The sequence below is a fragment of the Epinephelus moara genome, chromosome 14 (assembly GCF_006386435.1).
Source record: "Epinephelus moara isolate mb chromosome 14, YSFRI_EMoa_1.0, whole genome shotgun sequence".
Lineage (NCBI taxonomy): Eukaryota > Metazoa > Chordata > Actinopteri > Perciformes > Serranidae > Epinephelus > Epinephelus moara.
Genome location: NC_065519.1, coordinates 15832399 through 15951606, shown reverse-complemented (window position 1 = coordinate 15951606; position 119208 = coordinate 15832399). Strand labels below are relative to the sequence as shown.

At 41.5% G+C, this 119208-nt stretch overlaps 6 protein-coding genes across 9 annotated transcripts in view; 3 read left to right on the top strand and 3 right to left on the bottom strand.

The window, feature by feature from the left end:
* The first annotated feature begins 3200 nt into the window (after window positions 1–3200).
* LOC126401170 (B2 bradykinin receptor-like) lies at window positions 3201–7463 on the top strand. Its single transcript, XM_050062285.1, has 2 exons — window positions 3201–3284; window positions 6467–7463. The coding sequence occupies exons 1-2, from the start codon at window positions 3265–3267 to the stop codon at window positions 7461–7463; spliced, it is 1017 nt and encodes a 338-aa protein (XP_049918242.1). The 5' UTR covers window positions 3201–3264.
* A 22094-nt stretch (window positions 7464–29557) lies between these two features.
* kcnk10b (potassium channel, subfamily K, member 10b) lies at window positions 29558–59463 on the bottom strand. 2 transcript variants are annotated; one of them, XM_050061777.1, is made up of 7 exons: window positions 59342–59463; window positions 51532–51947; window positions 37949–38066; window positions 34346–34506; window positions 33983–34175; window positions 33740–33882; window positions 29558–31709 (listed from the first exon to the last, which is right to left on the bottom strand). In XM_050061777.1, coding segments are annotated over exons 1-7 (1680 nt in total). In that variant the 5' UTR covers window positions 59343–59463; the 3' UTR covers window positions 29558–31061. The 2 variants fall into 2 exon arrangements, with proteins under 2 accessions (XP_049917734.1, XP_049917733.1); XM_050061776.1 differs by lacking the exon at window positions 59342–59463 and adding an exon at window positions 58737–59335.
* Window positions 59464–63440: 3977 nt separating this feature from the next.
* spata7 (spermatogenesis associated 7) lies at window positions 63441–70488 on the top strand. Of its 2 annotated transcripts, XM_050062681.1 has the most exons (12): window positions 63441–63670; window positions 65989–66051; window positions 66151–66240; window positions 66393–66440; window positions 67327–67430; window positions 67571–68040; window positions 68172–68217; window positions 68442–68563; window positions 68661–68711; window positions 68872–68949; window positions 69105–69162; window positions 69283–70488. In XM_050062681.1, exons 1-12 carry the CDS (start codon window positions 63628–63630, stop codon window positions 69877–69879), a joined length of 1770 nt encoding a protein of 589 aa, XP_049918638.1. In that variant the 5' UTR covers window positions 63441–63627; the 3' UTR covers window positions 69880–70488. The 2 variants fall into 2 exon arrangements, with proteins under 2 accessions (XP_049918638.1, XP_049918639.1); XM_050062682.1 differs by lacking the exon at window positions 65989–66051.
* A 574-nt stretch (window positions 70489–71062) lies between these two features.
* ptpn21 (protein tyrosine phosphatase non-receptor type 21) lies at window positions 71063–89929 on the top strand. 2 transcript variants are annotated; one of them, XM_050062679.1, is made up of 20 exons: window positions 71063–71226; window positions 72012–72307; window positions 73721–73890; window positions 74344–74441; window positions 76250–76317; window positions 76416–76486; window positions 76982–77069; window positions 77222–77310; window positions 79362–79449; window positions 79801–79880; window positions 80008–80115; window positions 82131–82191; window positions 82706–82787; window positions 82900–84428; window positions 85009–85149; window positions 86144–86362; window positions 86841–86969; window positions 87061–87295; window positions 89080–89240; window positions 89392–89929. In XM_050062679.1, the coding sequence occupies exons 2-20, from the start codon at window positions 72128–72130 to the stop codon at window positions 89518–89520; spliced, it is 3726 nt and encodes a 1241-aa protein (XP_049918636.1). In that variant the 5' UTR covers window positions 71063–71226; window positions 72012–72127; the 3' UTR covers window positions 89521–89929. The 2 variants fall into 2 exon arrangements, with proteins under 2 accessions (XP_049918636.1, XP_049918637.1); XM_050062680.1 differs by lacking the exon at window positions 80008–80115 and having other exon boundaries at window positions 71065–71226.
* A 1505-nt stretch (window positions 89930–91434) lies between these two features.
* On the bottom strand, window positions 91435–98511 carry fam98b (family with sequence similarity 98 member B). The gene is made up of 8 exons (XM_050062685.1): window positions 98303–98511; window positions 97566–97714; window positions 97346–97474; window positions 97070–97245; window positions 96872–96952; window positions 96671–96787; window positions 96411–96578; window positions 91435–96329 (listed from the first exon to the last, which is right to left on the bottom strand). The coding sequence occupies exons 1-8, from the start codon at window positions 98338–98340 to the stop codon at window positions 96012–96014; spliced, it is 1176 nt and encodes a 391-aa protein (XP_049918642.1). The 5' UTR covers window positions 98341–98511; the 3' UTR covers window positions 91435–96011.
* A 3388-nt stretch (window positions 98512–101899) lies between these two features.
* The window catches only part of spred1 (sprouty related EVH1 domain containing 1), a 40202-nt gene continuing 22893 nt past the window's right edge, over window positions 101900–119208 (bottom strand). The window contains exons 4-6 of the mRNA XM_050062683.1: window positions 114945–114991; window positions 107676–107831; window positions 101900–107212 (exon numbers count right to left, since the gene is read on the bottom strand). Coding sequence (XP_049918640.1) covers window positions 106514–107212; window positions 107676–107831; window positions 114945–114991 — 902 coding nt within the window. The 3' untranslated portion in view covers window positions 101900–106513. The remainder of the gene's footprint in view (window positions 107213–107675; window positions 107832–114944; window positions 114992–119208) is intronic.

Sequence of the window (119208 nt, the reverse complement as noted above, 5' to 3'; positions counted from 1 at the left end):
TTCTAGCTCCCACTTTGCGGCATGTTGTGGGCTTGAAGATCTGTTGTACGACACCGGCGCGCAACCAATGACATCACGTAGCCTACACACAGCCAGGGGCGGGAGAAACAACAATAACAGTAGTTTGGCCCTATTTTTTTCACTTGCCAGAGTGGCTGGTTAGGTGACTTCATTTACTGGCCAAAGGGTTAAAATTAGTGCCTCTGGCGACTGGCGACTGCTAATTTTGATCCCTGGGTGTACCCTTCCTGCTCTCACCCAGTGTCAGCTGGGATAGGTTCCAGCCCCCTGCAGCCATAAACAGGATAAGTGGTTACAGAAAATGAGTGAATGAATGAATAACAGGTTACTTACAAAAGTAATAAACCAATTTTTGTAAGCTTTAGCTATACTTTGAGAAATTAGCATGCTAGCTTTAGTATGCTAACGTATGCTGCCATTCCAACTGTATCATTAAAATGTCTTACTGACAAAGTTTCTCACTAACATCCACTAAAAAAGACTGAGGTTCAACTTTAAGCAGTAGTAAAAAAAAAAAAAAATCATATGGTATTCATTTTGATTCTTCAGCCACTTGATCTGTTGTTGCACATGTTTCAACTTAACCTCCATCTACCAAAGGCCTATTTATCCCAATATAATAGCAATCACAGCTAATTACTGTGCAGCTTTGTTCATGCCTGGTTAATCTAGTTTTTGAACATCCCATTTCCCTCGCTTGCTACGCCTCTCATTCCAGAGTCTTAGAGAGGAGTCAAGTGTATTTTGCAGAGGGAGGGTCCTTGTTTTGTGCTGCATGTGTTCTGTTCAGGCAAAAAATAATAATAACCCTCTGTCTTTTCCTCCGCTCAGGATAATGCAATGAGATTTCCATGAATGATGACAGTTATCTCATTTGTGTGAATGTGTGCATTTGTTTTTTAAGTTTAAGTTTAAGTTTAAGTTTTTTGCCAGCGCGAGTAATTGCAGCTGGATTTTGCGAAATGCCACACCTCACCACTCCTGTTTGGTACGTCATTTACGAGAAGGAAGAGGCAGACGGGGAAATGGGTGTGTAAAACTCATGTTAAATCTGACACAAACACTCAGGCTTGTTTGGGTGCCAGTATGACAAAAGAAAAAGGTAAAACTTTAAAGAAGAAGACCAGAAGAAGAACCAGTTTTTAAGCCTTTATTTGTTTACAGTATGGAAATTTGTACCTGCAAAAATGCCCTTATTCCATTAGCACATGCTGTCAGCAATATATGTACAGACAACTATGACTATTAGTGGGGCGGCATAGCTAAACGTTCATTTTGTGATGAAAGCACCAAATTTGGTACACTCAATGCTGAATATATGTTGCCTAAGAGCTGCCTCTGCCTCCTGAACTGCCGCTCTTGGGTTCCACTTCCTCCCCTTGGTTGGATTTGGAACCACACTCCTAACTACCACATCTTTACTCCCAGATAACAAGATCTCTGTCCTGACCTTGGTACATTTAAATTCCTCTGTTAAACTAGATACTGGCAGCTGAAGTATCCTTTTTCCATACAATGCAACACTTCTTAGGCACCTAGGAGCGCCCAACTACTTCCTAATATAGGAGCTAACCGACCTTTCAATTCTCTCCACAACGGATATTGGAATTTCGTAAATTGACAATGGCCACATTAACCTAGGATATAGCCCAAATTGCAAACACCACAACTTCAACTTTCCTGGAAGTTCTGATTTATCTATTCTATCCAATCTTTCAGCCACATCTTTTCTAAATTTCACCACCTGTTCCTCATCATTCAACTCCACATTGTACCACCTACCTAAGCTCTTTACTGACTTTTCCCTAATTGTTGGGATTTCCTCATCATCTATGACAAACTTCCTATCACTTAACTTCCCTCTATATCCCTCTATACCAGATGGTGTGCTTTCATCACAAAATGAACGATTGTTGTGATATATTGAGCTAAGCCGCCCCACTATATACAACTCTGATACTGAAGAAAGCTTGAAACATGATACCAGTAATAATACGTTCTGCATGTAATGGGTGGGACTTAAGACCCAGGAGATCTAGTGGATTATGGAATGATAAATAAGAAAGTGTTGTATCAGTGGGAGGTTCCAAGGTGAAATAAGGGTATGAGAGGCGTCTGTACCTTCACCTCTTGTTGAGACACACTGAGATCCCAGGTAAGAGACGCTGCGTCTTTTAAATATAATATGTGAAGACAGATAAGAAATTTATAGGAAAGCTGTTTTAATGCTGCCCTCTTCACTTGCATTTAACAGCTGTGGTAGTTCAAGTAGCTTAGGTATGTCATGGTTTAATGTCTGTGTGCCAGTTGTCATTATATTTACTGTGACTAACAGGAGTTAAGACTTCCCTGATTAAATAAGATTGCACAACTCAACACAACAGCTGAGAATCAGGGGTTGCAAATGTATTTTCTGCAGATGTGCTCCATGAAATGTTAGACTGTCATAAACTGCACACTGGCAGTTTGTACAGTGACCGGATAGCCATAGGGTGGTGTTAGCACAGTGTATGTGGAGCATTATGGTGTGTTCACACTATGAACACACAGCAGTCGTTCTCAGTAGAAGCAGGTGACATGAAGCTTCAAACTGATGCCCAGAACTTGTGACACGCTACAATCAAAAGCTGAGCCACCCTCAACTTTTTTCAGCACTCCAGGGACACGCTGAAGCATGAAACATTCACATGTTTTTGATTTTAGGTGTGGTGCTGTGTTATTTTGTTTAGTTGCCAACTGTGTATTGCAGTGCATGCACAATGGGGTGATGAAATGTGATGTTAAACTTTGGCTCACACGTTAAAGAACACTGTAGGGTTGTTTTTGCTGTGTTTGCTTTTTTGTTTGTTTTTTAGATGACATTCTGTCGAGATGCTTTATTGGCAAGACACATGCAAGCTTGTGAAGATGTAGCTACATTAACAAGCTGCTGGGCAACACTTCAACAGCTGTGATAATGTAGCTGGTCACGCTGGTTTGTTGGCGCACTGTTGGCGCACTTAAACGGCTCCCAATTCCATCGGTTTCCTGTTACAGATGTAACCCGTAGAGGACTTCAATCGTCAATCCATGTGAAATTTGGCACAGTGGTAGAGGGTCATGGGAGGATGCAAATGAAGCAATATTAAATCAATTGGCCAATTTCCTCTCTCCTTTAAGGGAGTGAGGCACAGAGCACAGACGAGGAAAGTACTGGAGCAGTGTATTGTGTCTGCATTTCACATCTGGACTTCTTCAGGAAGAATGGCTCTTCTGCCTACAAGGTATGCATGCATATGTTTTACTAATCATTCATTGTAGTCAGGATATTAACTGTCAACAGCTGAACAATGTTCAATGTCAATTTGTGCTTAATAACAGTGTCTGTGAATGGCAGTTTACAGACACTTAAAAATGTACTTACCTTTACAAAGAAATCTGGGCCCGTATTCACAAAGAATCCTAAGACTAAAAGTAGCTCTTAGTGACGTCATTCTAAGAAAAATCTTAGAATTCCTCGAATTCTAAGATTTTTCTCTTGGTAAGATAAAAGTTATTCACAAAGCATCTTAGGCCTTAAGAGAGCTCCTAAGGTGAAAAACTGTTAAGAGGAGGGAGGAGGACTTTTAAGAAGCCTAAGAGTGTCTTAAACAGAGAAGATGGCGGAAAGACAGAGAGGAAGGAGAGATATTCTCCGTATATTGAACGACAGTGATTTAATAAGACGCTACCGGCTTGATCGTGCAGGGATAATGTTTGTGGTTGACCTCATCAGGGATGAGCTTACTTTTCCCACCCAGCGTAGTAACGCAATAACACTCGCTTTGGATTGCAGCACGTACCAGCGCTTCTCACACTCATCGCTTGTGCGTAAAAAGGAGAGGGAACGATGCATTGATTTGTTGGGCAATGCACTCCCAAGTCTACCTCTTCCCTTGTGCCGTGATCCCGGGACCGAATTTCCCTCTTAAAACTCATTTGTTCTCCTCCACGAGCTGTGCCAACAGCAGGCACTGCTCTTCTGTCCAGTTCGGCTTTCTCGTTCTTTTTTTCTCCATTTCGTTCGTTGTTTTGGTCATTCTGCCAAATCAAACCGCTTTTTACAAGGAGGCCAGCAGTCACAGTGATCGCTGACAGCTGAGTCTGCGTCCGCCATTAATATCAAATAGATTAAGTAGTAAAATTACCAGCATGGCGAGTGAACATAACAATAAGAAAATCAATATAATAATCAGCATGTGAATGAGGAACGTTCAAACATTTTGAAGCTGTGTAACAATTAATTTAATTTTGCTGAGTTTCATCATCATGACATAAAATTATTTTCACGATTACACATTTCTTAATACAGTCTAAGTTCTATGATCGGTTGATTTCACTGTCCATTCATTACTAGGAGCGCATTTGTTTTTCTTTTTTTTTTTTTTTTTTTCCTTTTTGTAACAACCAATCACAGCTTTTAGAAGACTGCGTCATACCTAGCAACGGGGTCAACCACACCTCCTCACTAAGATAAAAGTTTCTGTCCCCTCCTTGCTCAGAGTTGCTCTCAGAAACTTCCTGAATCACTCTTAAGCTAAGATTCCTTGCTAGGAATTTTTAGGCTAAGTTAGGAGCTTTTTAGGCTAAGTTAGGAGCTCTCTGAGAGGACTCTGAGAATCTTTGTGAATACGGGCCCTGATCTCAAAGTAAAATAGGGTTAAATGTAACATGACACAGACACAGGATGTTTATATGAAGTGCTTTTGTTGTTCTGACATGTCTTGTCTCAACACGTCAAGTGTTGCATTTTGGTAATTTTCAGCCCCAGTATGATGTGAGTCAGTGAGATCGGAATTACCAGTATACAAAACTGTTTGTACTGTGCTGATACAGCAACACATAAAGGGTTAAAGTCAGGAAAAGTCATTCTTGATGCATTTAAATTGAAAGCATTTATGCCAAAAAAATAATCAGTGATGGAGAGCAACTCATTTACTCAAGTACTGTACTTAGGTTCAGATTTGAGGTACTTATACTTTACTTGACTACTTGTTAACTTTAGTTACTTAGCAAATACATAAGTGCCTTATGACATTACACATGTCATAAGGCACTTAAAACAGAATAATTTATTATTCGATGATCCTCTTGCTTGGGCTTACACAAATATGAAATTGTATTCTGCAAACACAGGATTACTTTGATTACAAAATATAGGTAACATAACCTTAAGCTTTATTTTAAAAGTTAGCTCTATTGGTCTTTATTATTTAAAAGAAAAACATAAAACTGAAGACAATCGTCTATAAAACACCACGCTAATGTCTCAGCTATACTTTGTTTTATAGTAACTCATCAAATCTGACTGTAGCTGTCTTATTTGAGGAGTTATCACAGCAGTGTGCCAGAAAGATTACTGTAAATCTGCCTCATATTGGGTCTAAATGCTCCCACCCTTTTTTTATGCACAATCAATTTCTCTGGGAACTGTTTTAAACTGTGAAAACAGCTTTTTTACAGCATCCAATGTCACTCAGTATTCAATATATAAAGCTGTAGCTGATAACAAAATAAACTTTATATATCCTGAAACTGTTCGTATACACAGCACTAAATGAGGCAGATAATCATATTCCTCTGCCAACTCTATTGACATGCAGAACTTCTAATGGCCTTACCGCACCTTACCAAAACAACAACCAATCAGAGCCGAGGCATCTCTAACGAAGCTGTCAATCATGTCAGGCAGCGCTGATCAAATATGAATCAAGATTCTGTTGCTGCATTGCCTATTTCTATCCTCAAATGATTTCAGAAACAAATTTCAGCGTCCTTTTTAGCTGTAAAATGAGAATGTTTGTGACCGATGTCCGATACAATTAAACAAAATCCCAAGCACTGCCCACTAGCTGGACCAGCTTTCTCATTTCACAGCTAAACAGTGCACTAAAATATGTTTCTGAAAACACGTGAGTTGAGATTTAAGCAAAGCAGTAACAGAATATTCATTCATATTTAATCAGCTCTGCGTAGTTTGACACCGCATTGACAGCTGTGTTAAGGTGCGGACACACCAAACCGACATCAAAGAACTAGCAGCGACGAAAGCCAACTTTTGCATTGTCTACATCACCTCACGTCGCCCTGTGTCAGCTGCATTTGAGCACACTACATGGACTACATCCGATGGCCAAGTAGCACGTACGTTCTGCGCCTGTGTGAGAGAGAGCGGAGTGAGAGAGTGGTACATCCTGTCAGCCGAGGGGTTTCCTATCTGTGCAGCCGAGCACCGCAGCACCTCCACGGACTATTACATCNCACTCGCTACAGGGGCAAGGAAATAAAACCTGAACAGCCAATCAGAGTGATCTCTCTCACCGACAAGCTCCACCGCCGATTCAACATGCTCAATCGGCCGAAAAGCCGCCGACCCCAAAGTGTCTTTGTTTTAATCTGCTGTCTTGTTTGCCTTCCTCCTCCACAGCATCCCTGCTAACTTCACCACTGTGGCTTTATCTGGAGATCTAAACAGCACGCATGGCCCTGATTGTCCTGACGCAGAATCCGCGGAATGGCACTACACTGTGCTGCCAGTGTACATCCTGCTCGTCAGTGTGCTGGGAATGGTGTTTAATGCGTTTGTCCTGATGGTTTTCTGCTTCCACAAGAAGGCCTGCACCGTGGCTGAGATCTACTTGAGCAACATGGCCATTGCTGACCTTGTCCTGATGACTTGTTTGCCCTTCTGGGTTGTGTACACAGCCAAAAAATTCAACTGGCCATTTCCTACTCCCCTGTGTACACTGGTCACCTTTTCCATCAAAGTGAACGCTTACTGCAGCATCTACTTCCTTGTTCTGATTAGCATAGATCGTTTTTTAGCACTGGTGCACCCGCTGTCCCATGGACGAATGCGTAGGCCAAAATGTGCCAAACTGGCCTGTGTGCTGGTGTGGGGTTTTGGCCTGCTCCTGGGTGTCCCCACACTTGTCTACAGGGACGTAAAATATTTCCCTCACATAAATTCTAGTTTATGCTATCTTAATTACCCAAATACCCATGTACAGCTTGCGTTTCATGTGATGCAGATAATATTTGGCTTCATCATCCCTGTTTCAATTATTTCGTACTGCACTTTCAAGATTATTAAAGCCCTGCAGAACTGGTCAATTGATGCGTTAAACACCAGGCAGACAGAACAGAAGGCCACTACTCTGGTGCTGGCAGTCCTCCTGGCGTTTATGATCTGCTGGGTGCCATTCCACCTGATGAAGATATCAAGCACACTTTTGCAAGCTAAGCTGCTGGAAGGGTGTGACGTCCGCGCCATCGTAAACACCTGCACCCATGTCTTCATTTACTTTGCCTTCTTCAACAGTGTTCTCAACCCCATACTCTACGTCTTTGTAGGAAAAAACTTCCAGAAAAAAGTTAGGGAACTCTTCAAGAGATGGAGCTGTGGTGGCAAAACAGTTATTTAATAAACAGTTTAACCCTATGGGCCCTAGGCCGGGAACTGCCCATTGGTTCGACATCCCATTGTTCCGAAGTCCGTTCCGAAATCATCATGATGCCCTGTGGTTAAGGTCTGGTTAGGCTTAGGCACAAAAACCACTCGGTTAGGGTCAGGAAAAGATCATGGTGTGGGTTAAAATGAAAAAGAAAGTGACAAACACATAAACCGTGAGCCTGCTCCGCCTCAAGCCTTTCCCAGCTGACCCAGAGCCGGTCGCGGCGCACCATCAAGGTAGAAATACGCCCGCCGGGAGCCATTCAGCACTGCAGACAGTCGGACTAATGGGATGTCGAACCAATGGGCTGTCGGACCAATGACATGGACCCCCTAGGCCAAAGGTGAAGTGCGCTGGACTTGTCATACAAAGTCTGATTTTGTAGACATTTGATCTGTATTTATGGGGTGATGGGATGACAGCACAATGATGTGTGTGGTATCACTGGAAGCTCTGGTCCTGCGCTTTCATGTGATATGCGTGGCATTTCTGTGCAAGTAATCCATCCAAGAGTAATGTGTGTTCAAAGCTGTATGAAAGCTCTGTTATACATCATTTTAGTGTAACTTTATCTTTTTTTTTCGCTGTGAAATTATTGGACTACCGACAAGCGCTTGGCCTTGTCGGAAAGCTGCGGTTCCACTGTTTCACGTGATATGCGTGGCGGACATCCCTAAGACACAACATCTCTTGAGGCTAGCAAGGACACTTGGTGTGGGAGCCTCCCTGGCTCGTAACCTTTAACCTATTCCCATTAGGCCTCTGCTGTATTTCTCACTGCTGTCACAGTAGGGGTTAAACTGAGCAATATACATCATACATCATAGCAAGTACCCTTATATAAAACATGCAGTACACGCTATAGGTGAAAAAAGTAGTTTAGCATTCTCATGCTAAACCTTGAGCATGGAAAATTCCCCATTATCTAATGACCTTATGACCTATGAGCACCGCCCGTACCAGCCAAACACCAGCCTCCAACACAGGAGATGAAAGCCCAGGCAGAAGTCACAGGCAAGCCAAACATCCCCCTCCCTATGTGGCGAAGGAGAGGGTAAAAGACTTGTCTGTCTGACTACACTACCTAATAAGGGAAAAAACCTCTATATGATGAGGACAAAAAATCCCTTATACTAAACTCTAAACTAAAGCAAGATAAGGATAAATGAAAAAATGTCATCTTTAATGAGATTACCCAATAGTAAAAATCAATAAAGGGAACACTGACTGTCAAACAAGTAATAAAAATGGAAAATGAAAAAATAAAAAATGAAAAATTGAGTAAATATGGTGTTTACTACTCTAATGTTAAGTGTAATCAATGTGAAATAAGATAAAATATGATTAAAAAGTAAAAATGTGATTAAAATGTGAATAAATGATGAATGTGATTTGCTAAACAAACTACTAATGAAATCAACTTTAATGATCAAAACATTTCTAAGCTAAAACAAATAAATGTGAATCAACTTTGATGAGTAAAACATTGTCAGCGAGACAAATGAATGTGAATCAGAAGAAAAAACTTAAATGAGTGACTCCTGTGAATTGTAAGGAGGAGTCCACAGATCCATCTGCACGTAGCGCCCTACAGCAGATGATACCATTGATGTAGTCATGGATCTCACACAGGGAATGATACAACACATAACAATTTTTACATGGTAAGAATTACCATTTACCGTGATAATTTGGTCACTATAATCGAGATATCAAATTTTCCATATCGTTACATCCCTACATGTTATCAGTGATGTCAGGTATGTATGTACAGCAATCAGTACCCACAATGTGACAAACCCCCCCCCCCCCCCCCCCCACATTTCTGAGGCCCTGTACTGCTGGTGTGAGTGAGCTAAAACCTGTAGCCACGTTGTCTGTGAGATTTTCACAGACAGACAGAAGTCCACAGCTACAGCATCAATCTTGTGTGCATTGTTTACTGTTCCCCACCATGGCAGGAAACCCCCAAAACCCTTCTCCACAGGGGGCACCCTTACCACAGCTCGTCTTGCTTTGTGCGGTGGGTAGTAGTGATCATAGTCTGTGTGAAAATGAGTCGAATCAGGAACAATAGTCACAGCAGGCAGTAACTTAGCCAAGTAGCACCAGCCACACCATCCAGGCTGAAGTGCCTGGTAAACATGTCTGCCACACACCCAGACGTGTTGTCTAAGTGATCCATACCCATCACTGGATGGCATACAGACAGCAGGGTTGGGATTCCTGGTCAGTTAAGACTAACAGTGTTTGTGAGATTTAAAGTTGCAACGTGTGGTGTCGCACCTTTGCAGTTGTCCATGTTGCGATCCCACATCACCCCACACACAACTGTCTGTGCACAGGCAGATGTGCCCAGAAAGTGATCCGCCGCCGCTGCACAGTTTCTAGAGAAGCAAACAACTCCTCTCTGGCTCTTGGGGTTAGTGCTCATGACAGGTTGGTATATCTCTTGCTGTGACACCTTTGTCACATTTCAGAACCTCACGGTTGTTCCCTCATAGTTTACCGCACTGACATTAAGCTTCAGCAATGCATTACCCAGAGAGATGGGGTCAGTGCTGTTAGTGTGAGCTTCACATTTACACACAGCAATTTGTTTAGGCAACAACACAGTATCCAAAAGAGCAGACACCAACACATGATGAGCAATAGATTTCCCCGTTGAAGTTAAGAAATCCCTGTTTTTCCAAATTTGTCCAAAATCATGAACCACCCCCCAAGGCCTGGGAGAGCAAGCAGAAGTTATCACAGCCACACAGTCATGCGGTTCTCCATCAACAGCTGTTGGGAGAAGAGTAGCAGGATTAATAACAGTACATCTCTTTACCTTAACGTTAGGCAATTCCAACAGAACAGCATTGTAATGCAACCACCTTGCAGCAGAAAGACCTTGACTTTATCAAACCCAGAGTGTCCCCCTCAATACTACAAGGTTTTCATCATTGTACCTAGATGGATTTATTGTATAATTAACTTTTACATGAGTGACCCGTTTGGTTTTTGTTTTCTTCTTTTGTTTGTATTTTTTGTTTTGTTTGTTTGTTGTTGATGATGTCTGTTTGGTTGTTTCATTGTCCTGCTTGTGTTTTTATTTGAAAATAAATTTTTTAAAAAACTGCTTCACTTCTGAGAGGATATTGATTACGACAGGGTCTGTAGTCTGATTTAGGTGTTATTATCACAGGCTCACAGTTTTTGATCAGACCAACATCATGTTTACTTTTAGCCCAGAGATAAGCGGGAACCTGCTGTAGCTCGGAGTATCGGAGTGTTGGACGGCTGAGTATCGCGAGACGCTGTGTGAGGAGGTGAGATTCATGATGGCGGCGCCCTGCGAGTGATCAACAAACACTCTGCGACTTTTTCTTTTGGACTTTATTTCTTCACCAAACAACACAAAAATCCATATCCGAGGCCGTAATTAACAACCGGAACATACCGTGTTCATACTGGCTGATCTGGAAGCGTTTATTGACCACCACTATGACAACTGCCAGATGGATAACGTTAACGCTCCGGAAGATCCAACTAATCCAAACAAACGGAAAAATACTTAATCCACAGACACCAGCGATCTTGAGACTACAGACGTTGAGGTCATTGTATTGCAATCCATTAACAAAAAACTCGACCTACTGGTAACACTCCATAACGAAATAAAAGATCTTCGCTCGAGCCTTGAATTTGCCCACAGCCACATCACAAAGCTAGAGCAGTCAAACAACTCCCTTCAAACCACCGTCAAATCGCTCCCCGTTAACATGGACTCGGTCATGAAGGAAAACAAAAAAATGAAAGAAACCATATTGGACATACAAACCAGAAGCACGCGTGATAACCTAATTTTCTCCGGCATACCCGAACATCCATCTGACAAACCAGAAACGCTGATAAAGGACTTCATGAAAACCAGACTCAAAATCCCCCCGGATACTGTAAATCAGATCACCTTCCACCGCGTTCACCGTCTAGGCTCACACACACAAACAAATCTCCCTGACCCATCATCGCCAAACTGGAACATTACAAACACAAGGAACTGATTAAAAGCAAAGGAGAGGAACTCAGAGGCACGCTTTACGGACTCAACGACCAATTCCCACGCGAATTAAATGAACGACGCAAAGTACAGCTGAGAGGCTGTTAAATATTTTTCTCTATTAAAACATTTTTTGATTAATGCAGTTTTAATATGCTATGGATTTAATTAAAAGGTGTGTTGTTCCATTTTCTAAGACAGCAGGGCCTTCACAACTGTGCATACAGAAAGCCTGAGGCAGTTTTAAATTTGTTTGCAATGTATGAACAAATTCAGGTACACACCTATGGGCAAATTAGAGTCACCAATTAACCTGACTTGCATGTCTTTGAACTGCGGGAGGAAGCCGGAGTACCCAGAAGGGACCCACACTGACATGGAGAGAACATGCAAGGTCAGAACAGCTTGGGTTTGAACCAGGAATCTTCTTGCTGCACCACTGTGCCGCCCCCATGGTCACTGTTCAATGTTTCACTATTATAAAGGATGTTTTTGGGTTGAATTAACTACTTAAAATACTATAGGGTAGTTCAATCTACAGCAATGCATCATATTCTACAGTATAAATCACCATATGTTTGTAGTGTGGCTGTCGTGTGAGATCCACATATGTCCTACAGTCAACTTTTCATGAGCTCAGAAAAAGCAGCCCTGTTTCAGCTTTGTGAGGACGCATTTTCCAGCTGATCCAAGAGGGTTTTTAAAGAGTTCATTTATGTTAGAAAGTAGAAGAATTTCCTTAACAGCCCACAAAGGAATACTTCCAACCAAATTTAGAGACACATGGTTTTTACTGCACATGAAGGCTGTGAAACACCAAAACCTCAAAGGAGACCAGCTGCCACACAAAAATGAGTGGAGTAAATAGCCAGGGCAAAGCCAGATCTTGTAAACAGTCGGGGCTTAGCCCAAACCTAAGGGGGGTCAAAGGCATGCGATTTCCTTTTATGGCAGGTACATGCACTTTGAGATGATAGAATGTCTAAAAATCTGTACATTCTTTAGGAAAAACATGATAGCTGCTGAAGAAGAAAAGTCATCCTGTTGATCCTGCATGGTATTTTGAATGTAATTGTTCCCCAACTGTCTTCATCATTCTGAAACCATAACACGGCAAATATTGAGGATGACTAATTTTCACTGTTGTCACAGAAAAAGAGGCAAAAATTGTCTGATGTTACCATTTTTAAGTTACATAACAATTGTTGCATCAATTACTGTTGCTTTGTCAGTTCTTTCGGTGTCATACACCTAAAGCCACCTTTCACAGCCACCAGTTGGGCAGACAGCACCTGTCACGGCAGTACAATACATGGACAGGAAGCATCAGGTGGGAGGGACGGTTGATGGGTCAAACAAGCCCCTGACTTTCATCTGGGAGGCTGGTGTTCACTTCCTGTATGAATATACAGCCAAACCATGATGTTTTTATCTAAACCTAAGCACATGCCTTAACTTCACCATGTGCTTTTGTTGACGCCCTGACACTGGTTACAGTGCTCGTAACATGACACAAGAGGAGAAAGTTGGGATATGTGATGACTTGGGATGAGAACGTGCTGAAACAACATTACTAACAGAGAAGCAGTTGAATTGAGTTGAATCGCCCCTGAGATGTAGAGCAGATGTATAATGTTGCATAAAATGGAAATACTCACATAAAGTACAATTATGTTGAATTTGTACTTAAGTACAGTACTAGATTAAATATACTACTTTCTACCAGTGAACCTTAAACATTACCCATGAAAACATCTTTAAAGACATGCAAATATTTTTCAGTTTAATGTATAAATACTGGACACAACATCTCTCCTAGTTTTAAAGTGGTTGAAAGTCCATTCTCAGTACAGTACGTCTGCCATGTCACACTTGTGCAAGTTTCTATCGGAGCCTTATTGACTGCCAAAATAATTGTGAGGCCACAAAATCATGGTTGCACACTAACATCTTAAACTTTAGTTCACTAGCAAGGACCACGCCAACAATATGTCGTTTGAATGTTTAATTGTAACTCAGGAGGTGTTAGTTGTTGAGGACTCTGCACATCATTTCTTTTTTCAAGATTATTTGAAAAAAGGTACTCAACAAATAAATTGTATTTCTGTGTGTTAAGGCCAGGGAGAAAAATATCACAATAATCCTTCAGTAATGATGTATATCATAATATGGTGTAATTTCCATCCTTCCTTAAAATCAGCTGTCATTCTGAAGTAGTTTGATGAAATTTTATTAGCAATATTTTGATTTGTTGACCTTTAACAGAACAAAAGGAAACAAGATTTTCTCTTTTCCATAAGTGCCATCATCCCATTACTTATAACAAATTATGACTCAAAAATGCTGTGAATTCACAAATAAAGGGCTCAAGAAGCTTTTCAGTAATAAACAATGTCCAATCTGTGAATGTCTTAACTTAAAATGAAAGTTCAATGTTTTTTTGTGAGGAAAATGTTATTTTAAATTCTTGACATGGTTGCAAACTGCTCATGCAATCAACATTTGGCATTTTGTGCATTCCTCAGAAGAAATAAGTCATAAGAAGAGAGTGTGCTTTGATTCTGATTCTGATAATCATTCCACAATACTGACATTTTAAAATGAGTAGAGTAAAATATGAAAATATTTTATACAATTCTTCTACTTTATCTGTAGGTCTGTGTGTCTTATCATGTCTTCACATACTGTAAGTGCTTTTGAATTCTGGTCTAAGGTGTGGCAGACTGAACGTGGGTGACTGAAGCCCTCTAGTGGACAAATATGGAAGTGCAACAAATTGTGAATACTGTCAACACTTGGAATAGTTGATCATTTCAGATCTGAATCTCTTCTCTGTTGCCTTTGCACAAATTGTTATATTACATAAATTGTGGTGTGTTATTAGAGAAATCAAACCTAGCACAGAATACATACATGCTATAAACACTGTCCTCTGATATCTTAGCTTTAAGAATGTGATACATTAACCAAGATCTAAGACAGTGGTTCCCAACCTTTTTCCGTAAGGGACCACTTTTCTACCATTGATTAAACTGACAACCCCTGACAACAATAACAGTATAAAACAGCTGGTATAATGTACAGTTAACTCAATAATGAACACAATAACTTGAGGAAGTTTGTGTAAAACAAGCAAATTGGATGAATTTTGAGCAGATTATTTACATCAGATTAGTACTTTGGTCCATTCCACTCTTAAGACCCAGGGAAAACTGATGATGTTGGCATGGCTATGCATCAGTGTGGGCTTAAAATGTTTTACTGTCCTGTATATGAAGACATAAGGAATGTACTCTTTTAGTAAAATGACCTCTATGTTGATTTCTTTTGGCTGGATGATCATGAAAAATTTGACTTTTGTTTCAGACAGGGGACGTTTCTTTGCCAGGCCTGAGTTAGAAGGCAGAGTATTCTGTGTCTCGACTGAGTAGTTCAATAACATGTAAACAGACCTCCTGTTTATTTTTATAAGCTGAAACCATTACCCTCAGTGGAAACGAAACTTTTATTTACTTTAATTTCACAGAGAAGAGACAATCAATTGTGTAGATAATAAAGCCTCCACAAAAATAGTATTTTTAAGTCCTGTGTGTGATTTATCCTTCAGGGTTTATACTTCATGATTTATCCTGGCTTCATATGAGCAGAGGAAATCTCTGCTAGTCACTAGGCTAATTTATACAATGTAAAATGCCACAGGCTTGTGCTAATAATGTTAGCATGTTATTTGTTTGGAAAACATGTTTAGTATAAGACAGTTGTTTTGTCAGTGAACCTTGTGAGTTGTTATGGAGCCGAAATGTTGCTGCTGCCCCTGGCTTCATATGAGAAGAGGAAATGTTCGCTAGCTGCTAGGCTCATTTATACAATGTAAAATGCCATAGGCTTGTGCTGAAAATATTAGCATGTTGTATTTGTGGGGAAAATGTGTCCAGATAAAGACAAGTGTTTGTCTGTGAATGCTGTGAGTTATAATGAAGCTGATTTGTGTGCTTGTGTTTGAAATCGTCTCTATTAAGCCATGTTTAATGTGTGTTTAAAGTGTGTTTTGAATCAACTAAACTTTTCAGCACTTCAGAAACCTCCGCCACCAACTAGTGTTTTGGAGGTGTAACTGCAGAGTGGCACAGACACACCACTGCACAAGTATAAATTATCATAAGGGCGTAGGTGACGTGTGTAGGCTACGGCGTGGGGTCTGCCGTACAAGTTAAATTCTGCTTAAGTGTGTATGACACAAATAAAAGTTTTGTTACACCCCTTAAAATCATGGAGGCCTTGTAAGCCCACATGAAGCTTTGGCGACCCCTAGTGGGGTTGGGACCTCCAGGTTGGGAACGAGTGATGTTAGAAGTGGTCTCTTTTGGTGTTCAAACAAACAACACACACTTGCACACAGACTTTGACCATGGGTCTTAAAAAAAATAGGGACCAGCTTTGTCCCCATGTGGGAGGTGGGTCCCCACAATGTGCTGTAAACATGCACTTTATATTTCTTTATTTCAGTATATGACAACCTTGGAGGTGGGCAAACGTGCAAGAGTTTGCCTCTTACGTTTTTTTTCCTCAGGTGTTTAAAAGAATGTGTGACATTTCCCTGTCCTCCTTCGTAGCAACAACGGCTGGCGAGCTCATGTGCTCTACCATGTGAGACCTTGTCCTGCCTTTTTCCTTTCTTTTCTCCATCCATTCATCCATGTCTGATAATATGCTTCACCTAACTCTGAATACCCTGCATCAGCAGGAAGCCGGAGACTATAAAACCCATCTGAGCACTCATCTTCTCACCCCTCACCTTCCTCTGTCCTTCACTCTGCAACAGACAGCAGCCGTCTTTAAATGTAAAGTACAGGTGTATGTAGAGATGGAGATAACTGAGGATCAATGGGTTCGTCAGCTTCACCTGGGTGTTGGCAGAGTTTCAGCAGCGGCACGTATGTGAGAGTCTGCTCCCTCTCAGGCATGATAAATGAATCCACACTGCTGATCTGATTGCACGCATGTAATAAAAACATGGAATGAAAAGGTAGAGAGCAAAGTGAGCTGCGGTGCTGTGGTGGATTCTGTAGTCAAAGTCAAGGTGTCAGTAGACGACTGAGCGTCGATGGTGAATCTGTATGTATTGACCACATTGTCCCTGGTATCTTGTCACTGGAAAGGTCGACCTCATGCAACAAGGAAATTTAGTTGAAAGAAGAAAAAAAAACAGATCTCGAATCAGGATGCACAGCCACATTTTGGCCAATCCCAGCCCTCACAGCTGTGACCGGTGCTGGGTGTTGGCAGGCAGGCTGTGGGAACAGTCAGGGTAATGTACACATGCACGTGTCGCAGAGCAAAACTTGAACTGGAGACACACATGTGCTAAAGAAGGAAACAGATGGACAAATATAGCAGTGTGTGCTCACAATATTACATAAGCCATTTGTCGTGCAAACTAAGAATAGAGTCAGTGTAGTTTTACTGTTGTTTATACGACTACAAATTAGATTTACTGCTGTAAAAATATCTCAACCGCAATATTCCCTCCCTCATTGACTCATTAGCCTGAAATCTTCCTTTCCTTAATGCCGCCACTCTCTTTGACATCCATTTAAATGATTCATTGCTCTAATCTAAAACCACTGTTAAATATGCTTTTCTCAGACGCATCTCTCCCCGGCTATCTCCCAATCTATAATCCAAACTTTCTCACTGTCCCTCACTTGTTTCTTTCCCCATTTGCCAGACGTGTGCAGTCTGACTCAGCCATAATAACGGTTATCTTTAGTCACTGGGAATCAGAGGAGTGGAGAGCTCTTTGTCTTCGTCTAAATTTATAATGGATTATTATAGTTACGTGTGACATAATGCTGGAAATGTGAGCATTTTGTTTTTGTACAAGGCCATCAATTCAGATTCAAGTTGAACCAGCTTTTTAATAAAATGATAAATTATTCCTCTTCACTGCAAACTGGATTACTTAATGATAACACTATTTTTCTATTCTCAAGGCCACAAAGCTCGACTATGTTGGATGTACTTATATTAAATACACATAAAATTAACCATGTAGGGACCAGCTGTATGTCCCTAAATGAGAGGCGAGTCCCCATTATATTACTGAGAGAACAGATTGGGCTTTAAAAGTAGACTTCTACCTTTATTTATTTATGACAAAAGAACAATATGACAAGCTCAGAGAAGGGCAAACCTCTAAGAGTTTGCATCCATCTTTTTTTCCATTTTAAAACATGTGACACTTTTCATTTTATCATCATGCTTTCATAACAGCAAAGGCTGGTAAGGATGCGTGCACATTCATCTGGATCTTTGTCCTGCCTCATCATCAATATGATTCATCTTCATCAATTAAAAATGAATTGCTGACCCCTGGTTTAGACCATGACTCACTGTGTGATGCTCATCTAATACGTGGGTGGTCTGAGGTGGAAGAGCCTTCTGCCCTTCTTCATCCAGTCCCTGTTGAAAGACACTGGACTTAAATTTTGGTTGGAATGAAAATCGGGTTGACCATATTTTCAATGTCTAACGATCTTTTGTGTGAACATTGTGATATTTTGCAGACATTGGGTTTCTTCTCCATAGCTCACAGCTAAAGCAGTATTTATGGTTGTGCACAGGCCCTACGCATGTTACCTACGCCTTTGTGAGCATTTATACTTGTGCGGTGGTGTGTCTGTGTCACTCTGCAGTTACACCTCCAAAACACTAGTCGACGGCGAAGGTTTCTGTGAAGTACTGTGAAATTAAGTTGATTGAAAACACACATTAAACACACATTAAACATAGCTTAATAGAGACAATTTGAAAAACAAGTACACAAATTGGCTTCACTATAACTACCAGCATTCACAGACAAACACTTGTGTTAATACGGACACATTTTCCCCACCAATACAACATGCTAACGTTATTAGCACAAGCCTATGGCATTTTACATGGTATAAATTAGCCTAGCAACTAGCGATCTTTTCCTCTTCTCATGTAAAACCAGGGACAACAGCAACATTCAACAAAGGTAACGGCACACAATTTGGCTCCATAACAACTCACAAGGTTCACTGACAAAACAACTGTCCTGTACTAAACACGTTTTTTAAACAAATATAACATGCTAACATTATTAGCACAAGCCTATGGCATTTTACATTGTATAAATTAGCCTAGCGATGAGCTGAGATTCTCATATGAAACCTGGATAAATCCTAAAGTATAAATCCCTGAAAGATAAATCACACACAAGAGTTAAAATGCTATTTTATTGGATATTTATTATTAGGCTGACCAAACGTCTTCTTTTGCCCGGACATGTCCACTTTTCACGTCCCGTCCGGGGCGTCCGGGGGGTTTTTATAAACTGATGATAATGTCCGGTTTTCCGTGTGTTTGTGAGTGTGTGTCAGAGTGCGGCACGGGCCGCATATTTCTGTCCGAACCCGAACCGAGCCCGACATTATTTAATGACCAAAGCACTGAGTTTGTGTCACACAGTTGTTACGGTTACAGGCTATTTAACAGGCCGGGCGTGCTCTGCGGAGAGGGAGACCTCCGTGTTTGAGACGGGAGCGGGAGGCAGGAGGTCCGACGCTTCCAGTGAGAGGAGAGGGAGAAATTAAACAAAATAAGATAAAATAGGAAAAACGTGTCTCCCTCTTTTATTTTATTTTCAGCGTTTAATCAAGGCGGAGGCGGGCGGCTGGAGGTCCAAGACTTCCAGCGAGGGGAGAGGTAGAAACAAACAGCCAATGTGTGTCTGTGTGTGTTATGTTCAGGTGTTGTCACGTAAATAACAGTGCCCAAGCAATAAACAGGACAGACAATAGGATTTTATTTATTTTTACACTACATTTTCACTGAAAGCTGACCGAATCCGACCCGAGCCCGAATACAATTTATAGCTACATTTTTGACCAAACCCGGCCCGACCCGTCGGGTACCGTCGGGCTCGGATCGCCACACTCTAGTGTGTGTATGTGTCCCCTATTGGGGCCTATCTGAATTTCTGTCTTTGAGAGATATTATTTTGTAATATAACTGAATTTTCTATCCATACATATAAATTTTAAATATATTAAAATGATAAGGCATCTTTGAGTAAACTGCGAGTATCATTTAAGTAGGCTATGTCGTGGCCGGCCGAGTGTCCTCTTTTTTGGAAATCAAAATATGGTCACCCTATTTATTATTTACTGTCTTCACAATTTATTGTTTCTTATCTGTTAAAGTAAACAAAAGCTTCATTTCCGCTGAGGGAAATGGTTTCAGCTTACAGAAACAGACAGGAGGTCTGCGTCACTGCGACGTGTAGTTACATTTCTGGGGAGGTGCACGTCAGGCTACGCCATAGGTTACGGCGTTGGCTCTACGCCAACATGGAGCCTACGCCGTAGCTCCATGTCATTATTTTTGATGATGTAGGCATGTGATGTTTGAAGATGGTTACTTAACAATATAATGTAAAACCAATACAGTATCATTGTCATCTGTCGTCAGTATTTTATGTCAAATTGCTGTTGGCATTAAATGATGTTGTAATTTACCTGACATTAAATGTTGATCCCTAGATGTTACAACTTTAATGGCACTGATGGCCAGCTGGACTGAGGCACCAGCACACAACAATCCATATCTTTAACCAAACCATTTTGCTTTAATTGTCAACTCCCTTCAATCCAAATATCCGTCTTAAGTTCAAACACAGCTCAAGTTCTTTTCAGTGTCACTGTCGCTGTACTCAATTTGTCACTTTCTCCTGACTGGTTTCGATGACTTCATATTGCACCTCTCTTCACTTCAGCTGCCAGACACATCAGGCACATTTCACATCTCTTCCCCGGAGCATGCTGAGCTCCTCCAGGTGACTGTCTGACACTCCCTCCAATCTTCCCTCTTCATCATCCTCCCTGTCACCTTTGGCACTTTCACACTTCCTCTTCACAGCAGCTCCTTGTTCTGGCAACAGCCTCTCAGGAACTTTCATGTGGGGAAATTCTAATCACTTAAAGGAGGGTAGCAAATCCTGGTATTATACTTCAGTAATGTAAACTGAAGTTATCAGATGATATCTAATTTGATACAGGTAACTTGCTAATCACGGTTTGTAATGCTTTATTTCTTTCTTTAGAGTTTCATTTGTGAAATTATTGTCACAAGACCAAATACAAAACAATACATCAAATTTTTGAAAGCTGGTGTGTTAAAAAGTTGCAAAATGTATAAACAAGTAAAAAAAAATCAAACAGCAACACAGCTGAAGCAACCATACAGAGACAAACCTGAAGTGTGGGAAGAGGCAGGCTTTTGTAGACTCCTGTGGTGCAGAGCAGGTGTAATCAATTTGGCTGATTACGCATCAAATTAACCTGATTCCTGCTGATGTTAAAAATAGGAAAAGGATATTGTGCTGTCTCCTTGTACACCTTATAGTTTAGTTTTTTTAAATATCGACACCTTTGACACATTTTCCTTTTAGTGATTTTTTAAGACTGTAGTCAAACGGTGTCACTAACAATAAACACTTTAAAAATCATCTTATGAGATTTGATTGTTGAAAATGTCTTAAAATGAGTTGAAAAACGTCACCAACAGAAAGCTGAATGATCTTGAAACTGCCCTTTTTCAGTATATAGTAGGAATTTATGGCTTTCATATGAAATTGAAATAAAGGACATTGCTAATTCTGCTTTTTACATTAATGTCACGTGGCAGGATCACTGATTTATTCTCTTACATCTCATTCAGACCCAAAATCATAGTGGGGCTGACAGCGCTGTCTGAATTAGTTGCTACCATAAGTGTACTCGAGCTAAGTCTAGCTAGTGAAGGAGCTCTATATAATATTCAATGCATTAAAGGTGGAATAAGTGATCCTGGAGACAGCTGATTGTTGAGACTCAGGTTGCATCTGCAAAAATAGCAACACTTTTGGTCAGTATTCGGAGCAAACCACCTATCCAAAGCGTTGTTATTTGACAACCTGGGAAGATATAGTACAGTTATGCCATCCTGAGCAGAGAATAAAATCATGCTCCCTCCGTGTGTGTTGTAATCCCAGCTTCTCTGTTCTTCATTGTGGTAGACAGTCTGGCTGCATGTGCATGTTAGTGTATGTATGTATGTATGTATGTACCCCACTGGCTAGCAAATTGCTCTCCACTGCAGTCATACGGCAGTTATGACTGATATATGGACGCTGTTGTCATGGAAGCGTAGTGCTCACTCTCTGGTTCCCCCACAGTCTACGGGTCTAATGCAGTGTTTGTATGCATACCTACGAAAAGGTATGCACCACAATTCATATAGTATAGCCCATGTAATCATGTACCAGAAATTTATGTACAACCCACATAATAGTAAAGGCTGCAATCACATCATGAATGCACTGGTGGGAGCAAAGAGCTGAAATCTGCATGAGGATGCAGGTTGGGGTGGTGGGTGGGTCAAACAAACACAGGACTTCCCCCCAGGAGACCGGTGTTTGTGTCCCATGTAAACTTCAAGGTATTTTAAGGTACTTCATCATGTCATCTCATTATGTTAAAGGGATATTGCACCCACAAATGAAAATGCAGCTATTATGTACTCACCCATATGCCGAGGGAGGCTCAGGTGAAGTTTTAGAGTCCTCACAACACTTGCGGAGATGCAAGGGGAGGGGGGGTAGCAATACAATGGAGGCTTACGGCGCCCCAGATTCAAACATCCAAAAACACATAATTTAAACCACAAAATATCTGCACGTAACTTTACACGTTAAGTACATTACGTGATGACACCCAACCGTGACTCTTTTCCCAAACCTCAACTAACTAGTAATGGCACTGGTTTGTTAGATATCATAAGATCTATTGTATAAGAATATGTTTCCCAATTAACAGTGTTAGCTCTGTTGCTTGTATTAGCACTGTACTGATTTAGCACCATTAGCTGCTAACAACCGGTTGTTGCAAGTCGTGTACAGGCAACCTCTGAATCATAGATATGCTCTGAAAATCGTAGAGCTCCTTTAACTCTAGCCCCAGTTAACTGAAAAACTATATCTTTCTATCTTGCAACTTCCATTCTATTCTTCCTCTTTTGTCCTTTCAGCCTTTTCAAAAAGCGTTTGTGATTTTTAGTGTTTCAAGGATTACCTAAAAAAGCAACAGTACCTCTTCCATGTTGAATCTTGGAGAAAACACAAGGTGAATCCCGCCCACAGCTTTGGTGAGTCACGCTACTTTCCTGGTCAAAGTGGAACTCTGTATTAGAGGAATGCTTTAATTTGAACGAGAGGGAGCCAAGTCTAATTTCTGTCTAAGAAAAGCAAGGTGCGTAATTGCCTGTTACTTGAAAGCTTTATGCATGACTAAAGATGCACAAACACAGGAAATGAATTAGCCCCCGCGGAGGCCTTGCTTGTGTGTGATTCATTGCCATTTTGAACACTTTTAAATGGAAGTGAAAGTGGGCAGGATTCACCAATACAATCCCTCTACTTGATCTATTTCCATCAGGGTGCGATTTTGTTTTGTGTCCTTCCTCTCTCAAATGAAAATAAATGAATTTTCTCTTGTAGCTGCTGTGGCTGCCCTCGCTGAGATTGCCTTCATTTAAGAGCACTTGTAAACTTGGTAAGATTAAGATGTGTGCTCATGCATGCAGGGCCAACCTCTCTGGGTGGGACACAAAAGCCTTTTTTCGCATTCATGCGCAGTCTCAAACAATTCTCGATTGAACTTGTGATTCTGCAGCCACCTTCGGGGTGAATTGCACAGCTCTCTAATGGCAGACAGAGCTGTAAAGCTACCACACACTTATGGTTGACATCACTTAATTTCTTTAACTGTCAGCGTGCCAGAAAAGAGCTGGAGCCATAAAGATGCTTTCTGGCATTGGAGAAGTTTTAAGACCAACACCATTCAGTTTCTCTCACTCAAAGTGTCATGATTTATGAAGGCCGCATACATCAAAATTCATAAATGTTCAGTCATAAAAGTGGGGCTTTGGGTGCAATCAGAGGTAAGTAGCCATCCGCCACAGTTTCTTACACGCTGTAATGGAAGTAAAGTAACATGGTTAATAGATAAAGGCCTCACCACTAAGCACACATATTGAAAAGAAGTAAAGGGAGGATGCAGAGAGCTGTGTAGGAGGGCTAACATTTTATGCAGGTTTCTAAAATAGTTTCAATTTGTTTAAGATAAGGCAGGGACGTGAAGGGAGACATGTAAGTGCACAGGAAGTGGGGGACACAGATAAACAGTGATATACCACATGCAGTTTGATGCGCTTCTGCAGTGATGCGGGCGCTGCGCCAGACCCTTTTAATTTACTGGTCCATCTACATCCCAACCCTCACCTATGGTCATGAGCTCTGGGTAATGACTGGAAGAATGAGATCGCGGATACAAGCAGCTGAAATGAGTTTCCTCCGAGGGGTGGCTGGGTTCAGCCTTAGAGATAGGGTAAGGAGCTCGGACATCCAGAGGGAGCTCGGGGTATATAAAGCTAGGGGTCAGTTGAGGTAGTTCGGGATCTGATCAGGATGCTTCCTGGGCGCCTCCTGTTAGCGGTGTTCCTGGCACGTCCCACAGGTGGAAGGCCCCGGGCAGACCCAGAACATCCCGGAGGGATTACATATCTCATCTGGCCTGGGAACACCTTGGGGTCCCCAGGAGGAGCTGGAAAGCGTTGCTGTGGAGAGGGACGTCTGGGGTGCTTTGCTTGGCCTGTTGCCCCTGCAACCCAGCCACGGACAAGCGGATGAAAATGGACGGACGGACGGACGGACGGACGGACGGAAGAATGGATAGATGGATGGATAACACATGCACAAGAGGGTCTGGATCAATTGGTTTTCCTTAAGTGAGTGAAGTGAGTGATCCGTTGCCACCAAGAGTCAAAGTGTAACATTATAAATGGTAAATGGACCTACATTTGTATAGCGCCTTTCTAGTCATCTATTGACCACTCAAAGCGCTTTTTACACTACGAGTCACGTTCACCCATTCACACACACTTTCATACACTGGTGGCCGAGGCTACCATACAAGGTGCCTCCTGCTACTCAGTTTCAACACACTCACACACCGACGGAACAGCCATCGGGAGCAATTTGGGGTTCAGTATCTTGCTCAAGGATACTTCGACATGCAGCCTGGAGGAGCCTGGGATCGAACCGCTGATCTTTCGATTGGTGAATGACCCGCTCTACCTCTGAGCCATAGTTCAGCATATCCTCATACATAAATGTTATGAATCAGTAGCCCACATGTGACGTTACGCACTTAACATCAAGTTAAGGTTAGGTTAAGCCACGTTAAGATTCTGTGGATAGGTTTAGGAAGACACACTGTAACTACTGTATGTATCTTTAAATGGCTCAAAGTTCACAGGATTCTGGACCGAAGTCTCCTGGACAAAGTCCTGTGTTTTGTGACCCATCCATCAACCAAACCCAACCCTCCTCCTGTCAGCATATTAGTCACTTGAAAACAGCAAATTTTATCTGAATCGTCTTCAGATAATCCAGAATGCTGCTGCTCAGCTGTTAACCACGTCCACCAGGTCAACACACATCACTCCCATTTTAGTTTTTTTACACTGGCTTCCCATCACGTTCAGGATTCACTTCAAGATACTTGTTCTCAGGTAAAGAGCCATCCACGGTCAAGCACCTGAATACATTAGTGATCTCCTCCATCCATATATTGTCAGTAGGTCGCTTAGGTCTTCAGAATAGACCCTACTGTCTGTAGCTGTAAATATGCATGAGAACAGCCAGTATAGGTACTTAACAATTACTTTCACCTTGTTGCTTTTTGCAAATGCAGAATCACAGTTTATGAATATACACAATTGAAATATGTCTTTGAACCATCTTTAGAGATCCGTGCACATTCACGTAACTTTTCTAGCAAGTTAGTATGATTTAAAGGTGTTAAATAAGTAAAATTCACTTTCATTTTTCTGGCACCGCACCACATAAGGCTCTGAAAGTTTAACATGTATAACTGGGAGGGTCTGAGAGGCCGTTTACACGTACACGGTGATTTTGATAAATGGAGACATCTTCCTTCGTTTGTGCCCTTCGTTTACACGCAAACGGAGATTTCTCCTCTGAAAACGAGTCTTTCTAAAAACTCCGGCCAGAGTGGAGATTTTGGAAAACTCCGGTTGCGCGTTTGCATGTAAACTGAGATAAACGGAGATAAACGGAGTTATAGGCAGCCGACGTCACAGTATGCGCCGGAACTTGCGCCTGTGTCAAAAGTGCGACCTATGTTGCTATGGTGACAATGGATACATGGAAGGCTTGAGCTTCTCGTTACACTGCCACCTACAGGTGTGGCATGCTCTTGTGTATATATACACGGGTAAGTGTAAACGAAGATCTTTTTGAATAAGTGTAAACGAAGATCTTTTTGAAAACGGAGACGGTGAAATGTCCGTTTATGAAAATAGCCGGTCACATGTAAACGGCCTCTGAGAGTCAGAAAAGACTCTGCTGCCTCAGAGCAGTGACATGCAGTTGATTGCAGTTAATTAGGAACACCTGTGCGATCCAGTGCAGCTGCTTTTTCAATTTCCACTGAATAAGCTGTGTGAGTGAGGTGATTTCGGAGTCTGTATTTAGAAACTGGGTGTTTCGTGTGATTGCCTTATAATAAAAAAAAAAGTCATTTTTTTCATATGCTGTTTTTGAAACCAAGAAAATGTTATTTTTCATCTAAGTTTAATTCCTCAGTTGTATTAGTGAACATTATTGTAATTTATGTGGTAGAATAAATCTTTAATGGCATTTTGTTTCACCGCTCGATGCTTGATAAACATGTTTGTCAAGAGATTTATGTTTTTCTGTTACCCGCTGTGCAGTAAGTACTCAGTCCTCGTCCTGCCTCTTCCATATCGATGTCTCTGATTGACTGTCTAAGGACATGAGTAAATAGACTAATTAACAACAGACACATCGGAAAAAAATGGTTAATTAAAAAACTGGGGTTGATTCACCGTGTGTGGGGGAGGGACAGAGATAAAGATAGAGGGACAGAAAGATAATGAGAGACAGACAAAAGCGAGTGGGAGAGAGGAGGGGGCAGAGCTGGTTGAGGTCACTTCCACCTTGAAGGGAAAACCTCAACAAACACACACAAGCACACACACACACACACACACACACACACACATACATGCGCACGCCCTTTCTATTACATGCAATTTATAGCTCTGCCTTTACTGACCTGTCTCCCTGATTAATTTCTTTTGTGGTGCTGTCAGCTGGGTCTTTTTTCCTGGGTGCCATACACACTTTGACACACGTGACTGTGGCTCCGAGCCATAGACATGCAGCACGGATGGAGACCTTGGGCTCCAGCGTCCTGCAACACGCTAGGAGTCAGTTACATAATAATGAATTCTGTCATTTAATTACCCAAAAGCTGCATCAAGGCAAATTCACATTGAGTCTGAGCAGAGTGAAAAGAGGAAAAGGATGAAAATTAATTAAAGTGTGCAGAGAAGCCATACTTTGGTAATATATCATTTAAATAAACTCAGTAAATTAAAAGCATTTGCAGGGTGTCTTTGTGTGTTTTGTCGTCGTAATTTCTCTGATTTTTTTAAATGGTAAAATGTCTAAATTGATAGAATACTTAACTATATAGTACTAATAAAGTAGCAATTAGTATATTTTTAATAACTGCAGGGATGTTTGGATTATAAAATTAAACAACAAAAAATGCTAAAGAATATTTTCCCATTTGTCTACAGCGTCTTATAGAAAAGTACGCTGCTGGAGATTAATTACATTATGCTAGAGGTCAAATATAATTGAGTGGTGTTAAATGGACCATAATATCTCACAGCCACCTATCAAAGGAAACACCATCTATCAGAAATTTCCACTTCTAGGAGGCACACTGTTAACAAGGACAGATTTTGTGTTTAGCGCAAAGAAAATTGAAACAAATAGAAAATAAAAACTTCTCCACGTTCATCTCAACTGCCCATCTTATGTGTTGAAATCTTGAGAAGCTGACAGTCTGTAAGCTGTGTTCTCAACCCAATCGCCAGAAAAAAATGTTTGCATTGTACATTTTGGCAAAGCACAGACACATTTTTTTGTTGTGGATATATTGAAACTTCACATACCTCAACAACACTGAAGCGAAGGTTTGGGTTTAGGCACAAAATTCACTTATTTTTAGGATGTATTTCTTTGCTTAAAAATACTCATCTTTGGTGGCACAAAAGCTGCTGGAAAAGCAGTGATGGGTTGGTAAAAAAAAAAACACCCAGGTTGTGTGGCCCAAATGCCTCTGGGAAATGCTGCGACGTGTCAGTGAAAACCACTCAGGCTTCATGGCTCAAACACTACTGGGAAACGTCACGATATGTAGTTAAAAACACCCAGGGTCCATGGCTCTAACAGCACAATGTGTTGGTGAAAATCACTCAGGCTCCATGGCTCAAATGCTGCTGGGAAACGCCACGATGTGTTAGTAAAACAACCAGGTTTTTTGGCAGGTGTCTCACCCCTCCCAGTGCCATCATGTCATGTGTAAAATATTTGAACATTTATAACTAGGAGGGTGTCAGAATCAAAAAGGGACTTTCTGTTCCCTCAGAGCAGTTGTGTGCAGTAGATACCAGTTATATAGGAACACCTGTGCGATCCAATGCAGCTGCCCAAATCAGCTCATACACTACCTCACTTGATAAACATTGAATTAGTTCATTTTAAACGTACTAATGTAAAGTGGTTTCCACAAACATACAACAGGCTGGCACCCTATAGGAGTAGGTTTTATTCTGGCCATTTACACAACAGTGTCTCCAATTCTGTTACCGTAAAACTTCAATTAGTAGCCCGGGCCATTATTTGTTTAAATCACTGAAATCATCTGGCCTTTATTTGGGACAGGCCTTCTTTTCATACAAAACTGTTGCTCAGCAAAGTCTGGGTAATACAATCAAATTGTTTATTTAAACCAGTATGAATATTACTTGTTTAAAAATCAAGCTTCAGATAATATATCAGTTATGAATCATTCATTTGATTAGCTCCGACACACAGAGCATCAGACAGAGTGAGTTACAGCACTCGAGGATTACAGCACCGCGCATACCGACACAACACCACTAAGACAATACCCACAACTTGGATTAATTTTCTGGAAAAACCCTTTTGATTCTTTTGATCTGAGGACCCTTATGGACGAAAGGAATATGAAAAGTTTAGAGGGAAATCGAGGAATGGACACATAATTTGAGGTAGCCAATAACCTGGTTTTATACGCCCAAAGAACTTCTATTAAAAAAACGAACTGCTTGGCAACCAGACCAGGCGTCTAATTGAGACAGGTGTTTATTTGTCAAAATGTGTAGCCACACCTGGCTAGTAAAAGGGACTGGGAGTTTAACTGGGACCAGGCTTTTAATTGAAGTTTAACGGTATTTGGTCCACCTTGCCAGCAAAATAGAGATGTTGCTCTAAGTGTACAACTATCGGCTAAGTTACCACTGCATGATTTTTTGCTAGCATTGGCTTTAATGAACAATAAAACGTGTGGCATCTTCGTCTACCACTCGAAAAATCCTTACAAATGCAGTTCATGAGTTTAGTAAGAACCCCTAATTTATCTGTAAGGTTTAGTCTAGACTTTGACATGTCACAGTGACAATAGCTCGTGAGTAAATAATAAAATTAATGCTGGCTAAATCCCATTTAGCTGCTTCAGTTTCACGGTCCTGGTATTGTGCATGCTGAATCCCCATCACACTGTCAAGGCTCACTGGTGACTTAAATAGAATGAAGCCATCATTAATGTTATTAGTCACACCTGTGCTTTTTCTAGTCTGACAAGTCATATTGTCTGCAGCAGTGAAGCAGCCCTGTTATATAATATATATTTCTGTAGCAATGCTATTGGAAAAGCAAAGCCCTGCCAATACTGTACAGTACCAGTAAACCACCAGTACAAATTAAAATAGCAATCACCACCTTTTAAATTTCTTTTGTCAGGTTTATTATCTGGAAAAAGGCACTCACTACATTTAATGTGATCTGTTCATAAAATAAACTGTACACAACAAACTTATCACAGGTCATGGTCATGAAAAGGTTGATGATATGAGATAAACAGGTTACAGGTACAACCAGTGTGTGTGTGTGTGTGTGTGTGTGTGTGTGTGTGTGTGTGTGTGTGTGTGTGTGTGTGTAATTTTCCTTGCATGCAATGCACGCCAGTGATACATTTAATAATTCTGTAAAATGTAAAGAAGGCATCAGGTTGTAGAGTCAGTGCCTGTTTTTAAATGAAGTCAAAATGGTCATGTGTCAAACATTTCAGTGAGTAAACCTCTAGGAACTACAGGAAAACACATTTCAGTGTGCCACAATGTTGTTTCCGAAAAAAATACCGAAAACGAAACTTGACATGTTCAGTTCATATTTTACAGTTCAATGGAAAATTAAACTCAAGTGCTTGTCTGATATCAAAAGGAGTAAACATGGATGCAAACATGCTCGATGGGTACAAAATCAACGGCGTAACATTCATTCATTAAAAAGTCATTTAAGTAATCTGAAGACATTTTGTGATTAAAAGTGAATGTCATAACAAAAGCAGTGTTTTTCGACATGGCTGACAATCTCATGGCCAAAGGTGATTAAATGTGTGTCTGTCAGGTGAACTCCAGCTCGATGTTGATCCACAATGGTGGCAAACATTACTGACATGTTTGTTTGTTTTTTACATATAAGAAAGCAGTACATTTCATTTTATTTAAACAAAAGGAAACATTATTACAGCTGTCATTTCAAGCTTTCAAGGTAGTCAATTAACTGCTATGGTTGTATTTTAATAACCATGCACAATCAAGGTGAACACGTTGTTGTTATGAGCTCTTAGTATGTAGTAGTTTATACCCCAAGGCTGCATTTTCATAATCACATACCGTGTAGGAATAATTGTACATGTCAGCTAGGTTAACGCTCATATTATCTATTGATCCAGCAAAAACACAACCTCCCACCCTCTATTCGTTTTACGTTGTAGTCCTTTAGTCGCTAAGCTTAACATAGCCACCACAGTATGACATGACAAAGCGGTAATCGATAATGTCTCAGAAGATGGATGGCATGAGGATGGCTCTCTGGATCCCCTGCCCACACCGTTAAAAAATACGGTTAACAGACAGCCGTTGCCCGAGTGTCTCCTACGAGTTGTCAAGGCTGAAAGACAACGAAGCTGGAAAGACAGCTCCTGTAGAGATAGAAGTTCTTTAGCGGCCCGTTCTACAGTAACATCCGATATGAGGTATTTTAACTACACCCTCGTCTGTCTCTTCAATTTTTTGGCAACGTATTCTCTTCCCATGGCTATGGCACGATGACTGAATCTCCTGGGAGCAGCTCCAATCTAAGCATAGAAAACAGAAAGGCACATTTCTTGACATCTCAAAGGACCATGCACTCTGTGTCTCTGTCTCTTTCAGTTCGATTCTCTCTTTGTCTCTTGAGGCGCTCTTCCATTCAATGCCTAGTCGTTCTCACTGTCTTTGGTCTGCACTGGCGTGAACCCATTCAACTTGCTGCGCTCCATTGCGTACTGTGACAGGTTTGTCAGGCTGGTGTTTCCCTCTTTTCTCTCTCCGTTTTCCTCGTCTGGCTCCTCATCTTCTTCTTCTTCCGTCCTCTCCTCACCCAGCATGACGCTGCAAGTGTTTATGCCAAGACTCGCTCGTCGCACATCTTCATCAATGTTCCTGCGGAGCTCACGGTTCTTGTTGCGTCTGGCCAGCTTGGTGAGGGATCCGAAGCGCAGGTTGAAGAGATTCTCCTCCGAGGAAGACGCTGTCTGTGGCGCTTGCTCGCTCCCCTGATTGTCGTACGGCTCGCAGGCCCCCTTCAGCCTCAGGTTGTTGAGCTTGGTGTCGATGCTCTCCTGGGAGGACGTCTTGAAGCGGCCGGCATCCAGGCTTGCGAACAAGGCCCGCTTCTCTGGGGACAGCATGTCCAGGGAGTGAGCTCGCTGCTCCAGGCCAAGCTGACGGCGCTCCATGCTGCGGATGGTGGCAGCCCGCTGGAGCTTGTCATGGATCTCAACACTCAGGCGCCGCCGCGTTTCACGGAACTCTGCTCGGACATTTGCCTTCCATTCAGCTGCGTGAGCTTTAATCTCCCCAACCTGTGACAACAGTGCAAGAAGGAAAGGATCAGGAAAAGACTTGGAAAGCACGTGGGATACAATCTGCAGCAGTGAGACATTTCCACTGTGTTAAACGTCACCTCCTTAAAGGCCCAGAAAAACAATTTATCAATCAGCATCTTAGGCTGCATTAAGACTGCAGGAAAATCTGATTAGTTTCATAAATCAGATGTCTGCATAAGTTGCTGTGGTAATGACACAGGAGTCAGTAACTACATAGCTACGATGACGGCACGGCTTTCCAGCATGGAAGCATGAGAAATTTCGCCTTTCATTTCATTTTCAACTTTCATTTTGCCCTCCAAAGAATCACGCATTCAAGTCGTGGTACAGAACTCCTCAGTCATCAGACAAACTCGTGCTGCAGTCATGCTTCACTGTGCAGCAAGAGGTGCAGTGCCATCCGCAAAGTAACATTATTGACTGTTGGCATGTAGTCCTCTGAACCTTTGATGAACATAAGAAGGATGCTAATTTTAGAACGTGCCAGTGGACATTTTGTGCCTCTGTAGCCGTCTAGGAAAAGTGACGAGTGACACTTTGACACTTTGAAATCTAATCGAAGCAGCTAGACCTCCAAATATGGTTTGGATCAGATTTGTTAAAAATCGAATTTCATATGCGCTTTCAATCAGGATATGCCAAAACAATGGATTTGGACTAGCAGTCTGAATATGGTCTTAGCATGAGTTAGGACTGTTGCAATATACCACTACTGAAGATAAGCATGATCAACACATTCTGACTCCGACCTCGTCACATATCGACGTTTGGTCACAGACTTTCCACGTCCAGAAACGATGTGAAAGGTACCCTGGTTACGTTGGTCGGTGACATTCTGGGATGCTGTGTCAAGTTATACCTGGTACATGCATTGTCTTCTTTCAAAATACACTTCCATTTTCACAAGAAATTTAATGCTAACATACAGTCTCTTTCAAAATAAACGCACTACGTCAGTAAAACAACAGGCATTGACGTTTTTTTGTTGGGTTTAGGCAACAAAAGCACATGGTTAGATAAACCACCCCTCCCGCCCACCTTACTCAGACTTTCGACACCTTAACTTTCATTCTTGTCCCCCCGTCTTCCCCATGACGCTGCCGCACGCCGGTAAACTATAACGGCAACCGGGCCGGGTATCATGCCAACGTTAAAGGGCAGCTTTTTTTCCTCAGTGTCTGACGCCGCAAGTCACTACCCAAGCGCTGCATTTCGACAACTTTGGAGTGAGACTGGGTTGACGTGATATTTAAAAAATGAAATACTGATAATAATACACTTGTGATCATATCGTGTAAATAATTCAGCACTTCTTAAATCATGGTCGTCACATTTCCACTTTTTTTTTCTATAGATAACAATAATATCGTCACCATGAATTCTTTTGGCAACGACAGGTATGTAATGAAAATTTGATAAAGTGCCAAGCCGCAGTATGAGTGATGGGGTCCTGATTTTCTCCCATAGTTTTAGTTATTTCACGTGAAAGATTTATTTTCTCATTGGTTTAAAGTGGCCGGGACTAATTTGTGAAAAGGTGATGTCACATACTTTTGAAACAAAATGTGATATGACAGTTGTGGGGTTGCTTGCTTATGTTATGTATCAATGTATCACATTGATATGTCAATCAAATGTAACCAAACCACAACAACACAGTCCTAATGCTGTAATGAAAATAAGATTTTAAACCAAGTTTTCAGGGACTTTAAAATTAAGACTTTGGCACCCACCGAACTCCATATATCAAACCCTGCACTGAGCATCTATATATCTATTTCCATTCTGGTCACTGTCTAAGTTATGGTCTCTTCTGTCTGGACTTAAAGGTGAAAGAGCTTCACATCTTGAACGCCTCAAACAGTAGCAGCGGTCACAGAACATTTTGAGCCGCAATTAAAAGGCAAAATAAAAGAGCAGACAGAAGGGGCCAAGGAGGCAGTGGTGACCTTTCATTTTCTACCTCTCTAATGTAATACTGAGTGGTGTAATTGAATGAACCTCACCTCTTCTTTGGTCTTTTTAGACAGTACCCGAAGCCAGTCTCCAATCATGCTGAGGACGGCTGCAAAGTACGCCAAACCCACCAAGATCCAAAACCACACCAGAGGCTTGTACCACTTCATGTAATCAATCCTACGGTCACCACCTGGAGGGGAAGAAAAATAGCCACCCAAATAAGTCATGATAGTTTGACGAAACAGAAATCTGCATCATGGCAAAAACAACTATCCGTAGCGTAGCTCTACCTGCCACATAGTCTCCTATTCCCACTGTGGTGAGTGTGATCACAACAAAGTAAATGGCCTCCAGTGTGGTCCAGCCCTCGATGTGTTTAAAGATGACAGCAGGGATGGTGACGAAGACGATGCAGCCGGCCAGGATGAACAGGATGGTGGACGTCACTCTGATCTTAGTCTGGCTGATCTGTTTGTGTTTTTGCTGAGGGAACCAATGAGGAGATTAAATCAGAACCAATACAAGCAATTAAGAAAAGATCAACAAGATCTGATACATGACTCACATTGGAACAAATCTGAAATGCTTATTATCCCATTGAAAAAAACATAGTGGCGAATATGAATGAAAAAGAACCAAAACTTGCAAGTCACCCTGAATATCTTCTCGACTCTCAAGATGCTTTTCACAAAGATGGTTCCCAGCTGGTCTCCAATCCCCGCCAACAAGAAGCCAAAGAGAGGGATGCCAAATATGGCATAAAGGATGCAAAAGATTTTTCCGCCCTCCGTGCTTGGAGCTATGTTTCCATAACCTGTCACAAACAGGGAAAAACATGAGGAAGAGGAGAGAAGGGGAAAAAGAGTTGTTAACATGACATTAAAGACAGAAAATCTACGACGGAAGGAAGGCAGAGAAGATGTGGCGAGGAGGAGGCGGAGGAGGTGGAGTGTTAAGTGTGAGATGAGAAGCAGAAGAAAACAATCGAGACTTTCTTATGCAACATAATTAATTGACGCCCATATGTTATAGTTCTTGTTCCAGGGGTCCTCGGTAAATAAGCTCCTACAGAGACAATAATTAGGTTCCCCTTAGAGAAGATTACTTTAATTGTTGCCCTACAGTGACACAGATACAATGACGAAGCCAGGGAGACACATCAAGGACAGTTTATCACGACTACTTTTAATACAATTTAATTTAAACTCATTTGAGCAGAATACATATTTCTTTATTTGTAACTGTTATGTAACCTGGACATAAAAGTAAATGAAGCCACTGAAAGCCGCTGTTCGGCAGCGTTTTAGCAAATGCCACAGTTAATTAAATCTCTGGACTACACCATAACAAGAGGTCAAGGACATTGTGTTTTCTCCAGTCACTTAACTGAAGGAACATGCAGCTAATAGAGAGAGTACAGAAACTTTAATGCATCAGCTTTGATGTTGGAATATTGGCTCCTAAATGGAACCGTATCTATTGTAGATGCTCAAAGTTCATTGGTGGATTATGAGACAATGGGCCCCGGGGCAAAGATGTGCAAAAGACCCCGCCACCTCTTCCACAAAGAAACGAGACACACAGGCTTTACAGCTGTTTAACCTCTTTTGTATTTATTTTACATCTCGTAGTCGTTTCACATCTATCTGTGGTTTTGTTTCTCTTTGTTTTCATTTGATGTCTCTTTGAAGTCATTTTGTGTCTCTTTGTAGTCATTTTGTGTCTCTGTAGTCATTTGTGTCTCTTCGTAGTTATTTTGAGTCTCTTTCTAGTCATTTTGTGTCTCTGTAGTCATTTTGTGTCTCTTTGTAGTCATTTTGTGTCTCTAAGTCATTTTGTGTCTCTTTCTAGTCATTTTGTGTCTCTTTGTAGTTATTTTGTGTCTCTTTCTAGTCATTTTGTGTCTCTTTCAGTCATTTTGTGTCTCTTTCTATTCATTTTATGTCTCTTTGTAGTTATTTTGTGTCTCTTTGTAGTCATTTTGTGTCTCTTTCTAGTCATTTTATGTCTCTTTGTAGTCATTTTGTGTCTCTTTGTAGTCATTTTGTGTCTCTTTGTGGTCATTTAATGTCTCTTTGAAGATGTTTTGTGTCTCTTTGAAGACGTTTTGGGTCTCATTGTAGTCATTTTGCCCTTGTTGTAGTCATTGTGAATCNTCTTTGTAGTCATTTTGTGTCTCTTTGAAGATGTTTTGTGTCTCTTTGAAGACGTTTTGGGTCTCATTGTAGTCATTTTGCCCTTGTTGTAGTCATTGTGAATCTCTCTAATATCTTTTTGCAGCTATTGTGCATCTCTTTGTAATTGATTGTGTCTCTGCATTCAACATTGGACCATCAAATCCTCATTAACAGGTTGCACAATTGTATTGGCATATCAAGCAAAGCATTAGACTGGTTTTCTTGATACCTCTCTGACAGGAGTTTCTCCATCTCTAATAAAGATAAATTTGTATCTGATTCCTCTCTTCTGTCCTGTGGTGTCCTGCAGGGCTCAGTTCTTGTGCCTCTGTTATTTTCTTTGTATTTGCCACCGTTAGGACCAATAATACACAGATATAACATTGCTTATCATTTATATGCAGATGATATGATCAAATCTGACCAGATCTTGTTTTGGAAAATATCACAAAGTTAAGATCTGTTGTTTCAACTACTGAACTGGAAATAATTATACATGCACTTATCTCATCTGGCATTGACTAGTGTAATGCACTTTTCTCATCACTGAGTATGTCTACTATTGCTCAACTGCAAGCAGTCCAGAATGCTGCTGCCAGACTAACTAGATCAAATAGACACTCTCATACTACCCCTATACTAAAATCCCTTCATTGGCTCCCTGTTGAGTTTAAGATCCAGTTCAAAATTCTCATTCTTACTTACGGAGCATTACATGGTCAGGCTGCCTCTTATGTAGCTGAACTATTTCACCCGTATTCTTCAGCTTGCTGTCTTTGATCATATTTGCTAAATTTGTTGTCTGTCCCTAGCACTCGCCTTAAGACATGGTAGCATGTAAATTTTGGAATGCTCTGCCTGCTCCCTTACGATCTGCTGACTCTGTGGTTTCTTTTAAAAGCCATCTAAAAACACACCTCTTTAGACAGGCGTTTGGGTAGTCATTTTTTCTGATTTCTTTCTAGTTGTGTATTGCCCTTGTGAAGCACTTTGTGGCCTATATCTGCAAAAAGTGCTTTACAGGTAAACTTACTTACTCTTTGTAGTCACGTTGCATCTCTTTGTAATCATTTTGTGTCTCTCTGTAGTTGTTTTACCCTTGTTGTAGTCATGTTGAGTCTCTCTAATGTCTTTTTGCTGCTATTTTGCATCTCTTCGTAGTTGTTTGTGTCTCTTTGTAGTCATTTTATGTTTCTTTGTGGTTATTTTGAGTCTCTTCCTCCTCCTGGTTGGTACATGTCTCTGTGAGTGACATTTTGTAGGTGGAGGCCAGGGGGGGGCCTGCCACTTTGAGCCCCTGGGCCTGTGCCCAGTAAGCACGTTAAGTAATCCATCCATGTCAAAGCTTTAAGGCACCCAAAGGCTTTTTACTTTTATTTAAGGAAGAATTTTGACCAATCATAAATTGTTAATAACATGTTTGTCTTGTAAAAGCTAAAAAGCCTTTTAAGGAAGAAAAAGCACGCAGAGAGACACCGACATCAAGTAAAACCACATCGTCTGTGTCGTCGGCAGTGTCTGTTTTATCAGCATCCACAATACTGTTGATCTTCACAGGTTGTTAAATCCCACCGTGCTCGGGCTTTGCATCATTTAGCAACACCTCATGAGGGCAAAGGGATTTGTAAAACTCACCTGAGGGCAACATTAAGAGGGAGGATTTACACAGCTTTTCAGAGATTTGTAATGAGAAAACACCTTTGACAAACAGAAAGGACAAATCCCATCTAAAGCACTGCAATGCTTTTTAAGAAATAATGATTGCCCATTATTCTTGTATTTATGAGCTCATGTTGTTTTGGGGCAATTATTTGTACCATCTGAGGAATTTTCACCAGCCAACATTACACTACAGTCTCTGGTAATACCTCGTTAACGTTGTTACATCTGTTCATCAAAGAGAGCACTGTTTACAAATGACGTGGTTGAGATAATTTAGCTGTATGTGCTTTGGTTTTTGCTTTAACCTACACTAATTAAACAGAAGACTGGAAGCACATCTTATTGTAGATTGTCAAATTCATTCAACAGTAGCAGATTAAACTGGAGTATTAAATGGTGGATTGTTTAAACCGTTACCTATGGTTGTGATGACAGTTCCAGCGAAGAAGAAGGCACTGCCCAGGTCCCAGTAACTGGAATTGTAGGATGTGTCTCCAATAGGACTCACCCCTGCACTCACAGCATCTATAGTATGCTGAGAAAAAAACATGTAGAAATGATAATTTTAATAGGGTCGGTGGATATAAATAAGATGAGAGAACTGAATTAAACAAAGACCAATGTCACAATGCTGTGTTAAAACAAGTGGAGCTAAATGGCTGCAGTTACAATTGTCAGTTCAATATTCCAGTTAATAATTTCATCATTTTAAGATTTTGCATAAATTTACATTATGATGTACACATAGTTTCCACCATTGCACAGCCCTAGATATGCAGAACCCTTTTTTAGCTTGTGATTAGCTGGGGTTGAAAAATTAAAACAGTGCAGAAGAGGCAAAAACTGTAGTTCCTTTAAATGGCCACTTGAGGCTGGCTCCAAAAGTGAGTCAATCCCAAAAGACCCCATGTTAAAATGCCCAACTTTACTACAGAAATAAACATAGTTACAGCCTGGTATTAAAAAAACAGTTTTGGTCTCTAATGCTAATTCCAACATTCATTTATATAACTCACCAATTTAGATTTTATTAAGGCTTAAAGTTATGCAAAATTAAGGGCGTGGCCACTCTGAGTGACAGGTGGGTGCTATTTGTTATCAAGTCGCTACCACAGCGACAACATTGCTTAGGTAACGTAACCATGGTTAATGGGGTATAGCTGTGGCCGTAGCTGTCGCTATTTCAGGTCATTAAAGTTTACTGGACCATTTTGGTCCCCTAAAAAGTCTTGTTCAGCGTTTCGTCATACTAAAAAACCTTTTGAGGAGTCGGATATTAAATTTTTTCTACTAAGTACATTTTGTTTTAATGGTTTTAAGCCTGTTTTTTGTCAGCAAAAATTAGCATTAGCACTATCACAGTTAACCATGGACTGTGTGCACTGTGCTCACCAAGCTAGCAGCTAGCATTAGGGTTAGCTCCACCCTCTCATCCAAATATGGTCCCCTCTAGCTCCAAAGTACAAGATGGCGACAGTCAAAATACCAAACTAAAGGCTTTAACACAGGAGTCCACAAACCAATGGGTGACATCACTGTGGCTCCCTCCTGTTTTTGTATAAACACAGTCTATGCTTTTGACTCCTTAAAATAAAGCAACATCTCGTCAATAGATGCATATTTCTACGGTTGTGACCAGTCCAACCAAAGAGGTTTTCATTGTTTTATTTAAATCTGAACGCAGTAAAATAATCCAGTAATTCACCAGAACTAGAAAAGCCAAAATTAGAGGAAATCAGGAAAAAATAATTATAACTTTTTCCTGCAGAAATGTGTTTTCTTGCAACCCCTCATTTGCCTGCAACCTCTTGTGGGGGCCTCACCCACGTTAGCAACCACTGACTTTGAGCATGGTCTTTTGAATTAGCTGAGAAAACATTTTATGCAAGTAATTTTGGCATTGTCACTGTTTTACAATTTAAAAACCAACAATATGAACATATGAAATCTTCTTTTGGTAGTATATACTTGCCCAAACATCTCGCACGAGATGTGTTCCCATTATTCAGTGTCTGGCTCTTCACATGGAGCTGTTTCTCAGTATTCTTACCCACATTGAATGTTTTTACACCTCACACTGACTACATCTACATAGACTTTCACTTGCAGCAGAGATACCTTTATCTCTCAGCTCCTCTGTGTCAGCCCTTTTCTTCAGTCCCTGAGCTTTTCTTTATCTCCAGCTTGTCTGGGGAAAACATTAAGAAGCCACAATGCTCTGCATTTACTGCATCATTATTCTCATTGATCTCCCTCTGAGCTCCATTATGTAGCCATGAGAAGTTAATCTACTATCTTACGTTCTGTCTGAACTCCCTGTTTATGGACATTTTATGGGATAAGCATTTATTTTTTTAATCTGCGTGGAAATTAATAGTTTGAATTTGGCCCCTGGGCTCAAATAAACATCACCTCTGCTGACATGGAAGTCATTTTGAGGGATGCCTTTGGTTAGAAATAGCTTCAGTGCATTTACCGACGGTGAAGTGCAGCCTCTTCATTCAGGGCAAGCCCCGGATCTATTCATGCAAGCTGTTAGTTAGATGCATGTCCATGTAATAAAATATGTATCAACTCTCGTGACATACATTTCAAAGCAGACAGAGTGGAGGACCACTTCCACACACATCGCTGCACATGCCTACTCATAATCTTGCATGTGATTTCCTCGGCTCCATCAGTGCAGCCCGCTAATGAGACAGATTTTGGTATCTAAAATTAGCCAATTACAGTAATGTTATTTCATATAGCAGACACAGCTGCTTTATAGGGGGAAATATCAAAGCATTAATTATAAAATAAACCCCCAAATAGCCTAATTCTGGAGCCAAGGGAGAGCCAAAAATAGCCTCACAATGTGTCTGAATATTTTATGAGAGGGTCTATTTTTGTCTCGTGCCTTTTTCACAGCCAAGTTCACGCCGCATTAGAGATGTGGAAAATCCTCCTTCTCCACGTGCACTTTTGAGGCACGAGGATGCTGACTTTGATATTGTGTTGCAGGGTGTTAATTGGGACGACAAATGGTGTTTTTCATTACACGCGGGCTCTCTTCCATTTTGATTGCACAGGAGAACGAGCACACAGACGTTCTCGCAGACGCACAGTCAACACCAAATGTTTGTGCCGACGAGCTTCACGCTAATGTGTTTTCATATTCCACACTGCAGTATCATTAGAAAGCGAGCTAACTCGCTGCAGATCTCCATCCTCTCTGTGTGTCTTTCTAGCCCACAGCAGGTGACGACGGTGATCCGGCCAGTGTGGTGCCTCACTCTCTGTGAGCCTCTGCCAAGCACTCTCCTCTGCAGCACTCTCAACATCACTTACATCTATGGCTGTGCCCTAACCACCTTGAAGCATTAAAGCCGTTCAGATGACTGCCAAACAGGAAGACTCTGGCCCATCACAGATAAGGCTGACTTGAATTTATCAGAACTGCTTGTGAAGTGAGCGGAAGAAAAACAAAATCGGTCTTTGGTACTCAGAGAGGCACAGGCATTATTTTTTTAGCACAAAATCGGCCTGTTTTTGGTTTCGTTCTGACATTAAGGATCGTTTTCTATCTAACAGGTGTGACTTTTTTTAATGGAGTTCTTATAATGTCATGAGTGAAAGTAAAGAAAGTATTCCCACATTCAAAGTCATACGTAAGTACAAGTATTACCACAAAAATGGGCTTAAAGTGTCAAAACTACTCATTATGGAGCAGGGTGGCTCCTGTCAGTGTCATAATGTGATATATTGCACCCTGTGACCACTAGGTCTGCCCCCTAGCAGTCGACCAAACATTAGTCGACCAGAAAAGTGGGCAATATTTCATTGGTCACTTGGTACAAAAAAAAACAAAGAATCTCTATTAGGAGCTGTGCCTTGTCAAAATAAATCAAAACCTATGTGACCATGTTGGAATTTAATTTGAAAGGACAGACACAGGAAGTGGCCACGCTCAGCAGTCAGACAGGGGACAGACACAGGAAGTGGCCACGCTCAGCAGTCAGACAGGAATCACGTTACAAACCAATCACAGCCGACAGACATCTTTCCCTTCTTCTGTAAATATTCAGTCTGATAAATATGGAAAAGTTGATCATGTTAGTGCAGGGCTACCCAGAGAACGGACGATAGGCCTACACCCTTATAAACAGCGCCTGGAAGAAGATCAGCAGGCGGCTCGCTCAGTGTGTGACGTGCACTTGTAGATAAAATATAGGCCTATATTAATGAAGGTTCATTAGTACGGTTTTGTATTTCTCTGTAATGTAGCACAGTGTTAACAATGTTACTGATACTATTCTCTATACTCTATACTATTCTCACACCTTCAACTCAAACCATTGTGTTGCCCCACCCAAAATATATCATTTAATAATTAAATTAATACTGTAAACATGCGGGCAACTAGTCGACTAATGACCCTAAATGACGACTATTGGTCAACTAGGAAAATTCTTAGTTGGGGGCAGCCCTAGTGACCACTTTATAACCCTGATGCAAACTTAACAAAACAGCTCAGCCATGAAGTCCATCTTTGACACTGGTAATCATACACACAGAACTACATGTTTATTTTGAGGTTGTAATTCGCAGTGGTGTTGAACCTGACCTCATTATACTGACATGTTTGCCTGGGTCCACACTTCTGATTACGCCCACTCCACCAAGTTCATGTGAAATCGAATCCCCCTCCCTCAGGGAGATTGGTTAGAGTGGACACCATGTCAGACTGAAGAATGACACGGAGTGTAACAAGTTGACACTTGTGTCTGATATCAGGCAATTAAGATGTGATACCAATATTCCCGTCCTGTGGCCACTGAGTGTACACATGTAGGCGTTTGGACTACTTCATATATTGGTAAATGGTAAATGGACTGCACTTGTGAAGCACTTCTTTTGGCTTCCGACCACTCAGAGTGCTTTTACACTACATGTCACATTCACCTATTCACACACAGTCACACACTGGTGGCCGAGGCTCACATACAAGGTGCGATATGCTACTCAGTAAGCATTCACACACACTCACACACTGATGGAACAGCCATCGGGAGCAATTTAGGGTTCAGTGTCTTGCCCAAGGAAACTTCGGACTGGACACCACAGTCGTTTTTAGGGAGTTAAATTGTTTTGTATGTAACATTCATAGTTTGATAATGTAGTGGAGTAAAAAAAGTGCAGTATTTTCCTCTGAAATGTACTTTCCATAAGCAAAAAATGGAAATCAAGAACCTTTTATTCATACTTACCTACAGTAATTGAGTAAATAAAGTGAGTCACATTCCACCTCTCTACACAGGGTATCTTGTGTTGTGACATTTGAAGACACACGGGTCTATATTAACTGTATACTTATATTGATTTCTATGATATTTTCATTACTTGAGGAGCTGATTCCTCGTTAACTTTGCGTGTTTTTTAATAAAGCTGCCTCACTTTGACAGTCGTTCTCACAAACAGCTATAAATCCATATAATTAAAAAGTTAACTGAAAATCATGTAACCAGTGGCGCTCAAAAGGTTAAAGATTTAAAAAGCTTTTAATATCTCATGGCTGTTCAGTACGAAAACAAGTACTTGTCCTGATGAAGGCCTTAATGGCTGAAAAGCGTAGGCATGTTTTAACAACTGAATATCTGTTAGATATTAAAGGCTTTTTAAATCTTTTCCCTTTTGAGTAACTCAGATCTTGTCAACAATTCTATACAAGTCTGATCCCCAAACGGAAGTGCAACAGAGGGACACCTTTTTTACACCCAAAATCATGTAATTCAAGCTATTTAGAAAACAATGACGGTGCTGTTTGCGTGTCCTGACACACATGTACTACTGCAGGTAGTTTGGTGTTCATGAAAGTTTATTTGTAGATGAGTGACTCATCAATAGATGAAGCTTGAGTGGTGTCAATAACAGAGCGGCTTCACATTGTGCCAAAGTATGAGTCATCTAGATGGCCCTGGAAAAGCCATTTGGGTCTGCTGCGTATGTGGGCACACAGTGGGTAGGTAAGCAGCACACACACCGAAGCCGACATGAGGAGGTCAACAGACGTTCATGGACACACATACAATTTACCACATGCTGTTAAGCAAAGCTTTGCAAGTGCTTCCTCTGTCTGTACATCGTCTTCTTCCATCTCAAGTGCACACACTGTACAGTGTATATACGCACACTAGCTTCCAAAGGTTGCCATTTTTCCGTCAACTCCCCCACCAAACTGTATGACAACAGTGAATCATGGCTGCTGGGGCGCCACAGAGGATCTTTGTCTGAGTGACAGGCGTGACACAGCATGAACGGACCGATAACAGAACCTGTTAAAAGACCAGACAGACTCTTTGATGGAGTACTTGTGAAGAAGCATGTCCTGAGGGCCTTTACTTGAGATGGCAGCAGGAAAAAAATGTGTTATTTGTCAGTTTTAGTTTCACACATGGCCTCATATTCATTATTTTTGCAACACAGAGTTGAAGTACCATCTTAGCTCAGTAGAGTGACAAATCGATATTTTCTCTTCTGATTCAAAGAAATACAAAAGACACTTTTTTTATTTTTATTTTAGTTGGCTAAGAGACTGATATCACTCTCATGGAACAGTTAATATGAAGCCACAGTCAGAACCTAGTTAGCTTCGTTTCGGCACATAAAACACAACTTGTCATTTTTACACTTTGTTTATATACAAATGAAATAATAATGAAGATATATATGTTAAATTGTGTCTTTTAGAGATGCAAGATAGGCTGTTTCCCCACGTTTATTTATAGTTATTTATGTTAAGCTAAACTGATTGGCAGCTGGTGGGGTGCCATGCTTTTGTTCCAACAGCCCAAATTTCTGAAGCCCTATCAGTCAGAAAAAATGTACTGCTGGACCGAGAGCCCATATCTCCTGAGACCCGAACTTTTGTTGGTTCGCATTTTTAATTTCTCCTAGCTATTTGGGATCAGTAGGACTTGATAAGTACAAAAAACAAACGTATAAGTCGATAATTAAGTCCCAATGTCATCAAACGAGACAATAATGAAGTCCCAATGTCCTTCAGCTGATGATAAATTCCTTATGTCTTCAAACGAGTACTTTCTATTTAGCAGCGTCTTAGCTTGTTACTGTTGCTAAAATTGGTGAAATCTGTTGCCATCAAACTACAAACAATTATGAATAAACCATAAAATTTGATCAGGTTTTGGACGTTTGTGTCGGGATCGGCTGCAGACTGACTTGGCAGAGATGGCTGCCATCTTGTTTTTACCTGGATTAGTGTATTGTTCTCTTATTACCACTAGATGGCACAAAAAGGTGGCCACGAACAAGGACAACAGGTCTAAGTTAAATAGAATGAAGTAGAAGGTCAATTAAACCCAAAATCTGATGTCCTCGTTTGAGGACACAGGGTCTTGGAAGGATATGTCTGACAGCTCATTATGCCCAAACAGTTGCTCATTGCTCCACAGACATTCAGCCCCGTGTTTTTACCAACCTTTTGCAACATTTCACGGTGGCATTTGAGCTACTGATCCCAGGTGTTTTTCACTGACGTGTCCCTGCTTTCACAGCGACTACTTCAGGGAGTGTGTATTTTTCAGAGAAACAGGACTTTGGAGCAATATGCATTTATTTCTGGGAAAACAGGCTGTCTGAGAAATGGGCTTTTAGTCCAGTGGGACAATTCTCGGACAAATGGGCTTTAAAATACTGGGCCGTCTGAACAATGAAAGCTCCCCACTGTAGCTTTTATATATAGAAATGAAAGTGAATCATCTCATCAAACTCTCTATTGAAAAGCAAATATCTAAACATGTCAGACTATCCTTTTATTACTTTAAATTTGTCAGTTGTAAAATTGTAAATGAGTTCTGGGAAATTTCACAGAGGCAAATAACTGTAGAGACACGCTGCCTTGTGTTATGTCATGAGTCTGAATCTGATCATTTGTCCAGGAGACAGTCTTGTCTGTGATTCAGCTGCTGCTGCTAGTGCTGCTGCTTGGAGCAGCAGGAGGTCTGTGACTGCTGGCCTGTGCAATAAATAATTGATTCCCTCCGGACCACAGGCACACCATGCTAAAGGTTTTTATTTCCACACGTCTCCTTAGGATATACTGTCATTGATTTTTTTTACAAACTCATTATAGCACTTTTGTGGCTCAAAGGTTGAGCGCCGCCAGGGAGGAGGAAGAAGAAAGAAGGCTTCTCTGAGGAAGAATAACAGAACAGACGTGGGTGTGGAGAAGCAGAGAGACACAGATAGGCAGACCAGTATTTACTGGAGCAGGGCTGAGGAAGCTACCGTCGGATGGAGCCATTCTAGTGGAAAGTGGAGCACGCCCAAATGCCTTGTGACCGGGGCTCTCTTTGGGGTTATTTCAAGCTTCAGGAGAATCAGGGGGGTCCGCTGTGGCACTAATGGGAATCTTGTATTTACTATTCTCAGAGCACATAAGAAAAACATGGAAAGCACATTATAGGATCTACTGTATTTCTATGTTTTCTGCAGAATACCGCTAATTAGGTTCCCCTGTTGCCACAAGGGATTTGCCATTTGGTCTTTGTGTTACAAGCCCTCACTCTCCAAAGAAAATAACCTGTATTGACACAAGATATCCATCTCTTCTCTTCGAGAACATCCTCCACAAAGGAATGTTTGACTGATCTCAGTCCTGCTTTTTCTCCATCACCGCACACCATCACAAATCAAAAACTCCACTCAGCAAACTGCACGCCGGCACATCTCAAATGATTTTCCAATCCAATCCCGCTCCCAGTTGCACATGTCAGCTTGATGTAGTGACTTTAAACCTCGACCTATAATTCTGGGTGTGATATCAGAGATCGGCGTGAAACATCATCGCCATACCCCGAGTTATAAAGCGGCTGACACCATAAAAACGGCACGCACAGTTAAGTTATGATGTGATGGGATTTTTTTTCCGATGATCTGCTTGTAATCTGGTCCAGTCCACACAGGTATCGTTTGAGAATAAACGCTTCACATGCCATGTTGGTAAAATGTGGAACACTGCAGGGACAGCATGCCTCAGGTCAGCTTTAATCAACTTCTGTGTCACAGGTTAAGGGCTGTCAGTCCTGTTTTAACAACAGGCTGTTTTATCCATGTTCACGTGTGAGAGATCTGCTACAAAATGAATCACTCTTATGGATGCCATATTTCAGGTTATGATCAGAAAGACCCAAGGACGTAACTGTGATTTAAGGAGTAACAGGGAAACAGGGGTTCTGCCCCCAGAAAAAATAAAAATAGAATCCCATTTCCTGCATTTTTCCATACATTTAGGGTGTATGGCACTCAAAAAAGATGTGGGAAATAATACAGTTGGTCACCATGCTAAATTCTGCCAGCATAGTGTTAAAGGCCCGTCCCAATACCCCCCCTTAACCCTACCCCTTGGCCCTACCCCTAGATTTGTGCGTTTCTGCGAGGGGTCGAGGTGTCCCAATTCCTTTTTGCCTACCCCTAGATTTGTGCGTTTCTGCGAGGGGTCGAGGTGTCCCAATTCCTTTTTGCATGTAGGGGTAGGGGGCATAACGAGGGGTAGTGGGTATGAAACTAGCCCTTCGGAGCAAGGGATTTTAGATGCTGACTTGGCAGCGAGGGGTAAACGTCGCCATGGCTACCACTGAGCAAGAGACGGTGAAAAAAGTTCATACATGTACGTATAATTTCGCAAATAAACATGGAACTTTTGTAAAAACGTTTTCGAATAACTGTGTATTTTTGTAGAGAACGGTATAACAATTTTTTATTGCTATTCCCGATGTCTAGATTGGAGTCGACAGAAAGCTAGCCAGCTAGCTAACGTTACCATCGTCAGGTTGCTTGTTAGCTAGCTCACACTATCTGGCGTCTGTCATCTGTCCTGTTTTTTTTTTTTTTTCACATTACAATAACACGCAAGCTAGTATAACTATGCTGCCTTGTAATGTTAGCTGGTTAGCTAGCTAGCTAGCTAGCAGAAGTCCCCTGTCGTACATATCATTTGTCGTCTGTCGTTCATCAAACAAAGCATGATGAATACAGCAAACGCGATCGGTAGGATGGATACAGCTGGAGACTCCATTGTAGATGCCGGCTGTAAATGTAGATGGCTCACGGCTTCCTGTTTAAAATAGTTACGTATGCGTGAACGTAACCAACGCAGTGACGTAGTGAGTGGTGTCCCAATTCCTCGGGAAAGATTTCAACCCCTACGCCTCGTTGCTTCATTTCAGGGGCCAAGGGGTAGTGGGCAAGGGCTAGAGGTAGGGCCAAGGGCTAAGGGGTAGTGGACAAGGGGGGGTATTGGGATTGGGCCTAAATGTGCTAAACATGCTGCCCCTCTGTGGCGTCATTTTGGAGGATATCAGCGCAAAACCAGCAGCTCAAAACATTCTCTGCCAGACAACAATATATTTCATATGTGGTTAGAATAAAACAAAAATATGCTTTTCAAAGTGGGAGGACACAAACAGGGTTTCAAAAAGGCAGGAGGGGGTCATGTCCCCTGTGTCCCCAGTGGAAATTGCACCTCAGGAAAGACTTTGATGTCGTGTCATGTAGAATTAACAGAGGGTCAATCAGCTCCAGTCTTCCTTGATCCGTCAAAGCCACAGGTTTTACTGCATGTCTTGTTAAAACAGAAGATATATCACACACAGTTCTGGTAGAAGACAGAGAAACTTGGCTTCAAACATTTCTTACAGCAAAGCCAACAGTGCTCCTGTGGACGTGAGCTAGTTTCCTTATTTAAAATGTGTGGGTGTTGTTAAAGCCTCACTCTGGAATTTCACACTGTACTAATACATTTATTATTGAGGGCACAAGATGTTCAGATACAGCTTAACAATTAGATCTGTTTCTCAAGACAACCCGCTATGCTAAAATGTAGGTATTTTACTACTAGTGGTATTTCACTGCACACGAATTGAAGACGCAACGAAATCTGTATTGACTTACAACTGCATTTCATAATTCACTCCGAGCAACCGTGATATAGCATAAAGGTCACACTGCTTGATCTAATTTTCTACAAGGATCAAGACGTTTATTATTTGCCCTTTTCCCCAGGATTACTCTTATGGACTGTTATGTAACGTAAAGCTGCATGTGCTAGCATGTGCTGTTAAGTGTGTTTGCAAACAGATGCAAAGTGTCATGGAGAATCATGGGTATCTCCGTGGTGACCCTGGAGGTATTAATGTGCTTCCTGCTGAAGAAATGACCTGCCTCTAAGTCTGCTCATGACATTTACCCATCAACCATCGCCAACCGGGGGGGGGCATTGAGCAGGGGGTTTATCTTCTGACAGTGCTACTGTCGCTATATAATCGATTTATTGACAGAGGAAGACAGCTAATGAAATCCTTATTAAAAAATGAGTATAAGTCAGCATTATTAATGGCAAGAGTCCTTTAGTGGAGAAGTTGTGACTGAGTTCAGTGTAACACTTTAATTTATACTCTGCAGGATATTCCTAAAAAATACTAGACTCACACAAAAGTAATCACTCTTAATCATCACTTATGACTCACTAGATGTCTGTGAAAGTGTATTTATCTGCAGAGACTCTGCCATCTGCCTGTATGTTCCTTCTTTTTTCTTATTTTGCTGCATTCGGGATGTTCCTGGGTGTGTAGCCCCTAGCCAAAATCAGCAGGTGCCGGTGAGACAGAACTTTATATCCAAGAGCATCCAGGAGGAAGCTACAAAAATCGTTTCCACAGCACCAAAAAAAAACAACAACACAAATATAGTGCGGCAGAACGCCAGCCAGACAGTGCTAGTTTCAAAATGAGAGTGAATCTGGGGTTGGCTTTCACTTTCCCTGGTGAGCAGGGATGTAGAGTGTTGCGGAGTTGTCCTGTTTTCTGGACAGGTACGTGCCAGCAATTAGCTTAGTTAGCTTGCTAAAGTATCGGCTTTTCCATGACAACAAATGTAACATTCCTACAATAGTAGCTTGCAGTGTACGTACAGGCAGTGTGGGAAGGAGGCGGCAAGTTTGAATGCTATGTGTACAAACAGTAAGCAACACAAATCACACACACATCCCACATCGTATACTTTAAAACACTACAAAAATCCATTGGTTTTCACAGTTCAAGTTTCTTCTCGTTTCAGATCCCTTCACTGCCTGCCCCTGTGTGTTTACCCTCCCTGTTGATGACTTCACCTGTGTCTGATTGTCAGCCCCGTCCTGATTAGCCTCACCTGTGTCTCGTTATCCTTCCCCTCACCAGAGTATTTAGTGTGTGTCTTGTTTTCTCTCTGTGCCAGTTCATCATAGCTCCTTGTGTGTCAAGCGTTCCAGCCTTTCCCCGCGTCCTTTTCTTGTTTTGTTTTTAATTTAGCCTGTTGATTGACTCTGCCTCAACCCTACTGGATTTGTTTGTCTCCACTGATTGTCCTTCTGTGTACCGAACCTAGCTTTTTGCATTTGAGTCCACTCTCACCTGGTTCACCAGTTGTTACACTGGGTGCCTTTCAAATCCAACACACCATGCCATGAATATTTCGGTGCTAAGAGGCTAATAATGAAGTACAACAATAACTTTCCAGAGTACTAGGGGCTAATATTCACTTCTAAGCCTTGCAACAGATTTGAATTTGCCGTTTGATGAATATTCAGAAAAATTAAAGCGACAGGAACGACCACTCCTCTGGAACCAAATTAGAATTTAGGTGTTTCACATTAGCAGAGTGGCTGATAATGGACTAAACTGCTGCAAGTAAACGCTTACACAATTTGTCACAATTACACCTGAAGCCATAATACAAATGTGCAAAGGGAAAACAAGTCACCAACAACAGTTTGAGTGTGGACAGAGGCATAAATATAGTGCTGTTTCAATGGGGCCAGTTGAGAGATTAGACCCTCCGATATCGTGTTGGGCCAAGAACTGGCAAATTCTTTGGTATTTTTGTCACTGACAGGTATGTAATAATGATTGCTGGGTAATTTGTATGTTAATGTAAAATGTCTAGTCTCTTTTTGTTTCTATGACAAGACGATAAGCAAAATCTCTTGAGAGTGATAAGCTAAGAGCATTTCAAACATAAAAGTGACAGTGTAAGACAAGAGAAAAGAACAGCAGGAGAAGGTAGCAAATTAGATTCCTTTGGCTTTTTTACAGTCTTTCTCTCTGACTTCTCTGATTTTCAAATACAAAAGTCCAAGCAGCTCATTCGACTGTAAAATCCAACACATTGTGTGTGCTTCAGAACTAGTAATTAGCGTGCACTATAGGGCCTGTAATAATAGCTAACTACCTTACGCCTCTGAGCATGAAAGTTCACTTATGACAGGTAATATGTCAAAAATGGTCTTAACTCAAAGGTCCAGTTAGTGGCTTTTCCTGAGCTTTCAACTGCATGTTATGATCTTTAATAATAAGTGGAGCTGCCACAGGTGTCATCATCATAAGTATCCATGAATGACTGCTTATTGTCTCACGGCTGACGCTCCACACTTCAGTCATGTGATGAACCCTGAGCTGAGTCCACTTGAAAGTCAAAATGATTTATTCAATATTGAAACACTTTGTTATATATTAAAAGAAACATGACGTATTGGTAACACGTTTTATGCAGACATGAGCTATTATTCTGCAAAAGGCTGCAGCAGTCGATGGACACTGAAATTTGCTATCTGCTAGACTGACCATGACAATGTGGACATGAAAGAGAGTATCATCCAAGCTTTGACAGATCGTGTGACAAGCTAATAGGACCACAATTAATTAACCCGAGAACCTCTAATTACCCGATAGTAATCACCATCTAGGAAACTGCTGCTGTAAAGGTCAGTCCTCTGACGTTCCTCTTCTTATCTACCAATCAAATTGAATGACAATCAGAATAAGTCATCAGATCATTTTCATTACATTTTTCTTATCTTCCAAACCTCTTGGAAACTAATCTGTGAAGATATTCAACAAATGCTACGTGCTACTCCGAGGCTGTTCCAGAACTCTAAAAGCTCATCTCCACTCTCACTCTCTCACCTTGATGAGTGCCTCCAGCTCCTCAGGGGTAACACATGGGTGTCTCTCCAGGAAAGAAGCCTTCTCCAGGGTGATACTGGTCTTCTGGATGCTCTCAAACGGCTGCTCCAGCGCCCTGAATGCCAGACCTCCACAAACCAGGTAGAGGACGACCACGATGAACACTGCCAGCACCGTCTTCCACTTCATCACCGAGTGGAGCGCCGCGGCCGTGCCGTCGCAGCTGGCGTCCATGCTGGCCACCACGCTGGCAGAGCGGGAGGAGATGGACAGGCGCGGTAATGGACAGTGACCATTGGCCTTTGGGTCGCAGCCCATCGGGTTCTGCATGGTGGCCACGCTGGCCTGGACCAGGCTCGACTTAGCCATGCCAGGCTGGACCTTTTTGGGAGGGACCAAGTTGGTCTGGACCGCCACTGGGGAAAAGAGTGACAGGGAAGAGAAGATTAATTTGTGTTGGAGGACAGAAACAGCAATTCTGTCTCTACTGAAAATTATTCTGACGATTTTAGGCAAATACAAATTAGCAGACTGTTCTTGGCTGAAGGCCCTGAATCTGTTACAGGCTGGATATGAATAAAATGTGAAGACAGATTGAGTGTTCAGAAAAAAAAGTCCTTCTGACATGTTGTTTTGAAGGCAGTCTTTGAGGCTTTTTAGGTGAGTTTGAAATGATTACACAGTGTCCATGTGTTTACAGATCCCTATTGTTGTTCTTTGTCCTGTGATAACTAGTGTGTTGCGGTAATAAAATGGAAACATGAATTTAATTGAAGTTTTGGCTGCCTCCTTTCATCCGTTTGTGCCGGCAGCAGAAATTTTGAATTTTCTTTTGATGGAAATATTCTCGAGGCTTGCCTAAGCACAACCCTGAGGAAATTTTCTACATCAGTCAAAGCATTTGGCTGAAAAGTGAGTTCTGGTATGAGAGAATGGCTCCTCAAGTGAGGGTTTTCACCTACTGTATGACTAATAATACATTAGTCCAGTGCAACTTTTATTTATATGGAATCTATATAGATAGGGGCCTCTCACATGTGTATTGAAAATGACAAAACTCCCTACATTCTTATTGCTTATTTTGGGGTATTTCCTACGGTTTTAATAAGAAAACAGTGCCCAAAGACTAAAGATAGCATGATAAGAACATGGCTTTATCTCAGAAACTACAAGGAGCACTATGAAGCGTTTGGTAATTTTGTGATCACCACATATTATTATTATTATTATTATTATTATTATTATTATTATTATTATTATTATTATTATTGCAGATTTCAACTGGGCTTATTCAAAAAGTTATGAATTAATTTCTAATTGACTGTGTCAGTATGTCGTGTGCACCCATTTCCTAATAAAGAGGCAAACCCTTGCTCAAAAATCTAATTTAATTTTTAGTTTCATTTAAAAAACCCTCACGGGGGACCTATTTGTCGCCGTTAGCGCGAGGGAATTATAAGAGTCTGACACATCAAAAGCCCTGATTGGCAGCCAGTATGAGGGATGGTAACAATTAAAAGGAGAAAGCCATGAGTGGGACAATGGATCGCTTTATTGTGTGAGGCAAATTACAGCAAAGCACCAGCAAAGACGACCTACCACCAAAAGCAACAAGAAAAAAAAAGCTGTCAGTAGACAGTATCATGAAAGCTTTCTGTCTTATTCATTCTTATTTTATTGTCTTATGTCGTGATAAGAGTGATAACACACGTTATAGAAGCTACTGAGCACAGATATTAATACAGGTGTGCCTTGAGATTTTGTTTTGCCTGTTGGTATGCTTTGGGCACAAAATATTTGAAATCCACTGATCCAAAGATTTCAAAGTTGTACTGTTTGATATTTCCCAAAGTATGTCTTTATCAGATGCCCAAGTACCAGATTTCGACGACTTCGGAGTGAGACTGGGCTTGCATTGTAGTTGCATTGGACTCGCAACAAAAAAACTACAATGCAAGCCCAGTCTCACTCCGAAGTCGTCGAAATCTGGCACTTGGGCAGTGACTTGCGGCGTCAGAAACCAACGTAAAAAGGTGTCCTGTAACGTCAGTGTGATACGTGGCCAGTTGCCATTACAGTTTAAAGGTGCCCAGCGGTGTCAGGAGGAAATGTGGTGGGACAAGGACAAAAGTTAAGGCGGTGAAAGTCCGACAGGGTTGGGTGAGAGGGAGCGGTAGATGGGTCAAACAAACACTGACTTTCACCCGAGAGAGTGGTGTCCATGTCCCATCAGATTCTAAAACCCTGTGTGTTCGGTTTTCAAAGAGACTTTACCTAAACATTAAATTTCCTGTGAAAACGGAAGTGAATTTTGAAAAAGGACAAAGCATGTAACAGGCAGAACTTGACACGGTGTCCCAGAACGTCAACAACCAACCCACCCAGGGTATCTTGCATGTCGTATGTGAACATGGAAAGTCCATGACCAAAACATCAATATGTGACAAGTCAAAGTGAGAATGTGTTGAAATGGCTCTTCATCAGGTACAGAGGTATCAAAATCGATTGCCTACCTCTGTACGTGAGTGACGTAATAGCTAAATTATTTCAAAGTGAGTCCTTGGGAAGCAGAAATCACTGCACAGGTTTGGACTCAGCACCTGGACAATGAAGAATTGTGTCTGTTTTGCACACTGAACACCACATTTTGTAAATGCAAGCCTCATTACAGAAACTCACAACGTACATCCTCCTGCATGAGGCATTACAAAGCGATTTCCTTCTATTAGTCCGAGCTAATGAAGGGCTATTCACAAAGCAGAAGCTAGAAGCTATCGGCACAAATGTCTGTGTCAAAGCCGTCATCTCGACATCTTAACACACTGAGAATTTGTTTTGGATCCTGCACATAAAAGCCATTATTGCCATGAAATGGAGCCTCAGTGGCTGCCTCGACCACTAATGCAGAGAAACCTTGTCATTAAATTACTGTGAATTATCAGCGTGAAAGAAAAACCTGAGGAAACCTGAATTAGTGGAGATAATCGAATGATTCTGAGTATGTAACATAGAGTTACATAAGGCAAAACAGACAAAAAACTGCACAAATATTCAAACACACACACCATTTGCAACTAAATCCGTACAGTGTTGCGAGGTGGAGGTGAAAATTGAGTTATCCTCTATGCTGAGAAGCAGGATTCAATTTTTCTGATAGACTGCAAGAGAGGGCAGGATAAGTGCCACTCTCAGTCATTGGCTTCTGGGTGGGTTTTTATCACAAATGCATGGGTGCTGGAGCGGGTCAACCAAGTGGCAAGCAGCACCGAGCAGGCGGCCAATTTTAGATTCCTTTAATGTATATAAACCATTGTAGAAGCTATTCTGAGCTGCGGCCTTCACCTCCAACGCCCCCACCTCTCTCATATGATCGCAGAGCGAGCCGTGCCTCGGAGCCCTGGGTGGAGCCTGCTGTCGACTCTGATGCAGCTCTCGTAGGTAGGAATACCAAATGGATTTGTCTGAGAGGGGGGTACTCTTTTGTTTACTAATGGGATAGGGTCACTTATGGGATATGCTCGGTAAAACGTATGCACTCACGCACGCACCCCGCCCTGATGAGTCAAGGGCATCCAGGAAGTGTCTCATTCTCTGATCCAGGAGCGATGAATCTTGTTAGTTAATGCCCGTATCATGAGTGAATCAATACCAGCAAAGTGATGTCAAAAGCTCGGGAAGGTGCAAAACTGACACTTTCAATTTATAGTACGTTCCTTTAAGGGCGGTGGCGGGCTATTTTTAGCACATGAGATGATTTAGAAAATTACGACCGAGAGGTGAAGCAGCAGAAAGAATAAAACCCTACATCATGTCGTCTGCTGTGTTTGGTGCAGCCGTGTTGATGGATGCAGTCGAATATCTGCCAGTTAATTAACTGCAAATGGGCCATGTCCATAACTAGTCTTACTGCAACGTTAATTGCTTTTCATCTCATCTTGTGAGTGAGTGAAATTAAATAAATCAGTTGTATGCAGCAGGGCAGCAGCAGCTATACACTAGGGTAATTCAGAAAGCTGTATCTCATCGACTTTAGTGCAGCTGAGTGATTTTAAAAAACAAATAACATCCTTAGTAAAAGAATATAAGTCTATGTATGAGTTTTAAACCATAGATGCACAACCGAAACTGGGATGAACATAATTTGGTTTGCATTTAATTCTTCCGATGCCGTGTGGCATTCATCTAAAATCCTTCTCAAACCCCTGAATTTGCTTCTTATTGATTCTGGCAAATTAAATAAGGACTGAGGGGAGAGCAGTGCTTTTTATCTGATAGCATCCGATACTCTCTCGCTCCTCTCTCTCATCCCTCACTCTCTGTTTCCAGCATGTCTGGGCAAAGCACAGGAAACGTCCACTAGAGACTCAGGTCCATCATAGAACTGGAAAAAGAAACATGTGGCTGCTGCTGACGAAGATTCTCATGCATTGAAATTGTTGCATCAACCATTCAGTTTCTGTTTAGTGGCGCACAGTTGTGGTAGGACACTGTAAACATTCAGTTTGTCAACATCTCAGCATCTCAGCTGCATAATGCGTGCACAATATTCACCCACTGATGAACACAGTGCAAAGCTACTAGTAGTAGTAAACACGAGGGCAGATTTTGGGTTGTGCTTAGGTCGGCTCCTGGCCCAGTTACTCCCTGTGGTACTAGACAGGTTGTAGGCGTTCAACTCACCAGCTGAGCCTCAAATTTAAGCATCAAGCCAGGCTGAATCACAGACGCCAGGCCAAGGACTTCCAGCAAAAACTAGTTTCAAAATAAAATCCTAAGTGGGGATGTTGCCAGGAGTGGCTTAGTCTACCTAAATGTAGACTTACATAAGTGTAGATTTCGGGGGAATGCAGGGGACACATCCACCTTTTAATATTTAGATTGAGTGCATTTACACCATCAGATGATGCAAAAAAGGCAAAAATCTGAGGCAGAAAAAAATCACCAGAATGCTGGAAACTAATTGTGTAATGCTCAAAATTTCCTGGGGAGCAACCCTAAGCCAATGGTTGAGCCATGGGGTCCAGATTTCTCCTTAGTCATTTGTTCAAGATCTACTCAGTCTAATACATTCAGCGTCATACTTGCATTTGGCCATGTCATCAAGCTAATTTGCTGCCTCTGTCAAGTGGCTGTACATTAGTCACTCACTCTACAGCAGGGAACAACACTTCAAAAAGACAGCTCTGTGATGGAAATTCACCATACTCAAAAGTTTTTTACAAACTTGACACATTTGTGAGTCATTTGCAGTGCATTCAGAATGGACCCACCACCCACCAGTTGGGGACCACTGCCCTAAGCCCCCAATGAATCATATGTGTGCCCCAGTATTGAAATGAAACCTACGCCCTGGTGACTATACATCTCATACCAAAATTAGAACATTAAATTTCAATAGAGATTAAAGACCAAGCAAAATTCTCATTTTTTGGAACCATATGTAAAACATAGCGGCGTAACATGGACTTTTTAAGTGGTTACATAGGGTCGATCCTTTCGTGCTTCCAGCCAGTTGACCACAATACTGCCAAACCATGACTCGCAAAAGTCCACAGAGACTGGACGTGTTTCAGCGGAGTTCAGTAACAAAGAGTGTTTTCGGCCATCGTAAGTAAATTTCTTTGTCATCTTGTTTTTCGATTACAGACACCGAATCCAACCATATATCATCTTAACAACTGTCTTGTTGCCTAAACACAGCACCATTTTGAACGATGTAACCAACTCGCAGCAAGTGTCGGCTCAGCTTGAAAAAATTTCCACACATAGTGCATTTTTTCTATCTTTGCACTCAAATTTATGTTCAGTTTGAACTCATGTCCTTGATTAAATGACATATAATTTGTATTTTTAATTTGTCAGGTATCTTAATGACACACAATATTACCATCTTGCCCATTTTTATACATAAAATACTCATATTTTGACATGTGGACCTAGGTTACCCATTGTATCTATCCAACCGTTAAATATCAATGATAGACTAACAGATGGACAGATACCTATCCTTCCTCTAATGTAGATGGAGAAATAGGTATCTACATGCATCTATCCATCAATTTTTTTTTATAGATATTTTTTGGGGCATTTTTAGCCTTTAATGGATAGGACAGACAAGTGTGAAGGGGGGAGAGAGAGAGGGAGTGACATGCAGCAAAGGGCCACAGGCTGGAGTTGAACCCGGGCTGCTGCGGCAACAGCCTTGTAGATGGGGCGCCTGCTCTACCCACTAAGCCACCGATGCCCGCATCTATCCATCAATTTATCACAAATGAGAAGAGAAACACATATGATATCCATATGTTTTTCCATTCATGAAGCATTGGTGGTTAGATAAGGGATGTACAGATGTTTGGATATCTATCAGACATAGATTTTAAACAGTATCAATATAGCAAGTAGACAAAATTGTGATGAATAAATTGTGTTAAACAGACAACTAACCCTCTGCCTGTTACATAGGCTATAACCCCACCCATGGGGTACGTTCTAACATTTCACCTCCACCAGTGCAATTGTAGGCTAGACGAAAGGAAAGTTCTAGAAAAAAAACAACAGTTCATTTGTAGCAGAAATGTGCAAGTTAGAATAAAACAAAACAAAAAATAATAATAACAAACAGTTTTAATAACACTGATCCAAAACTAAAATGTTAGGTTGTCTCCCCTATTACAGGCACAGTCACAATCTAGTCTATTTCCGGTGAGATTAATTATTTGGTAGGCTAATAATCCACCATGAGTGCCCAGCCATGCCTGGTGGTTATAATAATCGGAAATTATAGCTTCATGCTGGAATTTCGACAATTTTCGACATGTCCCTAAGGCGCAATTATTTCTAAGGCAACAACTTTACGTGCTTTTATTTTGGCAGCATTTCCGGTTTCACCGTGGCTATTCCCGCCAGCTTGAAGCGGTCGCGGCTCCGCTCCCAGCAGCGTTTCCTTGCACAACTGTGCACACGGAGGATGGAGAATAAAGAAATCCACCCAACCGCCTTGTCTCGTGTTAAGGGTCATTTTGGCACATTAAAATATTACAATAAGAAAAAACACACTGGAAAAAAAACAAAATATTGAGTAAAAATGTTGAATAATGCAGATTTACTGTGCCTCAGGTATCTCTATGAGGTGTTGCTGAGATTTAGAGTAATATTAAATGACATATGTAAAGTTATGACACAATAACAAAGCAGTATTCACCAACCTTGTTCCGGGTCCCAGTTAACTTGTTTCCTCGGGTTTTCTATTGGAAATTTCATCTCTATTTTTGTTCTCGGTCAAAACGTGAAAGGAATTTGCTTCAATCCGATTATAAAAAATAAATAAAAATAGCCAAATCACGAGGAGTTCTCCCACGTCTTCGGCACATCATGTTTTCGTGGATGTGGGTGTAAATTGTACGGAGAAATAAGCGCATCGCAGGACCGCATTGTCTGCCTCTGCTGTCCCCCCTCCTCCTCCTTTTTCTCCTCCACCTCGCTTGGACGCGCGGTGCTCGTCTGCCAAGAGAGATACTTGGGAGACCTTTTCACTGAGGACCGAACCACATCACGTCCCACACTCTGCACACGCACACCAGTGGTCCGGCCCATAAAACACAGCTGGAGCGCGTCCAGAAAAAGGCAACTTTAACCACGCGTCACGCCGGCAGCAGGAACAACGGGCAAGGATGCTCTCCTCCCTTTCACTCCCAGAGCGCACTACTCCACCTGTTTTTACTCTCACTAGCCTCCAGCTAAATTTGCCTCTAGCTTTGCATCAGATACATTTTAATTCACTCTCATAATCCATATTAAATTGGCTACTCACTCTTTTCTTTTAGCCCCCAAAACAGGATTATCTTCCCATCGTTTGGCAACCGGCGACGGAGCACATGGCGCAGGGGAGCAAGTCAAATCAGCAGCAGATTCAAACCATTACATCACTCACATGAATGGGAAACAGTGCATAATTTATGAACAACGATAGCTTAGGATAAGTCGCCTCCTCCATCTGGTTAGCCCCCCTAAATTGTGCACCAGTCAGATGGTGACGATGGGAACAATTCATGAACAGTTTGGCCAAAGTGGATTCAGGAAAAATTAAGAGAAAAAAAGACTTTTGTGTTGATTATGGAGCCAAAATGTCCTGCAGGTGTTGCAAGTTTGAACTTTAAATTGAAGTTATAGCCTGGTTTAAAGATCATACTCTTTTTACTCCAACCATTCAAGCATTATATAGTTTAATACACATATTTTTTACATATATAATAGTTTTTCTACCCTACCCTGAAGGCAGGCTTAGATTTTCATTCATTTCAATAGACTTCTGAAAGTAAGCTTGCAAACTGCTTTTATTTTTGTCCAAAAATATGTTACTGTAGCTTTAATCTTCACTTGCAAATGCATCATAATAATGATAGCATTATACCTTATTTCATTATTGAGGAAGCTGCTTTGAAAACACAGCTTTGCAAGCTACCAATGACATCACACTGAAAGAAGTTGAACTACAGCAAAGCTACTGTGGGAAGAAATCTAGCAACTTAGTAAAAGTAGCTCAGCTTTGTAAAAGATCAAATCACTAAATATCATGCACAAATGTCTCATGACAGCATAAGATAACACTTACCTGAGTCTAGGCTCATGCAAAAAGTGTCCATTGTTGGCAGGTCACACATAAACAAATGAGTAAAATACCCCTCTATTTATTGGCAGGTGCAGACCCACAATGCCATGCACTGAGGCGTCAGTTGCCAAGCTCTATATTTTAAGTTTAAGTTTACAAATTCTGCCTGACCAGTGCCTGGGCATGTCTTCACTGCAGTCAGGATGACTTCACTACAGTGAAGTAATGATAAAATAAAAATTGAAAAATTATTCCCTTCCTTGGTAACACTTTGTATGGATGATCCACTCACAGATAGTTTATAGAGTATTTTTATTGTCTTATCAGCTTATCAGTTGAGAATCAGTTCAACTGTTTCACTTCTTCCTGTTGGCTTTTAACAGATTGTCTATAAAGTACAGTATGTGACAATTCAAAAACACCTACATCCAGCCATTTTCCTTAACCGCTTATCCTCTTGAGGGTCACAGGGGTGCTGGAGCCTATCCCAGCTGACACTGGGTGAGAGGTGGACAGGTCACCAGACTATCACAGGGCTGACACATAGAGACAGACCTTCATGCTCACATGGACAATTTTAGAGTCATAAATTAACCTGCATGTCTTTGGACTGGAGGAAGCCGGAGCACCCGGAGAAAACCACGGGGAGAACATGCAAACTCTGCACAGGAGGGCTCCCTCCTGGGATTGAACCAGGAACCCAATCTTGCTGTGAGGCAACAGTGCTAACCACCACACCACTGTGCCACCCTAAACACCTATATATTCCAAGATTAATTTAGTTGAACTATTCACTCAACCTGTGCCGCATAGGTTGAGTGAATAGGTGAAGTTCAGTTTTTTTCAGAGAGTATGAAGTGGACTGTCACTTTTACAAAAGTGTTGAATCGAACTAGAGAAATAGAAATAGAATTTTTACTAGAGCTCTAATAGGTGGACAACTAAACTAATTGCCTTAGATTCATTCATTCATTTTCCGTAACCACTTATCCTCTTGAGGGTCGTGGGTGGGCTGGAGCCTATCCCAGCTGACACTGGGCAAGAGGCAGGGTACACCCTGGACAGGTCACCAGACTATCACAGGGCTGACACATAGAGACAGACAACCATTCATGCTCACATTCACACCTACGGGTAATTTAGAGTCACCAATTAACCTGCATGTCTTTGGACTGTGGGAGGAAGCTGGAGTACCCTCAGAAAACCCACACTGACACGAGGAGCCTGCACAGAAGGGCTCCCCCACCCTGGGTTTGAACCGGGAACCTTCTTGCTGTGAGGCAACAATGCTAACCACTGCACCACCGTGCAACTGATTAAATGAGTAAAATCAACAGTAGAAACTAACAAAGAACAACGAAGAAAATATGAATTTAAGGGAGTTTTAACTGACAGATACAGACTTGTCGAGCCATGGAAGAAAGAAAATTGCGTAGAAAGTAAAAATATTTAAGAAATGCGACGCAAGAGTTAGCAGTGATGTAATGTAATTTAAAGACACTCAGCGTACAGAACCATTACAGGGGAAAATGTTGAGCAAAACTAAACTTGCATTGGCCTCTTTCACAGCAGATACAACCTTTCGTCCCTTTCTGTGGTGGCTGACTGGGAGTAGCCTACTTCTGTACATTAGCCTAAGAGTGACTGGCTTTGAGAGCTAAAGGCATGTCCAAATATGACATTAAAGTTGAACTCAAAAGAGCTTTATTCCAGATTTCAGGTTCTTTGTAAGAACAAAATCAAACAGAAGGCAACAGCAATGACGTCAACAAGCTGTGAGCGTCCAATCAGCAACACCTGGCTCTCTCTTGGCCAGGCATCATCAGTCTGCAGACCTGTGGAGGGTGGAAAAACACACTACAGTAAGAAAAAGGGAATTGGCTTCGAGACACTTTAAACACAGGTGTAACCAATTGCTGTAATTGCTGCAATGGAGCCATCATTGATGTCATTAGTTCCACCTGTGCTTTCTCTGCTATGACAAGCTGTGAAAAACTAATCGAATCGGATTCATTTGGGAATGACAAAGACAGCAAGATTCAGGGTGGCAGCATTTTATTCACACAGCAAAATTATATTAACATCAATTTGACACAGGCTACATAGTCAAAGCCAAATAAAGATTTATTTCAGCTCATCAAATATAGACCTGTTTGACTCCTGTAAACAGAAGGATACGCACACTGGGGTTTAAAACACTTAATTTCTACATTTCAAACTGGCAATAAAACCAAACTGTTACTGGGGAAAACAAAATTAAGCATGAATTGATTTGTGGTAAAGGGCTAACGCTGCTGTTAGCTGTGCTGCAAAGTGTTTTTCACATTACTGTATGTGATTCACAATCCTTTGTTGGTATATGACGTGATGGCTTAAAAGGTCCATCAAACAATACAAGGAACATGGCAGAATTAACAATATGCTGCTGACAAAATGTTCCCACGACTGACGTACTCGGTAAAATCATAATTTATATTTGTTATACTGTGTTTTCCCACATTGGTCAGATTTTTCACACTACGTCGTTTCTGTAAATGAGGGAACTTTGCTGCTGGTTGTATATGTGCAAACTTTCCTGAAAATGGCACACCAGCAATAAACAAGATAGATATATCAACTAGTAGATATTAAGGAGCCTTCAGGGAGCATGGGTGGCACAAAAGAGCTTTTAATAATAGATATATTTCACAGTTTCAGGGCCTTTGCGATGTGTTTTTAAATGGTACTGAATTTCTTAGCCATTGTCTCACCTCCTCCTCTGGTGTAAATTAAAATAACTGCACTATTAGGACAACTGTATAAAATTCAGTGCACAGCTACTGCTCTGTAACCCTGTTTTTAATTGGCAGACACAGGGGCTCCAGTACATGTCACTGTTTTTTTATCACCAGTGAGCACAATATTAGCTGACTTTTGCAGTTTATGGGCATCACACTGGCTCCACCTGCTTCACCCTGTTTGTCTCATTTTCTGTGGCTCCAAAAACATCATGTCCACAACCAGAAATATCACAGTGTTGACACACAAATATTCATTTTGTCTATTTTTCTGTCTGCTGTCTGTATGTGCTGTAAGCTGAATTAACTCCTTTGTCAGTGGGGTTTATATAAAAACTCCATGAAGACTCAAATTTCATGATAAATAATATAAATAAATATTAATGTATTTGATTTAATTCAATCCTGACTTCTTATCTTGTTATTTCAGCTCCCTTTCCCCCACCAGATGACAGGTGTTTGGGGTTTAGTTGGTGGTTTGGGGCGTGGCTTTCCTTACGCATGAGCGTGATGACGTAGGTGATCATAGCAACCAGCATGGCGACGGGGAAGCTTTGCTCCGCCGCTCATCTGCTTATAAGCTAGTATTAGACTGTTAGCTTTCCGTTACGTGATTGTTTGACAGCGTTAAAATGTTTGTAGTCAAGTACACTGTAGTTTGTGGATGTATCCGAGCCCTACCGCCGCTGTCCCGGGATATTTCTGAGGAAAATGGGATACGCTGAGTGCAACATTAGCATGGACTCGAGAACAGGTATGGAAACACTGTTAGCATTAGCTAGCTGTTTGGCTAGTTAATCAGCAGCATGAAGCAAATTCAAATTGCGCTTAGGCAGCTATCTGAAGATAAACTTATGCTGACTGTGTGTCTCCTCATCCTCCTTCAAGTTCATTTAGACAATGGCCGTCCTTATACTCACATTACTTGTTCTAGAGACGTGAAATTCATAACTAAAACAGTAACGTTAGCTTGTAACACGATGCTACAGCTAAGGTTAGGCTACTTTATTTGGGTACATTAAAATAAAGACGATTTTTTTCCCATGTTGTGCGTTTACTATTTTCACAACTTTGTTTTTACACTATTGAATGACCATGTATTACTGTAAACACGACATATCAAAGTAAGATGAGCCAATAATATACTTTTTACTGATTAAAAACATATATTTTTTATATTTATTTAGTTATTGTTTGCATTACATAACGTCACTTGTCCACACATATCTGCTCTGAACTAACCTTGACTAATTATTACATAGTACTACTAGTACTACCACTACTACTACTACTACTACTACTGCTACTAATAATAATAATGATAATGATAATAATATAGTAAAGCTTGAACAGAGGTGTAGAAACACTAGACACAAAGTAATTACCCTGATTGTTTTATATTATCTACCAATGTAATGATACTCATATAATTATTTAAACAATATTCAAAGAACTTGATGATAATGGCTGGTGTTGCAGTGTTGTTTTATAGTCAAATATGTCACTACTGCCTCTTGTGCTTTTAAAAATTGTATGTCCTTTTATAATGCATCAATATTGCCGCAAGTTTTAGCACTGAATCACACGTGATGATCGTAACATTCTTGTGACTAAAAAAATATGTTAAAATCACTTCTTGTTGATGTATTCAAAGACGTCTTAAACTGTATGCACTGTTTTTTTTGTTTTTTGTTTTGCTTTGTTGTATTTTAGGTAGCCTTGTGTAACATCTTGGCAAAGGGACTCCAGATGAAGAATAGCCTTTTGGCTAATTCTGGCATTTTTACACCAAGTGTATTCATTAACTTGCACTGTCCCTTCTTATATAAACTAAACTAAACTTAATATTTTTGATTGCATTGTCAATAAATGGTGTAAATAATGACACAAAGTCTGTCGTGAATCGTAAAATAGCTAACATTTCTGACCAATATTCAGGAACCCAATGCATAATCAATTAGGTAAAAATGTTAAAGGGATAGTGCACCCAAAAATGAAAATTCAGCCATTATCTACTCACCCATATGCCGACGGAGGCCCTGGTGAAGTTTTAGAGTCCTCTCATCCCTTGCGGAGATTGGCGAGGGGAGCGGCTAGCACACGTAATGGCAGACGGCGCCCCAGACTAACGTCCAAGAACACAAAATTGAAACCACAAAATATCTCCAACATGCTCATCCGTAGTGATCCAAGTGTGCTGAAGCCCAGACATAAAAAGTTGTTTCGAAAAATGTCATATGAACTCTGTTTTTAGCCTCACTGTAGCCTGTAGCTCTGACTGCTTCTCTGTGCTCCGCGCTCATGTGTGCGCACTTGCGCGACACCAGCGAAAGCATGAGCTTTGCTCACCCGTGTTTACATCACGTGACACGTGCATTACAGGGAGAGACAACAGTAACCACAGTAGCTAAAAGATAATTTGCACTATGGTCTTTTAGCAAAGGACAGCCCAACATGCCTGAAGACTTTGAAATTGAGGAGGAACAGCATTTCTTTGTTGACCTGTATTTGTTTGAGCCCGAATATACGGACGCGGAACTCAGGCTACTGGACAAAGCAGCGGCTGCAGCTCATGAGCCTCAGCCAGCCGCAGAATACCAGAGTCGAGCGCTGGAAACCTGGTGGTGTAGTTGTTTCAAATGCAAAGCAATGCCAATGGATGAGGAAAGTCTTTGCTGCTCAGACTGGGAATTGGCGATGCCTGCACTTGAGAATCTGGACATCAGTACTGACGAGACTGCTGCTCTTCAGAGACCGTGCATCACCGATCACTCTGAGCGCGCCACGCACACGTGAGCGCGGAGCACAGAGAAGCAGTCAGAGCTACAGGCTACAGTGAGGCTAAAAACAGAGTTCAAATGACGTTTTTTGAAACAACTTTTTATGTCGGGGCTTCAGGACACTTGGATCACTACGGATGGGCATGTTGGAGATATTTTGTGGTTACAATTTTGTGTTCTTGGACGTTAGTCTGGGGCGCTGTCAGCCATTAGGTGTGCTAGCCTAAACCTATTATTTGACCAAGGGAGTCAACATGGCTATAACCATAACCATTTATGTTATGTATTTTAGCAAGTGTATCATCTGGACTGGGGTGCAGCCCTGGTGTGAGAGGACAGACTTTAAAAAGTAGCCGTAAGTATTAATATGCGCTAGTATCATAATGGTAAACAAGTCATTTATGAGTTTAATCTAACAGTGCACTGTATGTTGTTCTCTGTGTTGTGTTTTCAGCTTTCTGCCCTCGCTCCTCCAGCAAGTTGACACAGTCCATTGTCAAAGACCACATGGTGTCTCATTACAAAAAGGTTTACTCAGCTAAAGGTGAGCTACGTGATCCTTACATTGATATTCAGCAGACATGACTAATTCAGCTCCTGCATATTTATGTTGAAGTGGTTAAGACATGTATCTTTGTTGCATAATAATTACATGAATGACCTATGGTGGCCTTACTTTTTTGCCTTGTTCTGCAGCTGCCATTGATGCCTCAGTACCCAAAAGCTTGATACTTAGTGTAAAATGTAAGTACCGAAGTGTCAAATATTAAATTAATAATTAACTATAAACACTTTTTTGCCATTGAAATGAAGATGTATCTCATATTTCTGAGTATTGGTCATATATTTCTCATGTAAGCACACCCACAATGGTTTTTAATAGCATTATAATTGGTTTAAATGCCATCCAAATGTAACCACTAACAGCCAGGTATTGCTGTGGCAGTATTTGTTATCAGAATTAAAGGTTGAGTGTGGGATTTAGTGGCAACTGGCGGAGACGTTGCACAACTGAAATTTCTCTGGAGTGCCAGGTGTGTAGGAGAACCTTGGTGGTCAGTGAGACACTGCAAATAGCCAGTGTTTAGTTTGTCTGCTCTGGGCTACTGTAGAATAACATGGTGGACTCTGTGGATGAGGACCCACATCATATGTAGCTATGAACGGCTCATTCTAAGCTAAAAAAAAAAAAGGATTCTTATTTTCAGGTGATTATAAACCAATGAAAACATAGTTATGAATAGTATGTACCATATCTGCCAGCACATGCTCCTAAATCTTGCACACTGGACCTTTTAAAGACCATACTTGTCTCTTTGAACTCACCACTTTCCGTCAGCATTCAGTAGCTCAGGAAGACATGCATCATAGAGCAGGCAGAGGCCAATTGCTGCACTGACAGTCACCTCATTAAGCAATAATGCAATCTACCCACTCATCACATTTGAGCACAGGATGCAACTCATCCTTATCTTTAATGGTAAAAGTCATGCTCTCGGCTTATGACTGTGCTATCTCAATTGCTCCATCGACCCTCCCATACCTTGCAATTAAGTGCTGTTAGTCCTTTAGTCTACTATAGACTATTTCCTGTGTCTCCTCATGTGTTCTTTAAATTGACTGTTTACAGATAATGACCAGCTCAGACAGGAGCGGTTGAGGAAAGGGGGTCGTCCTCAGTCAGCCCACTCTCTGTCGCAGAGAAATAGCAGAGCCTCCAGCTCTTCAGCCCAGGTAGGAAATGTCACTGATGTGTTTCTCACTGCTTCGTGTGATGTTAATGTATCTTACGCAGAAAGAATGCCAATGATTACAAGCACTCAAATGATTTAAATTCAAAGCCTACATTACATCAATACATGTTTGCTTTTCAGAGTAGATTATCCGTGCAGTACGACGACAGCCCTTACCTCTGCTCAAGGAGTTCCACGGCCTCCAGCCCAAGGTTCAGCTCCTCCTTTCACGCCAAGGACATAGTTTATCCACCGGGTAAAGTCGGCTCTCAGAACCATTCTCAACACATTCGCCCAGCATCAGAAACAAAGTACCGCAGCCCGGACACAACTTCCCACAGAAAGCAGTCGGCGTGGTCACTGGGAGCTTCGGGAGATCAGAGCTGCTACAAGACTTTCCAGGACCCTGTTCAGAAAACGTACAGCGGAGACTTGCTCCAGAAACATTCACAGCGCTTCACCCAAGACAAACCTTTCACCCCTAAGACCTTGAAATCAGAAAAGAGTTCATACCTGTCACAGTATCGCTACTACAGAGCACCACCACGGAGGAAACCTACTCAGGATTGCAGCAACTCTAGATTGACGCGGCAGGAGACATATCATGGAAGGTACTAACCAAACATCTCACTGAATCTCAAAGGAAAGCAATAGATTTGTGTCTTTAAAACAGCTTTCTTAACACGTGGAACATGTGTTGTAATGTGTTAGAAATAACTTGAATTCTGTCTTTTTAATGCAGCACAAAAACCAAGGAATACACACAGGAATTATACGAGCCATCTCAGGTAATTTGGGGGATGTAAGCTGATTATTCAGGTATAATAAAGACTATAAAGATAATGGGTTATGATTATTTGCTGCTCAATGTCAGATAACCTTGTGTGGTTTATCGTCCCTTTAAACCATAGAGAGCTGAAGTGTTTACAGCCACATTAGATACTTGATCATCATGCAGCCTTGACATCATTGAATACGCCTTGTTATTTTTACCGTCCTTTTTGTTTTACAGGGATTTAATACAGAGCACGAATGGTCTGAAGACGAGCTCAACGGCACATATTTCTCAGCATCTAGACAACAGAGTCGAGCGAACAAGAGCAGAGACCGTGATTTCTTTGACTCCTCATCCAGGTAAAATCAGGAAGTGGAATTATAATATTGCATTTTAGCGCCATCTTATACCTTTTGTAGTTCCTGTATATAGATCTAATATAAGTCTCATTTTTAGGGTCTCACCAGAAGGCGGGAAATCTCCCTTTATGAAGGGTATATCTGCAGAGTAAGTTCTCTTTGATCATGTCTAATGCTTATACAGCTAAAAGATTATTGACATATGTGTAAGAGTTTAATGGTGTGATGCTTCAGTAAATTTTAAGACCCAGCTAAAGTACTTTTAAGTAAATTTGTGAAGGGAATAATTCTCATCTGTCGTTCAACAGGGAAGAAGAATTAATGTACCTCGAATTCATTTCTGCTGTAACGGAGGATATCTTATCCAGAGGGCACATCTCTGACAGGTGTCTCATTTATTTCTGTGAACTACAAGAATACATTTGCAGCCTGGATGACACTTTTTTAATAGCTATAGCATGCAATTGAGTATGTTGTTTAAAAGGTGTCAACTACTGTTGGTTATCACCTTCTGAGTCATTGTGTCTGTGTCTTCTGTAAGGTTCCTCGACCGTGTGATAAAACGCCATATCGACATGAATCGGCATCAGCTTGATGTCGTGAGTATATAACTTAATTCAGAATACTAAATATGTTAAGCAAATATTAATATCTGAAAATAATGAAAGGGTTGTCACAAGGACTCCTCTGTTTCCTCTCATGCATATGTTTGTTTTTAGGGTAAAATGCGCCACCTCCTGGAAGTGCTGCGTAAAGACTTTGAAGAGCCACCCAACACATCCACCTCCACCTCAGAGCTTGAAAAAAAGGAGAATGATCTGTTTGATTCGTTCCTGCCACATCTGGAATCAGAGGGGAATCAAGTGAAGACCAAAGAAGACAATGACGCGTTCCCTTATGCGTCACTAATTAAATACTGCGATTCGCCAGATTACGCTGATCCCCTAATGGTCTCTACACCCTTGTGCTCTCCTGAAATGACCGCTGCCTCACCAACTAAGACAAATGAAAAGGATGGAGAAGATGTGAGTCAGGAAAAGGGCATAGGCTCTCCTTGGCTTTCTGATGATCATCTAAATCAAACAGGCGCACCTGAGTCAAAAGAATTCAGCAATGAAAGCCAGGAATACACCACTATAGCCAGTGACAAAGACCAAGATGAAGACGGCTATGATGGACAATCTAAAGAGCTCGAGGATCTGGGTAGAAATCTGTCAGAGTCGCTTCACGTGTCGAGCAATACCCACAACAACGTGGAAACTGCCACTGAGCAACACACAAATACAGCTGCGTCTGTCAGTGATGATGAGTTTTGAGTTTTCTGAGTTTTGCTGTATTCAGGGATTACATGTCCTTTAATGTTTTTGTTACCAAGTGAGTGTTTTTCCAGAGAGAAATATGATATCTGAAAGTATAGTTTTGTAAATTTGATTTAACACTGGTTGTATTTATGTTTTTACAAGCCTCACCATGATGGTGTTGTAGTTATATTATGCTTTTTTAATAGCCATTTTACAAAAGCACAATGACATGTTCACATATTATGGCATACAAGGTTTTGTGAGTGCATCATAGACTTGAATGCCTCATTTAGGATATTGTAAAGAGGGTACATGCTGGCTTTTGTGGCCAATTGACATTTTCCAAACTATTACTTAATGGTAACTACAGTAGCAGGATTTGAAAAATTGCAAAGGATTGTCCATAGCACTTAATTGATGTCAGATGTGTGAAATTAGTTAGAGTGGATTGAAAAGTGTGCCCAGTCAGTCTGAAGCTTGGTGTAGCTGCAGTTTACATTTTCAGATTTGTAGAAAAACACTTGTTGGAGTGTGTTTGACTTTATATGCCTCTGAGATGTAGCAACTAGAAGTTGACTGTCACCAGAAAGTGTCTTTACAGCTGCAATAAATTTTCTATTCTTCTGATTCTTGCATGTTGGCATCTGATTATTTACTGTGCAAACTGGCAATCATTCAGCCTGCAATCAGCAGCAAAGCAAGTGCGGCTATTATTACCACATTTGCGGACTGTGAGTTGAGCCAGTTTGCAAAGTATTACAGAGGACAGCTATTTTATCATTGCACAATATTCTGTGTTTGCCGTTACAGCTGTCAGTCGATGTAAAAGGTAAACAGACAGGTCACCGGCCAGCAGCAGCTCCGGACAGCTGGCCCATTTCTGGCATTTTCACGGCTCGGCATTCCAGCTGTCTGATGTCATGCCTCTGAAAACCTCTATGTATTCCTCCGCCGCGGAGGCACTACAATGCATGTATAACGCATTTAATCAACAAAGTACGACACTTCATTTATTTTGTACTCCATTATTGTAAAGTCAGAGTATATTCCGATGTGTTATAGCGATTTATCAACAGCTGAAGCACAGTTATACGAGATGTAGAGCCGCGGATGTAGACGGAATATGCTTGTCGCTCCACCAATCCCAGGAAGCGAAACACGCTTGGAACTTGAGTGAACTGTTGGACCAAGAGGCATGGGGTGCAACGATAGTTTGGATCCACAAACAAACTCCATACAAATGGACTGTCTCTAATTCCGATAAATATCTTTTAAAAAGTAGCGTTATCCACAGACATTGATGGCGGAATACCCCAGGACCGACTCCCAGTTGGACTACTAAACTGTAGCGGGTGGCTAACGGTAACGTTAACGTTTTTTTCTTGCCCAAAACATTTACCGGCGACGTCAGCTTCCCAAGGGTGCAGTCTATTTGCTGGAGCATCAGTTAGCACGCTAGCGTTAAAGCTAATTGAGCGCTACTTGTAGTTAACGGGTAAAGTTTATAGGATTAAGTAATTACAGATTAAAAGTAGCGTGTTGCTCCGGAGCATGTCAAATAAGTGTAAGAAACTTATTTCATCGTATTAATTATGTGAAATAAAGTAATAGGGATGCATGTTTGAGATGGAAAGCAACAGGGATTTTGCATTAGCTTGCTTCGTATTGAATCAGGTCGCTCTTGTCAGTGTTTGGATCCGGCTATTCACTGGAAAGGGATTAATTTAACCACAAAATTGGGAAATGTCTTGCAAACTGTATTATAGACTGCATTAATTACACAAGTCGGGTAGTCTACTGACAATTGCTGCACCATAGATTTGCTTTTCGTGCATTTTTATAGTTAACTTAAAGTTAATTTGGCAGCAAATCCGAGTTAGCCAAGTTAGGTAACGCAATTTAAAACAAAATGCCGCATTTAAGAGGATTACTTTACGATAAGTCTTGTGTTTGTCTGGTCTGGCGTCTGTTTCAGGGTGACAGACCGTGTTAAGATTATCCAAAATTACCGCAACATATGCCATAGTGATGAGTTTGACCACTACAGTTGTGATTCACTCTGTTTTGCATCCCCCTTTTTCCACGCTTGTAAATTCTGGTGATGTTTGCTGATGCATTGACATGTTTCCTGTCTCATTTTTTTTCAGACACATAACCTGATGATGACCTGTACTTGTAGCATTCACACACTTTTCGAGATGACAGTAAGGAGGATTATTTCTCTGGACTAAGTGAAGACCTCCCTCTTGAAGAAGTGTGAAACATGCCCTTGCCATTTGGCTTAAAACTCAAACGGACTCGAAGGTATACTGTTTCAAGCAAGAGCTGTCTTGTCACTCGGATTCAGCTGCTCAATGGGGAGTTTGTTGAGTTTACACTTTCAGTGGAGAGCACCGGGCAGGAATGTTTGGAGGCAGTTGCTCAGAGACTTGAGTTAAGAGAGGTATGTATGTGTTTTTACGCGATACAAGTGCTGATTGTTCTGTCTTGTAGACTTTTTTTGGGGTCTCACCGCAACGTCGAGCTTGTCCATTAGTCACATTTTTACTAGGAACTGGTGAGCAGGACAACAGAAACTGAGATAACCAGTTTGTCATTGTTTGCACATAGTATCTCTCATAATCTCTGTCCTGCTTATGACACAATTCAGGAATGTGTGTGTAATAACATGTATGTAAACAGTTCATCACACAGATTCACAAACTTATAATGCATGTTTGTTTGTTTTTTAATTTTCATTCAAACAGAAGTGGCAGATCTCACATAGCATGGACAATATGGTCAAGAAAAGCAGCTCTGAGTCAGGACTGAACAATGTCCTGAGCTTCATGTCTGCATTTGGTCACTATGGTCACACAGTGAAAACCACCTGTTAGTCATGAGCTGAAAGGGATGCTGTCATTTCCAGTTGCACCTCAAATGAACAGTAGAGACTGCTGAATATGCAGGCAATCTGGCATGGGAGCTTGCACACCATGATAGTGTCTGTTATTTTGCCGCGTTGGTCTCGCTAGCAGTGCTAGTGATAGGCCTCCACTCTCATTTAGAGATTGTCTTTTATGCAGTGAGTGATAATGCATTGTCTGTTTTTGATGTCACATGGATTGTTTGTGCAATCATGTGGTTCTCAGTCAATATTTGTTAGAAAGGTTCTACAACTGTTGTCACTGTAAATGATTTAGGAATGAGATCTTTGTTACTAAGACTAGTACTAGTTCCTCGTCACACTTAACTTTTCACTGTCTGAAAATCTGTATTAACTCAGCGTCAGCCTGATGTTAGTAAAATGTAATGATTGGCAATTGACCTCCAAAGAAATAAGATGCATGTCTTAATTTGTTATTATTTTCCGTGATCTAGGTCGTTTTTCACAGAATTATAATGAAAAAGAGAGTAATGTTTACACATAGTTATAACCAGTATTATCCAATGTAAAATAGTTATGTTGGCAGGTTATTTACGAGTAGTCATTTAAGAGTGGCTTCACATCACAATAGATCTCTTTCAGCTGAATTGTCTTTGGTAAACGGCAAGCCTACAGGGGTTACTTTTCTTATCAGTGTTCAGTGTGAGTTGATTGTAAGGCAATCACAAGACTGAACGGGGAGTGCCAACAGCCATAAATCTAGAGAAGATGCAATTGTTGTATCTTCTGGTTTACATGTTTTTGTTATGTAGATGATTATGAGACCTGCAATCTGTGCTCTTAAAATATGTGACTTTAGAGAGGGCGTGTGTGATTTTGAGTTCAAACAGTCATATAATGTTGTTCTAAAGTTTAATCTGTGCTACACATTGTCCTTGATCACAGTGTTGCCCAGGTGTAATGTTTGTGCTTGTTTTCTGTGCCTGTTAGATAACATACTTCAGCCTGTGGTACCTCAACAAACAGAACCAGCAGAGATGGATTGACTTGGAGAAGCCGCTGAAAAAGCAGCTGGACAAGTATGGGCTGGAGCCCACCGTTTACTTTGGAGTCGTGTTTTACATACCCAGTGTGACCCAACTGCAACAAGAGATCACAAGGTGATGTTCCATCGGTGACACGAGGTGTCTTGTCTAAGCCCCTAAGTGTGTCAGTGACAGTTTATCTTCACTAACAGCAGTTAAAAAGTTACACAATTTAGTGAGGAAATGAGTGCCAAGGAAAGTTGAGTGCAACCAAGTGTTTTTTTTTTGTTTTTTTTTCCTGTAAATAAGCTTCAGCCAGGTTAAGGTTGATGCAGCAGCTGAGAGCCACCTGAACTGGATGCCAGTTTGTAGGGATGTCTTCTTACCCATCCATCCCTTTTAATACTTAAATCCAAGCACAGAGGTATCAAGTGTTACTCATTTGAGTATGTTGTAAGTTATTCTAATACCGCTGCATTTAAAAAGTTTTCCACTGTAATGACTTTATAGCGGTTTCTCCAAACCTGAACAAAGTTGTCGTATCTGGTTGTCGGCTGTTTGTCAAAGTAACCCTGTCTTCCTCCACAGATATCAGTATTACCTACAGCTGAAGAAGGATGTTCTGGATGGCAGGATCTCATGCACACTAGAACAAGCTATTCGTTTAGCTAGCCTGGCAGTGCAAGGTAATATGATTGCATATACTAATTGAGTCAACGCCTCCGCCCGCTCGACACAAGCATACTCGGGCGTACTATAAGCGGAGCGGACTCCGCGAGGAATGTCCGCAGTCATTCGGGCTTTCATAGTCGAGCGCACTTCCGCGTTGTAGTTTCCTGTAAAAATGTCCGTGAAAAATCCCCGCGATGTGAAAAATACATGCCGAGCAGTCACAGGTGCGTGGAGCGGAGTCCGCGCGGTCGTAAAATCTGAGCTTTGCGTGCACAGGGCTTGCGGACGTCCGCTTTGAGTACGCGCGGACCTCCCCGGAATCCGTTCCGCATATCTTCCGCCCGAGTATGTTCGGGCCTTAACGCGCATGTCGCGGAGCGGTGAACAAACCAAACAACAAAATGTCAGGAGAAATTGAAAAGATATGCCGTCTATGTAAAGTCAACTTGCTAATTAAGGAGCCATTACATGTTCAAGAGTTTTATAAAGCTGCTCAAACGCCAAAGAGAGGCTATAAGTGAACGTTTCAGGGGCGACACGTAATGACCCCCTCCCCCGCCCCCCGGGCGATGACATCGTTCATCGGCGATTTCACTAGATGGCGATAGGCCGATAGGATATGGACAACTGCGATTACACAGCAATAGATCGTGATATCAGGCAACACCTTCTGAAACACTAAGCAACCCCTCGCATTGATGAATATTGCACTGGAATTATTTTCAGTGATTTTTCCACAGGAGGCTTGTGCCAGTTCATTAAGGGTTTTGTTGATCTCTGCGAGTTTGCTGGTGTTAGGGTGTTAGTGAATTGCAATAAGCCTATTGATGCTCAGACTGTTACCCATTAATCTCCATTAGAGGAGGAGAAAACTCGTTGTTGCATCCAAAACTTAGTTTCTTCTCTTCTGGGACTTGAAATGTGATAGGATTTAAATTGGTGTCATAAAGTGTTGTTGTGAACGACACACATGTCTCATGTGTCTGCTGCTCACAGTAGTTTGTCGGAAACCCCTGTTCATTTACTTATCCAAGGGTTTATATGAACATTTTTATGATTCTTGAAATATACAGCATTTAACAAGCCCCATTAAACTTAAACCAGCCTGTTAAATTGGTCAGGGGTGTGTATGTGTGTTTGTGTGTGAATGTGAACTCCCCTTGCGTGAGCTTTAGCCCTGACACGTCCTCCAACAGTTGCCCAGCCAGAAGAATCTCAGACACTGCTGGCAAAGTTAAATCAGGCGCTGCAACTTACAGGCCTGGGTGTTAGCATAGCAGAGCCACTGAGATCACTTACTGCTGCAGCCATGTTCAAATAACCGACCAGCATGCTATATGTGCATTTGAAGAAAGGCACTGAGATTAAGCAACTAGTGAAGTTGTCTTGCACACGTTGCATTTGTCCTCAGATGTGCTGCTGGGTAGTTCCTATTTCCTGTCCCTGGCAGGGATATTTTGGAGTGAAGGGCAGTTGTAGCTTTTGAGCAGTGTTGATGCCTGGGATACCCAACATAGTTGCGAATGGTGCCAGCAGGCTGCCCGAAGCTGGCAGCAGTTTTGGACCTCGACGTTGTCAGACGCTGAAGCAGTTCCCTTTCTTAACAAACGGGCCCCTCCTCTCCTAAAATAAGTTCATCTTGTCATCATGCACTTGTGCTTTCCAAAAGGCATTACACCATTCTGCAATTTTTGAATGTCTATTTTGCCCTCTGCTGAATGCAGAAATAGGCATGTAATAGAGTGTATTCAGAGAGCTGTGTCATGCCGAGTATGCACTGCTGTATTTACTCTTTTAATGTGTCTTCTTTTATGGTCTGCAGCTGACTTTGGAGACTTCAATCGATATGACTCCCAGGAGTTCCTCCAGAAGTTTGCGCTGTTCCCTATTGTAAGCATTATGGTTTTTGAGGGGAGGGCAACACATGAAAAAATGTTGCAGCTGTCCTGTGCTCAGCATCGTATCAATCCTGAGTGTTGTCTTTGCAGGACTGGATCCAGGATGAGCGAGTGCTGGAAGAGGCCACTCAAAAAGTGGCTCTGCTTTATCAGTCCTTCAGGTGAGCAGGTGTTCTCAGCATCAGCCGGCTTGTTCTGTGTGAGGATCAACAGACAGACTGTTCTTCAGAGTGCACAGACAAACACAGTGCTTTTGCATCTATGTAGGCAATCTGCATTTTTATTATTCGTCGTCATCTGGATTCACTTAGAGTTCCACTGAGGCCACGCAGAAGCCATTTCCTGTGATTTAAACTTGCACAGGCTGTACAGCCCTGATAACCCCAGCATGGTATCAGACCATCTCTTACCCACCCTGTCCTGAATGTTAATTTCAAAGAAGGCTGTTTCTCCTCACTCCATCTGTCTTGTTTTATTTACTACTCAAGTTGTTACCACCATAAAAAACATTTGCATGGCACGGTTACTTTTCTGAATAAGTTACTTTTTTGCCTTACGTTTTGGCAGTTCTTTGCTTGTTAGAGTTCCTGTGGTGTTAAACGTATGTTCAGTGGGTTTTGATGGTTGTGTCTTCATGTTTTTGTTGCTGTTTTTAGGGGTCTGTCAGCCCAAGAGGCAGAGATGTTGTACATGCAGGAGGTGGAGAAAATGGAAGGCTATGGCCAGGAAAGCTATCAAGCCAAGGTGGGTTTTTTACGATGTCCGGCCTGTGATTCCAAACAGCCCAAATGTTGAAGAAGCATGACGTTGGCTTACTAGAATTTGAACTCGCATGCTGCATGTTTTCTATCTGGATTCTTTCACCTAACAGACGGTCTTGAATCTTCTCCTTTCAGGACAGCACAGGCACAGATGTCTCCATGGGATCTTGCCTAGATGGCATCTTTGTCAAGCATAAAAATGGCCGGCCGCTCCTTTTATTTAGGTAAGATCATCAGCTGTTTTGATGATCAAATAATAGTTTTAGTGATTTTTAAGGCAAAAACGCCAAACACCTGCCAGTTTCATGCTTCTGAAATGTGAGAACTTGATGCTTTTCTCTGTCACATATGACAATAAACTGAATAGTTTGGGATTTTTGGGCTGTTGATCAAAGAAAACATACAATTTAAGATGTCACATTGGGCTCTGGGAAATTACTCTGAGCATGTTTCACTATTTTTTGCCATTTTATTGACAAAATGTTTAATCAATTAATCGAGAAAATGACAATAATCATTAGTTGCAGCCCTAAAGTCTAGAAACAATTTGGAAGATGTTTGTTTGACTATAACAGCAATGCCCAGAAGTCCTGTGGCCATTTGTACAAAACACCTTCAGGTTTCTCTTCAAGTATGCCACTGAAGGCCTAATTTCTCCTTAGCGGAGGGACTTGCTTAAGGGTGTGGCACAGAATCACTTCAAAGATTTGTTTAGTTAAGGAAAAACATTAAGGCATTTACTGCACTTAAAGAGATTTTTACTGCTGTGAAATTCTGACAGTAGTAGTAGATAGTAAAAAATGACAAAAGAAAAACAGACAAGAAAACAAATTGGTCAGAGGAGGAAAAGGTTAGACTTCTGGAAGAATACAGTAAAAGAAAGCATGTACTAAAAAGAAAATTGATCAAACGGAAAACAATGAATGTGGGAGGAAATTACAACAAAATTAATTCCAGAAAAAAAACGGCTGGGAGAGCTCAGCTGTGAAAAGTAGAGTGATTCAGCTCTAGACGAACCAGACAAATCCTGAATCCTGCCGGTCAGATCTATATTCTAAAATCAATTGTTCAGTGTCAAGCATATCCATTGAGTTCTCCCGTTCGCAGAACACTCCTCTCGAGATGCGTGTATTTTCTTCATCTCTTGCCGTAAACTCAGCGATGTTGCAGTCAAGATGCAGTCAGAGATACTTCAAGTTTTTGTCTTACTGTAGTTGCTAAGGTCTTCAGTGCAACAAGTAACTTAAAGGGATTCCTTAAGCATAAGTCCAAGATAAGGGAACAACGTTACTTAAGTGAACAATTTAAGGAAGCCTTAGGTGCCGTACACATGCCGCGTTTTTGCGCCCTTCAATTCATTGTTGTCAATATAGACGTGTGCACGCATTCCTGAGTGCCAGGTCATATGACAAGGAACAACCAATCACAGCTCACAGATATCTTTCTCTTCTTCCGTAAATATCATTCTGTTAAATAGAGAAAAGTTGATCATGTTAGTGCAGGGCTGCCAGAGCTTTACATCTGTCCCACGGACGATAGGTCTACACACTTATAAACAGCTCCTGGAAGGAGATCAGCTCTGCACTCAGGATTTCAGGTAAACAGGCCATGGTACAGTGCTTGTTAAGGTTGTTGGCACCCTCAGATGTAACCATCCGCTGCACTCTTGGAAGCTGGCACAAAAAAGTCACAAAAGTAGCACCCAGCACACGACCTCGCGTTTTCCAGGCAGTTAAAGACGCGGCATGTGTATGGGCCCTTAAGGAGAAGGTGTTTTGTGCAACCAGCCACTGAAATATGTTCTGCCTCTAACAATGAAGAATACAGATTGTCTGGTAAATTGAGAGCAGTAATTATATTGAAACAGATGATCGAGTCAGTACAGATTTTGTGGCACAGCTCTCAACTATTCTTAAGGGGTTGTCTCCTGTAATGTTCACTAATACTTTCTAGACTTTGAATGTGGCCCAAGAGAAAATGAGTCAGGTAGACTGTGATAGCTGATAAAAACTGTGGGAGCACTGTCTGTCAGTCTAGTGAGGAAGTGTACATTCTTGACCTTGGCTGAACTGTGTCATCTACATACCATTGTGAGGACTAGATACCTTTTTGATGGACTCCCACATGTGTATGGCTTTTATTATGCATTGTTAAAACGGTGCCACAGTCTCTTAAAAAATGCTGCAAGGTTTTGTGACCGCCATGACATCATGTGTTTTTTTCCCCCTGTCTCTCTCTCTCTCTCTCTGCCACCGTGCTTTAATTGGCTGTGTAGGTGGAATGAAATTAACAACATGAGTCACAACAGGTCCTTCTTTGTCCTGGAGCTAGCCAACAGAGAGGAGAGTGTTCAGTTCCAGACCGTAAGTCTCTCCTGCCATCGCACCTTCTCTCCACCACCCATCCCCTGGGACATTCCACTCTCTTATTTGATTTAGCAAAATTGGAAAGTGCCGTGGTTGCGGAGCTTAGCATCAGCTAAACTGAACAATGCACCTATGTTTGTGTGTGTGGGTGTGGCTGTAACTGGGTTTGTTTGGGTATGTTGCGCATGTGTGGGTCATAAAGTCGCATACCATTAGCTGAAAGTCAATGTGGAAATATTTGAGGCCATACTCAGGAATGGATTTGCTTTGAGATAACTAAACAAACACCACCTCTTAACTAATGCCTCACCATCTCATTATTATTCTCCTCTTGTTTTTGTTGTGTAGGATGACATGGAAACCTCCAAATATGTGTGCCGGATGTGTCTGGCCAGACTCAAGTTTTATAAGATTAACAAGAGTAGCCTGTAAGTGTGTTTTTTCTTTTTAACATGTCTAGCCCAGTTCCTGTCTCTTTGTTCCTTGTCGTCTCCTGCATGTGTCTCCTCTTTGGTGTAGCCTCACTTCTATCCTCCTCTCCTCCTCTCTCTTCAGAGAGGAGTGTGACCCCCTGCCTTCTGAGGGCTCCCAGAAGTCCCTTCTCACTCTATCCTTTCCTCGCTTTCCAATGCTCTCTCGTCCCTCTCTGCCTTCTAATAAGGGGTGAGCAACAGTATGGCTATCGAGCAGGTGCCAACACCCGTCCCTTCCTGATTGCTTAGGCAACAATGCCAAAGCAAACAGGATCTCTACTGTATATCTAAAGTGGGCCTTGTGTTGTGACGCATGTAGTGTTTTATCATCAGTAAAAAGAATATTTATTTGGTTTATGATTCATTTAAAGTGGTGTGTTTTACATTTTTAACTTTGACGTCTTTTTAAATCTTTGATTTACAATCTGTTTTTCAGTATCTGTAACTATTTAATTTACTTAAGCTTTGATCAGATAATTCTAGATCAAAATTTTCTAGGTATGCACTATGTAAATAGTATATATCTATATATAAGTTTATGTTTTCGAACTGTCACAGTACAGGGGTCACGGTCTGGTGCGCACAGAATACACTGTATGTAGATTGATGCACTTGCGTAACAAAATTTCACAAGAGGAAACTTTAAGCTGTACGCCATTAGCAACATATGCTGAAGTCAGCACAGCAAGCTGATTAATGTCCGAGTCAGTCACACTGTGATGACTGCAAATGGACCACCGAAGTTGGCAGTGGGTAAAATGTAGGGGAGGGAATCTCCAGGCATCTCACAATTACGATTCAGAGGTTATCGATTGGATTATAAAATGATTTTCCATGCTTAAAACATAGCATACTGTTTTTGTAGTGATCCAAAATGATTGAGGCTTCTTGCATACACTGTGGATTTTGTCCAGGTCCCTTTTTCCTTCAGCTTTATTGTCAAAATGCTTCCAGACCCTAGCTTTAAAAAACAGGACATGCCAGTGTCCATTGTTCACGTACTGTAATATTTAACCAGAAATGGTATGCAATTCATGTTCTATTGAATAGTAAATGGTCTACAGCCTTTTGTTCTTAAAAGTTATATGAATGTATCAATGAACAAATTAATTTAAAAGCACCCTACAGTGTCTTGCCTGTATGAAAATAGCAAAATTAGGGGGAGTGCTTTGCTGTGTTGTTTTTAACGTCCTCAGCAGTAGAGAGCAGCGTCTCTGCTGCACATTAGCTACAGGAAAAGCCAAGATGCTGAGCAGGCAGAGTGAAGGCGCTTTGATATAAACAGACTTAGCATTAAGTTGTTTTCTTCACCACAGAGGTGTTAGATGTTGTTTAATACTGCAGTGTGTTGGTTAGCCGGTCTTGTTTGCTGACGCGTTTACCGCTCCTCCACTCAGTTAATGTTAGCTTCTAGGTGATGGTGTAGAAAGTATTCACAAAATACTTCACATTCACTTCACAAATGTTGTTACCTAGACATTAACTTAAAACAAACTTGCACTTGCTGCGTTTTTTGAAGATGATATACAAGTTAACTTTAGCACGAAGAGATCAAGGTCTGTGCTATGGACTGTCCGGGTGCTGCACTGGCCTTGCGAGAGTTTTGCCTCATTTGTTATTAATAAACCTTTAGAGAATCAGTTATTGACATTTATGAATTGATGCTGAATCGTCCACGACTGCATCAGGATGCATCTTAGAATCGTTTCTTTCCCAAACCAAACAAATGCGATCTCAGTGAGAGGATTTCGACACATCTTTGACACTTACACTACTGTCTGCTCAAAATGAATAAAAAGAAATGAATCCTTGTGGATTTTTTTAATTTCCACTGCAATGCACCGACACCGAACCGTGACTTCTTCTTACCTGGGTCTGTGACTTTTGTGTACTGTTACACCTCCTACTATATAGTTTTTATGTGGCATTTATTAGTCAGTCAAACTTAATCCACATCACACAACTGTTCTCCATTACACCTTGCTTGCTGGTGTACTTTAGCAAACCCCTGCATGAGGTTCTGGAGAAGAGTTAAGTGATGTGTTACAAGTTTGATGGACTCAACCTGGTCTGAACCTTGCCGTTTGTTTTTCCTCATAGTTAAATGATAGAAGGACAAAGTAATATATTGGAAAAAAATCTGAGTAGTAGTAGTGTTATTGGGTTAGTTCATTGTTTTTTGACCAACATTTGTTTTCCCATCAGCCAAACCCAGCCCACAGTTGTGAACCCAGTCAGACGGAGATCCTCTACCAGGATATCTCTGGTAATGTCCATGCTCACTCAAAGCACACTGTTCACATTTTGTGTGTGTGCCAGGCCTTTCACGATAATTACGTCATCAACTTATCGTTCGTTGTGTTACATGCATGTTTGTTTACACGAGAATGCCACCAACATTTTAGTCAACATGAAAATATGTTAAGTATTTTTTTTTCATTCCAATTCCAGTTTCTGAATATTCTTAAGATCCAGTGCTTTGAAAATGTATTCTTGCATTACTATGCATTTTATTGACATTATAACAGTGGCATAAAATGGTGTCAACATAATTGTAATATTTTTTATCACAATTGCTTCTGTGACAAGTTATTGTCCAACAAAAGTGGTTACCGTGACGTGCTTGCACAATACCCTAATGATTCTCTGGCATGCATTAAAGCACATGATGTAAGGGTGTGTCACCAGTCACCACACAGTTTATTCATTTTTCTGCTCTTGGACAGTGATGAACCATATCATATGAACCATAACTGAATGCCTCTCTTGTTGTTGTATAGCCAAAGCCTCAGGCCTACATGATGCCTCCTCCACAGATGCACTACAATGGTCATTTCACAGAGCCTTACACATCATCACAAGGTAACTGCTGTATAGAGAGTGGCTTGCATCTAGAAACCTGACAGTGAGTGCATAGGGTAACATTTGAAGTTATTACATGGTGCTACATTTTTTTGTGTTTGCTCTCTCACAGACAACCTGTACATGAACAGTCAGAATGGTTATTACTACCACTCCCAGACCAGCCTGGACTGCCCCCCTCTGGAATACAGCAGCGGAGGGCGTTTGCGCAACGGCAGCGTGTACAGCGCCCACAGCACCAGCTCTTTAACCAATCCCCAGCACTACCACCAGCCCTCACCCATGTCCTCCAACCCATCCATCACCAGCGATATCACCAGGCCGGACTATGTCCCCTCGCATCGCCACAGCGCTCTCATCCCACCTTCCTACCGCGCCACTCCGGATTATGAGTCAGTGATGCGTCAGAAGAACCGGGGAGCAGGAGGAGGGATGGTTTTGTCTCAAGAGCACCGGCAGAGCCACTCTATGAGGAACCTGAACATTGGAAACTCGTACGCCTACAGCAGACCCGACCCTCTGGTTTACAGCCAGCCAGAGATCAGAGGGGAGCATGGCGGAGCGGCTCAGCACCACCACTACCCCTTCCATCTAGGCTCCAGCTTCCACAGTCCCTCTCCATACCCCTACCCTACAGAGAGGAGGCCAGTCGTGGGGGCGGTTAGTGTCCCGGAGCTCACTAATGTCCAGTTACAGCAGGCACAGGAGTATCCAGCCCCAAACATCATGAGAACACAGGTGTACCGACCACCTCCACCCTACCCGTACGCCCACCCTCGGCCTGCCAACAGCACACCAGACCTGTCGCGTCACCTCTACGTCAGCAGTAGCAACCCAGACCTGATCATCACGAGGCGTGTGCATCACTCAGTCCAGACTTTCCAAGAGGACAGCCTACCTGTAGCCCACTCTTTACAGGAGGTGTCGGAGCCTCTTTTCAGCGGACCCCCACAGAGACACCCATACCATGCTCAGAAGCGGAACTCCATCGAGATCGCCGGATTAGCACACAGTCTCGAGGGGATGAGGGTCAAAGAGCGGACTATGTCTTCCTCAGCAGCTGAAACTGCCACGCCCCCTCCGGTCCCGCATGGCGGGCGCTCTCAGGGCTCTCAGCTCAACGTGTTTTTGGAACGTACAAAGACAGGGGACAGGGGTGACATTAAGGAGGACGTGCAGTATGGACACAAAAAGTCCCTCTCAGACGCCACCATGCTGATTCACAGCAGCGGTGAAGAAGAGGAGTTCGAGGACGACAGCGGACGTCACACTCCGCTCTCTCAGGATGCAATCGCAGCGACTGTTCCCGACCCGCCGTCACAACAGCATCACAGCTTGACATCTCTGTCTTCTCTGACGCATCAGCAACAGACTCCCATAGAGCCACCTCCCGCATATCCCATAGGCTCCTCTCTTGACCCCTCTATAACCAGCTCCTTGACGTACAAGGTTCACCCCCTGATCCAGGAAGGCGAGCCTCTGTACCTGCTGTCGGATTTACGACAGCCAAGGATTATGCCGTCAGTCTCTGAGGGAGACCTGAGCGGCCAGGCCAAGCAGAAGACCAAGAAAGACATTAAGAAGAGGCCTGTGTCTGATGTGCCTCCTGGGAAGAAAACAGTGGAAGGTTTGCCCCCACCGGTGAGTCCTGTTCCCAGTTACATCACATTATTAGCATAGCACAATGGTGAGCAAATATTTTGAAATCAAGAAGTGGAGATTTCTGGATGTTTGTTTTTGAATTTGCCTGAAAGCAAGATGAGTTCATGTTTCCGGCATGTTGAGCAGTTAAACTGTAATTTATTGCATATCACATATCACAATATTCAGTTACAATCCAGCCTCATGTTGCTCTGTAGCTGCACTTAAATACCTCAGAGAACCCACTTCCAAAAAGCTAGTGTACAGTTTTCCATATTAACGAGTTGTAGGCACTTGTTTTTTCTCAGTAACACAACATGTCTGTGTCTCATCAAGATCACATGAGTAGGCATGTACAAACTCTTAGAGGTAGTTTCAGTGGCCAACTTGAATGACGCAAACAAGCTCACCTTGACACGTACTGAAAGAATGTACCTTGGAAAACCGGACAGGTAACATTCACTGAGAAAACACGCAACGAGGCTGCGCTGTCCTTCCCCTCTTGGAAACTTACTCCCTCACTGCACATCTCACACACAGCCATTCTCATTTTTTTATCTGTCCCTACTTGTCACACCAGGGCATGAAGAAAGGAGCTAGGTCAGAGGTGAAGAAGATGGGCCCTCTGAAGGTGGCCCATCTCAATGGCCTGTCAGTGTCCAGGCAGCCAATGCACGAAGAGATCAAGGATGAGCCTGAACGAGCCTCTAATGACGAGAGGGTAGGGTGCTTCAGTTTTTCATTTTGTCAGTGGTGTCTGTAAACCAAAAACAAATAACATAAGTAATGTGAAGTTTAGGAAATGACAGCTTAAGAGATATGTAAGATTTGTTATATGTTGCTTATGTATTGTAACCAACTTGTCTACAGCCAAAACAAGCTCATTAGCAGGAGCTGCTGGTTGTGCTGGTATTATTAACACTCTGATAGGTGAGGTCGTGCTATGCAGGATACATGCGAGTGTTCTTGTTTAGACGTTAACACATGGCTGAACTGGTCAGCCTTGTTAATGTTGATGCTTCTAGCTTTGACAAAAGATAAACTTCAGACACATTAAAATCATGATTAGCTCTTCAGCTAATCAGGTTGTAAATGTTAACGAAATATCATCTGTGAGTACATGGTGGATTCTCAAATGTGTCATACACACAAGAACTGTCAACTAAGGACGAAGGTTCTTTAAGTGTTGACTTCTTCACATGGTGGTTGTTTGCATATATGTTGTATAAATCCACCTCCTTATGTCATTTGTCTGTTCATCATTGACAAAATTCCACTACTGCCATCAAATTTCGTCATAGTAATGCATCCTTTTTTGATGTTTTGACAGTTACAAAAATAACTAAGCAAGAGTGGTGCAACATATTTTCAGTTTTTAGAGATTTGTACAAAAAATACAATTATTTTTGAAAGATTTTCACATAGATTTTGTGCCATCTTGCATCCAAAACTTGGTGTATCCACCATTTCACTTTTGAAATCTCCTCATGGCAAGCACAAGTCAGAATATTTCTACAGTAATAGAAAGTAAAACTACAGTAATAGAAAGTAAAGTACAAATGCTGTAGATTGATAAAAATTTGACTTAAAATCAGGAATCATACTGAACATCTCTCCACATCAATTGTATTTATACAATAAGGTTAACTTGTTTAGGAATCAGGGCTGCATTACCCATGGCACTTATGTATTTTCCTTATTCATATGTGTGTTAGTGTAAGGTGCTGGAGCAGCATATGGAGAGGGGAGAGCTGATGAAAGAGTACGAGAGTATCCCAAGGCGTCGTCCAGCGGGGGAGTGCACCATCGCCCAGCTGCAAGAGAGCGGAGACAAAAATCGCTTCCAGGACGTCCTGCCTTACGATGACACCAGAGTGGAGCTGGTTCCCACTAAAGAGAACAACACGGGATACATCAATGCATCACATATTAGAGTAAGTTGTTCAGAGACGCATTATCACGCTTGTGTTTTGTGGTTTTCACTTGTACGTGATTTTGTCTCATCATCAAGACGACAAAAAGCACCCACTGTAGAATGCTCTAATTAAAGGTTACTACTTTTAAACACGCTTGCCAGCAAAAGTGAAAGCAAAAGCCAACGCCAGATTGAGTCATTTGGCATTTCACCTTGCTATATTATTATTATCGCTATTTATATTATTAACTGATGGTGTTTTAATCTGTCAGAGGATGGCAAATGTTGATACGGAACTGTTTTTGAAGTGTCTTTCTGATTGGATCATATCTAAGTGCATCTTGAACACTTTAGAAACTAAGTTGTAGTAGGCACAGTTTAACTTGCAGGAAAATACTTGTGCATCTCAAACAATGGAAGCACTTAAGAATGGCCTGCTTCAGATTCAGGACTTAACTAACTTAATTTAAACTGTTCGAATGTTCTTGTCTCATCAGATAACAGTAGGTGGACAGGAGTGGAGCTACATTGCCACACAGGGTCCCATGACAAACACGTGTTCAGACTTCTGGCAGATGGTTTGGGAACAGGGTGTCTCCATCATCGCCATGGTCACTGCTGAAGAGGTGCGTTGATTTCCTATTTACAGCTCCACAATCTTTTTATTCCTCATCATTACCTGGATTTAACTATTTGTACATCATCTGCCTCCTTCAGGAGAGCGGCAGAGAAAAGAGCTTCCGGTATTGGCCCCGACTTGGCTCACGACACAACACGGTGACGTATGGTCGCTTCAAAATCACCACACGGTTCCGCACAGAGTCCGGCTGCTATGCCACCACGGGGCTGAAGATCAAACACCTCCTGACGGGCCAAGAGAGGACTGTCTGGCACCTGCAGTACACAGACTGGCCTGACCACGGGTGTCCTGAGGACTTCAAAGGCTTCCTCAGTGAGTGGGATCTGTATCCGTTTATCCTTTTATGGCCATTATGCTTTTATGACTGGATGTCTTGCTGGAAGAGGAGAAAATATGTCTGTTGTGTTTGCATTGATCACAACATCAAAAGAATACTTCACCCCCCAAATGACCATTTGTGTATCAGCTACTTGCCCCATGTTACATCGCATTCATGGAGAAAAAAATGTTTTTCTCACATGGCAATGAAGTTCTTGATGAATAGAAATTAAAGGAGGCATTTAAACAACAGCAAAACTATATCAAAACATCTGTTTACAAACTCTTAAGCCCAGTTCAGACCAAAGATTCAGGATGAGACGAGTTGAAACAAACAGGCAGCTACTTGCAATGCGCTGTTCTGCAAAGTTCTAACAACCTGCTGGTTCACACCAGTGCAGCTAGATGAGACGTTGTATCACCTCTATGCAACAACTCTCTGTACTTCTGTTTTCAGCTCTTCAGGCTTATTTTGTGGCTGAATATAATTTGTAGCTTCTTAAAATATGAATGACGATAGTGATAGTGAGATACTGGCTACAGCTGCATTTGTAGTAGCAATGAAAAACAGAAATAAAACAAGCATTAGATGGACTGTATTCATATTCAATACACCATAATAATAATAAATTACCAGCTTCAGGACTTCACTACAAGCTGACTTGCTGTACAAACAGGTGACGTGCTTTATGTTCTTAAACCAGCCACCAGAGATTTGACCAGCTGAGTTGCAGGTGACACCATCAGCTGGCTTGAGTCAGGTTGAGACAGGCCAGTTCACACTGCTGCATCCATGTTCTAAAACGGTTTCGTTTCGTCTCGTCGCAATCTTTGGTCTGAACTGGGCTTTACACAACTCATGCAGTATAATGCAAGTCTCGTTTATCCAATGATATGCTCTGTATTTCAGACAGCTCTTTCCGATGGGGAGCTGAACAGAAAGTAAAACTTGATCTATGCTCTCCACTGACACAATTAGTAATTTTACCTCACTGAAAACGGGAGCTGTTGGTCTACCACTGCCCGTATCAGTTATTTTTTGTTATTCTCTGACTTTGGTGAATCTGAACTAACCCTTAAAACATCAAAGTCACATATAAAGACAAACAAAATGATTGAGGCAACGTTACACTAGGTAAAGGTGTTCAGCGAGGTAAAATTACTGTTTTTATCGAAGGAGTCTGGCTTTGAAGAGAGCATGAATAAATGTCACTTACTGTTCAGTTCTCTGGTGGAAAGGGATGTCTGTTGGGTAAGTACCAAGCATACAGCTAAATAGTGAGATCTGGATTATACTGCACAAGTTGTATGAGAGTTTGTGAAAGGATGTTTTGATATAGTTTAGCTGTTGCTAAATATGGACTTTGTTTTTTCTCTTTCTTTTTTTACGTAAGGGCATAACTGAGTTACAAATGGTCACTTGGGTTGTGAAGTATTCGTTTGAATTCAATATGCTGCTGTGATACTAAATCAGAATTGAATCAAGTTCATTTATACAGCGCATTTAATAACAACCACAGTTGACCAAAGTGCTGTACAAATTTAAAGAATGACACACAAATATATAGCAATAAATCATGTACACAAATATAAAAGGCTATTCCAGAGCCTTGGAGCAGCTACGCAAAGACACAATCTCCTTTACCCATTAGCCTTGATCACGGAACAGTTAAAAGACATTACTAGTGTACTGCTTAGTGTCAGAACAGCTGACTGTTAACTGTTAATTTACTGTGTATGTAATGAGATCTTAAGTGAGTGTTCTTGTCTTTCTGCAGCCTACCTGGAGGAGATCCAGTCTGTGAGGAGACACACAAACAGCATCAGTGACCCAAAAAACACCAACCTACCTGTGCTGGTCCACTGCAGTGCTGGTGTGGGAAGGACAGGTGTGGTCATCCTGTCTGAGATCATGATAGCCTGTCTGGAGCACAATGAGGTAATGTCCTCACTTAAAACCTGCGTACTACTACAGCTTTTTCCATGTTGTGACCTCAGCCGGTGGTGTCATCTGGGTTGCTTTGCCATGTGGTGTATTTTTAGATGAAACACTGCTGTCTGTCTCAAACTAAAAGTCTTTGTTGTTTCAGGTGCTGGATGTCCCAAAATACCTGTTTAAGCTGCGTGCTCAGAGAATGATGATGGTTCAGACCTTGTCTCAGTACACCTTCGTCTACAAGGTCCTCACCGAGTACCTCCGCAACTCCAGGCTCATTTGAGCACAAGTGTCTGTCCAGCCCCCGGCGTACTCCGTCATCACGGATGATTGTAGGAAGGAGTTTACTCCAGGTTTATGCCAAACTGCACTGTGATGACGCAGCTGTGCGAATCTGCTCGCTGTAGCTTTGCTATGTGGTGGACTGGTCAAGTATTAAATCAGGCAAGGCTGAAGGAATGATATGAAGGATGAAGCGATACTGCGTAAAGACTTAATGACCTGCCTCTAAACAGTATTATATTATTTTTTACATGCTTAATGAAGCCCAGCACTTTTACAGTACTTTGCTGTACATAATGAACCAATGTTAAGCTGCATTTAAAACAAATCTTTATTATAGATATGTATCGAGAACAGTTGTATTTGCATTTGACGAAGGTCACTTTTTAAATAAATGTGTTTTGGATTGCTGTTTGGTAACAATTGGTTCTGATGATGAAGGATGTTTCTGTAGTGATGAAGACAGAGCGGACAAAGCTCTGACAATATCAGGTTTTCTCGAGGTTTGATCAGAGTTGCGATGAAGTTCAACTTAATCGTGTGTTGGTGCAGACGGGGGTTTGTTCCTGCATTTAATTGAAAGTCTGCGATTCTGGAGAACTAGGGATCTCAACACTGAGGAATATTTTCGACCAGTTACGAATGTCTGTCTGTACGTTAAAATTGCTACTCACAGTTTACTGCACGGTGCACCATCTGGGTCTGGTGGAAGCTAACCTTAGCTTGTAGTGCCGCTCATTTGGCAACAGCCACTTTTAACACATTGCTGTGGAAACGTGCCCGCCTTCCAGTCTCCCCCCAGTTAGACCCAGTGAGTAAGCAGCTCAATTTTGAACCGCAAACCCCCTTCAGCATTAGCTCTTTTTGCACCATTAGCAATGTCAGTATGGCTAATGGTGCTAACATAGTTAACAATGCTAAAGGGGTTTTGTGGTTCAAAATGAAGCCACTTACTCACTGGGTCTACCTGGGGGGAGACTGGAGGCTGGACGCCACGTTTATGTGAGTAGCGGTAATCGCAGAATGAGCATCCCGCTAGCTAGCAAAAAAGCTAGAGCTAGCGTTAGCTAAGCTAGGAGTCTAGAGAGTGGGCGGTAGGCACTATGTTTCCACATGCTAACACCAGCTAGCCGGCTGACTGTCAGCAAACGCAAAACATTTACCGGTACTAATAAAAAAACAGCTAAACTTTGCTACCTTTAAATGGATAGTGCTTTGAAACACAGCGCTAACGCTCACTAAGTCAACGTAGCACTGGACTAAAACAAGACCTCTTGTTTTGGCTTCTTTTTTTTCTTTTAAATTTACCCGCGTGTCGGGCTATCGAACGCAAAATTAACCTAAACTGAAATCCCTAATTTGAACTCAACACCCAAACAAATACCACCCCCCAAATATACCATCCCTCTATCTCGCACTACCTTTCTCTTTATACAACCATGGCCATTCCCCCGCCATGTGCGTGACCATGAACGCCCCCTGTTGCTGGTTGGCTGGAATAGCCACCTTGTTTCCCGTATACAGAGCCAGGGCTGTGTATGAACAGAAGATTTTGTTTTTTCAGCGCACACAGAATGAATAACTAGCAGCCCATTGGAAGATATTCCCTAAATTTGACAAAGTGTATTGGATTAGAATTGCAGACAGCACCTTTAATGTGGCTGTGCTGCCCGGTATGAGCAATTTCCATATTAGGAAAGCCCTCGTACCCATCGAACATTACACACCTGCTAAAAACAACTGTATATTCTCTGTCCAGATGACGTGACATGATGGTTTGGTCTTTTGAGAACACTGGATTGATGGGAAGTAGAAATGATGTGGAAATGTTGCTAAGTAAAGTGAAGGAATAACTGCAGGTTTTTGAGCTGAGATTAAAACTGGAAAGTTAATTTTATACTTGTGTTTTTAAGCCTTTTTTTTTTTTTAATCTTGAACGGAGTGCTTTATTTGCGCAAAATCAACATACTTTAAAATATTTTGTCATGACAAAGAAGTGCCTAAACGTCTGCCTTGTAAAGTTTAATAAGACTGTATTTTTGCATATGAAGGAAATTTGAAGGTGATCTAATTCAGTGTCATTGAATGCTTGTTTGATTGCAGTGATATGTTTATTAATGCCAGTCGATACATGTGAGAAGCACACAAACAATAACTGAAATTGGCTCACATCCCTTGAGCTGTGACAGTTTGGCCTTTGTGTCATTGTGAAATACAGGAAACTTTGGAGGTGAGGCCATTTGATAGTATTGAGACATGACTGACAGCGTGTCGGCCCTGGTGCTCAATGAAAGTCTGACGGGGCGGACCATCTCTAGTTACAGTATTCTGCCTGCCACGCTTGTTTTCACTCCGGTGAGAAATGTCTCTCCGCAGACACTTCCTGCTGTTACACGTGGCCTCATGAGTATTTATGAATGCGTTCACTTCCTGCCGCAGCTGTGGGAAGGATTTAAAGCCCCTATGAAGTTCACCTGTACAGAAACGATGCTCACAGGCGCAGCAAAGTTTACATGAAGTCAATGTTAATTTGAAATATTTGCCTTTCAATTCAAGGCAGCAACTTAATTTATAAAGTGGCCAAAGTGAAGTGATTGTCAGTCCCTCATTTGTCTTACCCTGATGATTCTGATCTAACTTAACTGGAGGAAAATACCTCGTCAAGAATGTTGAGATGTGTTTTAACTGGATTTTTCTAAGGAATTTGCTTCAGGTTTTGTTTTGTTTTTTTGGTTTTAAGATACTGCTTGAGTCTTAGCGTGGAGACTGAAAAGAGTGATTTTTGTTTTGTGGCCAAGATGTAACTGTTGTGTCCATGTACAGGTATGTTGTTGTTCATAATGTACACAATGTAAAATTCTGCTTTTATGAATATTGGTTATTGTACAAACTATGTATAAACTGTATCTATTGAACAAAAGAATGGTATGCCATTGGAAAATACAGTGTAGAGAATCTTTTCAGCCGAGAATAAACATTTGGAAGTAAATTGTTTCCTCTCTTTTTATTTCTAAAGATCACCTGCTGTGTCTGAGTTTGCACCAATCATGCCACCTTGTGGTAGGAATGAGGTAGTGCCTCTCAATCTCTTCAGTATCTGTACATCACATCAACATAAGAGGAGTTAACATCATTGGAAAAGGTCTTTATTGGATAAATTCAGAGGTGACAAAGGATCACAGCTGGTGCAGAATCTTCAAGCAAATGAGGTGAGAGCTGACAGTTTCAGTCTGACAAGGATCGTAAAATACAGGTTTAAAAAAAAAGTGTATCCCCAGTTGACTCTCCATAGTGTCCTCAGCTTGTTCTCTAACAGGTAACCCTGGTTTTAATCTTCAGGGTGCACACTGATGCCTCTTCAGCCAGGGAAAGATTGCTTGACTACACCATCATCTCCAACATCCTTTACTCCATCTACAAATCCCTCTAACACTTCAACTACATGCACTTTCAAGACAAAACGTTCACGGTGACAAACTATTATATGATGTAAAAAAAATTTTTAAAAAAATTGTAGTGTTTTTGTCCCTGACCTTGTCAAAAATGCAAGATGTGTCTCAGTAGACCTTTTTCACAGCAGACATTTTGACTCATTGTAGGAAAAGCACAGGTGAAACTAAGAACATTAACGATGGCTCGGTTACATTAAGGCCCAATCCCGTCCCAAACCAATTATTGCTGAGTGTGAGTGGACTGCTCAGCCCTTAGATAGCGAGTGTGCATCAGTGCAGGCTTCTAATGAGCCCAGCAGGAAGCGCAACATCACAATGGAGGAAACAACGTTCAAATGTAAGAGTTCCGTCTTTCTACTTTGTAAAATATTTTAGGTCAAACACACACATTTGTTTTCCTCACGCTGACTTTACAGTCTCAAACAAACTCACAGAATGTTTGGTGTCAAACGATGAAAACCTACATGTCCAAATGCTTGAATAAACTATTTAAAACTGTCAAAAAAATTCCTCATCCCATTCTCATGATCTGTAAAAAAATATATAATTCTGTGTTCACAGGGACAGAAGAAAAACCAAAAATGAGAGTCTCTTCACTAAAAAGAGGAATGCTGTGAAGCAGAGATGGAGGTAAGATTGCCCACATGAATTAATCTGTAAATGTGTAAATGTGTAAACTGTGTCTAGAAAACATGAACAAGTTAATTACTTTGATTCCACTGCACTGTATCTCTTATCTGACTTATCCAAGTTTATTTTTAATTTAACTAATTTTAATTAATATTTAAATGCTTTTTTAATAGCCTGTTGCTCTATTTTGCTTTCACAAAGTGCCTGTCGGTATCCATGGTTACATCTGCTTCCTTCTTCCGGTAGAGTAGCGAGGCCATCCCATGGTTTGGCTTCTCTTTCATACACTTCCCCTTAATCAGGAGTGCCCTTCGCAGCTGCGAGTGTAACTTGATTTTGAGTGACACTCGGTAGTGAAGTGGTAGTGGGTAGGGAGTGGTTTGGGATTGGGCATATGTGGGCCAGTATGCACAGTACCAGGACCTGCCCTAAATGGAATGCAGCCATCATTAATGTTATTAAATACACCTGTGCTTTTCCTACATGTCAAAATGTCTGCTGTGACAAGGGTCTATTCCATATTACAAACTGTGCACAGTATTCATTTTTAGAGCCTCTTAGTATAAATAACTTATTGTAATAACATACATTACCAGTTATTTTTCCCCAAAATTTTCATAGTAATTTTTGTTTTCTTAGTTTTTATTCATATTAAAGGAATACTTCACCCACAAAGTGACCATTTGTACATCAATTAGTGAAGAAGACTTTGTTTTTCTTGCATGCCTCCAGACAATGGTGAATATATTGACTTATTGGGGACCAATTTTATCAACAGCAAAACTATATTGAAACACCTGTTTGCAAACTCTTAAACTCATGCAGTATGATCCAAGTCTCATTAACCCAGTCGTATGTTCAGTACTTCCCAAACACATGCATTTTCGCTAAAACCTGACTATTTAAAAATGAACTGCAAGTGAAACTCATCTATAATCTCTTTAAAGCCAGACTACAATACCAAGGTTTTTCAGTGAAAATGCATGTGTTTGGGAAGTCCTGAGGATACAACTGGATAAATGAGACTTGGAATATACTGCACGAATTTGTGAGAGACTGTAAACTGATGTTCTGATACAGTTTTGTGGTTGTTAAATGTGGTCCTCAGTGAATAATAAATCCGTTCACTGTTTTCCATGGAGGTGCATGAATTCAACTTGACATGGCATGACTACTGTAAACCTTAAATTATAAGCCTAGTCCCAGTCTAACACCTGGTGTGGCTACACATTCTGACAAATAATCGCCTGTCTCAATTAGACACTTAATCTGGTTGCCATGCATTTCATTTTTATAGACGTTCTTTGGATGTATAAAACAAGTTGTTGGCTACCTACTTCAGCTAACATTAGTTAGCTGCTTAGATCGCATATACAAATATATAAATGTTAAACTTCTGTCAATATGGAGATGCTACGTATTGTTAGCTCGGCTAGATTCTCCACAGTTCAATCGCTCAGTTCATTTTACTGAAACTGGTACCAGCACCAAAGAAGACAGTAATGCTGAGATTTATCGGCCTGGTAAACAAGAGTGGTGACTCCCTCCGTTACCTCTGAAGCGGTCATATAGTCAACTTGATTACCCAGAAAGTTGTTTGTATTCCTTTATATTCCATCAAAAGGTTTTTTATAAAAATGAATCCAAGCTGTGAGCTTTGTTTTAACAGGATAAAGTGGTGTTGTGTCAGTATGCCAGGTGCCGTATAACAAATAACTCCCCCTCTCTGATGCGCTGTCTCACAGAGCTAGATCAAATGAATGATCCATAACTGATATGTAATTCAAAGCCCAATTTCCATGTAAGTAATATTCATACTGCCTTAAATAAACAATTTTATTGTATTTCCTCATCTTATCTGAGCAACAGTTTTGTGTTTCACGGTAACTGATATACAGATGGTCATTTTGTTGGTAAAGTATTCCAGTTGTGAGCAGCTCCTCTATTTCCATTGTGCATCACATTGTGGGAGAACAGGGGTGTTCAAAAACACTTAAATCAAGTTTTATGACTTATACTGACTGTCTTAAGTTGACTTAATTTACAACACATACTCAAAAGCTCCTTAGAATCAGTGTGTGATATGGATTTGGGACACAGTTACAGTGTTATGGCCCAATAAATACGTTAGATCATTTGTTCTAGTACAAGAAAGTACTTGTCATGATGTCATAGTATCACTGGTATTTTCACTTTAACCCACTCATGAGTATATTACAACAAAAAAGCAAAATGAAACACTGATAAAAGTAAAAATAGGAGCTTTATAAATCATCTACATGAGGGAAGTTTACTGGCATCAGATAAAAAAAAGTTTTTCCTCCCTCCGTAAAAAAAAAAAACGGAACTGCGCTCATGTCGAACACGACACACGGATCACTTTAAAAAAACTACATGAGAATATCAGAAGTTAATACTGGTACCGTCCTCTTTTCCCCCCATGTCCACCGTGTCCTCCTTGGTTCCATCCACCTCCTCCCCAGCCTCCTCCTCTTCCTCCACCTCCTCCCCAACCTCCTCCTCCTCTTCCTCCACCTCCTCCCCAATTCCCTCCTCCACCTCCTCCTCCCCAACCACCGCCACCGCCACCTCCTCTTCCACCGCCGCGGCCTCCCCAGCCACCTCCTCCTCCTCCATCTTGTCTTTTCTGCCAGGGTGGCATCTCAGGAGGCGGGGCCTGTATCTCAGAGGGACGTCCTCCTCTGTCCGGGACTCTTCCCATCAGGATCTGTGAACACAAGCAATGTGGTGTCAGAGGAAAGTATCAGGACGAGGGCGTTTACCGCCAAAGAAAAAAACGTATCCTAACCTTGTTGACAGCACAGGTCGTCTTCTCCCTGCTGGAGCCGCTGCTGGTCTTGACCACATTGCAGATGTCCTCTCTGGCAGCCAGCAGTTCGGCCATGTCCACCGTGGACTGAGGGCTCAGAGAGTGTCTCTTAGGCTGGTAGGCCCTCGCCATGCTGTCCACCTTCACCTGCCAAACCACAGGCACACGTAAGATATTGTCAGCAGTTTAGATCCCTCTGTGACGGAGACAGAGGACAACAATACTTATATAAAACGTACCTTGGCTCTGTCCGACCACCCGAAAGACTGAACAGTGACGTCCAGCCGTTTGATCAGCATCCTGCGCCGACACTCGTACTCTGAAGACAGAGCTGTGTTTATGTTGTGCAGCTTCTCCTGCAGAAAAAGAAGCAAAGATGACCCAGCTGCTAATGTACAGACACAACATATGACGTGGTGCATTTCAGTTCATCTTCTTACCCACTGCTCACTGCTTAGAGACTTCTTCAGCACTGGGTTTCCAATGACGCTTTTTGGGAGATCTTTAAGTACATTCTCAACCTACAGTGACACACAGGATGTAATGCATTAGCCATATAAGGAAGGAAACACACTGAAGCGGTCAGATCTAAAATTTGAATCGAATATTAAAGTACTTAAACAGCATTAAAGTCCCACCTTGTCTTGGACCTGAGAGAGGACTCCTGTTGCGTCCTGTCCTCTGGGCTCTGACAAGTTCAGTGTTTCACAGATGGCCTGCAGCTCCTGACACACCGGACTCTCTTCTTGGTGTTTGTGAGACACTTGTCTGCTCCTCACAATCTGAGCTGCCTGGAGCTCAGAGCTTAAAAACACTTCATAAGGAGACAGAATCATATTCTTGAGTTACTCGCTGACCACACAGAGAGCTTGTAGCAGAATGACTGGAATAAAGAGCATGATTTCATGACGTACACACAAACTTGAGATGATCTTTTGTACTCCGCACGCTGCCCTTGAGAATCCCTGAGACGACGGCTTCATGAGGACAGTGCAGCTCTTTGAGCAGACCGCTCATCTCCAGCTGGAGGCTGTCCATGTCGTCTGCAGGGAGACAGAGAGAGAGAGCAGGCTCAATGTGACGTAAACTGACACTTCACTGTATCAGAACCAGGTGTGAATGGATGTGGCTCACCTGGACCGGAAGTAATGCTCTCCTCCAGGTCACACAGCGGCTTCAACCTGGACGCCAGCCACCTGCATAGGTCCACATACTCTGGAGAGGACAGGCCTCCCTCTGCGGCTCCGAGCAGCGCCTTCTCGTCCAGCAAGGGACCATCATAGCTACGGACAGTGAGAGGGGACAAACAACATTAACACCGAGCTTAGCTTAGGTTATAAGGGTATTTATTTCCTGGTATTGTCAGGGATACTGTGTTTATTCTGTGTTTTTCTCTTCCCCCTCATTTGGGTCACCTGTTTGTTCATATGCTCTTGATGTCACTTCCTGGTATTACCTATATAGGTTTGACCTGTGTCCTCATGATTGATTTGTCACCCTGATGAAGGCTGTGTGCCGCAACGCGTAGGTGCATTTTATCTTTTATAATGTATTAGCCACTCCAAATAAAGGCTTTTTAACCTTTAGACTTAAACAGTGCCTTGGTCACCTCCTTTTTTGCCACCATTTATCACCCCGGCACCAAAGAGCACCTTGAAGGTTTTTTACTTATCCACCAAAAGAAGCACTCCTTTTTCTGTTTTTCTACATTAACACCTCCATGTTTAAGAAAAAGGTGCTGTTTCAATCAGCTACTTTAAAACTAGCTAGCAGCCACTGTCTTTTTAAAAACACACACACTGAGAACATAAACTGACCGTTATGCTATAACCAAAGCTAACAGGTACCGTGCTAAGCTAACATTAGCTTACCCGAGCTGCTCTAACGAGTCCAAAATGTCGCCCTCCATCTTTGAATCCGTGAGTTTTTATTACTTGTGTTAGTCCGCTGAAAACATGACGACGTTAGTCATACGTTAATGTCAACATAAACAAATTTTGCACCCATTCATTTCTACGGCGCTCTCATGCTTTTTTGCTGTTCCGGTTAGGTACGGGTGCCGGGGGGAAACATGTGCGACCTTCCATCTTTGGTTCCGCTGCAATGGTTCCGCCTCGGTGCTCGGTAAGTATGAAGCTACACCACAATAATAAACTGCAATTTTATGACAAAAAGTCGACCCAAATTTTATCACTAAAATGTGTTGAAGTATGTTTATATGTGTATGTATGTGTGTAAGCGTTTTAGTTTAGTTTATATCAGAAGGGGCAGTACAAATTAATAAATACACACGGTATGAAAATGCCAGAATTACCCATAAGGCTATTTTCTATCTGTAGTCCCTTGGCCAAGATGTTACACAAGGCTACCTAAAATACAACAAAGCATAAACAAACAAACAAAAAAGAAAACAGGATATACAGTTTAAAAGACTTCTTTAAACACATCAACAAGAAATACTTTTAACATGATTTTTTTAGTCACAAGAATGTAAAAAATTGAAATATATGTTACATAAAGTAGATTATATTTTATATTATACATTATATAAATTAGAATCAAGTACTTGAGTAAACATACTTAGTTACTTCTTCCCTGTTCAGTTGTAAATTCTTGTTTTGGTTTTCAATCAAGGGTCACTGTTTACATTTGTATTTGTTTACATATTTACCCTCTATTTGCATTTTATAATTCCCAGTATACTTTATTGCTGCACTGTTTATACCTTTAATCGTCACCTATTGCTGGACTGTGAGTAACTGGCTATGTTAGCCTTATGCACAATCTGCTTTTGTATTTGTTCAATTATTTATTTTCAGTTTGTTATTGATATTTTAGTATTCATTATTGTTGCACTGTTTTACATTTGTACATCACCATCAGCACATTTTACAGTTGTGCATGATATCCTGAGATTAATAACAGATCAAATGTTGTAATTAATAGGCACAAAGGTAAAACTGAATAAGGTAGTAAAAAAATAAAGTGCAATTACATCAACATCAATTAATGAAATAAAAGAGAACAATACCAAGCTGACAGTTATCCCTATTATCACAGGTCTACCCTTCCACACCCACACCACTTCCCCACTCCTCCCACCTCCCTCCACCCACAGAGACCCGTCACTCTTCAGTCATCTCAGTTGTTGTACCATAAGTGCTACCATTGGACTGTTGTATAGATTTGTGGTTGCAACATATGATGAGGGTCTTTCAGGGCACATCTTATCCTCTCCAAATGGAGTGTGTTAGTTAAATCCTCTAGCCACATCACAGAGGTAGGGACAGCAGTGCTCTTTTCTTTTTTTATTATAATGTAGTTTCTCCTTTGAGTCGTGAAGCCTGTGTATTAATTTAAATTGGATGAGGTGATTTTATTTTCTATGCTTGTGTGTATCGGTTTTGTTTGTTTTTTTGTACGTCATATACTGCACTGGATGCCTACATTTCACACTACATGACATGCTTTCTCTGTCAAAAATCTGAGGATATTCATTTACAGAGGCATTGCCTCGCTGCAGCGGCCGCAGGGTTCGAATCCGACTCGTGGCCCTTTGCTGCATGTCAGTCCCCACTCTCTCTCTCTGTCTCCCCATTTCACTCTCTGTCCTGTCAATAAAGGCAAAAAGCCCACAAAAATAATCTTAAAAAAAAAAAAATCTGAGGATATTAATAAATGTTGTGGCTGTAGGATACAAATGAACTTTGGTGAGGCTGAGTAGTTTCCTGTTGTAACTTACACCATTATAATTTAAATCACATTCTTCTTAAACATAATCACCAGTTTAATACAGTGTCTTTAGAGCAGGGCTCCAACTAAAGATTATTTTCAGTGTAGGACTTTATCATGCACATAACTGTACATATTTCTTATGTTTCCTATATCTGTTTTCTTGTTTACTCTATTGTAGTTAAATTTCACACTTACAGCCTCAGCACAGTGACGATATGTATTTTATTTTTAATATTTTTTAATCTTACTACTACTAAGTAATAGTGTTATACAATGTGGCATAATGCACATCCTATATTTTTTTTTTTTTTAATGCAGATTTTCATTTCATTCTGTTTTATTTTATTGCTTTATATTTACATTGCTTTCGTACTTTTATTCTTACGTCTTATAATTCTCAATTCTTTACACTGGAGCGTCTGTAATGAATTACAACTTCTCCTCTGGGATTAATTAAGTATTTCTGATTCTGATTATTTTCATTATCAGTTAATGTTTTTTCCCAAATAATAATTACGTCTATAAAATGGCAAGAAATTGTCAATTGCCATTTTCCTGGAGACAAAAGTGACGCCGTTCTTACCACAAGCCCAAAACTTAAACAACTTAAACATACTTACTAGTTTACAATGACAAAACAAAGAATCAGCAAAGTGTCACATTTGAGAAGCTCAAAACGAAAAATGTTTGGCATCTTTTTACTTAACAACGGACTTAAACCCACGTTAATTTATTTTCAGAATTTTTTGCAGATTCATTTTCTGTTGATCGAACACATCATTTTCACTCTACTTTTGATAATTCCGGTTAAATGTAACTGTCTTGATTTTACACACACTAGTACTGGGATGTCTTTGAAATGGAGAGGTAGAATTTGCTGCAGATTTCAGTCCGGATTGTTGAACTCAAGTGTTTACAAAAGAGGAAGATTGTTTAAATATTCTCCTAATCACAGTAGACTTGGAAATGTGACGTCAGCTTGTCCCCACACTTGCGTCCTTTTTACATGGATGAAGGATGGATTAAAAGAAACACAATGAGTCCTCCACAGCAAAAGATTAAAACTCACCATTTTATTATGATAATGTTATTTGATATGTCAAATTACAAGTGTATGATGTAACATAAAAACAGTTACAAACATATGTATGCATATTTACATTATATATTTATGAAAAGTAACGAGCTACATCTGTATAAAGAAAATACAACTATGACATGAGTTATTGGGACTATAAATTTTACATCATATACTTGGTATTCTCGAACCATGAGAGGAAATACCTAGACGTGTAGAAACCAATAGAACCAGAACGAGAGATGTTAAATTATAAAAATGGAAACTAGGATGGACGTGAGGCACTTTTTTGAGGTTGTCAGGATGTGAAAGCCGATGGCACTAAGAAACTTCGAGAAAACAATAGATGCACAGGAAAGAAATATGCACAGAGAAGAAGAGTGAAAGAAAGAAAAAGAAAGAAAGAAAACAGGCAGTGTTTACAGAATAGTTAAGAGTAGTACCATTTATACTGCAAGTTTCAAAACACAAATGTCTTCCACTATTTAGAACTAATCACATAAATGTTACATCAAGCGCTGTAAGATGAAAAAAAGCTTACATATAGTATCATCAGTGCACCAAAGCATCGGAGAATCGAAACATAACCACTCAACTGCTGTGAAAAGTAACCGTTTTTAAAACAATACACTGAAGAGAAACAGGTTTATATAGCTTTTCTTTCTTTTTTTTTAATCTACACAATGTCAAGAATGTACACTTGTATGCATTCCCAAAGATATGCACAATTTCTCCAAGATTGAAAGAGGATAAAAGACTAGCAGCAAAGTGGTTAAAACTGAAGTCTTATATAATGCAGGTCAAAAAAATATATATATTAAAGCAGACAGACACATGTTGCATATATAATACAGTACATGACAGGAAGTTGCACTGTGCTGGTTAATGCAGAATGAGAAGTGTTATTTCAGCATTCTCTACACTTTGTATAAATGCACGTCCTACATTTTTGCTTCTCAGCCAGCAAGTTTTAATCAGGTTCATCAAACCTTGGTTCAGCTTGCAATAATGCAGGGCAATCCAATTACAATGGGAGAATATGACAACCAACCAAACATTTGGTTACACACCAACCCCGCACACATACAGCACACACACACACACACACACAGTCGTGGGCACACAAGAACGCACATATATAGTAACACTCGCGCACCCACACACATGCACAAGTGTCCACTTCATCACACAGAGCAATCGAACATTTAGAAACTCACTGTCATGGTTATATGCTGTTGGAGAATTAGGGTTTTTAACAGTCGTTCATAGCTGATTTTTCTCTGTCAACACAATAAAATTAGTGATTGTATCTAGCAGCTTTTATATGTATGTATGTATATATATATTTATATATCAAACTTTTTGAAACAAGTGGACTGCCACTACTGTACCGTGTTAGCACTATCCTTCCATCTACCGTACAAAACTAGAGAGAGACTCTATTAGAAGCTCAATAGTCGTTCTCCATCGCAGACGCCCTCTACTTTTCAATGTGAAATAATACTAAAAGGTGACCTATGTACATAATGCTGTCAATTGAAGCTACAGTATATGCTGACAGCAATGATAAATACAGCTCTATCTTTAAAATTTCAAAGACAAAACAAAGCTGGGATTATTATCAGAATTTAAATATAGTGTTAAGTATTTACAGGTTCGTTTTGGAGTTTGGTACCAGGGGTCGGTCGTCTACCTATAGATAGCGTTAAAGTGTCCTGTCCCGTCACTGACTCAGTCTGCAGAGAGGTCAGTGTGTTTCCCACGTTAGAAAGTTTGCATAGAAAGTAAAGGGAGCGTTGGGTCGGGGGCGGGATTAGGAGAATAAACGTGTCACCTGTAATCCAGTTGGGTCGAGAGACCGAGGCGCCACTATGTTATTTCTAAGCAGGAGGTGAGAGGAGATGCATATGTGTTAGCAACAGCACGTTGCAGGACGTTGTGCCAAATCTGCTGAGGCGAATCACAAGTAGCGCTAATTTCAAACATGCCGATGCCTTTGTTCGGGGTGATTTCAACAGTTATTGCAGCCACACGTCCAAACTGAACTGTTACTACTGTTGGGACTTTGTCGTTGTTCCGACTAGTTTGAGTCAGCGATGGTTTTCTTGACTCGTTTGGGTGGGAAATGGGATTCAAACACAACTAGACTTCCTGTTTCCCAAAGGATCGTAAAGGAGTAGTTTGACATTTTGGGAGCTAATTTGCTTTCTTGTTGCAAGTTAGATGAGAAAAATGATACTTCTCTCGTACCTAGCCATTGAATAAAAAGCTAGAGCCAGCAGCTTAGTTTAGAATTAGGACTGGAAACACAGGGAAACGGCTAGCCTGGCTCTGTCCAAAGGTATCAAAATCTTCCTACTGCTAAAGCTCACTTATACCCTATTTCCACCAAAATTAGAGCATGTACGCAAGTTTTTAACACTGTTTTTTTACTGGCATGTTATGTTCGATGTCACGGACAGGCTGGAAAACAGGTTAGTAAACCGTAAAAAGTGCATGGAGGCCAGTGAAAATGTTACGATGGTTCTCTTTGAAACCTCGCTCTTTATCTCACTATGGGAAGCGCCTTCAGACATGACCGATCATGGAAGAAAGCAAGATCGGTCATGCCTGAAGGCGCTTCCCATAGTGAGATACCGAGCAAGGTTATCAGAGCACCGAGGTTATCAGAGAACCGGGGTTACCCTCGTAACCTAAAGTTACTTTTTCTTATATCTTACTTTTGAGTCTCTCTTTTAAACTCGGTGCTGACTATATTTGGAACAATGTTCAAACACTGCTTGACAGGACGGTATTTTGTGGCTAAAATTAGCACGTCCACCCAGGTGTGTTGTATTTCCATCACTGCAGCTCACAGCCAATCAGAGCTGAAGCCGATAAATACCCATCACTACTGCAGATTAATTTGACCCAGGTTTGAATGCCTATTGTAACCTTTCCCATGAAATACAAAAGCCAGATGTTAGCGGGTGTTAGCGCTTGTGTGCACAGTTGGAAACACTCTAAATCTTGTGTGTGTCCTCTGAACAAAACCCAAAGTGTAAGAATGACAATTTGTGGTTTTACTGGGAGTCATGTGTGGGACTACTTCTTGGATGGGCACACTGACTTCCTGGAGTCCCGCTGTCACCACCAGGCTGCCAAGCAAAAACTCCAGTTAGTTTCTGAGCCCATCCAAGAAATAGTCCCACACATGACTCCCCATGAAACCACAAATTGTGATTGTAAACTCTGGTTTTTGAACAAGTCAGTAATCAGTGAGCTTTACAGGTGCTAGTAGGGGAATTTTTTTTATCTTAGGACAGAGCCAGACGAGCTGTTTGCGCCCTTTTTTCCAGTTTTTATGCTAAGCTAAACATCTGCTAGCTCCAGCTTTAACAACAGACAGATAAAATTGTGGGATCAATCTTCTCCTCTAACCTTCGTAAAGAAAGCAAATAAGTAAATTCCTCAAAATGTCGCACAACTCCTTCAACAGATTGATCGCCTCTTTGTTCGACAGACAAAAACGCTTTGGGAAACAGGACGCTGTTACAAGCCAAAAGCCTCACATAGTCAGTGGTGACGTTACATGACACCAAATCAACAGTGCATATGAAGACCTATGCACACACACACACACAAACACAAACACATATATAACACCTGTATGTTGTTTTTAATAGCTAAGATACTCAGCATTCCTGAAACAATGCATTCATTCATTCACGGCCTGTTAAATGAAGACATACGGGAGGAGTGGACTCTGGAGGAACAAAGAAATACTACATGTACACAGGATGTGAGGGGAAATAAAACAAAAAGAAGAAATAAAAACTGATTCATGGGACAAACATGGAAATTTGGAGAGGGTGCTGCAACCAAAGCTTGGAGAGCAGTGCTTTCAGGAGGGTTTGTTTTACCCTCCAAGCCAAATTGAATGTTAAATTAGTCAATTTAAAAAAAATCTGACGGACTCTCATAAAAGAATAACCTAATTTAAGTGCCTCATCGTGTAACCAAGGAGCACTGTAACCCCTTTTACTCACCGAAACAAAACTTGCTGGTTGAGCAACATTTTAGCCTTTGTTTCAAAAATAATTGTAAAAAAAAAAAAAAAAAAAAAAGAGCAGGAAAATAACAAACAAAAACACCAATTTCACTACAGCAGTAAATAACTGGACTAAAACTGAAATTCACTGGAGTAAATGAAATTTCAATGTATTGGATTCAATTTAAATGGTTCAAGAGGTTCTAATGCTATTTGTATGACGTGGAAAAAAACTATTTTTGGGGGAACTCGGCATGGTAAAGTCATTACCATTATTCTTCCCTTCTAATAATGGAATCGATCCCTTTATTTTGGAATGCAATCAAATGGTCTAAATCACCTTGGGAGAGCAAGGTAATCATTTTAACACCTTCTAAATTAACGTCAAAAGCTATACCAAGCTGTATACCTTCAAAAACAAGCCTTGTGATTATTTTTTGTCAACATTCGATGGAAAGGAAAAGAAGGAATTGGCCATACATCCACCACAGCAACATCTCTCAAATGTTAAAATTACTCTACATATGGTGGTTAATGTACCACAAGAATTTGAGAGGGTTACCTTTACTCAGAGGGGGAAAATACCATTTCTAGTGCACTTTTCTCTGTCTAGTAATTACATTGTCAGCAAATGCTTAAGCCATGAAGGAAAGGCCACTGTTACCCAACTGTAAATTCACAAAAAAGCAAGAACATATCCCTTTTAGCATACTCAAACAGCAAGTAGTTTTTCTGAACGCAGAATAGTTTTGTTTTCTTTTTTTGTCATTAAGTTGTCGCTCTCTGTACAAAAGACAAATTTCCTTCATAAAGTTACACATTTCTTGTAGTAGAGTTCTGACATTTGTGGCCTGGCTTTGTCAATGCATGAGTGTGAACGTGTGAGAGAGAGGTGTGTGTGTTTTGAGAGTGTGTGTGTGTGTGTGTGTGTACAGGTGTGTTTAGTAACATCTCCAAGTCTATTAATCTTGACGCTGCCTCCTCCTCCTCTCCTCAGATTAAGCTCCTGAACTTAGCTTGACGCTCAGAGCTCCCACAAAGCATATGGTTTGTCCTCCACTGCTGCTTGTCGGCGACAAACACAAACTGAAATCTCCAAAAGCCCTCAGAGCTGGGGATCAACAACATATCACCCCGTCTGAGAGGGGAATGAAAAAAGGATGCCGGCTTTTAATTTTCCGCTTTTATCCACTTCCTGTGTTAGCTAGCTTTGAGGGTGTCCCAGAATCCGTCGTCGGGTCACCCCGCGGCCTTGTGCTTGCCCCCACAGCAGCGGCAGGCCTCGCCACAGTGGTGGCAGGCGCGCAGGGGCAGGTAGCAGCACATGCAGGGCGCGATAAAGGAGAGCGCCACCAGGGCCAGCCAGCGCAGGCAGAACTGCTCGTCAGATGTGTCACATGAGCAGGGGTCTGAGAAGTCGCCCTCGGAGTCGGACATGCAGTGGTACAGCATGCTCTCGGCGCACAGCATGCAGCTGACTTTGTAGATGCACTGCTTGATGGGGTCGGGGGCGTCTTGGCACTGCCCCCGCCAGTTGTCTTCGTGGTTGAACATCTCCCGACAGTAGATGCAGCGTGAGCGCTCGCCGTCCTCTCGCCGCCGCCGGCCCTTCTTCGACTTGAGCAGGGGCGAGGGTTGGGTCTTGATGGCTGTGTCCTTGCCCAGCCCCAGCCCCATACCTGTTCCAATGCCCATGCCGGGGCCAGAGTGGGAGTCCCCACCGGGGCCGTCGGGGAAGAGGTACTCGCACTTCTTACTGTCCAGTTTGTGGAAGGCGGTGGGGAAGTCCAGGTCTTCTCGGTCAGCTTCCTGTTTCCACATAACAGGGTGGCGGTAGTCCTCATAGCCACGGATGAGCACGTCTTTGCGTGGGTTGATGCGAACGATCTCCTCTTCGTCCATGTGAAAGCTGACATGACGAGTCGTCTTAAAGGAGACCTTGGAAAGAGGAGATGAGAATTAGTTGTAGCTGTTGTAGTAACGACAAGTTATTTTTCCAAGCTTCAATCTTGCACTCGAGACCTCACATCTTCATGACAACCAGATTTCATTCTTAAGAAACTTATAAACCATTTCATTGCTATCCTGTTGCTAGGGCAACAGCTTTGGTATCTATTTACTTCCTGTCAGCTTCTGCATTAACAAAAACTTACAGGAAAAAGGAGTTTTTAGTAAGTCAGAAACTTAAGTATGAAACCAATAGTATGTGAACTGCACACTATTGGTTGGCACGTGTTACCATGGTTACACATCACCAAAGCAGGCTCTGAGGAGGTAATGTGGTAATTATAGTTGAGTGCATCCCAAAGAGACACACTACTGTTTATGTACACAAAAGTTTGAAACTGTCTATAAATCAAAATGTTGGAGGTGTGATTTGTTCCGTGGAGGAGAGGCAGACCTGTGGAGGCAGGTAGCGGCGGTTGCTGGAGGGGAACTCGTCGAAGGGCTGGGCGCGGACGTAGCAGCCCCTGAATGGCTCGGTGGAGACGACGTTGTTGAGGGGAGAGAAGGGCTCTTTCATTGGGGTACAGATGGAGGGAGGCTCATCACACACCTGGAGAGATACAGAGGAAAAACAAGTAATGTAATAGAAAGTTTGTGTGAATGAATATGAAGAAAAACTCAAATACAGCTTGTGTTTCCCCTTCGGAGGACACACATCAAAGAAATACAAAACATCTGACATGATTCATCAATTAACTGGTTATTATATAAGTACAGGCTGAAGCTTTTTACATTCATCACCCATGTAAAGCACCGATGGTCGATCAATTCAGCTTTCTTGACCACAACTGTTTTGACTCTAGGATGTGTAGGCTGCGCGTGTTCCACTTGTAACCACCAGGGGGCATCCTGCGCCCACGCTTGGCCAAATGACTGTGCTGTGTGGTGATGACTCAAGGCCCTTCTGTTAAGAACTCAGAGTTCCCATCAGCCTTGCATGTGTTCCCACAAACATTTTAACTGATGCAAAATCTACAAACACGGCGGGCCTAAAAAAAAGAGGCACTTGAAAAAAAAAAAGCGAATTAAAAAAAGCGAGAGAAACGTTGGAAACCGTGTTGAGGCAGAACAGAGCGAAAAATTCCTTCCACCTCGCGCCAAACAATCTCATAATTACAAGAGGGAAGCTCGCTGTTGACATCAATCAGATTGTCTATAAATAACACCTTGTGAATGCCAAAGTCTGCATACGACACGTTTTAATATATAAACAGCAAAAAACGTATTTGTATGTATAAAATAAATGGTTATAGATGCAACAGAAATGGTCCAGTGCTTCAGTACTCATGGCAACAACATCAAAAGTGATGGCTATTCATGATTCATGCGTGCAGAGGTGATGAGAGATGGGGGAGGATTGTCAGTTATTACATCAAGAGCTGTGTGATGATATTTCATGTCCAGCATTGTTTCAGTACAACCATCTGTACGACTTCCAGCTTGTTCGCGCACCAAACACATCACACATACAAATTACATAAAGATATGCATTATTAGGGATGATTACATTAAAAAAATACAAATTAAGTTTCCCTTCTTTCTCAATGCAGAAAATAAAGGGTCTTTAAGCTATCTCTCCCTTCAAGTCCCACTCAGAGAGACACACACACACACACAGACACACGCCCATGTATCTTCACATGTACGAGTTCCATCCGACCATATTCGAGCCTTGTACACACTGGCTAGCTGTCCCTCTTTCCCACACACACCCCGACCTCATCAAGGCAGGGTTAGTCCTCCTCTCTTCTCCTTCTCCCACCCTCTCCTTTTCTCTCCCTCTCTCTGCTCTGCGTGTGGAGGAGGCTGCTGGCTCTGGTTAGTCAGTGCCGTGTGTAAAGTAGCCCACGCCAGTGCTTTAACGCACAGCGGAAATCTGGTTTGCTCCCAGCTGCTGCTACAGTAATTACTGTCCTGTGGTTGCTAAGAGATGCTTCCTTTGACTTCTTTTTTTCCCTCTCTTTCTCTTCTTTTTTTTTTTCCCTCGCTCGCTCTCTCTCCCCCCCTCTAGACTGCTAACACATGGTGTGTGTGTGTGTGTGTGTGTGTGTGTGTGTGTGTGTGTGTGTGTGTGAGACTTTGCTCCCTCTTTGCCTCCAAACATACCAAGCGGTGTAACGCACATCCACAGCGTCTGCAGGGGAATGTGAGGAATAGGAGACAGTGGAGGGAGAGAAGAGAAAGAACAGAACAGGAAAAAATGACTTTGTGTTGTATCCGTGTGTGTGCGTGTGCGTCTGTGTGTGTGTGTGTGTGTGTGTGTGTGTGTGTCTGTGTGTGTGTGAGAGAAAGGGAGAAAGAGAGCGAGAGGCCAAAGAGTCTGCCGAGGGAATGTCATAAACCAGCTCCAGCTGGAGAAATGCAGCACAGAACTTAAAAAGCCAGATGACAGCTGTGTGTGTATGTGAGAGAAAGAAAGAAAGGAGCGAGGGGTGGGGTGGGGGGTGGGGGGGTGAAATGGGAAACAGACTTGGGCTTCCTTTTAAAGCGCTTGCCTAAGCCCCACCATTCAAAGGCATGCGTGGGGGCCAATCTGGAGCTGAGCTGACCCTAGAGATGTGGCTGGGTGAGGGAGGAGAGGAGAGCAGAGGAGAGGAGAGGAGGGGAGACGAAGGGATGGAGGTGGTGGGAGCCAGGGGCAACCTGGCTCCACACCAACATCAGGGATCCATGCACTTCCGCCCTCAAAGGCACAGGGGCTCAGGACAGGGGAGGCTGGGGTCGGCCCACATACTGAAAACCGCCAGAACACACTAGATCTCCGCAACAGACTGAGATAGGAATGGAGAAAAAAAAAGGTTGCACGCTCGGACGTTTGATCGCAAACACTAGATGGTTTGTATCTGCACATATGCATTTCTCACACTCTAAAAATAGGGCTTGGCTTAAACAGGGGAAACCGTGAGTGGTGCTCATCTCTGTGTCTTGTTAGCTTAAAAACAAAGAAGTACTGCCAAGTTCCCGGCCACTCCTCGTGTATCCCTTTAACAAATGGGTCGACATTTTGGGAAATATGCTTATTAACGTTGATGCAGAGAGCTAGATAAGAAGATCGATGCCACGCTCATGTCTGGAGGCTAAATGTGAGGCTACAACCAGCAGCAGGTTAGCTTAGTTTAGCATAAAGAAACAGCTAACTGGGCTCTGTCCTAAGCAGTCTTTCCCCCACCGTTATACTGGTGTCTATCAGACCCCCTGCCCTGCCTTACTGGTGAGGGATTATTGAATTTCTGAATAACAAAAACATGTGGATATTAAGAAATAAACTTGCCATTTAAGGTTGAAATAATGTCCCCTAATCATGTGTAATTCAAGTATTACATTTCTGAATGCTGTTGTGTTATTTCCACGTAAAAAGCTGGTTTATATTTTCAGTTTATCATTGAAGTACCGCACATTATCCGTTTCAGTTGTAGCATGTGAACTTGCAGCAAGACGTAGTTTATCAAGTTCTTTGAAAGAGACAAACACCATCAACCTGGCGGCCCGAGGCAACATAGAGACATCAGACATTGGAAAACCTGAAAAGCGCAGGAGCTGACTGTACCAGGATACACCTGCGGCTACGTCTGCTTTTCAAAATAAGATGCTAACACAGAGTATATACAAATAGGTTAATATAGCCTATTCACAGGAAGTATCATATCAATCATGAGAGTGATAAAAACATGCTCATTAGTGAGCGTTAGAGGTGCCTGTAGGCTTTTTTTGTTAACTTAGGACAGAGGCAGGCAAGCTGTCTTCATGCTAAGCTAAGCTAACCGGCTGTAGAGCTTCATACCTAACAGAGTGGTATCAATCCTCTCATCTAACTCTCAGCAACAAAGCAACTAAACGCATTTCCAAAAATGTCAAACTGCTCCTTTAAAAAGCTCTTCTCTCTGACTCCAAGGTGATTTATGGGGCAGGACTGAAACACACCAAACCAGTCTGAGAGTTTCTGGTCTGTGAGCGAGGCTGTAAAAGTCAACTGGCCAACAAAACCTCTGTGTACTAAACTGATAAGAGAAAACTTCCTGCCAGCGTGCTAAATTAGATGCGGATGTTTTCCTGTGGCATTCGGGGGGGAAAAAAAAACCATCACATTTTTCTTTGTACTAGCGGAAGAACTGCGGTGGTACGGCATAATTCCTGGCAGTGGGTCATCACAGCTGAGTAGGGTGTTGTGCAACCACTTTTTCTTTTCTTTTTTTTTAATGGGTAAAATATGTTGCATATGCATATAGTGTGTGCGTGCTGTGTGTGTTTCTGAGCGAGAGGAAGAATGTGGTAAGCTTGTGAAGGGCATACAAGTGGGTGCTGAGCCTCAGTGGGCAGGATGTGGGTGGAGGAGACGGTCTTGAACGCATGTACATTGACACACACACATTCACGGACAAGCACACACACACACACACACACACACACACACACACACACACACACACACACACACACACACACCAGTCAAACGCTTTTAAGAATGCAAGGCTATCATGAATTCCAGTAAATTTTAAGAACAAGAGATTTTTTTAGAGACATCCGAATCTATTCAAGGGACTAACCAAAGTTTGATGGTGAGCAATGAGACGCTGGTGTCTGTTTGCTCAACAAGGTCAAGACACGACCAATCCACTGCTTCTAAAGGGGCCCTCTTTAGATCAATAACACCAACTAAACACCAGAACTTTCTCCATATTTTCTTTTCACCACCACCTTTGGATGCTGGCACAGACCATTTTCACCAGGTTATCTGTCCGAACAGTGGCGTGACTTTGCAACGGAGTCAAAAGCAGCACACCTTGATATGTGCTGGTATTTGCTAGCTCTCTGGCTGCAGCACTTGCCACTGGTTCACTTCTCTTTCTCTGTAGCCCAGGTCTCCGACCGCAACATTCGGATGCCAAATCACCATGGTGACACCCTCGGTGGCTCACTCACTGAACCTTGTGAACACCCCCCTTCTTACCCCACCCCCCCCTGCTGCCTAGCAACAGTGGTGCCACTGGATTTCCTGTATGGTCAGGCTGATTCCTTAAAGAGGAACTTCGCCACAGGAACAGGAACGCAGCTCTCCCTCCTCCTCGAGTCCTCATCATACAGGATGTAAGACACCAGGCAGGTCAAAGGTGATGACAGGCCTCGGACAAGTGCATTGAACTCACAGCTAAAAATTTAAGTCATGGGAGGTACAGTGTGATGTCAAAGAGAAGATCGCAAGGACAGTTGTTGAACTAGAGGGGAAACTTTCGATAAACACATAGGCTAAAGCTAAATACACCACGCAAAGCAATACAACAGCCCTGCAACTAATATTGCTGAGGCTACTATTTAATTTTGGTCATTTGTAGGGCTGTACCGAGTCGTTCAAAGCTTCATTTATAATGCTAACATTGAAATTCTCCTGCTCCCCGAGAGCCTGAGATTCCAATAATCGGTCGTTGACTGACATTCCTTCCTCTTATTGTCTTATCAGTCAGTGTGCTGTGTTCCTCTGGGGACGTTTGGATCCCCAGATGTAGCTACAGAGTGAGCGCTCCTCCCTTTCATGCTGCTCTTCGGCACAGGCAGCTGCAGACACAGTGGCAGCTACCTGGAGGAGGAGAGGCTTTGTCCATCAGGCTCAGACATAACATTATCATCTGCCTTTTTGCTTACAAGTGGTGAATTTACAACTCACAGCAGCTTAATACGATAGTCTCTGACTTTTGTTTGGTATCTAGCGTGGATCAGACGTGTGCAACAACTTTTTTTTTTTGCCGTTGTTTGCACAGTTAGCTTGTTTAATATATTACATGAATGTCGATGCTAAACCGAACCCTGTTCAAACTCTCAAACTCAATACAGAAAAAAGTAACGGACAGATCAATAATCATGTTGAACAGCCAAATCTTATATGACTGACATAATTCTGAGTAAGGTACAGCCCGAAAACAGACATTCACGTGCCGCGCAGCTTCCTTTTATTTATTTTGCATGTCTCTTCATTCAGTTTAAACCTGGTATTTCTCGACAGTTGCAGATAAAGACTAGGCTACACTGATATAACAAATATTATTTAATTAGTAAAATAAGTGGTGGCTGCGTAGGATTGTTTCCGACTTGTGTGATCCAAGCATTTCCAATAACTCCAGAGCGCTGTCAAGTCCAAAAGTCTAAATTAACTGAAAAAAGACAGACAAAATTCACAAGGAAATATTCTGCCTTCAATCCATATTTGTCGGCGTCTAGCCTTTTCGAAAACAATATATTCACTGTAGTCAAAAAGCTGTTTGCCCTCCCGAAGGCACGCACTTGTATTGACGGAGCAGACGAGCAGCAATCTAATAGCATCATAAATTACATTTATTCATTAAAGAAAGTTGATTCAATAAAAAAAGATTAACTCGTTTAATCCTATGAATCGCCTTATTCAAAGTGAGGATTTTGTTTGGGGATTTATTTTTCTTTTTTTTAGGGTGATGGCGTCATAAAATATAAAGACAGACATTCAAACCTCATTTAAAAGCTTCAAATGTAAAAAAAAAAAAAAAAAAATGGTACAGTCCTAGTTATTGTTTTAAAGCTGTACCTTTTGTGTGCACAACAGAGTTCAGTGTAAAAAAATGACCAGCGCTGAATCAACACTCTGAAACAGTGTCAACAGTAATCAATTATAAGTTTCACAAAGGTAACACCTATTGCAGGACTGCTGTATGCACTGCCCTTCCTCCCATGAATGTGTCTTTTCACCTACTCTGCAATCAGAGGTAGAACAGGTGACTGAAGTTCCTGTAACAGGTCCGATATCTAAAACAAATGAACATGGGTGTGTAGACTTGAACTATATACCTGCTGCCTTTCTCTGCTGCAGAGAACACGATATTCTTAACTGCACATGTCGACAGTCAATAGAGCGCCTCACGCCAGGAGCGAGGCAATATATATATATATATATATATATATATATATATATATATATATATGTATATACAACTCTAAGCATAATACACCTTAACAGTTCTCAACCTGTCAACAAAAAGAGGCCCAGCGCATGAAGAAACACATTCGGTTTGGAGAACAGTGAAATCACAGAGAGCGTTTTTGCGCCGAGCTGCCTTTGAACAACCAGCTCCTGGGGCAATAGTTATTATATCGGCATCAATTGTAACAAGAGTGACAGCTACCAAGTGAGATTGATAGAGACAGCTAAGCCTGCTCGAGCACATTCGCTGGCCAACACCCAGCTCCACCTCAGGGTCTGGCTGGCACTGGTTAAACACCTGTAAATCTCCAAGAACAACTGTTAGAAAACAAAGGCAGGTGTCAGCGCCTGGGTGGAACCCATCAGGGCTCAAACATATGGCTCAGGTTCGAGCTATGACCTGCCTCGTATTTAACCACGAGGGAGAGTTGGGTAATAAATCTAACTTAATAAAAAACCTACAGTGGGTGCACTTTCACATTCTAATGATTCATTTCCCAACCCATGACACCAACATACTTAATCAAAAATTAATCATGTTTATGGTTTCGATTTTTGTGATTGTGTTGCGCATTTTCCAACAAAAACACACCTTATAGCCTAAACAAGTTTTGCTCAACACATTCACAGAAGGATAGCTAGGCTCCTTAAGTGCACAGACACACATATTCTACATACTAAAACTCTTAACCAGAACCTCTGAGCTTTAATCTCACTCACCGGTAGTCCATCCTCAGGAGTATCCCCTTCCCCAAACGGCCGACAACCTGGAAGAGAGAAGGAAGAGCCCAGAGGGGGAAAGATTAGAGGCCTGACTTGTTCACTTTATACGCTCAAACCAATAGAGGCACTACAGTTACAGTTAAATAAGCAACTAGCACACAATCCATGTATCAGCAATGTCAGTGGCATATGCCTTCATTAACACCTCCTCACACAGTCACCAATGGTATTACTGACATGTAGCATCAGGTTTCTGTACAATACAAGTAATGTAATACACATAGCACTTTTTTGGTGCCTTATGCCGGCATTACACCAAACCATAACTTTCTATTGTCAGAACAAACTCATGAGTGTTTAACCTCAGTTGGGGCACGCCTGTGATCACGACTGTTTGGTGTAAGGAGGTGATAAAACTCCAAAGAAGCTGTCTTAAGTCAGTCTTGACATTCCAACAAAGTCAAACATGTTTAATATTATTTAAGTTTTTAGTCTTGGCTCATGCAAATATTTAATTCAATGACGTGAACACTGTCAGCGACCAATAGCTGCAGAAGCTACAAGAAGCAGCAAATCAGGTAGACAGTAAATATGGGGGAAAAAAGCATGATATAATGGTTGTTGGTTGGACAACTGCCTGTAAAATAGATGATCATTCATTCAGGAATATCTGGAAAGTCCAGCTCTTGTGCATACTTGAAAGAGGGATCCCACATCATGGAAAATTTCCTCAGGGAGCCCTTCATTATGCACCTGATTCTTTCCAGTTCGACAAATTTAAGGACGTCCCTTATCCATAGAGTGTGACAGTCAATATGGAGGATGTTTTATGGAGGCACAGGAAGGTGAACAAGTCTCGGTTCTCTTGGACCGCGGAAAAGGAGGGGAAACTGATGGTGTTGTGGAGTGAACAAGACTTGTTTTTTTAATTCGGCGTGTATCTGATCCACCAACCTCTTATTTTAGTGAGAAATCTTAATTTTTGATACCGTTAGCCACTCATTCTCATGGTTTCCGATCACATTAACTGTGTAGGAAGCGAGTTGAGGTGACAAAATCTGAGTTTGTACACAAATACATTTTATCTTTATAGATGATTTTAATGAAGAATTGACAAGAATTACGTTGAAATATGGTGTCTTTTATGTGTTTTTGCAGACATGTAAGGAGCTGTTAATAAGATGTATCGCTTAAAATGAGTTGGCATTATATTTTCATCTAGGAGCAGGATGGGAAATATCTCAGAAGGAATCTAGCCCTGCAAATGGTGATCCTGCAAGGTCCTAAGTCTTTGCAAAATCTTATAATGTGTAATTAAAATCTCACATATTGTGGATGTGATGTCAGACTTAAGTCTTTTCAAAGTCTTCAATCTAGAGTGTAGTAGGCATATAATAAAATAAAAAATATAAATTTTGTTGACAAATACACACAAGACTTATTTTTGGATCTAAACCACTAAGGGGCGAATCCTCAAGGCACCCCAGTGAAATCGTGACTCGTCCACTTCCTTGTGCTATTTTTAAACCTTAGCTACGTTTCTATGAATATTTGCAATTTATACTGCATTCATCAAAACCATTCAGCTCTCAATGGATGACATCTCCCCTGCAAAGCATGTTTGAGCCAACAGATTTACATCGCTGGTTCTTGTCAGGCCAGAATAGCACAAGACTTCTGCTTTCCTCCGACTGTAGCCTAATGGGGAAATGAAAGCTGCTTTGTGTCAGTGGGGCACACAGAAGTTAATGAAATATGCATGTCTAGAATGATGTAACCCCGACCCCGGCTAAAACGCCATGTGCCATTTCCGCATCCAAAACACCTCGTCTGCCCATGCTGGAGTCAGAGCTTATGTTTCAGGTATCACGCCGGCCATGTTACAGCTTTTCATTACCACAGAGAATGAAACTGTGGCTGGTGTAATCCGAGGAAAGACACTAATGCTACAGATATTTTTACACTAAATGCTATTTTGCTGAACTCTACACACTGAGAGCACCACTTCTTTTCACTGGCTAGACATGTAATGAATGAAGTCCAACAGCAAAAGGGAAGAGAAACACAACATCGTAAACTAAATTTATACATGCGACATGTTAGCCACATGTCCAGCTCCAAATCCGTTTCGAAATGTGCTGCACGTTTAACAGCAACTCAACTGTTTAATGACATTTTTAGGTGAATAATCTGAGAAACAGATACCATTTTAGCCTGATGAGTAGCGAGAAGGATACTGATTTAGGTCTGTATGGTGTTTATTATGCTCATTTTAGGTTTATATCTGTATTTAAGGTTTCTACTAGAATACATTTTCACACTTTGATGGTCAAAAAACACAATTTTTCTCACACTATCTGTGCTGGAATATCTGTATCCACCCTCTGTCTGGGAAAGCTCTGTTTTAGTGCCTGTCTCTTTAAGCATCCCTACTGAAAAAACCCAATCTGTTCCAATTGGTTGGTATGTCTGGGTCCTTATATCAGCATCTCTGCACCATCACTACAGTAACGGATGATAGTGGCACTTTCAACTGTTAAAAACCACCAACTAAAGCTTAAAAACAACTAGATATGTTCCAGCAGGAATATGATCCAAAATCGAGGAGAAATTTACAACATCGGCAACCAAGATTACATGTTTCCCTGGTGTTAGCTTGTAGCTACATGTAGCAGTGTACTTGCAGCTGGGAAATGACTGTGTAGTGGCATTTTCTCCCATACAAATCACCACTAAAAGCTCTAAACACTGCCAGACATGTTCCAGCAGGAATATCATCTGAAATCATAGAGATATTAACAACATCAGCAACCAAGATTACATGTTTCCCTGGTGTTAGCTTGTAGCTACATGTAGCAGTGTACTTGCAGCCAGGAAATGACTGTGTAGTGGCATTTTCTCCCATACAAATCACCACTAAAAGCTCTAAACACTGCCAGACATGTTCCTGCAGGAATATCATCTGAAATCATAGAGATATTAACAACATCAGCAACCAAGATTACATGTTTCCCTGGCGTTAGCATGTAGCTGCATGTAGCAGTGTACTTGCAGCCAGGAAATGACTGTGTAGTGACATTTTCTCTTGTAAAGAATCGCCAATAAAAGCCTCTAAACACTACAAGACATGTTCCTGCAGGAATATAATCCGAAATCTTGGGGAAATTAACAATATCAACAATCAAGATTACATGTTCCCTGATGTTAGCATGTAGCTACATGTAGCAATGTAGGCTAAGTAACGTAAACACTTGCAGTTTCATATCTGAAGCAGATGGCTATACAAAGAAATCTGTCACTATCTGATGTCAGCTTGTAGCCACACTAAAAAAAAAGTTGGAAACAGTATTCTGAACGGTCTACAGCGTGAGGTTTTTGCGCAGATATAACTTTTACAGGTTTACCTCATTATATGAAACTCTTGACATGTTTACTATGAACATGTGTCATTGTCACATCATATAAATATTACAGAAAATCAGTAAACGCATAATAGGTCCCCTTTAAAATAAAAATACTTACTATTTCCTATAAACATCACTTAACAGGTGCTGATATTCCAACTGTAATTGTACCCAGCCTCTGTAAACACTAGTGGACGTCTAAAGAAAGCAAAGCTAGCACTTGATTTTCATGATAAAAGAAAACACTGTTAAAGAAACTTAATAGTAGAGAAAATGGTTGAGGCTATGGTCTTGGCGATGTGGCAGAAAACAGGGATTAAACCATTTCCACTGGGATGAAGAGGAAACTGTTTGTACCTGGGGCATGGAGAGGTTCTTTTTAAAAACTTAGGTTCACTTAATTAGGATCACCGAGGCCTCGTTTGAAGCACTGAGGCATCAGTCAGTGTGTCTGCATTCAGGGAGGAAATATACAGCAACACGGAGGACAGAAGAATTCACTGGGCCTGTGTTAGACCCAGTCTGTCCGTCTGTCTCTGAATCACATGGAGAAAGGTGTTTGTGTGTGCGTGTCTGTATGCATTTCTCCACTACAGAGAGAAAGAGGCTTCCTGCAGCACGACTCTGGCAGTGCTGGGCCGCGAAGCTGCCTGAGCCATGTGCCCGGCGTTGCCATGGCAACAGAGGACTGCAAGACTGATACACACACGTGCGCATACATACACACAGGCAAAACATATTCTCTCTCTCTCTCTCTCTCTCTCTCTCTCTCTCTCTCTCTCTCACACACACTCACACACTCACACACTCACACACACACACACACACACACACACACACACACACACTCACGCAGC

Excerpts from the sequence above, each read along its gene's own strand:
- LOC126401170 (XM_050062285.1), top strand. The coding sequence starts at position 3,265 with ATGGCTCTTCTGCCTACAAG. Across the intron at positions 3,285-6,466 it reads ATGGCTCTTCTGCCTACAAG|CATCCCTGCTAACTTCACCA; the intron begins GTATGCATGCAT and ends CCTCCTCCACAG.
- kcnk10b (XM_050061776.1), bottom strand. The coding sequence starts at position 58,791 with ATGAAATTTCCAATAGAAAACCCGAGGAAACAAGTTAACTGGGACCCG. Across the intron at positions 34,176-34,345 it reads GAGTCGAGAAGATATTCAGG|CAAAAACACAAACAGATCAG; the intron begins GTGACTTGCAAG and ends TGGTTCCCTCAG. Across the intron at positions 33,883-33,982 it reads AATAGGAGACTATGTGGCAG|GTGGTGACCGTAGGATTGAT; the intron begins GTAGAGCTACGC and ends CTTCCCCTCCAG.
- spata7 (XM_050062681.1), top strand. The coding sequence starts at position 63,628 with ATGGGATACGCTGAGTGCAACATTAGCATGGACTCGAGAACAG. Across the intron at positions 66,241-66,392 it reads AAAGGTTTACTCAGCTAAAG|CTGCCATTGATGCCTCAGTA; the intron begins GTGAGCTACGTG and ends CTTGTTCTGCAG. Across the intron at positions 69,163-69,282 it reads ATCGGCATCAGCTTGATGTC|GGTAAAATGCGCCACCTCCT; the intron begins GTGAGTATATAA and ends GTTTGTTTTTAG.
- ptpn21 (XM_050062679.1), top strand. The coding sequence starts at position 72,128 with ATGCCCTTGCCATTTGGCTTAAAACTCAAACGGACTCGAAGGTATACT. Across the intron at positions 72,308-73,720 it reads AGAGACTTGAGTTAAGAGAG|ATAACATACTTCAGCCTGTG; the intron begins GTATGTATGTGT and ends TGTGCCTGTTAG. Across the intron at positions 76,318-76,415 it reads AGTTTGCGCTGTTCCCTATT|GACTGGATCCAGGATGAGCG; the intron begins GTAAGCATTATG and ends TTGTCTTTGCAG.
- fam98b (XM_050062685.1), bottom strand. The coding sequence starts at position 98,340 with ATGGAGGGCGACATTTTGGACTCGTTAGAGCAGCTCGG. Across the intron at positions 97,715-98,302 it reads GACTCGTTAGAGCAGCTCGG|CTATGATGGTCCCTTGCTGG; the intron begins GTAAGCTAATGT and ends CACTGTCCGTAG. Across the intron at positions 97,475-97,565 it reads GAGCATTACTTCCGGTCCAG|ACGACATGGACAGCCTCCAG; the intron begins GTGAGCCACATC and ends GTCTCCCTGCAG.